The sequence below is a fragment of the Eublepharis macularius genome, chromosome 5, assembly GCF_028583425.1.
Source record: "Eublepharis macularius isolate TG4126 chromosome 5, MPM_Emac_v1.0, whole genome shotgun sequence".
NCBI classification, from domain to species: domain Eukaryota; kingdom Metazoa; phylum Chordata; class Lepidosauria; order Squamata; family Eublepharidae; genus Eublepharis; species Eublepharis macularius.
Genome location: NC_072794.1, coordinates 3,997,097 through 4,118,997, shown reverse-complemented (window position 1 = coordinate 4,118,997; position 121,901 = coordinate 3,997,097). Strand labels below are relative to the sequence as shown.

Here is a 121,901-nt window from a genome sequence, read left to right as displayed (position 1 = left end):
TAAAAAATTCTAAAAGGAAGTGCTAAACTAAAACAGCTGAGAGGAAGGCCACCTAGCGCAGTTGGCTCTAAAGACATCCCTGCAATGCAATACTGCTAGGAGGAAACAAAAACCAAGTGTGCCTTCCAAAGAGCCTCACACCTGGGAGCCCAGCAAGCCAGACCAGGCCATCCAATGAGCTGCACCAGCTGCGGAGACCGAGCCTAGCCTGGTGCAATCGAAACGGCCAAGTTCAGCTGTCAAGCAAAGGCTGCAAACTCTTCAGTTTCAAGTGGGTAGCCCTGCTGGTCTGCAGTCGAAGAGAAAAATTCAAATCCAGGAGCACCTTAAAGAGAAGGGAGCCTTGACTCTCAAAAGCTTATACCCTGGGAAATCCTGTTATAGTCTTTAAGGTGCGATAGGACTCAGGCTTGACTGCAAAAGCAGACTGTCCCAGCTGAGAGTTTAAATCCCCACTTGGTGCTACAAGATAACTTGGAAGGCCCTAAGGATCTCAGCAGATCTGCATTAAGCTACCACAGGAGCGGGGGACCCCCGCATGCTTTTACAGAGGCAGTGTCGAGATCAAAGGACTGTTGGTTCTGTGGGCATCCTCCCACCCTGTCAGAAGGGCACCAGCCAGGGCTGTTCTAAAGACACCAAAGTGCTGGCAGCACCAAAACCAGCCCTTCTTCCAGGTAACCCCATAAGAGCTTGAGCATGCAACAGCTAGCCCAAACCAGGTAGGTAGCCTTCTCAACAGCCCCACTAAACGCCCCCGGCTGAGGCAAGCCAGTCCCGGTGCATGTGTAGAGTTGGGCTTCTGCACGGATCTCTCTCCAAGTCAGACTACTTAACAGGAGGGTGGTGTGACCGAGTCACCACCAAAAACCAGAAGAAGGTATCTGAAGAAGGGAGCTCTGACTCTCAAAAGCTCATAGCCTGGAAATCTCATTGGTCTTTAAGGTGCCACTAGACTCGTCTCGAATCCTGCTGTTCTACTGCAGACAACACAGCTCCCCCAAACCTCTGAGCCTTTAGCAATGCTCCTGGACTGTGTCACAGCAGCCTTAGCCAGGGGAAGCTCATTTCACAAGTTCTGGCTTCAGAGCTAGAAAGCTGAGGCCAGACCAACAACAGGCTCCTCCACAGCTTGCAGATGAATACTGCCACGGCAGATGCATCCTGAAGAACTAGGAAGGGCTGCCTAGTCCCACCAGGGGATGCCTTCAAAGAATGTGGTTTCCACAGGATGTACAAAAGGAACGGGATCCAATGAACAGGGCCCCTCTGACGCGAACGCCCTTGAGAGCCACCCATGAGGCTCCACCAAGCTCCCTCTATTTTTTAAAAATATAGGCCACCTCTCCAGAGACCAGGTTTTTTAAAAAAGGTAGTCAGTCCCCTGTGCAAGCACCGAGTCATTACTGACCCATGGGGGGGGGGGGGGAGTAATCTAACAGTAAAATCTAACAATCTAAAACAGTAAAATCACAAAAAGCAATGCAAGATGTGTCAATTTTAAAGCAAGTAATAAAGAAGAAGAGAGACTGTTAGGCTCTTGCACCCTAAAATAGTATTCAGGCAAGCTATAAAAACAGCTTTAAAAAGATGGAACCCTTTCCATAAAAAAATCTGAAATGTTCTGGCCTGTTCTCTCTCTCCCTCCCCCGCCCCAAGACAGTAAACTAGGCACCAGGCAGGCCTCAAGGAGGACATTCAGAAGGTGACACCCCAACACCAAGAAAGCCCTTTTGTGTCTCATCACCAGTCACCTTACCTCTGCAGGTGAGGGCTTAAGGAGCAGGACTTGGGAGAAGAGTCTCACTAGGTGAGATTCCTATATTGGAACTCTGGCTATGCTGAAAAGGCAAAGTTTTTATGTATGTGTGCAAAAGGAGTACACCCCAGTGAAAACGTCCGCATTATGGAGGGGATTCACTCTGCCAGTAGCCTTGCTTTCTTGACAGCTAAACTAGCCAACCACCGTTGACTGCTCCAAGCCACAAGATATGTCAAGTGGGGTGCTGGGGCAAAGACTGAGGGAAAGCACAGCTAGCCCCAGATTTTTACACACACAGGAACACCACACACACAGGGCCAAAAGAGTTACCCAAGGGACTGACTTGCTTTCAGCACTGTGCAGACATTCTGGAAGATTTGCCCCAGAAGGAGAATTTCAAGGATTATTAGTCTGTCGCTTACAGAAAGTCACATTTGCATGATCAGAAACCAAAAGAACCATGAGCACGGATACCCCATGTGCCACCACCATGCCAAACACGTACGTACAATAACATGGATGAACATTTGACAGAGATGCTTTAGGCTGATCTTGGTCTAGATGGTCTGTATGGACCCTTCCAACTCTTGTGATTCTATAAACCTATTCAGTATATAACTATAACCATGGCTGCATCCATGTGATTTCCCAGGCCCTTTATTTCTATCCCTGGCTGGCTTGCAGCTCACCCCTCTTTCCTGGCCTCCTGGTGGTGGGTGTTTTAAAATGGAAACCAACTGTCAGCCAAACAATGGGAGGGGGGGGAGTCCTGTGACTCAGAGCATACAGAAGATCCGAGGTTCAATCTCCAGTGAAAAGAATCAGGTAGGAAGTGATCTGAAAGACCCTGACCCCGTAGACCCCGTAGAGCTGCTACTGTACTGACCTTGATGGACTGAGGATCGGAACAGCTTCATGTGCTCAGTTTCCTGGAACATGGAGGGGGGGGGCACATTGGGGAATGGTGTTCATAACAGCCACAAGTGTCACGGCAGGAAAATCCGGGCAGCAGAGAAAATCTGGAGGACCAGAAGACATCTCAAGAGCACCTCTGAAATGAACTGTTGCGTTTGTGTATCTTTGGCATTTTGTGGTCTGAAGCCAGCTTGACTAAGTTCTATGCCAGTCAGCTCGAAACTCAGCCCAGCCATACTAGCCAAACTTGCTGAGAAATCTGCCCTGCCAATATCACAGCAGGGACGTTGGTTTTGCAGTGCACTTTACAGCTGCTGCCCCCCATATGGCCTTTGGTGCAAACCAGGCCTCCCTGGGACTCAAATCTTTGATGACTTCCCACAGAGGCCAGCCTAGCTATTTTTTCCTTCAGCCATCTCCTCTGTAACAAATGACACCATTAGCACTCTCTAAAGTCTCTGTTTAGGCAAACAACAATTAGAACGTACGCATGAAAATGATTCATCCCCCCCTCTGAATGGTCCCATGAGGTGGGTCAGGCAGGCGGCAACTTCCTTGCCAGCCCTTCACTTAACACCACAAACAAGCCTTTTCCTTTGGTTCAGGAGCCCCTCCCAGAGGACAGCGGCATCTTATCCAGACAAGGATAAAAGAGGTTTCCTTTCTTTCACTGATTTAACACCTTTAATGCAAGATGGAAGACATCTAGTCCTATGCTAGATGCCTGAAATCACTTGCTGTTGCATCTAGCTATAGCCTCAAAGCCTGCCACCCAAAATGCCCCCAATTAAATTCATTGCTCTCCCTTGCTTGCTGCTGCAGACATTCAGTGCAAAAAGAGGATCGTTTGCCATTCTGACCACACAGTGACACCAAAAGATGGTATAAACCTGGCAAGAAAGCAAAACCTAGTTCAAATACTTATAAATGCCTTGCCCAGTTGTGCAGCTCTGATGGTACAAATATACTGCAAGGAATTAATTTTATTTTTAAACGCAATTTTGCACAGTGCACCAAACAAGAATCTTTACCTGCATGGAGAGAGGGGTACTCTCTCACAAAGGCAGGGCTGGTCTCCCGATTTTGCTGGCACCCTGGGCTTGCTTCTCTCCCCCCCTCCCCTGCCACAAATCTAGGGCGATCTCCTGGTGGCCCTTGGCAACTGTTCCCTCAGTCCTGATAGTTTTGTCTATCACAAGCATACTTCAAGAGCCTTCGGACATGACCCTTCCGTACTCCACTGGATGCCAGGCACGTTCGGGCTCTGAGAATGCAGACAAATCTCTACCCTTCCTTCCAGACTGGGTCACACACTGGGAAAGGGCATGCTGGACGGAGATCTTGAACCATTATATGTGAAAGACGGACTTCCTAGTATCACTTTACAGTTGATCTAGGATGTATCAGATCCTCCATGTGGTGATGGAAGTGGGGAGGGGCACAGATCAGGACAGAGGTCACCTGACACACCAAACCTGATCCATCAAAACAGCCTCTTAAAGGCCAGTAGGGTCCTGGGAACAAGGAGAAGCTGTCCTGAGAACCAGATCCCCCCCCCGCCCCCGCGACATGAGTTGACTGGCTGGCCTTGAGGGCATTCGAGGTGCCTCCTAAACCAAGAACACTCTGCTGTCCTCTATGGCTGGATGTTTGACAGGGGTGGGGTGGGGCAATGAGAGCCCCCCCCCCGATCTGCTGCGCAGGAGTGGCAGGCAAGATGGGGCCTGACCGTCCAACCCTTTCAGTGGCAGGGGAGTGTCCTGGCTGCCCTCCCTCCAAGTCTCTCCACTCAGACCCATTTACCACAAATATTTTCTCTAGCCCATCTACAGTACTCTCCCTCTGGCACCTGAGAGCTCCTGGGAAACCCATTAAAACTTTCCTATCAGGGCATGAGATAGCCCACTGCGATCCTGGCCATGGGCCCCCCCAAATCCCGCCCCCCAAGCAGCTGAGCTGAAGTAGATCACGCCGCAGCAGTTAAGTTAGTAGACATGCTATCATGAGTCAATTCTGCCCTATTCTACAGTCAGCTGATCAGTTAGGCTCAGGCACTCGGTCAGAAAACAACGGTTCGTTTGCCAGGTGCCAAAGCTGGAGAGAGGCATCCCTGCTGCTCTTGGCTGCTGCATGAGGCAGGAAGGCGAGGCACTGACCCCTGGAGGGGATCGCCTCCCTTGCAGCCTGCTCTCTCTATACAGCACAGGCCAAGTGCCTGTGGGTCAGGAGGAGGGTTGTGCGCGTGTGTTGCTTTCTACAGATCATTAACCACACGATGGGCCCTGGGCCTCCAAGGTTACTGCGAAGTGGGAGGAGCTAACACAAACATCAGCAAACGCTGGCTTCAGGACAGGGAAGCAATCTTTTCCAATTTAACCAAACATTAACTCTGCACTCCACAACAGTTCAGCTGGAGTTCTCTGTGGCTGCCTGACCCAGCTGCAAGGAGCCCTCCCAGTTGCATCCATGCACACGTGGCGGGGAGGGGAGGGAGGGGAGGAGCAGCTTCTGGGGAAAGCCTGCCTCCCCACTTCGGCAGCCAGGCTGCAGCACGAAGGGCAGCTTTCTTGAGCACCGGCAGAAGTCTCCCCTCTCACCAACAGATGCTGACAAAAGAAAACAAGACGTCGTGGGGGGAGGAGAGCACGTGTAATCAGCAACCAAGCTCATATTTTCCTCTCCTCCCCGCCCCCCCCCCCCCCATGCCCTGTGAGGTAGGTTAAACTTTGAGCATGTAAGTGGCCCAAGATCACCCAGCAAGCGTCCATGGCAGAGCAATCAAACCTGGTTCTCCCAGACCCAAGCCTGACATACTCAACATGACACCCCGCTGGCTCTCAAACTCTCCTTGAGCGCCAACCCTTCCTGTGCCTCTGACCCTTCCCTCTAAATACTCAGGTGGTGAGAGGAATACTTAACAACTTTTCTTTCAGCCAATGAAAAGTAGCTCTCTTTTTTTTGTTAAACCGCTTCGCTCAGTCCTCAAGATTTCCAAAAAGCTTTCATTGACTTTCAGATTAATCCTGTGTCACGCTGTCGGCGATTTGACCAGCACTAGCTAGGTCTAGATGAGAGCAGCTCCAGTCCAAGCTGCCAGGTTAACTGTGACCAGAGGGGCATTCAAGGGGCACACGCAGAATCAGCAGCCACGAAACTCTGCCAATGCAGCACCTGATCCAGAAAGGAGCAACTTCAGGGGCCTGATGGCCATTCTGAGTTGTTAAGGGGATTGTGTCGGGTGCTGGTTCTCCCCGTTTCCAGGGCTGGCACTGGCAAGATCCAGCTTTCAGACCCAGGGGGTGGCAGCCCTAATCTCTCTGCCTGTGCAACTGTAGCTATGCTCTCAAACAAAAAGGGGAGAGATGAAGCAGGGGGCTGCCCTCCCCTGGACTAAAAAAAAAGACTTCTGTTGGAGGTTTCAGAGATGGCAAAGCAAAAAACCCACCGACAGAGTTGCTGAAAATGAAGCCTCACAGGCCCCGTCCTGTTGTCAACAACAAAAAATTTGCACCAACCGTCAAACAAGGCAAAAGAAGCCCATCTCTGCATATAGTTTATTCTGCTATTCATCACAAATGGGAAATAAAGTGTGTGTTATGATTCCTCAGGGATATTTCTTTACGTACACTGCAGAGTATTTATTTTGTTTAGATTTTACAGGTTTTTAAATGCTATTTTACCTCACTTTCCCCCTTCCACCGTTTTGGTTTGTTTTTCAAAAGAGACAAAATGACACCTCCATTAGGTCTCCCTGCCCACCCCCAAACTCCCTCTGACAGGCCTCATTCAAGTAGCAGATGACATGCCCACCCCAGGCATGGGCTGTACCACTTCAGGTTGCAGGCAGAGCTAATGGGGCTGCAGGCTCTTCTACACAGAAGCATTTCTTTTGTATAGAAAACAAGAATGCTAGGAAGAAGAGCCCTAGCCTAGACTGACTGAGCTATTTTTCCACATGAGGAAAATTGTTGTTCTACAAAGCAGTGTTCCACTGGCAGAGCTGTCACCCTGCCTCCCCATCTGAGGTGGCCAGGACACTCACTAGCACAGCACCCCATCCCATCGGCAAGCAGGCTGGACCCAAAACTAGCGCACACAACCAGCTACCAAAGTTCTTCTTTGTCCTTCCCAAGTTAAATGAGTTAAGTTCTGCAGCCTGGATGGAACAAGGCCGCCTTCCTCTGAACATCCAAGGCTTGGACTTTGCAAAGGAAAAGAGCAAAACATACCAGGCTGCCCGTGCTGGAGAACAAGAAGTCACCTTAGTTTTGGGAAGATCCTGATAAACAAGATCATGCTGATGAAAATAAAGCAAACAACAATCAGCATTAGCCACAAAAGCCAGTTGACTGATTTCTTGGCGTGCTGCTCCAGGCGGTCTGATTCGTCCTTCAACTTCTCAAAGTTCTGATCGGCCAGCTTGAGCGAATGAGACAATGTCTAGGAAAAAGAGGGTGAGGCATTGAGGTCTATGGAGGGGGCCAACTGCAAGACACAGCAGCTGCACAATTCTACCAGAGAGCGAAATGCCACGGGGATCCGGGCCGGTAGGAAGTTCTGTCAGCACAGGACCTTAGAAGCACTGTGGTGTTCCCTTCTGTAATGTTTTGCCATGTAAATAAGTTTGAGTGTGTTAGTTCTGTGTATTGATGTGGTGATTTTGAATATTAATTACTGTGGTTTTAAATGTACGCCTTTGAAGTAAGAAGGAAGGGGGATGGATGGGTGAGAGACACATGCTGTGATAAAATGACAGCTGTACTGGAGTGTCGGGGGGGTGAACTGCAGTTTTTAGTCAGAGCGCAGGGGGAAACGGTTTGTTCTGTCTGGGTCAGGCAAACCATGTGGAAGCCTGAGCCTAAGTCAGTCTAGTGCTGAGAGAGTCTGTCTTATTCAGTCAATCTGTGTGGAAGTCTGAATGTTCTGCATTGTGAATAAACACAGGGGGCAACGGGGGGGGGGGGAAAGTCTAGTTCAGTCAGGCAGTCCGAGATTGAGAATGTGTGTCTGGGTGGGCGAGAGGAGAGAATTATTCTGTGAGTGAAGAAGTGTATGGAAAATTAGCCTGGGTCTGTGAATAACCATTTAAGGATAAATAAGTATTTTGAAACCACCAAGCTTACGAATTTATTCTGAAACCAATATGCTTATTGGTTTCAATGATCAAGCTTATGTACTTATAAATATATTCTACTTCTGGTTAAGCAAAATGCTTATTTTATCGGGAATAAAGGATCCCTTTTAGATCTCACAGTCACCACCATGCATTGATCATTCTGTCATAGTACTATCTATAACAAGCCTTCCTATAATATCAGATAAACAGAACAGATCTAACATGAAAGCCTTTGGTGGCAGTGATCCTTATTTCAAAGGAGCAAAGACAACAGTAGTAGGAAGGGAAAAGCTAAAGGTAGTCAGTCCCCTGTGCAAGCACCGAGTCATTACTGACCCATGGGGGGACGTCGCATCACAACGTTTTCTTGGCCAAATTTTTGTTATGGGGTGGTTTGCCATTGCCTTCCCCAGTCGTCTACACTTTACCCCCAGGAAACTGGGTACTCATTTTACTGACCTTGGAAGGATGGAAGGCTGAGTCAACCTTGAGCCGGCTACCTGAACCTGCCTTCCACTGGGATCGAACTCAGGTCGTTAGCAGAGCTTGGGCTGCAGTACTGCAGCTTACCACTCTGTGCCATGGGGCTCCCTGAACAGTAGTAGGAAGTGGAATGGAATTTCTATGGCTCACTCAGCCTAAGGTCAGGTAAGTCCTTAATTTTTGGAACTCTGAACTGTCAATCTTGTTATTAGGCAACTCTGTGCGTGAGAGACTGGGACCACACATTCTTGCATTCAAAAATAAGTAAGGAAAGAGAGGCCAGTCCCAGAGATACAGAATATATTCTGTCACTGCTCAATAGCTTTGAGGCCAGACTAAATGAGAGATTCTGGAAACTCTGTGAATGAATCTCTTGAACGTTTTTATTGTTAAATAGCAATGTATGGGGGCATGGTACTTTTTACAATTAAAAGCCCACCCCCAGCTCTATTGTGCACCCTGAGGAAAGATAAAGACTGCCTATATGTTGTGATTTTGAGGCATTTGAACACAGTTTAATTAGGAAAAGAAGTTGAATATTTGGGGACTGTAAATGTTTTGCAAGTAATTAAGTTTGAGTATAATATTTTTGCTGGTTACTGTGGGGTTTTTAATATATTTGTTACTGTGGGTTTAAATGCAGGCCTCTGAGGAAAGGAGCGAGGGCTGGGTGGGTGAGTGACGCTTGCTGTGTTCGGACGGTTGCTTCGCTCCTGAGAGAGGGAACTGCAGTTCTTAGTCTGAGTGGATCCAAGGGAAAGTGTTCATTCTAGCCAAGGCAGGCCATCGGTGTGGAGCCTGAAAGAGTCTGTGTGTTTCTAAGAGAGAGTTAACCAGCAAGTGTTGACCTGTAGTACAAGAGCAAGCATCGGGTCCAGTAACACCTTTGAACCCAAGTCCTACTTAACCAGGAGATTCTGGCCAAGTCAGGCCATCTGCCTTGTGTATATCTCAGAGGAAGCATTTATTCTGTTTAAGCGAGGCAAACTGTGTGGAAAGGCCTGAGTGAATCTCTGTCTGTGTGGAGTGATTGTTCTGTAAGTAAAGATCTGTGTGGGAAATTGGTTTTTGTGACAGGGTTCATGAATACATAACAATTTTTGAAACTATCAAGCTTAAGAGCTAGCCTGAAACTAATACACTTATCAGTACTGTGTTCCCATCAAGCTTATGTACTTATAAATACATTCCACTTTTGTTTAAGCAAGACAGATCCCTTTTTTACCTCACAACCACCTTTACATGCTGACCATTCTGTCGAATTACCATCTATAACAAGCCTTCCTATAATACCAGTTAAATTGAGGAGATCTAAGACAAAAGCTTTTAGTGGCAGCAAAAACCTTCTGGAAACTCTGTAGGAGTCAGGGAGACAACAATATACAGATCACACACAAAGGAGCAAAGTGCCACGGGTGGTGTTAGTGGTGGGATTCAAACTCCAAAGGGAAGGTAAAAAACCTGAGAAAGCTAGAGATCAACTAAAGCTCTGTGTGAGTGAAGAAGAAAGGAAGGAGGCCTTCCTGAGGTAAAAGTTTAAGGTAACATCCGGAGGAGCTGTAATAAAGATCCAAGGCAGGTTAAAGAGAAACGCCACACCTTCCATTTCCTTGTGCTGGGGCTGAGTGCCTTGCCAGGACAGTGCTCACTCAGGGTAGTGCTAGTGCCAGAGAACTACCTGGTTATCTTGTTTAATCACATTCTGAGCCACCAGGGTGTTGTTTTTGAGGTTGCGTGCCAGGTGCAGCATCTCTTCGGCCAGCTTCTCCTGGATGCTGTGGTGGTGCTGCAGTATGGCATCCAGGTCCGCAGCTGACTGCTTCTCATCTGGCAGGGGGCCCCTGCAGAACACCAAGGAAACGCAAGCTGTCCTTTCATCACAATAAGCAACAGGCTTGTAGCTTAAACCACCCAGTGCTGAATGGGTGTTATTTGAGGTGTCCACCGAGGGATACTTCCAGCCACAGGGGGTGCACTCTAGAGCCAAAGAGCCCTGGGAAGCAGCTCCTACATCTGCCATCATGGCTACCCTCATGCACATTACCCACTTCACCCTTGTGTCTTTCTGAGAATTCGCAGGCCTTGGGTGGCTAGAATAGGTCCTCCACTGCTAGGGAAACCTTCTCAGCAGCCAACAAATCACATCCCTCCTGCTCCCACCAGGCTGATGTCCCTTCTTTGCAAAGGAAGGAAGGCCACTGCCCACCGGAGGGTAACAAGTATTTTTTTACAATTCAGAAGTGTCAATCTGCAAAAAAAAGTAAAAAATAAAAAGTAAAAGTAAAAAAAATACTTGGTGGGCAGTGGCCTTCCTTCCTTTGCAGTTCAGTTTGGGGGAGCCCTTCTCCTTGTTTTTTGATATCCCTTCTTTGGCTACTAGTGCAGTCATAGCATGTGTTCCACAGATCTGGCACAGCTGCAAGAGAGCTGAGCCTACCTATATTCAAGTGGGGCACTGACCATCTTGCCACATCACATGCCCTTCTGGTGCTCTCACATGTGCAGCAGTTTGGAGGAGGCAAGGGACAGAAGCAGCATAGGAGCCTCCCCTCCTTGTTGACAGCCCAGTCCCAACAACAGAAGACCCTCCTTCTGTCACAGATATTTGGATTGGAGCACATTATACTCAGCAATACACAGGTATGCTAGTGAACTCTTCTGAACTCTGGATGAATTTTGCTGCAGCTTTTTCTAACTTGTTGTATAACCATACAGGTGTACTTATAAATCTAATCACGTATAGCAAACTGTTACACTTCTCTCCCAAGCCCTCATTTCAGGAGCTCAGGATGTGGTGGGTGAACATAAGGAAGCCCCACTAGATCAGGCCAGGATAGTCTCCCAAGCCCAGCATCCCATTTCCAACAGATGACAACCAGGTGCCTGTGCAACGCCCATAAGCAAGGCATGCAAGCCAACCCCACCCCCCAGCACATGATACTGGAAGGCCTCTCAATATGGAGGTTTCATTCAGCCTTCATGGCTAACAGTTGTTAGTGGACCATGGATCTGCCCAAACCCCATTTCCTTTTCACTCTACTGACCCACTTTACTGGGAACATATATCACAGTTCAGGCCATCCTATAATATCCCCAATACTCACATGCGCTTCCTCAAGCTGGTTTCTTCCAAATCTGGGAAGTTAAAGAAAACATTGCTGTCAGCAGCTGCCTACCCACCTGGGCAGGCTGCGGGATACAACAGGAGAGTTGGCGGGACAGAAGCTCTGACCAGGGACCCAGGGTCAGAATGCGAGAAAGGCAGTGGTGAGCCAGTGTATGTGTAGCATGCCCACAAAGTGCTGTGCACATGCAGAAGAAGCACTGAAGGGGGGGGGTGGCTACCACCACACAGCTATACCCTATCCCAGCTCTAGCTGTTGGAAAGTGAACAAGAACCCCCCCCCCTCTGACAGGGTAGTGGGTTTGCTGGCAGGCTGCAAGCAAGGAGCTAGAGAGGGCTTGTTTGTGTATGCTCCAGAACGAGGAACAGTCAGGGCACACTCACCCATTTTGCATGAGAGGTCCTGGGGAGGCAGAAAATAGAAAGGAAGAGAGTGTTCACAGAACCCTTAGAGGTGGCGAGCCAGCATGCTTGTGCCAACCTCCCTGCAACTGCCAGGCACAGAAGCCACACAAAACCTGCCACGTCAGCCCCGGAGGCCCAGCCACTCAATCATCCAACTAAGGTCCCGCCCCCTTCACGAACAGCGCCCCCCCCCCCAGCCAGACACCCCCAAAGTTGGGCAAGGCAAGCTGTATCACTGGGGCTCGACTCGAGCCACCCTCAAGGAGTGGGGGGGGGGAGTGACTTTCACCTTGGCCAAGTGGCCCCTTAGAAGAGCCCTTCTGGAAATGGGGGTGAAGGTGGCAAGCGGACATACTGTACCAAGCAGCTCGCTCCTCATTTCGCCAGCGTAGCGGGCTTTGGTCTGCAAATGCACCGTCTGGGTGGCTGGGATCCGTTCCTTGGCCGTGGTGGGGGTTCGCCCAGGGGCCAGGAATTGATTGGCAAGTGCCTTTTCAGACGAGGACGACTGGGAAGAAAAAGGACAGAGCCTGAGACCCACCCGAGACACAGCAGGGAGAGCTCAAGAGGAACTCCCTGTGGGCAGCTACAGGGACAGCGAGATTCTTATCGAGGCCTGGACGCTCCCTGGCCCTTACCAGCTTTTCTGCTTCTAGAAGTCCTTTCAAGAAATCCACCTTGCGAGAATATTCCTTCAGCACTTCTGGGGCTGGCTTGCTGAAAGAGACCATTCCAGAACAAGTCATCACATCAGAAAGACTGGCAGGATGCTCTCTGCTGTCCCTCCAACCCCCATGAAGTCGGCAAAGCCACCCCAGCCAAGAGGAGAGGGGGGGCACAAGTCAATAGAGCAGCAGCTCTTGGTAGAGGCCTGATTGGCCTACTGCCCACAGCAGAAGCAGCCATGCCTGTGGCAACAATCTTTTCTGGCAAAAAAGGGAGTCATTTGGGGGGCTCTGCTGTGAAGTTCTCTTAAAGAAGCAAGTCAAGACAACAGTAGATGACGTCAAGGGCTCATCAGAGCTTGCGTCCTTTCCCAGCCTGTGCACCAGCGAGTCTCTCTCACTTTCGGCACTCCCAGAGGCAGGTGATCTGTTTCAAACTGCAAGCCATTTTAGCACAAGCCAGTTTAAAATAACTTTTAGGGCTGTTACTTGTATCACTGTGAGAACTTATGAATGCTGCAGAGTAAAGTCTTGAGTGAGGCTTGTGAGGTCTACATTAGACATAACTCCCCAGAAGATTTTCAGTGCCTTCTCCTTCCCTCACAAGCAACACCAAACCAAATGTGACATGTTGCCCAGCCAGCATCAGTCCTACCCCTGTCTACTCACCTAGAGTGCTTCTTCAGCTCCAGGAGCATCTCTTCCAAAGCAGCAACATACTGAGGAGAGACACAAGAGAGACAGTTGGTTGCCTGTGACAGAGGCCCTTCTGGTCCACTGCACCCTACTGTTCCAGGGTGGTGGCAAGGATAAACAAGACCAGGGAGCTTTCCATCGAGGTATGAAAGAACCCCCTCCAAAATCTTGAGTGCTCTTGCATTGCCCGTAAGCAGTGCAAACTTGAGGCCGCTCCTCTTTGAAGCAGAGCCTTCCACCGGTCTTCTTCCCAAGGGGTGCAGGATCAGGACTGCAGCCACCATCTCAGAAAGCTGAAAAAACCCTCCTCAGGTCAGAGAAAACTGGCCGGTCCACCCCCTCCTGGAATTTGATCCACCCAAATGGACAGCAAGCACTGCTGACGACCGCATCCCTCTTGGGAAAAGGCTGCCACTCCCACTCAGAACAGGAATCTACACGTCTCCAAGGAAAGAGAAAGGAGGGTGGTGGGCCAAATGCCAGAACGGGAGCCAATAAGGTGGGGCTTGGAATGGCATGAAGGGATGTAAAATCTGTGCTGACTCTGCTCAATACGGCTCAGGGACATGGTCCAGTCCATGGGGAAGGATCCAAGTTCCAAAGCTGGGAACTCCCTTCCACTGCAACACTGCTGCAGCAGAGCACAGCCACTCATTCTAGGCCTGTCTGCTTCGCACCCCTCTCTCTGTGCCTCCCTCACATGGGAAGCTGGTATTGCCCCGAGGCTCACAAAAAGGTAGGAGTGCGTACTGTGGCCTCTGCAGGGCTATGCTGGCTGAACTGAAGAAAGCATCTCAAAGACGAGTATTCAAGAGCCCAGCCCTCAACATCAAGTGTGCCCTGCTGCATCAGAATAAGCAGCTCACTCTTGCGAACCATTCCCTCTTCAGAAGCTGCCTGCCAAAAGCCTACGGGAAGCAGATGAGCAACTCGTAAGGGCAAGTGCCCTCTCCTGTTCCTTCTCCCCAGCATCAGGGGCTGTGCAGGCACTCCCGCCCTTCAGCAGGCCTCTGAATCGGTCTGGCCTTGTTCTTAAAAAGCCAGTTCAGCTAGCAGCTATTCCCACCCACACTCTGGCAGCAAATTCCACAAGGGCATCAGCTTCTTCAGGCACTCTGATGCTTGCAGTATGCTTACTCAAAAGTAAGCCTGACTGTGCTTAACACTGCTTCCTTCCAAGAAAGCATGCACAGAACTATACATCTCAGATGCAGCACGGCTGTGGCCTCTCTCAGCACCAAGATCTCTGTTCTTTGAACCAGCTGTTCCTGCACTGATTTAGCCACTGATGGGTCTTTCTTTTTAAGAGCAGATTTCCAGAGGCAAAGGGTAGACACCAGGGCTTTTTTTCTGGGAAAAGAGGTGGTGGAACTCAGTGGGTTGCCCACGGAGAAAATGGTCACATGGCTGGTGGCCCCGCCCCCTGATCTCCAGACAGAGGGCAGTTGAGATTGCCCGCCATGCGGGCAATCTCAACTCCCCTCTGTCTGGAGATCAGGGGGCGGGGCCACCAGCCATGTGACCATTTTCAAGAGGTTCCGGAACTCCGTTCCACCGCGTTCCAGCTGACAAAAAGCCCTGGTAGACACAAAGGACAAATTCTCCAACCATTCTTCCCAGGTCCCCTGGAGTAATTTGCTAAAACACAAAACAGCAGACTTACTCTGCCATGATAAGCTGTGAGAAGTCAAACAGAGAGGCCCTGGAAGGACCCAGGGCCCACTGGTGGCCAAACCAACCCAGGTACTTCAGGCTCTAGATGTCCAAGCCCAGGAAGAGAAGCTGACATTCCAAAGCCCTATATGTCTTTGCATACAGCTGCCCCTTTCCTGGAGTCAAGCAGAGCAACAACAGTGACTACAGCTTCACTATTACCCTGTAAGGAAAGTTAGATGGAAATATCGTAGCCATCACAAGCCATCTTTGGGGTCACTGGAGCTGAGCAGGGATATAGCCCTAGGCAGGCCACATTCCAACTCAAGTGCCTGCAGCCTCAAAGCTGCCCTAGCTCTCTGTCTGCTCCAGGATACGTCATATTTTTGCCAGTGAGGAGGGCTTACTTTCCCCAGGCTCTCTCCAACTGCGAGTCCCCCCCCCCCCCCGCCACCAAAGCAGCAACTGGAAAGGCCTAGGGCCTGTGTCAGCCCAATGGTGTGAGGACTGATGGGACCTCTGGAGGTTAACTAACTGCATTACATTTGGCAGCTCCCAGCAGGCACAGCCTCCTTTTCTGAATCTACCAAGCCTAAAGAAACCATCCTTTCGACACAAATAACACTGAGCCAAGTCACCTGCACCTTGGGAGGTAGTTGGCCACATGAGAGCCAGCTGGGAAGGCTCACCAGCAGCTTGGCCCTGATGAGAAGGAGCCTGTTTCAAAGCGTCTTTTCCAGCATTATACTCTGAAACCAAGCTAAGGAACTTGAAAGACCATCTTGGGGCCCGATCCTAGAGATCTGCTTCAGAGGATCTTTCCAGGTAGACCAAAAGCCCTGTCTTTCTCAGGTGCCCTCAGAGATTTCAGGTGGCTGACAGAGGAGAGCTCCTTTACGTGGCGACACCTTACCTACAAACTGCTCTCTCCAGAGGCACTGACCCTGGTCATTTTCACTTCTCTGCCAGAGTGAGATATTTTCATTCTGGATCCAGCATCATTCCTGACATTTTGTTTCTACCTAACTATGCTGCTTTCACCCACTGTATATCTCATTCATTTAAAACTTGATTTTACTGTAAGCTACTTTGGAGACTTTTTCAAAGTGGCTTATAAATCCCCCCCCCCAAAATACAGACCATACAGGAAAGAGACACAAATATTTTCTTTTAAAACCGCCAAAGCAGCTTATGTCCACCATTGATAAAAACAATGCATCATACTTAAGCCCAGCTTCTCAGTAACTGCAAATGCTAAAAACAACACTGGAAGATACCAATTCCTTAAAAAATGGGGTGTGGGGAACTGGAGACAACCCAAGGTTTGCCTGGTGGTATCTGAGAGATACTCAAGCAGGCATTCCCCATATAGCACTGGGGAACATGTCCCCCTGAGGACCAACATAGACAAGGCCTTACAGCTTAAAGCTGCTATCTCAACTCTTTACAATGAAGACACACAGGCTCCAGCCCTTTATCCCTTATAGAGGATGGCACGGAGTTGTTTTCTGCTGTCCCAGAAGGTCGGGCCAGAACCAATGGCTTGAAATTAAATCAAAAGAGCTTTTGGCTAAACAGGAAGAACTTCCTGACTGTTAGAGCAGTCCTTCAGTGGGACCTCAGGAGGTGGGCTTCCTCGGGAGGTGGTGGGCTCTCCTTTGGAGGTTTTTAAGCACAGGCTAGATGGCCACCCGACAGCAGTGCTGATTCTGTGAACCTGGGCAGATCATGAGTGGGAGGGCAGAATAGGTTACATCAGTGCTTAGTTCTCATGGCCCTTCTTACATGCCCAGGGTAATGCCAATTGCCACCTTGGGGTCAGGTAGTAATTTTCCCAGGCCAGTTTGGCTAGGGATCCTGACGGTGTTTAGCCATCTTCTGGGCATGGAGCAGGGGTCACTGGGGCAGTCGGAGGAGGTAGTTGTGAATTTCCTGCATTGTGCAGGAGGTTGGACTAGATGACCTTGGAGGTCCCTTCCAACCCTATGATTCTATTATTCTACCAAAAGCCACCCTAAATTTGCACATTATATCAATTCTCATGTACTGCACCACTAAAAACATGAGTCTAGCATTTTGGGGTGCTGCATGGCATAAAAGTATAGATTCAAAGTGTGATCGTCTTAATTTTTACATGAAGTCTCAAGAAATCCACTGTCAAATCACTTATCACATCAATGAGGTTTTACAAATAGATTGTTTGCCCCATCTCAGATGCACTTAGGAAGCAGTTCCCCTCTTCGCTCCATTGTGGTGCTTTTGTGCACCTTCCATGTTTTTCCTGGCTTTTCTACCTTATTTCAAAAATTTGCTTCCTTTTGATCTGTTGGAATATACCACAGCAAAGTCAGAGTGACTGCCTGTGGATAACAAGAAGGCTAGAGTAATTTTAAATGCTGCCCTAGCTCTGGATCCAGCATCATTCCTGACATTTTGTTTCTACCTAACTATGCTGCTTTCACCCACTGTATATCTCATTCATTTAAAACTTGATTTTACCGTAAGCTACTTTGGAGACTTTGTCAAAGTGGCTTATAAATCCCCCCCCCCCAATACAGACCATACCGGAAAGGGACACAAATATTTTCTTTTAAAACCGCCAAAGCAGCTTATGTCCACCATTGATAAAAACAATGCATCATACTTAAGCCCAGCTTCTCAGTAACTGCAAATGCTAAAAACAACACTGGAAGATACCAATTCCTTAAAAAATGGGGTGTGGGGAACTGGAGACAACCCAAGGTTTGCCTGGTGGTATCTGAGAGATACTCAAGCAGGCACCCCCCATATAGCACTGGGGAACATGTCCCCCTGAGGACCAACATAGACAAGGCCTTACAGCTTAAAGCTGCTATCTCAACTCTTTACAATGAAGCCACACAGGCCCCAGCCCTTTATCCATTAAGGGAATTGCTGGTCCTTATAATAACAATATTCGATATATATACCGGCCATCAGGACAACTTAATGCCACACTCAGAGCGGTTTACAAAGCATGTCATTATTATCCCCACAACAAAACACCTTGTGAGTTGAGTGTGGCTGAGAGAGCTGCAACTGACCCAAGGCCACCCAGCTGACTTCAAGCGGAGCAGTGGGGAATCAAACCCGGCTCTCCAGATTAGAGTCCCGTGCACTTAACGGCTACACCAAACTGGCTCTCCTTAGGGCTCCGGCTGTCCCTCTTCTGGCCCAGGTGGGCTCCCGTGCACTGAGGCGCTCTGCAGCTGCGCCCACCCCGGATGCTGCGCCAGGAGATGCTCCGCAGCCTCTGCCCCAAGGGGGTTCCCGCGCGAGATCCCATACACGCCGCGGCGGCAGCGGGCGGGGGAGACAAGGCTCTTCGCTCCAACAGCAGCAGCAGCAGCAGCAGCAGCAGCAGCGTACGCGGATGAATGAATGCCCTGCCTTGCCTGCCGTGCGGCCGCCGAAGGTCTGGAGCGCTCCACCGGAAAAGAGGCCGGCAAGCCTGAAGGACCGCAGGGCAGCCAGGAGCCCCCCGCGCTCCGGAGCAGGAGGGCCGCCACCTCCGCTCCGCCCCGCCCCGCCCCTGCACCTCCCGCTGCCCCGCACCTCGCGCAGCGCCGCCTCTGCCACGCGGCCATCCCGCCCGCCACGCGCCCCCGGGGCTTCCGCGCCCACGCAGCTCGTGAGCCCCCCGCGCTCGTCCCGGCGGCGGAGGGGCGCTGCGGCACCGCTGAGCCCGCCCGCCCTCCCAGGGCCAACCGGGCCACCGCGCCGCTCACCTTCTCCAGCCGCCACTCGCCCGCGCTCCGCCTGTCGGCCGCCAGCGCCTCGCAGCGGCTCAGCAGCCGCACCAGCTTCAGCTCCGCGCGAGGGGCCGGCACCGCCATGGCCGCCGCCACTTCCGCGTCAAGAAAGCCGGTCCCCGGTGCGGCTCTATAGTTCTGGCTGCAGCCTTTCTGTCCCGGCAGCCTCGATGGTTTTCTCCGCCCCAGGGACCGCCCAGCCGATCGCGCTGAGCAGCTGCGCGCGCAGCTCTCTGTGCTTCTCTTCTTCCGGCGGGGCCTCCATTGCGCGGTCTTGGCAGGTGAGCGCTCCGGTCAGGGGCGGCGGAGGATCCGCTTCCATCCGCCTGCGCGGGAGCAGCCCGGGCCCGGGGCAGCCCCTGGGGGGGCCGGGAGGCGGGGGCCGGAGCGAAGGGGCGCCCTGAGGTCGGGGCGGGGGCGGCCCTGCCTGCCGGTGAGGCCCGGCGCCGCCGAGAGGTCCGCAGCGGTCCTCGGGCCAGGCTGCGCGGAGAGGCGCCCGAGCGGGCAGAGCAGCCCCGGCTGGATCAGAGCAGCCTGGGCCTGGAGGCAGCGGTTGGGCCCTCCGGGTGGGGGGCTCCCTTGGCCCGCATGGCTAGAGCCCCTGCCAGGCCTCTCCTCCCAGGCTCTTCCTTTGAAGCTGCCTCTGCCTGTGGCCGTCGGGGCGAAGAAGGGTTTCCCTTGGTCCCCAGTTCTGGCTCTCCCCCAGTCTTCTTGGGTGCCCTCCAGTTCTATAGTGTCTGGGGAGAGGGCGAAAAAGGCCCTTCTGCCCCCACCCTCTCTGCTCCTGCGTAGTTTTACCCTTCCCCCAGCTCTTCAGTAGCCTCTCTGAGATACGGTTCTGGTCGCCCTGTTTACAAAATATAGCGACAGAAGAGGGCATGCTAGATGTACGCAGCGTTTGAACAACTGACCTGCCTCCTTTGAAATTAGAATGCTGGCAGCCTGATTTTCAGTGCTTGGATTGTTGTTACTTCTTCACTACTGCTGTGCTCTGGGTTGGCATTTTCATCGAGCGTTTTCATTACAACCCTAGATCTCTTTTCCTCTCAGGCAGGTCACCTTACCTATACGAAACTTCTTTTGCCACATCGTTGCCCTTTTACTCAGATTGGAGAACTCGTCCTAGAGCTCTCCGCAACCTGTCTTGTGTTTCACCATCTTAAATAATTTGGTTTCATCCAGAAACTCAGCCAGGCAAATTTCTGAGTGACACAGATTTCTTGGTAAGAATGGCTGCTCTGAAAAGGGGAAAAGAGCCCTTCAGAGTGACCCCAGGCCCTGACCTGAGAGGAAAGCCTGAAGAGTTTGGGGCTTAGGAGAAGACATGAGAAGGAGTGTGTGGAGTGGATGCTATTTTATTTATTTCCTTCATTAATACCTCACTCCCCCCCCCAGGGAATCCAAAGCAGGTTACATTGCTCCCCTCTCCTTAATATTAGCATCACAACAGCCCTGCGAGGTAGGTTATGCTGAGGGTGTGTGACTGGTCCAAGGTCACCCAGCAAGCTTCCATAGCAGAGGATCCAAACCTGAGTCTTCCAGATCCTAGTCTGACCCTACACCATGCAGCCGTTTTCTCACTTCTAATAAATTACAACCAGTGAAGTTAATGAGCAGCAGATTCAGGAAGTGCTTCTTCTTGGGATTCCTAATTAATTTGTGGCCCTCGCTGCTCCAGGGCGAGGAGGTGGCTGCTAGCTAGAGTAAAAGGGGATCGAACAGATGAATGGAGGAAGAAGGGAGATCTGTCAAGAACAATTCGCGACTATGGCTAAAAGGAGCCTCAGCGTTCTGAGTCTTGTGTACCTCTGAATGCCAGATTCTGGGAGGGGCCAACTTTAACAGCTGTTGGCTTCCTAGAGGCAGCTGGCTAGCTCCTCTGGGGAGCAAGGTGCCAGGCAGGTGCCCTGGTCAGATCCAGCAAAGTTTTACTTAAAAGGAAGAGAAAAAGATCTTTCTGAGCATGATGGCATATAAACTTGCGGTCACTAAGAATTGTGCATTTTCCTATGTATGAGATTGGGTGCTGCTTCATTCTCGGTGCTTTTCTCTGACACAAGGAACCTCTTGGAAGCCTCTTGTATGGGGGAAGGCTCCTTGCCCCCACCTATGTTGCCAGAAACCCCAGCATCATTTTGAGATGCCTGCGTCTCTCTTCTCCCTGGAAAGGTGAAACATACAGGAAATCCTGCATCTAAATAAAAACACTGAAACTTGTACAGGGAGAGAAAGGAACACTTTTGGAAGGGCCCTCCTCTTTCTCAGTTCTGAGATAGGAGGAGAAGCAGGCCGTGGCTTTGGTCCCCTCTGGAAGTCTGCATTTCCTCCCATCTCACAACCACCTCTGCCTGGGGTGGGGAGGTGAAGAGATGCCTTACTTTGCATCTATTAATCTGGTCTCTTGGCAAGATGAGGGTTTCCCCAAAGGCCTCTAATCACTCTTTCTCCTTCCTCAGCCATGGCAATCCGCTACCCGATGGCCGTTGGCCTCAACAAAGGCCACAAGGTGACCAAGAATGTGGTAAAGCCACGCCATTGCCGCCGCCGTGGGGTGAGTCTGAGCCAGGGCGCTGTGTGGGTTTCGTGTTCTGGTTTGTTCAGGTTGTTGCCGATTCCTACTTTGCAGGCAGTGAGGCAGAGGAACACTTGGCTGGAGCCTTCTGCTTGGGCTTAGAGACTAGATGGAGTGTGGCCGAGTGTTGTAATGGGGCAAGCCCTCCTCCCCACCACACACTTCTATTCCCACCCTGTGGATAGGGGCAGTGCAGATCCGACTTCTTCCTGCACATAGTCCAGGGAAATGGTAGCAAACTGCTGATGCCACCCCCACTGCCCATTCAGATTGGTAGCTACAGTGCCTGCAGAACCACATGGGGACCACCCCACCCCCCATGCTCCAGGCTTCCTACTCTGGAGAAGTACTATGGCTAGGGTGCCACTGGCTGAGTAGTCCTGTCCTACATTCATTCCGTTCTCCTTTCCACCTGCAAAGCTACCTTCCTTCCACTTTACATTCCTCCTTAAAACAAGCTCTCTCTTGAACCTGTCAGGCATATTTCTAGGCCACCTTCCTGCTCGTAGAGTCCCAAGAGCAGTTTATAATCCCCTCTCCCATTTAAAACAGACCATTGTAAGCCTTGGACACAGTCCCACAAGCTCCTGTTTTCAATGACAAGGATATTTTCCAGTGGCCTATCCTGCTGGTATCCAGAGCAGCTGCTGGGAGTGAGGGGAGAGCGCCAGGGCTTAGCAGCCACCCTCTTCGGAGTCCCTGCCTACACATTTCTCTCTGCCTGGGGTCCTGCTTGGCCTTTACCAGGGGGCAGGTATGGTTCTTCCAGCATTGCTGCAACAAGGCCTGCCCCTTTTCTCTCAGCCATTTTCATTCAAGAAAAGGCCTTGGAAAGTGGGCTGTAGCATTGCACTAGCTCAAAATAGCAAGGTTGTAGTAGTGAAAGACTTCATTTAAAAAAAAAATTGTTCTCTTCCTTAGCGCCTGACGAAACACACCAAATTTGTTCGGGACATGATCCGGGAAGTGTGCGGCTTTGCACCTTACGAGAGACGTGCAATGGAATTGCTGAAAGTCTCCAAAGATAAGCGAGCTCTGAAATTCATAAAGAAAAGGGTGAGTGGCGGAAGGAGGAGCCAAGATTTGTAGAATCCCAGTGTAAAAGGAGACACACCCTTCCCTCTTGGAGAGAGCAGGGGGCATCTCACTGAGTTTTTGCCCTCTTCAAAGGGCTGGCTGTGACCCGTCCCAGACCCTGAGCTGAAGCCCAGGTTGTAACCGATTCTGGCCTGCCGTGACCCAGCCCAGTCTTCCATCTCCCCAAACTGTATCAGCCTTTACTCAGCGGTGCTGATGTACTTTCCTTTTTGCTCACAGGTTGGGACTCACATCCGGGCCAAGAGAAAGCGAGAAGAACTCAGCAACGTTTTGGCAGCCATGAGGAAGGCAGCTGCCAAAAAGGACTGAACTGTTTTTCCCCAATAAACAACATTTTGAACACCCAACAAAGAAAATGCCTCGAGTCTGTTGCAAAGCCCATTTGGTGCAGCATTTCAAGGGTCAAGTTCAAATCCTTACTCTGCCACAACGCACACCGTCTACTCTAGGGCTCTAACCTTACCTGGGCATTGTGAGCATGAAGCAGAAGAGGCGAGAGGTCCATCTGTAGACCTGTCCTCTGCAGCTGGTGCTGGGGTGGGACAGGACTGCCTCCACGACAGAAAAGGTTCTGCAGAAGCCAAGCTTCAGATCCAAGCACACCTTGGAGAACAATGCTTTCCCCCTTCAAGATGGAGGTGTGCAGGTGACCATTATGGGCAAGAGACTGGGCAGAGCAGGGTCTCTTGCTTCTTGCAATATTAGCTTTAAGCTCTCCTTGTGGGGACATGTAGCACACAGTAAATTTATTTACTTTAGTTGCATCCAGTAGGAACTCAAAAGTGTCTTCCAGTTGTATTCTCACAACAGTGCTGTGAGGTAGGTTACGCTGCATTCACTCAGCAACATTCCGTGGCAGATGGGGATTTGAACATGTGTCTCCCAGATCCTAGTCTGGCACTCTAGGAGAGACTAGGGGTTTGAGTAGTGGTGCCAAATCAATGGGGATGCGGTCACCCCTAGGAATAAGCTCTATAGGCAGGACGGAGGGGTGTGTTGAGGGAGATGCTGTCTATCAAAAAGCACAGAATCAAGTGAGAAAACATTAAGGGGATGAGCTCCCCCACAGAAGCAATATGGGTGGATAATGGACCCTAAGGCTTATTTAAAAGGGGGGGTGCTCTACTGCCCCCCTGTTCACACCCTTGAGGCTGATACCGGGATGAAGAAGGAAATGAGGTGACTAGAGCAGATAACATGATGCTGGGTGATTTCAACTGCCCTCACATTGACTGGGTGCTCAAGTCATGCTGTACAAGTAAGATTTTGAGACATCATAAGTAACTACTGGAACTGGTCCTAGAGCCAACCAGATGGACAGTGATCTTGGGCTTGGTTCTAAGCAGGGCTTAAGACCTAGTGAGAGAAACCGGTATCTTTGCACCACCTGGGAGCAGGGACCCCAGTGCTATTAAGGTCAGCACTTGGGTCAACGAAAAGTTACTTCTGACAGCCAAAAGGGAATTTTACAGTAATGGGGGGAATATTTGCGAGAGCTGAAAGGGAAATGCAAAAGAGTCAAAGGTATTTAAACCACACTAACGAAGCCTAAATAAAAATGCATTTTCCAGGTTAGGTAAGTGCAGCCAAGTCTAAAAGGATGCCTGTATTGTTAACCCAAATCAAAAGTCCAGGAGCACCTGTAAGACTAACAAAAATCAGTGGTAGGAGATGAACTTTCGTGATCCACAGCTCACTTATTGCCTGTATCTTGTGAGCTGTGGGTCATGAAAGCTCATCTACCACCACTGGTTTTTGTTAGTCTTATAGGTGCTCCTGGACTCTTGATCTTTTCCACTGCTACAGACAGACTAACCCAAGTCAAGGAAGCTATAAAAAGCAAAAGGCTTTTAAAAAGTAGGTTTGTCCCAATGAAGTGAACAGAAGGGAGGTCAGGGTCTGGCAAAAAAAATATAAATTGGATGCGCAAAAAAAAATTGAGCAGATTACTAAAAGTCACAAGACAAGAAAATGGGAACCAGCTGAGAAGTCCTGACTGACTCTTCACACACACACACACCCCCAATCTCCTGGGCTTTCCAGACCAGAGAGCAGCAGAGGTGGTTTGCCATGGCCTTCCTCCACATAGGGACCCCAGACTTGCTTTGGTGGTCTCCCCTCCAAGTGCTGGCCATGGCCAATCCATGAGCTCAAGCTCCGCTGGGCTGTTTGGGCTGCTGTAAAAGCATAAATACAGGCAATAAGCGTTTCTTTAAAATATTATCCAGAGCAGGAAACCAGCCAGTGAAGCTGGGCTTCGAGACTGTTATTTATGATAGCATTTGATTGGTTTTCTTGTTTATTGGCAGTCCTTAATTGTGATTTCAAATTGTAGTCTTTTTAATGGTTGTGGCTTTATTTATATTGTAAGCCACCTTGAGTGCCTTAAGGTAGAAAGCTGATTAATAAATATTTTGAATACGTAAATAAATTTGAACGACCAAGGGAAAGGATTGCTAAAGGAAAACAGAAAGGTGGCAGAGAAGCTAAATGAATTCTTTGCATCTCTGTTCACTGTGGAACCCATGGGGCGTGTACCTACGCCACAGCCACCATTTTCAAGAAGGGAAAAAGCCAAATTGAGATGACGAGATGAAGTTCTAAACCTACTGGGGAAATCAAAAACCATTAAGTCTCGAGGTCTTGATAGCACAGACCCATGAGTTCTTAAGGAACTCAGATGAGGCTGTTGACCTACTAACCCATGTATTTTCAAGATGCATGCTTTTGTGAGCCAAAGCTCTTTCTGGACAGATACGAGTAGTAGTGGAGAATTCATAAGTTTAGGAGGTGGGTGGGGGAGGGGTGTAGCAAAGAACAGGAGGAAAAGGTACAATGGGATTTGATTAGAGTAAAAATTGGCACCAAATTGCATCCTGTCTTCTACAAGAGTTAGTGAGCTCATATTGCCTAATTAGTTTACTCCTCAATTACAAGATACGATGCTATTAACAGACTATTAAAGGTTAATAAATGTCTCTTCCTAAAAATCAACTATCTAGTATTTGAAAAGTAATATAGAACATACATAAAAAATTTAAATTCCAATGGTGGTTATTTTATGCAGAGAGAGCTTTTGTTTAGAACATAATTTTGTATTTGGGTGCTTAGTAGTCTTGGGCCAATATCTTTTATCTTGGATACATCTTAGATGCTATGAAGTTCATGTCTGTTTAATGCTAAATACATTATAGGGTAAAGTCCCTGCCTCCTCCCACCCCAAGTGGGAAAGAAAGTCCCTTAGGATTTTGGTGCGCTGAGCCAGGGAGCAAGGGAAGGGGGGAAAGGATGATCTCCGCTCAGTCTCTTAGGAGGTTGGTGTGGTCTCTGCTGGAACTTCAAGGCCACGTTCTCAGGCCGGCCAGGAAATGGTAACCAAAACATCTGCAAGATAAGCAGCTAGCAACCAGTCAGCAAAACAGGTTTCCCTCTGCATGTTCTCAGAGGTACACTACACACTGCAGCAAGAAACCTATAACACGTGACAGATATGCTGGAGGCATATCTAACAATTACAAAATCTCGAATTTCTTCTCAAGTTTTAGCAGATAGCAGTATGAATTATGGTAATCTGGCAGAGTTCAAAGTGAATTATGGTAACTAGGAAGTTTTGTGTCATATAGATGACTCAGCACAACTCTCTTTAAAACTGAGAATAAATTCAAAATACGTATCTAGGTGTATTCTTAGAAATAAAAAAATTGGATCAAAACTAGTGCTCATCGCCCAAATTAAGCATAAATATGCTGTCTGGGCCTTCATTAAAACTTGCTATAAAAATACTATAAAAATTGTAATGCTTTCTAAAATTGTTTCTTTTAAGTACTGTGTTAATTTCCATTTCTGAATGCTTATTAAAAGAGTGGCAAAAATAAACGCATTTATATGGGAAGGTAAAAAACCTAGGATTAAAGCAAATGTGTAAGAGCAAAGAAAAAGGTGGATGTGGGTTATCAAATGTATTGACCTACTGCAAAGCAGCAAAGACTTCAAATGATTACAGATGGGGCAAGACCCAGAGGAGTTAGCCATGTTAGTCTGTAATTGCAAAATAGTAAAAATTCCAGTAGCACCTTTTAAGACTAACCAACTTTATTGAGGCATAATCTTTTGAGAACCACAGCTCTCTTCATCAGACGGGGCAAGGCATCAGGAGGACATACTATTAACAATAGAACAGGAATATATAAATATGCCTTCATATGCTTTTTTGTGGATGAATAAAAGATCAAAAAGTTTTACGGGTTTGCTAGTATGAATATTCATACTATGCTAAAGGTTTAGAAAAAGATATAGTAAGTACTTGCCCCTTGTCAACTGTCCGTTAGCATCTGTAATTAGAGAAAGGGAATTTACTCAAAACAGTAACATTAAATAATTCAAGAACTGGGAAAATGGCAAGTTCAGGAGCTATTTAGATTTATTATGGAGTAATAGGGTTATTACCTACAATAACAGTTCGCACAAATTAGAATCTTGGAATTTCATTTTTGATTATTTCCAAATATGCAGGTTTGTAGTTCTATGAATAAGAAAGTGAGATTTGTGTCTATTAACTTGGAGTGTTATTTGTTGGATAATCAGATTTCCCCCCCCAAAACTATACCACGGGTCTCCAACCTTTTTGAGCTTGTGGGTACTTACCACAGGGTGGCAGGTGAAACCACAAGATGGCTGCCATGGGAGGCAGCGCTAACAACAAAATGTCATGGAGTGAGGTTATGCATACTTCTAATAGTAACTCTTCAACATTTCAGGCAGAAGTTCCAATTAACAGGACACCTTTTAAAAATGAACATACTGTTTAAAACAGTATCATGCATATACACAGCTTACCCTCAGTCAACCAGTGAAGATCCTTGGACTGTCGTGGTGGCAGCTGCTACCAAAGCAATGTTTTTAAAAATCTGGCCATTGAAGCTCTTAACTGGCAGGATTTTGGTCCAGTGGCACCTTAGAGACCAACAAGATTTTCAGGGTGTAAGCTTTTGGGGGTCAGAGCTCCTTTCTTCAGATATCAGGTATCTGAAGGGAGCTCCAAATCTCGAAAGCACATACCCTGAAATCTCGTTGGTTTCCAAGGTGCCACTGGACTCAAATTCTGCTGTTCTACTGCAGACCAATAAGGCTACTTGCCTAACACAATGGCAAAACGTGCAATATTCCACAAGACCTTTTAAAACCTTAAAAGGTGTCATGGAATATTGCACGTTTTGCCACTAATCTAAAATTAGATTCTGCCACTTAATCTAAAATTAGATTCTGCCACTAATCTAAAATTAGATTCTGCCACTTAATCTAAAATTAGATTCTGCCACTTAATCTAAAATTAGATTCTGCCACTAACCTAAAATTAGATTCTGCCACTAACCTAAAATTAGATTCTGCCACTAACCTAAAATTAGATTCTGCCACTTAATCTAAAATTAGATTCTGCCACTTAATCTAAAATTAGATTCTGCCACTAATCTAAAATTAGATTCTGCCACTTAATCTAAAATTAGATTCTGCCACTTAATCTAAAATTAGATTCTGCCACTAATCTAAAATTAGATTCTGCCACTTAATCTAAAATTAGATTCTGCCACTTAATCTAAAATTAGATTCTGCCACTAATCTAAAATTAGATTCTGCCACTTAATCTAAAATTAGATTCTGCCACTTAATCTAAAATTAGATTCTGCCACTAACCTAAAATTAGATTCTGCCACTAACCTAAAATTAGATTCTGCCACTAATCTAAAATTAGATTCTGCCACTTAATCTAAAATTAGATTCTGCCACTTAATCTAAAATTAGATTCTGCCACTAATCTAAAATTAGATTCTGCCACTTAATCTAAAATTAGATTCTGCCACTTAATCTAAAATTAGATTCTGCCACTAATCTAAAATTAGATTCTGCCACTAACCTAAAATTAGATTCTGCCACTAACCTAAAATTAGATTCTGCCACTAATCTAAAATTAGATTCTGCCACTTAATCTAAAATTAGATTCTGCCACTTAATCTAAAATTAGATTCTGCCACTAACCTAAAATTAGATTCTGCCACTTAATCTAAAATTAGATTCTGCCACTTAATCTAAAATTAGATTCTGCCACTTAATCTAAAATTAGATTCTGCCACTTAATCTAAAATTAGATTCTGCCACTAACCTAAAATTAGATTCTGCCACTTAACCTAAAATTAGATTCTGCCACTTAACCTAAAATTAGATTCTGCCACTTAATCTAAAATTAGATTCTGCCACTTAATCTAAAATTAGATTCTGCCACTAATCTAAAATTAGATTCTGCCACTTAATCTAAAATTAGATTCTGCCACTTAATCTAAAATTAGATTCTGCCACTTAATCTAAAATTAGATTCTGCCACTTAATCTAAAATTAGATTCTGCCACTTAATCTAAAATTAGATTCTGCCACTTAATCTAAAATTAGATTCTGCCACTAATCTAAAATTAGATTCTGCCACTTAATCTAAAATTAGATTCTGCCACTTAATCTAAAATTAGATTCTGCCACTTAATCTAAAATTAGATTCTGCCACTTAATCTAAAATTAGATTCTGCCACTTAATCTAAAATGAGATTCTGCCACTAACCTAAAATGAGATTCTGCCACTTAATCTAAAATTAGATTCTGCCACTTAACCTAAAATTAGATTCTGCCACTAACCTAAAATTAGATTCTGCCACTAACCTAAAATTAGATTCTGCCACTTAATCTAAAATTAGATTCTGCCACTTAATCTAAAATTAGATTCTGCCACTTAACCTAAAATTAGATTCTGCCACTTAACCTAAAATTAGATTCTGCCACTAACCTAAAATTAGATTCTGCCACTAATCTAAAATTAGATTCTGCCACTTAATCTAAAATTAGATTCTGCCAGTAATCTAAAATTAGATTCTGCCAGTAATCTAAAATTAGATTCTGCCACTAACCTAAAATTAGATTCTGCCACTTAATCTAAAATTAGATTCTGCCACTAATCTAAAATTAGATTCTGCCACTTAATCTAAAATTAGATTCTGCCTCTTAATCTAAAATTAGATTCTGCCTCTTAATCTAAAATTAGATTCTGCCACTAACCTAAAATTAGATTCTGCCACTAACCTAAAATTAGATTCTGCCACTAATCTTAGATTCTGCCACTTAATCTAAAATTAGATTCTGCCACTTAATCTAAAATTAGATTCTGCCACTTAATCTAAAATTAGATTCTGCCACTAATCTAAAATTAGATTCTGCCACTTAATCTAAAATTAGATTCTGCCACTAACCTAAAATTAGATTCTGCCACTTAATCTAAAATTAGATTCTGCCACTTAATCTAAAATTAGATTCTGCCACTTAACCTAAAATTAGATTCTGCCACTTAACCTAAAATTAGATTCTGCCACTTAACCTAAAATTAGATTCTGCCACTTAATCTAAAATTAGATTCTGCCACTAATCTAAAATTAGATTCTGCCACTTAATCTAAAATGAGATTCTGCCACTAACCTAAAATTAGATTCTGCCACTTAATCTAAAATTAGATTCTGCCACTTAATCTAAAATTAGATTCTGCCACTTAATCTAAAATTAGATTCTGCCACTTAATCTAAAATTAGATTCTGCCACTTAATCTAAAATTAGATTCTGCCACTTAATCTAAAATTAGATTCTGCCACTAATCTAAAATTAGATTCTGCCACTTAATCTAAAATTAGATTCTGCCACTAACCTAAAATTAGATTCTGCCACTAACCTAAAATTAGATTCTGCCACTAATCTAAAATTAGATTCTGCCACTTAATCTAAAATTAGATTCTGCCACTTAACCTAAAATTAGATTCTGCCACTAACCTAAAATTAGATTCTGCCACTAATCTAAAATTAGATTCTGCCACTAACCTAAAATTAGATTCTGCCACTAATCTAAAATTAGATTCTGCCACTTAATCTAAAATTAGATTCTGCCACTTAATCTAAAATTAGATTCTGCCACTTAATCTAAAATTAGATTCTGCCACTTAATCTAAAATTAGATTCTGCCACTTAATCTAAAATTAGATTCTGCCACTAACCTAAAATTAGATTCTGCCACTAACCTAAAAGTAGATTCTGCCACTAACCTAAAAGTAGATTCTGCCACTAACCTAAAAGTAGATTCTGCCACTAATCTAAAATTAGATTCTGCCACTTAATCTAAAATTAGATTCTGCCACTTAATCTAAAATTAGATTCTGCCACTTAATCTAAAATTAGATTCTGCCACTAATCTAAAATTAGATTCTGCCAGTAACCTAAAATTAGATTCTGCCACTTAATCTAAAATTAGATTCTGCCTCTTAATCTAAAATTAGATTCTGCCACTAACCTAAAATTAGATTCTGCCACTAACCTAAAATTAGATTCTGCCACTAACCTAAAATTAGATTCTGCCACTAACCTAAAATTAGATTCTGCCACTAATCTAAAATTAGTGGCAGAACAAGTAATAAATGCTGGTTTCGTTGATCGGAAAAAAACATTTCCATTGGATATAATGGGGGTACTGCAGAGTGCAACTTTTCTGGAAGTTATTAATGAAATTTGGATCATTTTTCCAATTAAACCAGCATTTTTTACTTAATTGCACTGAAATCCGTCCAGTTATTCATAGGAAACTTGTGCTAAATTTACTGATAATATTTGATTTATACATCACTCTTCAGGACAACTTAACACCCACTCAGAGTGTGTGTCGTTATCCTCATGACAATCACCCTGTGAGGTGGGTGGGGCTGAGAGAGCTGTGACTGACCCAAGGTCACCCAGCTGGCTTCAAGGAGTCCCGTTGCTCTTAGCCACTACACCAAACTGGCTGTCTTGATGGAGGCAAGAGCTATTTTCGCTTGACTTTGGAAGACCCAGATCCTTCCTAATAAGAATAGCTTTAAAAGTGTATACTTTAGACATGAAGAAGAAAGCTGGCAACCTTTAATTAGATATTTAAATTTAATAGTAATCCATAAAACAGTGGGGTCTGTTAGAAATGAATGTATGTCAGCTGACTTTCAGACTATTGTTTTGTATAATTGTAACTTACAATGGATTATGTACAATTTTCAAAAACAAAAAGGGGGGTATTAAAGAACAAACAAAATACTGACTTGATATATGGCAGCAGTGAAAAGGGCAAATTCCTTGCTGGGGACTATTAGGGAAGAATTGAAAAGTGAAAAACAGCCAATATTATAATGCCCCTTTATAGATCTCTGGTGCAGCCTTATTTTGAATACTGTGTGCATTTCTGTTCATATCTTCAAAAGGACATAGCAGAGCTAGAGAAAGTATAGAAGAGGGCAACCAAGATGATTAAGGAGCACCTTACCTAAGAGAAAAAGCCAAAGAATCTGGGACTTTCCAGATTAGAATTACAGGGTGACATGATAAGAGATTTATAAAATGATGCATGGATTAGAGAGCAGAGAGAGAACTTTTTCTCCCTCTTCCAAAATACTGGAACTCAAGAGAGTCCAGTGAAGTCGATGGGCAGTAGATTCAGGATGGACAAGAGACTTCTTTATATGGTGATTAAAATATGGAATTCGCTGCCAGAGGAAGTAGAGAGAGCTCCAGACACAGGCAGCTTTAAAAGGGGTTAAGATAAGTGTGCCACTCACATCATAATAAGACTTAACTGGAAAAGACCGTAACGCTAGGAAAGGTAGAAAGCAACAGGAAAAGAGTAGGAAAATGAGGTGGCGTGTCTCAGTAAAGGAATCCACAGCCTCCAATTTCAAGATCTCAGCAAGGCTGTTAACAATACGACATTATGGAAGTTAATTCTTAGGGCCCCATAATCTGGAAGCAATTTGACAGCACTTACACACACACACAGGTTTGTCAGCGGCTACTACCATAGTGACTAAAGGGAACCTCTACATTTGGATGCAATACTTCTCTGAATTCCAATGCCAAGAGGCTACGTCGGGATATTCTTGACCTCTATGCCTTGTTGCCCCGCCAGAGTAAGTGGTTGGCCACTGTTTGTGAGAGGATGCTGGTTGAGATGGACCCCTGGTCTGATTCAGGAGGGTTCTTATGTTCTTATGCCTCCTCCCCACCACCTGTACCCAAAGCCAGCAGGAATGGTTGCCAGTAGTCCAGAACTCCACTCTCCCGAGCAGGTGCTCAAAGAAGTCAACAATTTACAAAGAAAAGTCAGAGAGGGGGGTTTGTTATGGTAAGTGCTGGCTGAGATCACGTTGGCACTTTCAGGTCAAAGGTGGTGGGGCGGGGGGGGGGGTAGATCAATTCCATCAGGAATGGCACTTTCTTCCAACACAAGGAGACACTTCTTTGCAGTAGAGGAGGACACTGGCAGAATGTATCCTGTAGACCCTACCTGCTAGGAGGAAATTATTTTCCCTCCCCCCTTTTAAGTGCATGAATCAGATCAGTGCCTGGAAGAACCACACACTTCCCGTCAGGGCCATTCATTCACAACTGAATGTTAGAGATGTGCTTTCTCTCCAGCCAGTTAGAAATGCCTGGGAGTTCAATTTAAATAACCAGTTAAAGTTCACGGGTGACCCCCCCCCAGTTAAACTCCATGCAGGCTCAAACAGGCTGTCCTTTCAGCAACCGTGTGAAAAGACAGCCTTGCTGGCCAGCCAGAACCACACCTTTGCAAAACTCTCTGCTACCTGGAAGGTCCTTCTTTCCTTAACATGGAACTTTTTGATGAATTGTAAACGGCGCGCTAGTGCTGCTGGGCAGTACTGGCAAGAAACAAGAAACAGCGGAAGCTCTGATACAACTCCGTTTAAAGCAATAAAAGGACAAAAAACCCTGTTGTCTAGAATTTCACAGTCCTGTTTTAATTAACATCTCATAATTCAATATTTGGTGTGGAAAATGCTTCTCAGAGACACAAGCACTAGCAAACCAAGCCACAGCTAGGGAGCAGTCGCTACACAGCAGCAGTTCCAGCCACTCTGTCCAGCCCAAACCTCCCAGCATGGGATCGAGAAGACAGGTCAGGCCGGGCCCCATCCAGAAGTGGCTCCAAGCAGCAGGTTATGCTCCTGAGGGAGCTAGCTCTGGGAAAACAATGTCATAGATTTCCTTATAGTGCTCCACAAAGTGTACTTCAAGTCCTTCAGTGATGAACTCGGCAAGGTCACAGTAATCCTTCTTGTTTTCAGATGGGAGGATCATGCAGGAGACACCAGCTCTCTTGGCCTGGAAAACAAGGGTGAGGCATTGGTCACCTCCCGATAGAAAAGGGAGACCCACTCCCTTCAGGTAACAATGGTTTCTGGTCACAGTTTAAGGAATTAACTCATAGGCAGCAAGCCTTTTCCCAGCTCTCCTGGGGTGAGGGAGTGGATTAGTTCACATGCAGTTTCAAAGCAAGCATCTTCATTCATGTCTGGATGAGATGGTCAGACAATGTGGGGCTTGGCTCACTTGTGTGGAGTCCCTGAATTCATTTTACTACTACTCTTGGCCTGAAGGCCCTGTGGGGTGGGCAGGTGGCTGGAAAGGAGGGTTGACGTCTGCCTCACGCACGTGACCTCTATTGGGACTCCTCTGGCTCATGGACGTGTTTTCCGTTTACTAAACCAGAATGTGGATTCAAGAGCTCTAAAAAGGTCAGCTCAGCCTGTGGTCAGTGAGCTTGAGCATACACTCTGGGTCAAGAATACTGAAGTGCATTGCAGGGTCAGACCAAAAGATTTTTTTTGCAAGAATCTCAATGGACGGCAATGTCCCTTTAACCCAGCCTCCCTTGTGCACCTTCAGGTAATATTCATGGGTCTGTGTGCCAGCAACCACCGTTCAGCCCCCTGCACAAGCGCAGGGGCTCTGCTCCACCTTACCGCAATAGTCTTCTCCTTGATTCCCCCAACAGGGAGGATCTTCCCTGTCAGTGACACCTCTCCAGTCATGGCCACATTTTGCCTCGCAGGGCGATTCATTGCCAAAGACAGCAGGGCAGTTACTATCGTGCAGCCTGCACTGGGCCCGTCCTTGGGGGTGGCTCCCTACCAGGAAGAGAAAAGCAGGGATTCAGCTACACATAGGGCACATGTTCCCCGATGGCCCTCCCCAATGGTGACGGCAAAGGATTTCAGCCCTGGCAGGATGATGGCAGAGCCAGGAGAACTGCCTCGGATTGAGACTTGAGGCATCTCAGCAGTAGGTTCTTTGTACTCCCCAGTGTTTGGGTGGCTCATGTCACATATATAAGACGTTTCAGAACATCCACCTGGGACCCTTTAACAGAACATGCCGAGGATTGGATCTGGAGTCTTCCACTTGCAAGACAGGTGCTTTATCACTAGGGCCACAGCCCCGCTGGGAGAAATCCCAAGCTTGAGTGGCCTGCTGAGGTCAAGCCACCAGGCACTTTTAACATCATAGAACTAAAGAACCAGAAGAGACCTAAAGACCATCCAAATCTTACCTCCTGCCCAATGCAGGATAACCTCCCTAACATATCATTGTCCATCCTCTGCTTAAATGCCACCAAGGAGGGAGAAGCCACCACATCCTTGGGCAAGCAAACCCAATCCCACCACTCAAGTGCCCTTATTGTTAAAAAAGGTTTCCTAAAATCTCACCAGTATCTTCCAGTCTTAATTTGAACCCTTTATTACGAGTCCTATCATCCTCCACAAAATGGAACAGCTCCCTCCCTACCTTCAAGATGACAACCCTTTTATGCTTAAAGAGAGCAACCAAGTCTCCCTTCAACCTCCTCTTCTCCAGGCGGAATATTCCCAGTTCTCTCAGCCTCTCTTCACAGGGCTCAGTCTCCAAACCCCTATTCTTCCCCGTTGCTCTCCTCTGTATCTGCTCTAAAGAATCTATGTCCTTCCTATAAAGGGACATCCACAACTGGACACAATACTCCAAGTGAGGTATGACTGGTGAAGTATACAGTGGTATAAACGGTAAAGGAAGTCCCCTGTGCAAGCACCGAGTCATTACTGACCCATGGGGGGACGTCGCATCACGACGTTTTCTTGGCAGACTTTTTGTTACGGGGTGGTTTGCCATGGCCTTCCCCAGTCATCTACACTTTACCCCCAGGAAACTGGGTACTCATTTTACCGACCTCGGAAGGATGGAAGGCTGAGTCAACCTTGAGCTGGCTACCTGCACCTGGCTTCTGCCAGGATTGAACTCAGGTTGCGAGCAGAGCTTGGGCTGCAGTACTGCCACTTACCACTCTGTGCCACGGAGCTTTTGTCACATTTTATGTCTTAGACACTATGCACCTGAGGAAGGGAACTTTGACTCTCAAAAGCTCACGCTCTGAAAATCTAACTAGTCTCTAAGATGCTACTGAACTCAAACTATGCATTTATTGATACACAAAAAGGTTGCATTTGTCTTCTTTTGCTGCCTCATCACAATGGCTACTCACACACAACTTGCAGGCCAACAAAACCCCAAGATCTCACTCACACATGCTACAGTATCCCCCATCTGGTATGTGTGCATAACGTTTACACTTTTGCTACCTAGATGCAAAACTTTGTGCTTATCTCTACTAAATTGCATCTTCTTCAGATCTGTCCATTTTTCAAATGTATCCAGATGTAATTGGATTTTCTTGAGTGTTTGCTACCAGTTTGCTGTGATCTACAAATTTAATGAACAATCCCTTCATACCCTCCTCAAGATCATTGATAAAAATGTTCAAGAGCTCTGGGCTAAAAACAAACCCCACAGTACCCCACTGGATACCACCTTCCAATTAGACAAGGAGCCATTGACCAGCACTCTTTGGGTGCAACTGTCCAACCAATTCCTTAGTCCCCTAACAATCCTATAATCTAATCCACTTCTCTCCACATGGCCCTCACCCGCTGTACACTGAACAGCCAAGGGCTATCAGCCTAGGGGCCACCCCAACAAGGCAGATGCTACTACAAACTGTTCTTGTTCACAGTTGTGCTAAGCAGGCACCCTGCAGAGCCACACATACCTCTGGCACATGTAAGTGGATGTGGGAGGTCACCAGGAAGTCATTGGCCGGCTCTTTTTGCATTAGGAAGGCCCGGGCGAACGTGTAGGCAATCTTGGCACTCTCCTTCATCACGTCTCCCAGCTGCCCTGTGATTTCCAGGGTACCCTCCTTGCTTTCCTTGTCCTTGGGCCTTCGAAGGGACGTTTCAATGAACAAGGTGGAGCCTCCTGCAAAAGAAGCGGGCAGGATCCCAAGCTAGTGAACAGTGAGAATCCAATGCCGCTTGGGTGGGCTCAATGGACTGGAAAAGAACTGGAGGGAGCACCTCCTGGCCCACGAGCCGTGCCGACCGCCCTGGCCTTTGTCCTCTTTTCCCCGCAACACCACCCCAAAAGGCACGCCAAGGGGAGATTCGAACCCCGGGCCACTGCCCTCACCCATGGCTGTCCAAGCGAGGCCCATCACCACTCCAGGAGGGGTCAGGTCATACATCCGATCTACTGTGAAGATGGGCTTCCCAACAAAGTCTTGCAGGTTCTCAGGGGTCACCGCCACCTTCTCTGCTTCCCCACTGACGATCTTGTATGCCGATTTCCGAAGCACCTGAGCAAGAGGGGGGCGGTTAAGGCAGGAGGTGGCAAAGGAGCCCCTCCGCCCCCCCTCCGAAGACCAGCCCCCCCCCCACCTTCTCCACTTGCTTCTGCAGGTTTCTCACACCGCTCTCCCGGCAGTACTGCTTGATGAGCACAGTCAGCACATCAGGCGTGATGCTGGCCTTGCTCTCGTCCAGCCCACACAGCACACGGGCCTGAGGGACCAAATACTTCTGAGAAAGGAACAGAGAAACAACCCCTGGTTACTAAACCCAAGGCAGAGGATAAGCGGCCCTGCCCTGCTCCTGGGCCAAAGCCTCCCTCGGCTCTGCCGTTTGAAACGGAGGGGCTGACGCTTCTGCCCCTGCAGCCGCCACCCACCCACCCCGCCCCTTCTTCGCAAGATCATCCCTGCAGGCCCTTTGCTTCCTTTGCTGAAAGTTTTGTGCTCAACTCCCCAAGATGACTGCCTTCTTCTCAGGGGGGGGGGGCTCTCAGCCACTGCCTCCCCTTTGTGTTCTGTCTCAGCATCTGGGTTGGAAGTCAGACGTAACAGAATGGATCAACCCCCCCCCCCAGTATCCTAACTGCCAACAATCCACTCTTCCTCACCCCCACCCCTCTGCTCCATACTCGGGGTCCGAGGGAGCGCGCTTGCAGTGCTCCCTCCTGGACTGGTCCCACGTTCTTTGGAGAAAATCGTGAGACCTATCATTTAAAGCTCAACAAATGCCCTTTACTTGTCTTGAGAACAAAGAGCAAAACCAGCAATGTCTTTCTCTGTACAAAAGGTGAATGGGTGTGTGTGTGTGTTGTGGAGCCCTGATGGTCATAGACCTTGACGTATCATGGCCCCAAATCATGAAGAGCCTGTTCAAGCCAGCTCCGCGGGAGGCTGGAGGCAAGAGGCTTGGTGTGTTTCCAGCCTCCTCAGTGGCTGTGCCCCATTCTGCCCATTCTCCCTCTGCCATGCTTACCTCTGCTATGGCCAGCTTCTCTTGGGCAACATAGCCTGAGACATTGATCATTTCCATCCTGTCCCGCAAGGGCTCTGGGATTGTCTCTGTCACGTTGGCAGTACAAATGAAGAGCACCTGGAGGGGGGGATGTGCAAATAACAGCCTAGTCAGGCTCTTCTCACCTGGACTGACTGGGAGGTCTCCAGGCCGGCCCTTCTGGCTCCCTCAAGCAGCATGGGCTGCCCAAGATCAAACCTGGGGGTTTTGCTCTGCCTTGGGGCTGCAGCTGCTCCTAGACACAGCAAAGCAGAAACAGCCAGAAGATCCCACTCCGCAATCCTACTCAGCAACCACAGCAGAGAAGATCCGATACCTTGGATAAATCCACAGGGACATCAAGGTAATGATCCAAGAAGTTGGAGTTCTGTTCCGGATCCAGCAGCTCAAGAAGTGCAGAGGAGGGGTCTCCTTGGAAGCCTCGTCCTATTTTGTCCACCTGCAGCACAGAACCAACAGTCCCTCCTGGTCACGAGGCCCCCGTCCATTCAGTCACTCCCACCAGTGGCCCCCAATGCAGAATTACCTCATCAATTAGGATCAGAGGGTTTTCTGTCTTGGTCTTCTTCAGGCACTGAATGATCTTCCCTGGCATGGCACCAACATAGGTCCTCCTGTTGGCCACAGACCACACTTAGGAATCAGACAGCCACTCACATCACTCAGCTAGCAAGACTTCAAAGCATATCATCTTTAAATTAGGGTTACAACACTTAAATCTATCTTTTAAATTCACTAATCAAAAACGAAAACAAAACAGCAAGTATCTTTTTGGAAAAGGCATTACCCCCTTCTCTTTGCAACTCACAGGGGTGACTCTCACATTAATGCAGATTTAAAGCATTTCTCAGCTTCAATGACTTTAACTGGATGACTGCCCTGGCTTAAAACAAACCATGAGAAATAAAGCTGTCTTCCTCTTGGACAGAAAGTTCAAATTTTGCCTGCGCTCAGGAGCAAGCAGCAGCAGCAGCAGGGCGGGACCCAGAAGCCAGCCCCCCCCCCCCCGACGCGCCTCTCAAGTCAAGCGGAAGGAGGGAGAGGACACTCAGGAAGGCTGATGCAAACTTGGACTTGTCTCTGCATAATACGTGAAATGGCCACCAAATATAGTCTCTGTTGCTCAGTAATGCTACATATTTGTAACTACTCAAAATGAAAAATAAAATACACTTTCAGTGTTAAGGGACAGGAAATGGCTGCATTTTACATCCAGGCGGGGGAAAGAGGTGTGGAATTGCTCTGTGAGGTCCAGAGTCAGCGTCTTGGGATCACAATCAAGGGGGTGAAGGCAAACAAACCGATGTTGGGGCTGGGCAGTCTTCAGGAGACAAAACCTTGGGGGTGCTTCTGGACCCAGTTTTATTGATGGGCAAGTCGGGACCCATGTGGAGGCACAGCCCACATGTGGGCCGAGTGGTTCCTTCTTCTGTATGTGCAGTTCCTTTCAATTAAACAGGCTGTTTCACCCCCTTGTCCCTCCTCCTTCCACCCCACCAATCTTCTGCCATACCGATCTTGCAACCCCAGGAATGGTCTTTCCAGGGACCTCTACGTACAGGTGGCTGGAGACATGCCGGTCAGTAAAGAAGTGGCCCCTGCCTCAGAAAGTCTGCGAACCACTGTGCTAAGCGATTCACCATCCTGGCACTAACGGCAATCGTTGAAGACAGCTCCATGGAACAAGAGGAGGAGGGCAGGCAGCCCGAACACGCACCTGTGTCCCTTGATCTCGGCCACATCAGTCATTCCACCAACACTGAAGCGGAAATATTCACGGTTCAGGGCCCGAGCAATGGAGCGGGCAATACTGGTCTTGCCAACCCCCGGCGGGCCATAGAAGCAAAGGATCTTGCCTTGAGTTGATCCCCGGAGCTGGCTGACAGCTATGAACTCCTGCAAGGGACAGGCATCCAAATTAGTATCAGGCCAGCGTGCATCTGGGGGACTAGAACTCTGACATCCACAAGAACTTGGCATTGTGTGGAATGACCCTGAACAGTCCTCGCTCTTCCCATGAGTGAACGGAGATGCCCTGGTCACAGAGAGGAGCCGGCAAGATCAACTTTGCCCCTCTGCAGAGGCACAGAATGCTGTGGAACACAGCAGCCGAGCGGCAGAGCATCTGCTTTGTGGGCAACTGACCCAGGGTTCAATCCCTGCTATCCCAGGCAGCAGGGACTGGGAAAGCATCTTCCCTGCCCAAGACCCTGAAAAGCCACAGCCGTTCCAAGTAGAGGGACAGAGGGGCCAAGGTCCTCACACCCACGGCAAGGCAGCTACAGATATTCGCAGCATGTATCTGACCCTTCACCTTGAACCCTGCGGAGTCATTTGCAGTTCATTCTGAAAGGACCTTTGACCCTCAAAAGCTTGTGGGTTTTTAAGGTGTTACTGGACTCAGATCTTGCTCTTCTACTGCAGACAAGCACAGCTAGCCACCTAAAACTTTTCGTATGAATTGTAATTCAAGGTCTAAAGAAGTTGACTTAACATTATATAGTATTTCTGTATTTATTATTTATTATTTTCAACTTTTATTCCGTCCTCCCTGCACAAGCAGACCCAGGGCAGATTGCATCAGGTAAAAAACATTTATAATAAAAACTTACATCTTAAAACAGTTTAAAATCAGACGGCATAGCAATACAATACAAATTTAAAAATATACAAGATAGCAGCAATCAGCTAATCGGAGGCAACCAATCTACCACTTTAAAAAGCTGGATAGATCCGATCTTCCCTTCTCCTCCTCTATCCAGGCCGATGGGAGGCCTATTCTAGCCCCAACCATACACCTGGCGGAATATCTCTGTCTTACAGGCCTGGCAGAAAGACAGTAAATCCTGCTGTGCCCTGGTCTCACTATTCTACCAGATTTCTACCAGGTTGGAGCCAGTACTAAAAAGGCCCTGGCTCTGGTCGAGGCTAGGTGGGCCTCCCTGGGGCCAGGGACCACCAATAGTTATTTAGCTCCTGATCAGAGCACCCTCTGGGGCACATATGGGGAGAGGCGGTCCCGCAGATATGCTGGTCCCATATAGGGCTTTATACCAAAACCTTGCATCTGATTCGTTACTCCACTGGCAGCCAAAGCAGCTGGCACAAAACCAGTGTTATATGCGTACTACTTGACACTCCGGTGATGACACGTGCCGCTGCATTTTGGACCAGCTGCAATCTCCAGATCAGACTCAAGGGAAGCCCCACATAGAGCATGTTACAGTAATCCAGGCAAGAGGTGACCACTGCCTGGATAACTCTAGTTAAATCACGGGTCGACAAGCTGTCTGATCTGTCGAAGATGAAGAAAAGAAGGCCTGGCAACTGCTGCGACCTGAGCCTCCATTTTCAAGGAGGCATCTAGGATCACCCCCCGACTCCTAACCTTCGGAACTGGCGGAATGGGCACTCATAGTGTCAACTGCATCTATGCAAGTGGATTTCTGGGCTACACCAATTTCTTTTCAGATTCCTCGGAATGCAGAGCAGTGTGCATTCGGGTTACATACATGGTCACAAAGTGCTTCTCGTTTTATATGTAGGTATTTGTATTAAACATTATATCTAACTGGCTTAGAGTTGCATCTTGGAAATTTGAAGGGAGAAGCAGGGGGCAGGGGAGGCAATGCAGCTAAGGTCTCTTGGGGAAAGCAGACTCTGCTATTTGCCTTGGTACATGCAGCTCAGTCCTGTCTCCTCCGACCGGCAGCGGCTCTCCAGGTCTCACCCCAGAAAGGGCCCTTCCCCAACCTGCCACCTGGAATCCTTTGGGCCTGAGACCTTCTCTGAGCCTTGACCCCTCCCCAAACTACCCACGACCCTGTTTTGGCCGAGGCTCCTGTCCCAGTGGTCACAAGAGCCAACGTCTGCTCCACGAGGGCAGGCAAGGCCCCTGTTATAGGCTACAGGGAGAGGGATCCGGCACAGCCCCCTTCAATGGTGGGTCAGGAGCAGCAGCTGTGGGCTGATCTGCTGGAGAAATTCCTGGGCTAAGGCTCTGCGCCTGACCCTCCCAGGCTCCTGATCCTTACCAGCACTCTCTTTTTGACATCCTCCATGCCATAATGGTCCTCCTCCAGGACAGCCTGCGCTCTGGCCAGCTCCAGGTTCTCCTCGCTGCATTTGCCCCAAGGGATGGATGTCAGCCAGTCCAGGTAGTTGCGGGTGACACTAACAGAAACATGCAAGCCAACACAAAGCATCAGGAGAGCCCATGTGAAGCTCCAAGCTCCAGCAAGAGAAGAGCTTCCCCCCACCCCCATGAAGCACTTCCTCTTGAATGACAACTCAGCAAGGGGGTAGGTAGATGCTGGAACAGGTCATGAGCCCAGGCTCCAGGAGACAGTGAGGGGAGGAGCCATTTTAGAGCACCAGCAGCAGAAAGGCCCTGGTTCAGTACAGCCAGGCAATACACAGGAATAGCAAAGCCTCATAAAACTCAGGGGCAGCCCCGCTGGACCAGACCACTGAGGGTCCATCTAGTCGAGCATCCTGCCTCACACAATGGCCAACCAGTTACTCCAGAGGGCCAACAACAGGGCACTCCTAGCACTGGTATACAGAGGTTGACTGCCTCTGAATTTGGAGGTTCCCTTTACTCACCACGGCTAGAAACAGTCCTCTCTGCTCATTCACCCTGCCCCAGACACTATTCTGCAAACCTTTGTCTTCTACCTTAACAGTCCATGCAGTCCAGTATCCCAGGCCTCAAGCAGACAATGGGATTCCCTGGTTTTTTTCTGCCAAAAATAGACTGCCTCTGTACATAGATGCTCTATTGAGTTAGCCTAGCTAACGAGAATTGGAGCCTAAGAGCAACTCTGCTGGATCGGACCAAAGATCCATCTAGCCTAACATCCATTTTCCCAGAATGACCAACCAGATACCTCCAGGAATCTAACGGACAAGGCAGAGAGGCCAACACCTCTGTCCAATAGCGCCCCGCTGCCCCCAGCACCTGCAGCTGTGACTAAAAGACTAGTATCGATGCTGAAACTTTCTGGGTGACCCTGGACCATCACGATCGGCCTCACCTATCTCACAGGGTTGTTGTGAAAATAAAATGGAATCACATTAGTATGGCGATCTTAGAATTACTTATGCTGTGTTTCAACATTTCTTTAACTCTGTATTGGATTCTTGCTAATTTTAAAGCTTTGCAAACTTGCATTTGTAGACCCTATTATATTGTTTATTGAAATGCGTTTGATGTCGACCCACACTGTGTAGCCCGCCTTGAGTGCCAGTGAGAAAGGCGGACTATAGATATACTGCTCTGAGGTTGTTGAGGGAAGGGCAGGATGAAAAAGGATGCTCGCTAGTGGGGTTGCCCTCTGGCAGCCCGGGAGACTCACTTGAACTCAGAGGAGTGGTTATCGAGGAGGCCCAGCTTGTTCAGCTCCTCGTCTATCACCTCCATGACATGCTTGGGCACCACCAGTTCGGTCAGGCGCTCCCGAAACTTCTCCTCAATGGCATCTTTGTCCTCTTTCTCCAGGCCAAGCTCCTTCTTGATGATCTTCAGCTGCTCTTGCAGGAGGTACTTGCGGTGAGTCTGCTTGATCTTCTCCTCCACCTGGGGAAGGGGGCAGAGGAAGGGTCTTGCAGCCTCTTCCGAAAGAGCTTTGGCAGCTCAAGCACCAGCGGGGGCCTCCACACCTGCAAGCTGACCCAGACTCACAGGGAGGCATCAGAGGGGCTGAGAAAGGTTCACAATAACCCAGAACTGAATGGTTTTTCTTTTATGTACTGTTACTGCCTTTTTGTTTTCCAATAAACTTTTTAAAAAGAATAATCCAGAAATAGGATTTTCACTTATTGGCTAGGCAGCTACACGTGGCTTGTCTGAGCACTGATCTCCAATATGGCACATGCCCCATGCTCCAGGGGAGTGGACAATTTCTTCAGAAACTGGAATAATTTCATCATTACTATGGGCCTAATATAAAACTAACCATATTATTTTTAAAATATAATGCAACTTGCCTGTGATTATATTAAGATTGTGCAGACGTGCAGGGTTTGTGTTTTGGGGCTGGGTCAACAAATGCAGCTGAATAAGGTGGTGGAATGGGGCATACCACTGTTGAATGCTAGCACGTTAAAAGTCCCTGGGATGTGCAAAGATAACTCTAAATGCTCAGAGGTATTCTGGTAATCAAAAGGACAATACATATTATTGTTTATGCATGTCTGGAATGCCCAGGGCATGCAGGAGTCAGATGGCTCTTTTGGTCGATGGAAATTGCCAGTGGATTGCTCCACAATCCACAGAGTTGAGCACCCCTGATTTAATGCTTGCCACACCTTTCCCGTGATGAAAGGCAAAACAGCTTGGGGCTCTTCAGTTTGGAAGAAAGATGATGGGTGCAGGAAGATGTGACAGAGCTTCATAAAATTATGCATGGTGAGAAAAGGAAAAATGACCTTCCTCTCCCATAATACTAAAACTAGAGGAGGGAGTGGAAATCATTTCGTTAAATTGCAGGATAGACAAAATTCAGAATAGACAAAAGAAATACAAAATTAATGTATAGAACTCAGCAGTGTTCCCGCTAATGTGAGCACGTGAGCAATCGCTCACAGATTCTGACTCCTCTGCTCACAGCTTCTCAGATGTAGCTCACAGATACTAACCCTCAGGTGGCCCCGCCCTCCCACTCAGCCAGCATCTGCAGGTGGGCCCTATATGGATGGAGCCTCATCCCACTTCTCCCTTCCTGGCTGTGGCTGGTTTGGCCCCCAGGGTGGTGCCAGAGAGCGCCTCCAGCCACTGCTGGCTCTCTAGCTGGGGAACAGAGCAGAGCGAGTGATCGGGTCTGGCCTGACCCATGCAGCCTGAAATCGCTAGGATCCCGTCAGCCCCAGAGAGCGGAGGAGAGGAGGTAGCGCCTCAGCCGCCACCATGGTGAAGGCGTCATTTAACTTGGCCTTGGCGCAGAAGGAGGCTGAAGAAGTAAGCACTGACTCACAAAAGCTCATCTTGAAATAAACATGCTAGTCGGTGCCATTGCGTGTCTGCTTTATTTTGCAGCAACAGACTAATACAACTACCTCTTTGTAATCAGCAAAGTATACTCTGTTTTTTGTGGTCCTTTTACCTAATGGCTTTTATTGGTAAATTGTTTTGATTGTAATCAAAACAATTTGATTGCAATTTTTTTTTAAAAGGAGGTGCACTCAAAACTTTAATGAAAGTTGTTGTTCCGGCTCACAAAGTAGATTTTTAGCTCACAACACTGCAAAGCTTAGAGGGAACATTGGAACTCACTGCTTCAGGATATAGTGATGGCCCCTGACTCGGGCAGCTTTAAAAGGGGAATTAGATGAAAGGCATGGAATAGCAACAGCTATCGGATGAGACATCTTAACGGAGCCTCCATATTCATAGACAGTATACCTTGAAAATCAACTGCTTGCACGGGCAGGGAAGGCAAACCACAAGAGAGGCTTGGGGCCTTCCCGCTGGATCATCTCGCTGGCCTCAACAGACCACTCTTTGGTCTGATCTGTCTGGCCACCTCCAATGTGGTCAGGCAGCCACTCAACAGATCCAGCAACAGGTATGGCTGGGCAGGTGTCTGCTCAATCTTCAGTCCAGCAAAGCCCCATGGGCCAAAGCTGCCAAATCCCCCCCCCCCCCTCTGAAGGACCTTTGGAAGCAGACCCTCCATGCCAGCCAGCAACCATCAGAATGCCCTTGGAGGAGTCTCTGGGGCACTGGATGCTCAGCACCTTGGCCTCACCTCCCGTCCAAGCCGCTGCTGGAGCTTGCTCAATTCATACTCTTTCTTGAGAAGAGACAGCGCTTTGTACAGGCGCTTGGGAATCTAGGAGAAAGAAGAAGCACCTTTGTTGCACTCTTGCCCATGCAGTGCATCGGGTAGAGGACGGAGGGGAGCTGCTGCCTGCAGGTGGTCCCATGCCTTACCTGGGTTTCTTCCAGAATGTCCTGCAGCTCATATGACTCTGCCCCTGTCAACGCCGCCCCCATGTCACTCAAATAAATGGGGTTATCCACCACTCTCTGCCCAGCCTGCATCATCTGAAGCACAGACTCTCTGGAAAGACCCAGCAGAAGGAGAAACAAGTCAGGGCATAGCAGTCCCTTTGGATTCAGCGCTGGATCTTGTCCAGCTACCACCCCTGGCAGATTTTTTTATGAGAGCCAGTGTGGTGTGGCAATGAGTGTTGAATTAGGACCAGCAGCTTGTGGGGAGTCAAAAAAAGGCCTGCAGGAGAAAGTGCTGGACCTCATGGATCCATTCCCTTAGCAGAGACACTTTTTTCAGAGAGCCTCTCCCACCTCATTTCTTGAGAATGGAGCCACAGGATCCAACCCTATTTGAAGAGAATAGGTCCCTTGTTTGAGAGTACCAGAAATGCCTGCCAGAGGTCACGAATGAGACTCTGTGCACCCATTTTCTAAAAATCAAACACCCCAATCAGCAACACAAAGGCAGACTACTTGGGGGGGGGGGTTTAACTTTTATTTTGCAGGTTTAAAAAAAGAGCTCGTGGCACACTAAGCTGAAAGACAGACTGGCCTCCACTGGCATATGGGGCAAACAGACCTGTAAAGAGGGTTCAAGGCAATGATGTCCCGGATGGTCTTGACGATTTCTGCCGTGAGAGCCTACAGACACATGCAAGGAACACAGTCAGGAGCACTGGAAGAAAGATCTTCTCCGTACCTCCAATGGTGCCTAGGCTCCGAACCCACAACCTGCCCAGGCCTGCTCCGCCTTAGAGAGGCGAGGCCAAGGGATGCCCTGCCACTGCCAGCCATCCTGCCCCAGCCATCCCTCTCTTACTTTGACCTCTTCTGTGGTCTGGAAGTCCTCGTGGGCCACGTTGTCCACTTCGACCATTAGCACCTCACTTGGGGCAGCTTCCAGGGGCTGCAGCACTGGCTCCTGGATTTCCAGCTGTTCTCTGGCCTCCCGCTGGGAATGCTTGTGCTTTCTGCGGGGTTTCTGCTTGGCCTCGGTCTCAGGCTCCTCTGGTTCCACTTCCAGCTTCCTGTTAATGCGAATTCTGAAACCCAGAAGAGAGGGGAAACAGGCTGCCGGCAACCGTTTTGCTTTGGAGGTTCAGGGAACGTTCTGGGAGGACACACCTGGACTGAGCTGACCTCGCACTGTTATAAGAGGCCACCAAATGCAATACATGGAAACACCCCATTTCTATTCAACCACCCCAGCAAGCTACAGGCAGGTCAAGAGCATATCTGACTGTCATGAGTCAGGAACTGCAAGGTCCTGCCAGAGGAGGAGAATGGATACCTGCACAGTGGTCTTCAGGGGCATAATGGCTCAGAATCACCATCCAAGCACACAAGGAAACACAGAGATCTGCGGCAAACAGTGCCCTGACATCCGGCTGCACTTTGGGCCCTCAGCTGATTTTGTAATGACCAGCTGGGAAGACTGGGGCAGCTCGGGGGGGGGGGAGGGCTCACCCCCTCAGACAACAGGAAGCCTCCCCTGATCAGGCCATGTCCCTTTTTGGTCCTTCCTTCCCTAAAGTGAGTGTTCATAGGCCACCAAGGCATCACGGGGAGGGGGGCTTACCTTCGATGTCCCATGACAATCATCCGCAGCCTGTCACCCAAGTCCTGCATTTCATGGATCTGGACAAAAGTCCCTGTCTGGTAGATTTCATCCAGGCTCTCCACCACATCTGACTCATTGCTAGCAACAGAAAACCAAAGCAGGCTCTCACTGGGTTGAAGGCATCAAACAGCAGTCAAGTCCCAGCCCAGTCCTGCTTTGTTTTGACAAGCAAAACCATCTGCAGGCTTAATGGCTGATCTCCCTTTTCTCCCAATGGCACAACACTCTTCGTTGGCTTTGAACCCCTGGCCAGAGTATTTGTCATGCTCAGTAGTTACATAGTTGGCATGAATGTTTTTCAGGTGATTATCCCTGAGAAGAGAGAGAGAGAGAGAGAAAGAGAGAGAGCACATGCACTATTGTTGCAGATTTTGCTAAAGATATCTGGGAAATAACATTGGCTTTCCAGAGAGTACCCCTGGAGGCCACAGCCAAAGAACGCAAGTAACTATCTAGAAAAGCTCGACAGAGAACAGAACAGACAGAGAACAGAAGTGGCCTCCAGTCAGTACGGCCTTGAGGTAGCTAGTACAGAAGTCTGCTTTACGACAACAGATATGAGAATATGATATGCCTGGAGGCAGCAGCGTAAGGAAGATGATAGTGATAGCTGGTGAAGGACAGGAAGAAAAGATATAAAGATAAGGTCTACTGGTTAATGGGCCAAACAATTACATATCTTACGACTGCATATTTATTAAAATTGATATATTAATGTCATAATGAAAAGTAGCAAAAATGCATTAGCAAGGGACATCAATACAGTAAGTGCACATTACCCAAAAATATATAGGAAAAGTAACCTTGCAGCTATTTGTATAAAAAAGAAATTTAAAAATGTGAACCCAATTAAGTAGGATAGCTAGGTAATGTTAAAGATGATTGTAATACAAAATGTCTTGAAAATAAATACAACAGTTCCAGAATTCAAAGTCCAATTCTCCTCCCAGAGCAGCTGTGTGAGAAAGAGAAAGAGAGACTAGCAAAATGCTCTCCTGCAGCTCATAAATTATCTCCATATAACTGCTGATAATGGTAACGTTTTGTATATACAGATGCTCCTTCCCCCCACAAGGAACAGAGATGTAAAGATTCTTTAACAGTATCTTTGTTGTGCTATACCTGATACGAATCTAGGATCAGGGCCATTGTGCATCTCTTGCCAGGAGACAAGTACTGGGGAGCTCAAAAAAAGCTGACGACTTCTTAAGTGCAATATTGTCTTGACAAAGGGCCAGCGGTTCCCAACTTTATCAACTATGAGGGCCCCCCCCACTTGCAACATCAAAACGTATCTCAGACTGTGTCTCCCCATGACAGTAGTTGTACAGTTAGTATCCACTGATGGAGAAAATTCATAATGACAATGCTAAACACACATACGGATCCACGGACCCCATCAAATAACTCTGTGCTCCTCCCTGGGGACCACTAGTCTATACAACATATGTTGTATTGATCTGCCAAAGTAGGAGAGGGGGAGGAGATGCAACAACCATAAATACATATAACCCAGATTTTTAAAAAATAATCAAGTTATGACTTCACCTGAGTGGCTAATAAGGGAGCGCCCAAATGGCCTCAGAATGCCACCGCAGGAGGAGGAAGAGCTCCTGCCTCCCCCCCCCACCCCCAAAGCCATTTCCCCATGTCAAAATAGCACAGGGGGGAGGGCATTTTATTGCTCTGCGTGCAGAGAATACTCCACTTGGAGCAGCAGAAACAGACCCTTCCCCACTCACTACTTTGAAAAGCCCCCCCCCCCACTCTGCAGTCGTGTTCTGAGGCCCTTTGGGCTCTCCTTCATTTTTTAACAGCCGTTCCCTACAGTGGTTGTGTAGCTGTGAGGAACCTGGACCCAACTCTTAAAAATTCTACACGCTTAGGGACCTTAAAAGAAGACATGATGGGCCCTGTGCCGACCAGCAAGGCAACCGGTCTCTGGCAACCATCAGCCTCACAACAGCTGCCACTCACTTGTCATCCTTCTTGAGAAAGACTCCAGCGTAGGGCTGGGCGAGGCGGACTTTCCTCCTCAGTAACTCAACCAGCTTCTTGTTTTTCACCTGAGGATTAAGGCAAGTTTGAGAGACAGAGTAAGATAGCTTCACAAACAAAGAGGAACGTGGAGGGTAGCTAGGTGACATACAGACCTCCTGAGCTCTTTTTAATACTAAGAAAAAAGAAAAGGGCTCCTCTGTTATGCCAATATACATTAAAATCATATGCCAATAATCAATACTGAACAATACTAGGCCTAGCTTCTGTACTCTCTAGATGAACTTTTATACTTCGCATGAACTTTCAGTGTATTTTTTCTATCTGTAAGGTAATTCAGCAGGTGTGCTCTCATCCTTTGACAATTAATTAAAATAGTGGACTCTACCGAGATTGATGTTCTTCTATCAGAGATTCAACCAATGGTGATTGCCCAACTTAACTTTTCTTGACACTTGTCAGAGATTAATAGTATTCTCTTGCAGATCAGACAATGACATAATTTTTTAACTAACTGGAAGGCTGTACTATGAAATTATGAATATTCAGTGAAGTGTCAAACCAATCAATATTTGTTTGTGCTATCATGTGAACAGACCCTAAATGTTTGCATATGATTAGGTATATAATTGCAAACACAGAAAGAATAAGCAGGGTACTGATAGAAGAGATCTCTTGAGAGAATCTAGGTGAGAACCTATTTCTACCTATGTATTTCATAGAAACTTTGAGCAATGTTAAACTTAAGATTTATTGAGAAATGTTAGTGAACTTATTTCTTATTGCCTTTCTATGTTCTGTTGTTATAGGATTCATATTAATAGCCATTTATATTTTGACTACTTGCTTCATTAAAAAACTAGGGTATATTTTCAATAAAGTGAAATAAACTCTAGATTGGTGTCTGTGTGTTTGATAAGGAGTTGCAAAGCAATACTGAACCCTATATAAATAAATGTACTGATAAACAGCTGGTTCAAAGAACTTATCTGTTTGACAGGTCTAAAGACTAACTGCTTTCGGCTTCCCCGGAGAGAGATCCATCTTTCTCCTGGCAAGTTGAGGCTTGGTTTTAGACACGGGCAACCGTCTCGTTACATCTCCAAGCAAGATCAGGTGTGGTGCTGTGAGAAAGAGTGTAACTCTGTCCTCCCTGCGGTTTTCCCAATACAAATCAGCCCCTTTCCCCAGCTGCCATGAGCCCCATCCAGGAGGAAGTTACATACACTGTAGGTGCTTGTCTTTTTAAGAATAAATTACAGGGGCTAACGGCACCTCAGACGTAGGAAATTTGTCATGAAAAATACAATGAGGATGTTAAACTACTCTCTTCCCAATAAGTTCTTGCAGACACTTTTTAAACTTAAAAAAAAATCAGTAGAAGATCCAGTCACGGCTCTCTTCCAACTAATTACATCTAGTGAATTAACTGCCCATTTGCAGTAGTTACCGCCTTGTTTCCTCACACAGCTATGAAGCCAAAAACTAAAGGAAGCCCTTCACACAGCACTCAATTAATACATGAAACTCACTGCTTCAAAGTGAGATAATGCTGAGTTAGCTTTTTAAAAAGGATTATACAAAATTATAGCACAATTACCCACTATATATGGGCCCTCCATGTTCAGAGGCCGTGTACCTCTGATTACAGAGGTGAGGAACAGAGCAACAGAACTGTCACTTTCATATCTTGCTTGTAAACTTCCAAACAGCAGCTAGCTGGCCACAGTATGCTGGATAAGATGGACCTTTCATTTGTTCTGACCCAGCAGCTGTAAAATTTTTGTGCCAATAGTGTCATTGATCCCCCAAAATGACTTCACTTGGCAAGGCTAAACTGTAGTGAAAGCCTTGCCTTAAAAGAGTTCTGTGACCAGAGTTAAAGCTTGACTTTTTGCTTATGTGAATAGGAAAGGCTTCTATCATCACACCGGCTCTTCAGGGCTCAAGGAACTTCCAGATAGCTCAACTGCAGCTTCTGCCAAATCTCTCTTCCCATAAGCACTGCTGTCAACTTGTTCCGACACAAATGTTTCTGAGTGACTGTGGCCTTGATGTCCTCTGGGATTATCAGTGCCCTTGAGGAAACCTTGGGGTCTTTCAAGTAGGACTGTGCCAAAGCCAACTGCAGAAGGACACAAGGAGACCCATCTCCAGCACCACCAAGGCCACAGCACCCCATCTGCTAGAGAACTAACAGTGAGTCATGAACATTCCCTTTCAACAATTCTACTTAAGAGCTCTTTAACGAGTTTCCTGAGATGAGTACGAAAGATGATGAAATACGATGAAATTCCATCAAATGACTGAAGTTGTGTGTCACGTCCTAAAGTCCCAGAGGCATCTCCTAGGCAACGGGAGGAAATGAACACATGCCTTTTCACTAGGTTAAACGGGTCAAGGGACATGTATACATGACAAATGCAAACTGGTTTCAAACTACCTCATCCATTGTTCTTCCCAGCAAAGGTTAACTTATGTGCAAATGGTGTGATATCCCTTGCAGATGGATATCCCCTTTCTAACAGAGCCTTTTTATATAATGTATGTTAAACGAGCCCCTGATGTCTATCATAAACAAATCAGTCACTAACTCAAGGCCATTCAAAAAAGCTATTATCAGCCCTCTACTTTAAAAAAAAAATCCCTAGACAAAAATGATGTGGCCAATTATCTCTCAATCCATAATATGCTCTTTCTAGCCAAAGTGATTAACAGAGCAGTAGCAGACCAACTTCACATCTTCTTGGATAACTCTGGCACTCCAGACCCTTTTCAATCTGGTTTTAGGCCAGGACAAGGGACAGAGATGGCTCTGGGGGCTTTTGTTGATGATCTCCACCTGAATGCAGACAAAGGCCATGCTTCTTTGCTGCTCCTCCAGGATACATCCGCAGCCTTTGATACAGTGGACCATGCCATCTTGTTGAGGCATTTGGAGGCAGAAGCAGGTATCAGGAGACGTGTCTTGGACTGGTTTAAATTGTTCTTCATGGGACGATCTCAAAGGTTTACTGTTGGAGATCAGCTGTCTTTAGTGTGGAAATTATCTTGTAAGATTCCACAAGGCTCAGGCTCATCCCCCATGTTATTCAACCTCTACATAACACCTTTAGAAAAAATCACTTGTAGCTATGGAACTGGATGCCATCGATATGCGGATGACACCCAGCTCTGTATTTCTCTATCCAAATTGCCTGGTCCCCCTACCTTGACACGGCTGATCTAGTCACCTGGATCAATTTAACACCAAGACTAGGCTACTGGAATACATCTACATACATCACCCTTAGGTCAATTTGGAAACTCCGGTCAGTGCAGAACACTACGGCTTGATTATCATCAGTAGTTAGTTGCATCATGCATATTACTCTCCTTCTTCAGTCACTTTATCGGCTACCCATCAGTTACCAGGCTCAGTTCAAGGTTTCAGCTATCACACACAAAGCCCCCTTCATGGCCTTAGTCCCTCATATCTATGGGAGTGCCTCTCTCTCTATGTTCCACCATGACAGCTTCACTCATACGAACGGGGCCTTCTGCAGGTATCACCCTGCAGATGGGCAAAATCTACAGATGTCAGTATATGTGCATTCTCTGTAGTGGCCCACACTTTAGGAAACAGCCTGTTCCTGTATTTTATTATGTCATGTCAAATTGTTTATGTTTTGTTTCAAATTTCTTCAATCTATAGCCTATTGTATTGTTTATTGACTGTCCCAGGTCTTGTTTGTATTGTACTACACTGTGTAATCTGCTCTGAGTCTCAGGGAGAAAGGACTACAAACAATGCAAATAAATACAACAATCCCCGAAGCAACAACATATATTCACCAAATCTTCTACCCTTCACAAAAAAAAAACCCCTTGAAGCTACGCTAAGAAGGCAACCACTTGATTTTCAGAATGAAAGCAGAACAAAGATTTATGATCAGGCTCAAGGACTGTGCCTCCAAAGCAAGCCAGATGTCACTCTGAATGCACACTTCATTAAGCTGCCTCAAGCTGAAGCGATGCTTTAGGCTGATCCTGCACTGGGCAGGGGGTTGGACTAGATGGTCTGTATGGCCCCTTCCAACTCTATGATTCTTCTATGTAAACAGAGCGGAGAAATCAGAACGCTCAGGATACAGGGAAAGTTCCAACTCAGCCTGCCTTAAAAGCAGCAGTGCATGCTGCATTATAAAGCTTACAACTATGAAAATTTGACCGGAAACACAAGTTTGGAGGCCATTTCCCCATGGAGAGTTAAATAAACGGCACCCATATCAGGGGGGATGTGCTGCTCAGCTGAATTTATCCTTTCTTTCCCCCAACAAATTAGTTACTTTGGATCCCAGTTCTATTTTTTTATATCACTTTCCCTTTCATTAGCTTTCTATGTCAATTTGGACTATTGTGTTTATACAGTACCAACACTATGTAAACAAAATAAATTGCTCCCCAATTTAGGCTGGGGCAGTGATGAGAATACTTTTAACTAGAGCTACTGGAGACTGGAAAGTTCTGCAGGGACTTCCACAGAAAGCTAAGGGCTTTTTCCTAAATGTGCAAGTCTACTGCCTCGCAGCTGCTCTCCAGTGTCTCAGGCAGAAAAAGTTATTTCCAAGCACCTGACAATCTTTAACTGGAGATGCCAGGACTGGTCTACCTCCAGGGGCTTTCAGCATGTCAAGCCCTGAGCTACGGCTCCTTCTTGTTTAACTATTTATTAACCATTAATGCTTCCTTACACAAAGCCAGGTCCTCAAGTCCTCTAGGCCAATCTTGTTTCCTCTGATTGGAAGCAGGCCTGCATGGCCTCAGGCAAAGTCTTTCCATACAACTTGAGCTTTAAGGCCAGAGATAAGCCTGGTAGCTATGTTTCTCCACGGCAACTTTGCTGTTCAGAACAGGGTCTCCTGCACACCAGCAAAATCAACAGCAGCCCATACATGGGATTTCTCTGTGGTGGCCCCTACCCTGTGGAACGGACTACCTGAGGTCAGGAGAGTCTCTACTCTCCTCTACTCTCCTGGCTTTCTGCAAACGATGCAAAACTGAATTATTCAAAATGCTTTTTACTCAGATAGGAGGGATCTCAGATGATCCACTAAAGAGTTAGGAACCATGGACCTCATCACTATGTTGAACTGGATTCCTGCTAATGCCATGTTTTTGTAAACTTGTTATCTATTTATCCTATGGCATTGTTTATGGAAATGTTCATGATATTGTCTCAGTAAGGAAGGCAGACCATAAATGTCAACTCTGGGAAATTCCCAGAGCTTCTGGGACAGAAGCTGGGGAGGACAGATTTTGGGGAAGATACCTCAGCAGGGTATAATGCTACAGATACTATCCTCCAAAGTAGCTGTTTTCTCCTGGGGAACGGACCTCTATACTTTTGAGATCAGCTGTAATTCCGTGAGCTCCCCAGGCCCCATCTGGAGGCTGGCAGCCATAAATGAAACGTGTGATCTCTGGCCTGCAAATGTTAAGTTCTCCTCTTACACAGATTCAACGACTTTGGCTCCTCTATCCAGCTGGAGGCAAGGAAAAGTCTTTTTCAATCTGGGCTAGTCTTCTTGCGACCCCTTCAGCCTTCCGCCTGCCACACTGATGCTCCTCACCTCCCCCCCCCCCGCCCCTTCCTGCTTCCTCACCTCGATGATCTTGATGAAGCGAGGGAAAACAGGGTTGCGAGTCACAGCGATCAGGGGCACGTGTGGGACGTGCTCGGGGACCATGAGGGGGGCCAGCGCCGTCACCACGGGAGCGCCGCCCGAGCCCTCACCGGGGAGGCCGCTCCCGCCGCCGCCCGCCTCGCCGCCCTCCTCGCCACCCTCCAGGCTGTCCTGGTTGCCACTCCCCGCGGGCTCTCCCTTCAGCAGGAACTGGAGGTCCCGCCGGGGCAGCGCCCAGGGCGGCAAAGACGATCCGGAGGGAAGAGCGAAGGGCGGCGGCCTCCTGGGCTCGGGCAAACAGCACAGCCGCCCCCGCCGCCACACGCGGCTCAGCAGCGCTGGTGGGGGCCGCCCGCAGCGCCACAGCAGCCGCCTCACCGCCGCCATATTGTGGGCGCGCAGAAATGATGCCACCACGGTGCGGCCGGCGGGATGGGCGCCGGAGGGGCGCGGCCTCCTCGGCTTCCGCCAGACTCTGGAGGACGGCGTCCTAGAGCGGCACGCCCTTGCGCGCCTGCACTTCCGGTGGGAAGAAAGCGGCCCTTATCAATTGACTACTTCCGTAGAGGCCGTAACGTCTAGTCCTCGATGTAGCGCCGGAGCCACAGAGCTTAACCACCTCCGCCTTAAATGAGCCTTACATCGATGGGCGGCCACGCGTATGGCGCGGGGAGAGGGGGCGCCATCAGTCAGCCTCGACTCGCGGATACTTCTCGAGTACGAGTGAGAGTAGAGTCCTAGAGTGCCGCAGCTATTTGCCGCTTCAACTTCCGGTTACAGGAGCGGGTGGAAACCATAGAGGGGCCAAGGTCCTAGATGGCGCCTACCCTTCGTTGCCTAGAGACGAGGCCTCCTCGGTAGCTGCAAATGACGTTGCCGGGGGGGAGGAGTTTGGGGCTGGCCTCTAGATAGAGGCGGAGGAAAGCCTTTGAAGGCTGCCCGGCGGCGTAGTCCTTTTACCGTGCCCAGACTCCGGGGCAGCATCTTTGAGGATGGCCCAAAGCGTGTTCGGGCGTCTTCCTCTTCATTGTTCCTGGTACACCCAAAGCATCACCCACTGGGTTCACTCAAAAGTAACATTGCGACCTGCTTGAGCCCCTTATTGGGCAACATGACCATGAAAAGTCTATCTGGCGGTCCCTAAAATCGTGTTATACAAAGCCAAAAAGCTGGAAACTTAAAATCTCCTTTAGACAGAAGGCCTTGGGTCAAAAGAGAAAAAATAATGCAGAATCTGATGTCTTGGAAGAGTAAACAAGAACCGTGAGCGTGCCAATTGTCACAGCTCCGTGCCTCATTAAAGCTTCCAAACCATCCGCTTCTGAGATTTACATCCCAACTTTGAACAGCTCCGAAGGCTTTAGGTAATAAGATCTCTCTTTGAAGAACCTGTTACTTAGTACAAATAATTTGTATGGGCTCTCCTTGTTTTAACTCTCCCCATAAAGGCACACGGTGACTCTTTTAGAGTTTAAAGATTATTCTTTATTGAAATAAACTATAATCTTTTTAATTAAGCAAGAAACTGAAATATAAAGGATTACTAATGTCTCTCAAATAAATTTTTTCCTGTTGCTTTTTGTGGAGAAATCCCTTTGTTGGTTTTTAGCTGAGAAATCCCAAGTAAGAAACGTGAGGCCAATTTTGAAAGTTTTGGGGGAAGCACAGCAAGCAAACACAGACACAGAAAGTTTTCCTTTTTTCTTTTGTTGATTTTCGTTAGGAAATTGGAAATGGTGGCAAGTCAGGATCTAGACCTCTCACAATTCCAAAGGGGAGATCCAAATCTCCTGGCAGCTTCTGCTCCACTGAAGGATTCACCAGTGGTCCAAATGGAGTGTGCACCTCGCTTCCAGTTGGAAATAGAGGAAGGAACAGGAACTCAGGGAGGCAAGAGAACATGAAGAGAAGATACTGTGCTTATGGAAAGAGAACATTTACAAATGCTGAGAGACGAAAAAATACATGAGATGCTGCTACTCCCATTGGAAGCTGATAAGGCAAACTCAGCTTTGCCAAACATGGGGGGGAAACCCATCTCAACAGAACCGTGGCATTTACCAAAGTATACAGAGGGACTGTGATTTTGAGGCCTTTACTTCCTTTGAATGTGCATGATAGGAAGTACATATGAAGTACATATGCTCTCAGATTACAGGAGGATTGGAAGAAGTCTATAGAAACATGGCCAAGAGGGAATATGGGGATTATGACCTTTTTAAAGAGAAAGTGAAGATGCGCTTTGGATTGACACCTGAACATAGCAGGAAAAACTTCAGAGTTTTAAAGAAGCGCACCACAGAAATATTTTCCCAGATGGAAGGCTGCTTAAAATAACTTATCTGACTGGTGGCAAGGAGAGGGAATTAAGTTTTCCAGGGAGGAGGGTCAGAAACTGTTCGGGTTTATAGGAGTCGAACAATTCCTTTACTTCTGCCCTCCAGGTCTGTATGAAGAAGCGGCCAAACAAAAACCCAATACTGTTGCCCAGGCAGCAGACTTTGCAGATCAGGTGATGATGAAGTCATGAGCGAGCCAAGGGGGAAAGTTTATTGGAGGAAACAACCATTTTAAAGGCCATGGTTGGGGCCACTTCCACGGTTTGAAAAGCTGCCCTGCCATGTGGATTATAAAGTCCAAGAGCCTAACCCTACAGCTCCAGCTAGCAAGCCAAGCTCACAGACAGGAGATAACTTGTTTTAATTGTGAGGAAAAGGGACAGTATGAACCAGACTGCCCTAAAAAGTCAAAAGGGAGTCACCCCCAACCTTCCAGGGTGCATCTGGTGGGAAATTTCTCTTGACAATAGTGCTTCTACATGGTGTAATTCCATGCATTTTCCCTGCCTCAGTCTCCCACAGATTCCATTTTCCCCCTTATACTGAAGGACCTTTTTAAAAAGGGGTATTGCTAGATCACTATATTGTAACATTATATAATTTGTATTGGTATCATTTCCAAGTTCCTGACTTCCATTAACATTTAAAATTACTCTAGCCTTCTTGTTATCCACAGGCAGTCACTCTGACTTTGCTGTGGTATATTCCAACAGATCAAAAGGAAGCAAATTTTTGAAATAAGGTAGAAAAGCCAGGAAAAACATGGAAGGTGCACAAAAGCACCACAATGGAGCGAAGAGGGGAACTGCTTCCTAAGTGCATCTGAGATGGGGCAAACAATCTATTTGTAAAACCTCATTGATGTGATAAGTGATTTGACAGTGGATTTCTTGAGACTTCATGTAAAAATTAAGACGATCACACTTTGAATCTATACTTTTATGCCATGCAGCACCCCAAAATGCTAGACTCATGTTTTTAGTGGTGCAGTACATGAGAATTGATATAATGTGCAAATTTAGGGTGGCTTTTGGTAGAATAATAGAATCATAGGGTTGGAAGGGACCTCCAAGGTCATCTAGTCCAACCTCCTGCACAATGCAGGAAATTCACAACTACCTCCTCCGACTGCCCCAGTGACCCCTGCTCCATGCCCAGAAGATGGCTAAACACCGTCAGGATCCCTAGCCAAACTGGCCTGGGAAAATTACTACCTGACCCCAAGGTGGCAATTGGCATTACCCTGGGCATGTAAGAAGGGCCATGAGAACTAAGCACTGATGTAACCTATTCTGCCCTCCCACTCATGATCTGCCCAGGTTCACAGAATCAGCACTGCTGTCGGGTGGCCATCTAGCCTGTGCTTAAAAACCTCCAAAGGAGAGCCCACCACCTCCCGAGGAAGCCCACCTCCTGAGGTCCCACTGAAGGACTGCTCTAACAGTCAGGAAGTTCTTCCTGTTTAGCCAAAAGCTCTTTTGATTTAATTTCAAGCCATTGGTTCTGGCCCGACCTTCTGGGACAGCAGAAAACAACTCCGTGCCATCCTCTATAAGGGATAAAGGGCTGGAGCCTGTGTGTCTTCATTGTAAAGAGTTGAGATAGCAGCTTTAAGCTGTAAGGCCTTGTCTATGTTGGTCCTCAGGGGGACATGTTCCCCAGTGCTATATGGGGAATGCCTGCTTGAGTATCTCTCAGATACCACCAGGCAAACCTTGGGTTGTCTCCAGTTCCCCACACCCCATTTTTTAAGGAATTGGTATCTTCCAGTGTTGTTTTTAGCATTTGCAGTTACTGAGAAGCTGGGCTTAAGTATGATGCATTGTTTTTATCAATGGTGGACATAAGCTGCTTTGGCGGTTTTAAAAGAAAATATTTGTGTCTCTTTCCTGTATGGTCTGTATTTTGGGGGGGGGGATTTATAAGCCACTTTGAAAAAGTCTCCAAAGTAGCTTACAGTAAAATCAAGTTTTAAATGAATGAGATATACAGTGGGTGAAAGCAGCATAGTTAGGTAGAAACAAAATGTCAGGAATGATGCTGGATCCAGAATGAAAATATCTCACTCTGGCAGAGAAGTGAAAATGACCAGGGTCAGTGCCTCTGGAGAGAGCAGTTTGTAGGTAAGGTGTCGCCACGTAAAGGAGCTCTCCTCTGTCAGCCACCTGAAATCTCTGAGGGCACCTGAGAAAGACAGGGCTTTTGGTCTACCTGGAAAGATCCTCTGAAGCAGATCTCTAGGATCGGGCCCCAAGATGGTCTTTCAAGTTCCTTAGCTTGGTTTCAGAGTATAATGCTGGAAAAGACGCTTTGAAACAGGCTCCTTCTCATCAGGGCCAAGCTGCTGGTGAGCCTTCCCAGCTGGCTCTCATGTGGCCAACTACCTCCCAAGGTGCAGGTGACTTGGCTCAGTGTTATTTGTGTCGAAAGGATGGTTTCTTTAGGCTTGGTAGATTCAGAAAAGGAGGCTGTGCCTGCTGGGAGCTGCCAAATGTAATGCAGTTAGTTAACCTCCAGAGGTCCCATCAGTCCTCACACCATTGGGCTGACACAGGCCCTAGGCCTTTCCAGTTGCTGCTTTGGTGGCGGGGGGGGGGGGACTCGCAGTTGGAGAGAGCCTGGGGAAAGTAAGCCCTCCTCACTGGCAAAAATATGACGTATCCTGGAGCAGACAGAGAGCTAGGGCAGCTTTGAGGCTGCAGGCACTTGAGTTGGAATGTGGCCTGCCTAGGGCTATATCCCTGCTCAGCTCCAGTGACCCCAAAGATGGCTTGTGATGGCTACGATATTTCCATCTAACTTTCCTTACAGGGTAATAGTGAAGCTGTAGTCACTGTTGTTGCTCTGCTTGACTCCAGGAAAGGGGCAGCTGTATGCAAAGACATATAGGGCTTTGGAATGTCAGCTTCTCTTCCTGGGCTTGGACATCTAGAGCCTGAAGTACCTGGGTTGGTTTGGCCACCAGTGGGCCCTGGGTCCTTCCAGGGCCTCTTTGTTTGACTTCTCACAGCTTATCATGGCAGAGTAAGTCTGCTGTTTTGTGTTTTAGCAAATTACTCCAGGGGACCTGGGAAGAATGGTTGGAGAATTTGTCCTTTGTGTCTACCAGGGCTTTTTGTCAGCTGGAACGCGGTGGAACGGAGTTCCAGAACCTCTTGAAAATGGTCACATGGCTGGTGGCCCCGCCCCCTGATCTCCAGACAGAGGGGAGTTGAGATTGCCCGCATGGCGGGCAATCTCAACTCCCCTCTGTCTGGAGATCAGGGGGCGGGGCCACCAGCCATGTGACCATTTTCTCCACGGGCAACCCACTGAGTTCCACCACCTCTTTTCCCAGAAAAAAAGCCCTGGTGTCTACCCTTTGCCTCTGGAAATCTGCTCTTAAAAAGAAAGACCCATCAGTGGCTAAATCAGTGCCGGAACAGCTGGTTCAAAGAACAGAGATCTTGGTGCTGAGAGAGGCCACAGCCGTGCTGCATCTGAGATGTATAGTTCTGTGCATGCTTTCTTGGAAGGAAGCAGTGTTAAGCACAGTCAGGCTTACTTTTGAGTAGGCATACTGCAAGCACCAGAGTGCCTGAAGAAGCTGATGCCCTTGTGGAATTTGCTGCCAGAGTGTGGGTGGGAATAGCTGCTAGCTGAACTGGCTTTTTAAGAACAACGCCAGACCGATTCAGAGGCCTGCTGAAGGGCGGGACCGCCCGCACAGCCCCTGATGCTGGGGAGAAGGAACAGGAGAGGGCACTTGCCCTTACGAGTTGCTCATCTGCTTCCCGTAGGCTTTTGGCAGGCAGCTTCTGAAGAGGGAATGGTTCGCAAGAGTGAGCTGCTTATTCTGATTCAGCAGGGCACACTTGATGTTGAGGGCTGGGCTCTTGAATACTCGTCTTTGAGATGCTTTCTTCAGTTCAGCCAGCATAGCCCTGCAGAGGCCGCAGTACGCACTCCTACCTTTTTGTGAGCCTCGGGGCAATACCAGCTTCCCATGTGAGGGAGGCACAGAGAGAGGGGTGCGAAGCAGACAGGCCTAGAATGAGTGGCTGTGCTCTGCTGCAGCAGTGTTGCAGTGGAAGGGAGTTCCCAGCTTTGGAACTTGGATCCTTCCCCATGGACTGGACCATGTCCCTGAGCCGTATTGAGCAGAGTCAGCACAGATTTTACATCCCTTCATGCCATTCCAAGCCTCACCTTATTGGCTCCCGTTCTGGCATTTGGCCCACCAGCCTCCTTTCTCTTTCCTTGGAGACGTGTAGATTCCTGTTCTGAGTGGGAGTGGCACCCTTTTCCCAAGAGGGATGTGGTGGTCAGAAGTGCCTGCTGTCCATTTGGGTGGATCAAATTCCAGGAGGGGGTGGACCGGCCAGTTTTCTCTGACCTGAGGAGGGTTTTTTCAGCTTTCTGAGATGGTGGCTGCAGTCCTGATCCTGCACCCCTTGGGAAGAAGACCGGTGGAAGGCTCTTCTTCAAAGAGGAGCGGCCTCAAGTTTGCACTGCTTACGGGCAATGCAAGAGCACTCAAGATTTTGGAAGGGGTTCTTTCATACCTCGATGGAAAGCTCCCTGGTCTTGTTTATCCTTGCCACCACCCTGGAACAGGAGGGTGCAGTGGACCAGAAGGGCCTCTGTCACAGGCAACCAACTGTCTCTCTTGTGTCTCTCCTCAGTATGTTGCTGCTTTGGAAGAGATGCTCCTGGAGCTGAAGAAGCACTCTAGGTGAGTAGACAGGGGTAGGACTGATGCTGGCTGGGCAACATGTCACATTTGGTTTGGTTTGGATGGTGTTGCTTGTGAGGGAAGGAGAAGGCACTGAAAATCTTCTGGGGAGTTATGTCTAATGTAGACCTCACAAGCCTCACTCAAGACTTTACTCTGCAGCATTCATAAGTTCTCACAGTGATACAAGTAACAGCCCTAAAAGTTATTTTAAACTGGCTTGTGCTAAAATGGCTTGCAGTTTGAAACAGATCACCTGCCTCTGGGAGTGCCGAAAGTGAGAGAGACTCGCTGGTGCACAGGCTGGGAAAGGACACAAGCTCTGATGAGCCCTTGACGTCATCTACTGTTGTCTTGACTTGCTTCTTTAAGAGAACTTCACAGCAGAGCCCCCCCAAATGTCTCTCTTTTTCGCCAGAAAAGATTGTTGCCGCAGGCATGGCTGCTTCTGCTGTGGGCAGTAGGCCAATCAGGCCTCTACCAAGAGCTGCTGCTCTATTGACTTGTGCCCCCCCCCTCTCCTCTTGGCTGGGGTGGCTTTGCCGACTTCATGGGGGTTGGAGGGACAGCAGAGAGCATCCTGCCAGTCTTTCTGATGTGATGACTTGTTCTGGAATGGTCTCTTTCAGCAAGCCGGCCCCAGAAGTGCTGAAGGAATATTCTCGCAAGGTGGATTTCTTGAAAGGACTTCTAGAAGCAGAAAAGCTGGTAAGGGCCAGGGAGCGTCCAGGCCTCGATAAGAATCTCGCTGTCCCTGCAGCTGCCCACAGGGAGTTCCTCTTGAGCTCTCCCTGCTGTGTCTCGGGTGGGTCTCAGGCTCTGTCCTTTTTCTTCCCAGTCGTCCTCGTCTGAAAAGGCACTTGCCAATCAGTTCCTGGCCCCTGGGCGAACCCCCACCACGGCCAAGGAACGGATCCCAGCCACCCAGACGGTGCATTTGCAGACCAAAGCCCGCTACGCTGGCGAAATGAGGAGCGAGCTGCTTGGTACAGTATGTCCGCTTGCCACCTTCACCCCCATTTCCAGAAGGGCTCTTCTAAGGGGCCACTTGGCCAAGGTGAAAGTCACTCCCCCCCCCACTCCTTGAGGGTGGCTCGAGTCGAGCCCCAGTGATACAGCTTGCCTTGCCCAACTTTGGGGGTGTCTGGCTGGGGGGGGGGCGCTGTTCGTGAAGGGGGCGGGACCTTAGTTGGATGATTGAGTGGCTGGGCCTCCGGGGCTGACGTGGCAGGTTTTGTGTGGCTTCTGTGCCTGGCAGTTGCAGGGAGGTTGGCACAAGCATGCTGGCTCGCCACCTCTAAGGGTTCTGTGAACACTCTCTTCCTTTCTATTTTCTGCCTCCCCAGGACCTCTCATGCAAAATGGGTGAGTGTGCCCTGACTGTTCCTCGTTCTGGAGCATGCACAGACAAGCCCTCTCTAGCTCCTTGCCTGCAGCCTGCCAGCAAACCCACTACCCTGTCAGAGGGGGGGGGGGTTTCTTGTTCACTTTCCAACAGCTAGAGCTGGGGTAGGGTATAGCTGTGTGGTGGTAGCCCCCCCCCCTTCAGTGCTTCTTCTGCATGTGCACAGCACTTTGTGGGCATGCTACACATACACTGCCTCACCACTGCCTTTCTCGCATTCTGACCCTGGGTCCCTGGTCAGAGCTTCTGTCCCGCCAACTCTCCTGTTGTATGCTGCAGCCTGCCCAGGAGGGTAGGCAACTGCTGACAGCAATGTTTTCTTTAACTTCCCAGATTTGGAAGAAACCAGCTTGAGGAAGCGCATGTGAGTATTGGGGATATTATAGGATGGCCTGGACTGTGATATATGTTCCCAGTAAAGTGGGTCAGTAGAGTGAAAAGGAAATGGGGTTTGGGCAGATCCATGGTCCACTAACAACTGTTAGCCATGAAGGCTGAATGAAACCTCCATATTGAGAGGCCTTCCAGTATCATGTGCTGGGGGGTGGGGGGTGGGGTTGGCTTGCATGCCTTGCTTATGGGCGTTGCACAGGCACCTGGTTGTCATCTGTTGGAAACAGGATGCTGGGCTTGGGAGACTATCCTGGCCTGATCTAGTGGGGCTTCCTTATGTTCACCCACCACATCCTGAGCTCCTGAAATGAGGGCTTGGGAGAGAAGTGTAACAGTTTGCTATACGTGATTAGATTTATAAGTACACCTGTATGGTTATACAACAAGTTAGAAAAAGCTGCAGCAAAATTCATCCAGAGTTCAGAAGAGTTCACTAGCATACCTGTGTATTGCTGAGTATAATGTGCTCCAATCCAAATATCTGTGACAGAAGGAGGGTCTTCTGTTGTTGGGACTGGGCTGTCAACAAGGAGGGGAGGCTCCTATGCTGCTTCTGTCCCTTGCCTCCTCCAAACTGCTGCACATGTGAGAGCACCAGAAGGGCATGTGATGTGGCAAGATGGTCAGTGCCCCACTTGAATATAGGTAGGCTCAGCTCTCTTGCAGCTGTGCCAGATCTGTGGAACACATGCTATGACTGCACTAGTAGCCAAAGAAGGGATATCAAAAAACAAGGAGAAGGGCTCCCCCAAACTGAACTGCAAAGGAAGGAAGGCCACTGCCCACCAGAGGGTAACAAGTATTTTTTTTTTACTTTTACTTTTTATTTTTTACTTTTTTTTGCAGATTGACACTTCTGAATTGTAAAAAAATACTTGTTACCCTCCGGTGGGCAGTGGCCTTCCTTCCTTTGCAAAGAAGGGACATCAGCCTGGTGGGAGCAGGAGGGATGTGATTTGTTGGCTGCTGAGAAGGTTTCCCTAGCAGTGGAGGACCTATTCTAGCCGCTCAAGGCCTAAGAATTCTCAGAAAGACACAAGGGTGAAGTGGGTAATGTGCATGAGGGTAGCCATGATGGCAGATGTAGGAGCTGCTTCCCAGGGCTCTTTGGCTCTAGAGTGCACCCCCTGTGGCTGGAAGTATCCCTCGGTGGACACCTCAAATAACACCCATTCAGCACTGGGTGGTTTAAGCTACAAGCCTGTTGCTTATTGTGATGAAAGGACAGCTTGCGTTTCCTTGGTGTTCTGCAGGGGCCCCCTGCCAGACGAGAAGCAGTCAGCTGCGGACCTGGATGCCATACTGCAGCACCACCACAGCATCCAGGAGAAGCTGGCCGAAGAGATGCTGCACCTGGCACGCAACCTCAAAAACAACACCCTGGTGGCTCAGAATGTGATTAAACAAGATAACCAGGTAGTTCTCTGGCACTAGCACTACCCTGAGTGAGCACTGTCCTGGCAAGGCACTCAGCCCCAGCACAAGGAAATGGAAGGTGTGGCGTTTCTCTTTAACCTGCCTTGGATCTTTATTACAGCTCCTCCGGATGTTACCTTAAACTTTTACCTCAGGAAGGCCTCTTTCCTTTCTTCTTCACTCACACAGAGCTTTAGTTGATCTCTAGCTTTCTCAGTTTTTTTACCTTCCCTTTGGAGTTTGAATCCCACCACTAACACCACCCGTGGCACTTTGCTCCTTTGTGTGTGATCTGTATATTGTTGTCTCCCTGACTCCTACAGAGTTTCCAGAAGGTTTTTGCTGCCACTAAAAGCTTTTGTCTTAGATCTCCTCAATTCAACTGGTATTATAGGAAGGCTTGTTATAGATGGTAATTCGACAGAATGGTCAGCATGTAAAGGTGGTTGTGAGGTAAAAAAGGGATCTGTCTTGCTTAAACAAAAGTGGAATGTATTTATAAGTACATAAGCTTGATGGGAACACAGTACTGATAAGTGTATTAGTTTCAGGCTAGCTCTTAAGCTTGATAGTTTCAAAAATTGTTATGTATTCATGAACCCTGTCACAAAAACCAATTTCCCACACAGATCTTTACTTACAGAACAATCACTCCACACAGACAGAGATTCACTCAGGCCTTTCCACACAGTTTGCCTTGCTTAAACAGAATAAATGCTTCCTCTGAGATATACACAAGGCAGATGGCCTGACTTGGCCAGAATCTCCTGGTTAAATAGGACTTGGGTTCAAAGGTGTTACTGGACCCGATGCTTGCTCTTCTACTACAGGTCAACACTGGCTGGTTAACTCTCTCTTAGAAACACACAGACTCTTTCAGGCTCCACACCGATGGCCTGCCTTGGCTAGAATGAACACTTTCCCTTGGATCCACTCAGACTAAGAACTGCAGTTCCCTCTCTCAGGAGCGAAGCAACCGTCCGAACACAGCAAGCGTCACTCACCCACCCAGCCCTCGCTCCTTTCCTCAGAGGCCTGCATTTAAACCCACAGTAACAAATATATTAAAAACCCCACAGTAACCAGCAAAAATATTATACTCAAACTTAATTACTTGCAAAACATTTACAGTCCCCAAATATTCAACTTCTTTTCCTAATTAAACTGTGTTCAAATGCCTCAAAATCACAACATATAGGCAGTCTTTATCTTTCCTCAGGGTGCACAATAGAGCTGGGGGTGGGCTTTTAATTGTAAAAAGTACCATGCCCCCATACATTGCTATTTAACAATAAAAACGTTCAAGAGATTCATTCACAGAGTTTCCAGAATCTCTCATTTAGTCTGGCCTCAAAGCTATTGAGCAGTGACAGAATATATTCTGTATCTCTGGGACTGGCCTCTCTTTCCTTACTTATTTTTGAATGCAAGAATGTGTGGTCCCAGTCTCTCACGCACAGAGTTGCCTAATAACAAGATTGACAGTTCAGAGTTCCAAAAATTAAGGACTTACCTGACCTTAGGCTGAGTGAGCCATAGAAATTCCATTCCACTTCCTACTACTGTTCAGGGAGCCCCATGGCACAGAGTGGTAAGCTGCAGTACTGCAGCCCAAGCTCTGCTAACGACCTGAGTTCGATCCCAGTGGAAGGCAGGTTCAGGTAGCCGGCTCAAGGTTGACTCAGCCTTCCATCCTTCCAAGGTCAGTAAAATGAGTACCCAGTTTCCTGGGGGTAAAGTGTAGACGACTGGGGAAGGCAATGGCAAACCACCCCATAACAAAAATTCGGCCAAGAAAACGTTGTGATGCGACGTCCCCCCATGGGTCAGTAATGACTCGGTGCTTGCACAGGGGACTGACTACCTTTAGCTTTTCCCTTCCTACTACTGTTGTCTTTGCTCCTTTGAAATAAGGATCACTGCCACCAAAGGCTTTCATGTTAGATCTGTTCTGTTTATCTGATATTATAGGAAGGCTTGTTATAGATAGTACTATGACATAATGATCAATGCATGGTGGTGACTGTGAGATCTAAAAGGGATCCTTTATTCCCGATAAAATAAGCATTTTGCTTAACCAGAAGTAGAATATATTTATAAGTACATAAGCTTGATCATTGAAACCAATAAGCATATTGGTTTCAGAATAAATTCGTAAGCTTGGTGGTTTCAAAATACTTATTTATCCTTAAATGGTTATTCACAGACCCAGGCTAATTTTCCATACACTTCTTCACTCACAGAATAATTCTCTCCTCTCGCCCACCCAGACACACATTCTCAATCTCGGACTGCCTGACTGAACTAGACTTTCCCCCCCGTTGCCCCCTGTGTTTATTCACAATGCAGAACATTCAGACTTCCACACAGATTGACTGAATAAGACAGACTCTCTCAACACTAGACTGACTTAGGCTCAGGCTTCCACATGGTTTGCCTGACCCAGACAGAACAAACCGTTTCCCCCTGCGCTCTGACTAAAAACTGCAGTTCACCCCCCCGACACTCCAGTACAGCTGTCATTTTATCACAGCATGTGTCTCTCACCCATCCATCCCCCTTCCTTCTTACTTCAAAGGCGTACATTTAAAACCACAGTAATTAATATTCAAAATCACCACATCAATACACAGAACTAACACACTCAAACTTATTTACATGGCAAAACATTACAGAAGGGAACACCACAGTGCTTCTAAGGTCCTGTGCTGACAGAATTTCCTACCGGCCCGGATCCCCGTGGCATTTCGCTCTCTGGTAGAATTGTGCAGCTGCTGTGTCTTGCAGTTGGCCCCCTCCATAGACCTCAATGCCTCACCCTCTTTTTCCTAGACATTGTCTCATTCGCTCAAGCTGGCCGATCAGAACTTTGAGAAGTTGAAGGACGAATCAGACCGCCTGGAGCAGCACGCCAAGAAATCAGTCAACTGGCTTTTGTGGCTAATGCTGATTGTTGTTTGCTTTATTTTCATCAGCATGATCTTGTTTATCAGGATCTTCCCAAAACTAAGGTGACTTCTTGTTCTCCAGCACGGGCAGCCTGGTATGTTTTGCTCTTTTCCTTTGCAAAGTCCAAGCCTTGGATGTTCAGAGGAAGGCGGCCTTGTTCCATCCAGGCTGCAGAACTTAACTCATTTAACTTGGGAAGGACAAAGAAGAACTTTGGTAGCTGGTTGTGTGCGCTAGTTTTGGGTCCAGCCTGCTTGCCGATGGGATGGGGTGCTGTGCTAGTGAGTGTCCCGGCCACCTCAGATGGGGAGGCAGGGTGACAGCTCTGCCAGTGGAACACTGCTTTGTAGAAAAACAATTTTCCTCATGTGGAAAAATAGCTCAGTCAGTCTAGGCTAGGGCTCTTCTTCCTAGCATTCTTGTTTTCTATACAAAAGAAATGCTTCTGTGTAGAAGAGCCTGCAGCCCCATTAGCTCTGCCTGCAACCTGAAGTGGTACAGCCCATGCCTGGGGTGGGCATGTCATCTGCTACTTGTATGAATGAGGCCTGTCAGAGGGAGTTTGGGGGTGGGCAGGGAGACCTAATGGAGGTGTCATTTTGTCTCTTTTGAAAAACAAACCAAAACGGTGGAAGGGGGAAAGTGAGGTAAAATAGCATTTAAAAACCTGTAAAATCTAAACAAAATAAATACTCTGCAGTGTACGTAAAGAAATATCCCTGAGGAATCATAACACACACTTTATTTCCCATTTGTGATGAATAGCAGAATAAACTATATGCAGAGATGGGCTTCTTTTGCCTTGTTTGACGGTTGGTGCAAATTTTTTGTTGTTGACAACAGGACGGGGCCTGTGAGGCTTCATTTTCAGCAACTCTGTCGGTGGGTTTTTTGCTTTGCCATCTCTGAAACCTCCAACAGAAGTCTTTTTTTTTAGTCCAGGGGAGGGCAGCCCCCTGCTTCATCTCTCCCCTTTTTGTTTGAGAGCATAGCTACAGTTGCGCAGGCAGAGAGATTAGGGCTGCCACCCCCTGGGTCTGAAAGCTGGATCTTGCCAGTGCCAGCCCTGGAAACGGGGAGAACCAGCACCCGACACAATCCCCTTAACAACTCAGAATGGCCATCAGGCCCCTGAAGTTGCTCCTTTCTGGATCAGGTGCTGCATTGGCAGAGTTTCGTGGCTGCTGATTCTGCGTGTGCCCCTTGAATGCCCCTCTGGTCACAGTTAACCTGGCAGCTTGGACTGGAGCTGCTCTCATCTAGACCTAGCTAGTGCTGGTCAAATCGCCGACAGCGTGACACAGGATTAATCTGAAAGTCAATGAAAGCTTTTTGGAAATCTTGAGGACTGAGCGAAGCAGTTTAACAAAAAAAAGAGAGCTACTTTTCATTGGCTGAAAGAAAAGTTGTTAAGTATTCCTCTCACCACCTGAGTATTTAGAGGGAAGGGTCAGAGGCACAGGAAGGGTTGGCGCTCAAGGAGAGTTTGAGAGCCAGCGGGGTGTCATGTTGAGTATGTCAGGCTTGGGTCTGGGAGAACCAGGTTTGATTGCTCTGCCATGGACGCTTGCTGGGTGATCTTGGGCCACTTACATGCTCAACGTTTAACCTACCTCACAGGGCATGGGGGGGGGGGGCGGGGAGGAGAGGAAAATATGAGCTTGGTGGCTGATTACACGTGCTCTCCTCCCCCCACGACGTCTTGTTTTCTTTTGTCAGCATCTGTTGGTGAGAGGGGAGACTTCTGCCGGTGCTCAAGAAAGCTGCCCTTCGTGCTGCAGCCTGGCTGCCGAAGTGGGGAGGCAGGCTTTCCCCAGAAGCTGCTCCTCCCCTCCCTCCCCTCCCCGCCACGTGTGCATGGATGCAACTGGGAGGGCTCCTTGCAGCTGGGTCAGGCAGCCACAGAGAACTCCAGCTGAACTGTTGTGGAGTGCAGAGTTAATGTTTGGTTAAATTGGAAAAGATTGCTTCCCTGTCCTGAAGCCAGCGTTTGCTGATGTTTGTGTTAGCTCCTCCCCCTTCGCAGTAACCTTGGAGGCCCAGGGCCCATCGTGTGGTTAATGATCTGTAGAAAGCAACACACGCGCACAACCCTCCTCCTGACCCACAGGCACTTGGCCTGTGCTGTATAGAGAGAGCAGGCTGCAAGGGAGGCGATCCCCTCCAGGGGTCAGTGCCTCGCCTTCCTGCCTCATGCAGCAGCCAAGAGCAGCAGGGATGCCTCTCTCCAGCTTTGGCACCTGGCAAACGAACCGTTGTTTTCTGACCGAGTGCCTGAGCCTAACTGATCAGCTGACTGTAGAATAGGGCAGAATTGACTCATGATAGCATGTCTACTAACTTAACTGCTGCGGCGTGATCTACTTCAGCTCAGCTGCTTGGGGGGCGGGATTTGGGGGGGCCCATGGCCAGGATCGCAGTGGGCTATCTCATGCCCTGATAGGAAAGTTTTAATGGGTTTCCCAGGAGCTCTCAGGTGCCAGAGGGAGAGTACTGTAGATGGGCTAGAGAAAATATTTGTGGTAAATGGGTCTGAGTGGAGAGACTTGGAGGGAGGGCAGCCAGGACACTCCCCTGCCACTGAAAGGGTTGGACGGTCAGGCCCCATCTTGCCTGCCACTCCTGCGCAGCAGATCGGGGGGGGGGCTCTCATTGCCCCACCCCACCCCTGTCAAACATCCAGCCATAGAGGACAGCAGAGTGTTCTTGGTTTAGGAGGCACCTCGAATGCCCTCAAGGCCAGCCAGTCAACTCATGTCGCGGGGGCGGGGGGGGGGGGATCTGGTTCTCAGGACAGCTTCTCCCTGTTCCCAGGACCATGCTGGCCTTTAAGAGGCTGTTTTGATGGATCAGGTTTGGTGTGTCAGGTGACCTCTGTCCTGATCTGTGCCCCTCCCCACTTCCATCACCACATGGAGGATCTGATACATCCTAAATCAACTGTAAAGTGATACTAGGAAGTCCGTCTTTCACATATAATGGTTCAAGATCTCCGTCCAGCATGCCCTTTCCCAATGTGTGACCCAGTCTGGAAGGAAGGGAAAAGGTTTGTCTGCATTCTCAGAGCCCGAATGTGCCTGGCATCCAGTGGAGTACGGAAGGGTCATGTCCGAAGGCTCTTGAAGTATGCTTGTGATAGACAAAACTATCAGGACTGAGGGAACAGTTGCCAAGGGCCACCAGGAGATCGCCCTAGATTTGTGGCAGGGGAGGGGGGGAGAGAAGCAAGCCCAGGGTGCCAGCAAAATCGGGAGACCAGCCCTGCCTTTGTGAGAGAGTACCCCTCTCTCCATGCAGGTAAAGATTCTTGTTTGGTGCACTGTGCAAAATTGCGTTTAAAAATAAAATTAATTCCTTGCAGTATATTTGTACCATCAGAGCTGCACAACTGGGCAAGGCATTTATAAGTATTTGAACTAGGTTTTGCTTTCTTGCCAGGTTTATACCATCTTTTGGTGTCACTGTGTGGTCAGAATGGCAAACGATCCTCTTTTTGCACTGAATGTCTGCAGCAGCAAGCAAGGGAGAGCAATGAATTTAATTGGGGGCATTTTGGGTGGCAGGCTTTGAGGCTATAGCTAGATGCAACAGCAAGTGATTTCAGGCATCTAGCATAGGACTAGATGTCTTCCATCTTGCATTAAAGGTGTTAAATCAGTGAAAGAAAGGAAACCTCTTTTATCCTTGTCTGGATAAGATGCCGCTGTCCTCTGGGAGGGGCTCCTGAACCGAAGGAAAAGGCTTGTTTGTGGTGTTAGGTGAAGGGCTGGCAAGGAAGTTGCCGCCTGCCTGACCCACCTCATGGGACCATTCAGAGGGGGGGATGAATCATTTTCATGCGTACGTTCTAATTGTTGTTTGCCTAAACAGAGACTTTAGAGAGTGCTAATGGTGTCATTTGTTACAGAGGAGATGGCTGAAGGAAAAAATAGCTAGGCTGGCCTCTGTGGGAAGTCATCAAAGATTTGAGTCCCAGGGAGGCCTGGTTTGCACCAAAGGCCATATGGGGGGCAGCAGCTGTAAAGTGCACTGCAAAACCAACGTCCCTGCTGTGATATTGGCAGGGCAGATTTCTCAGCAAGTTTGGCTAGTATGGCTGGGCTGAGTTTCGAGCTGACTGGCATAGAACTTAGTCAAGCTGGCTTCAGACCACAAAATGCCAAAGATACACAAACGCAACAGTTCATTTCAGAGGTGCTCTTGAGATGTCTTCTGGTCCTCCAGATTTTCTCTGCTGCCCGGATTTTCCTGCCGTGACACTTGTGGCTGTTTTGAACACCATTCCCCAATGTGCCCCCCCCCCCTCCATGTTCCAGGAAACTGAGCACATGAAGCTGTTCCGATCCTCAGTCCATCAAGGTCAGTACAGTAGCAGGTCTACTGGGTCAGGGTCTTTCAGATCACTTCCTACCTGATTCTTTTCACTGGAGATTGAACCTCGGATCTTCTGTATGCTCTGAGTCACAGGACCCCCCCCCCTCCCATTGTTTGGCTGACAGTTGGTTTCCATTTTAAAACACCCACCACCAGGAGGCCAGGAAAGAGGGGTGAGCTGCAAGCCAGCCCGGGATAGAAATAAAGGGCCTGGGAAATCACGTGGATGCAGCCATGGTTATAGTTATATACTGAATAGGTTTATAGAATCACAAGAGTTGGAAGGGTCCATATAGACCATCTAGACCAAGATCAGCCTAAAGCATCTCTGTCAAATGTTCATCCATGTTATTGTACGTACGTGTTTGGCATGGTGGTGGCACATGGGGTATCCGTGCTCATGGTTCTTTTGGTTTCTGATCATGCAAATGTGACTTTCTGTAAGCGGCAGACTAATAATCCTTGAAATTCTCCTTCTGGGGCAAATCTTCCAGAATGTCTGAACAGTGCTGAAAGCAAGTCAGTCCCTTGGGTAACTCTTTTGGCCCTGTGTGTGTGTGGTGTTCATGTGTGTGTAAAAATCTGGGGCTAGCTGTGCTTTCCCTCAGTCTTTGCCCCAGCACCCCACTTGACATCTCTTGTGGCTTGGAGCAGTCAACGGTGGTTGGCTAGTTCAGCTGTCAAGAAAGCAAGGCTACTGGCAGAGTGAATCCCCTCCATAATGCGGACGTTTTCACTGGGGTGTACTCCTTTTGCACACATACATAAAAACTTTGCCTTTTCAGCATAGCCAGAGTTCCAATATAGGAATCTCACCTCGTAAGACTCTTCTCCCAAGTCCTGCTCCTTAAGCCCTCACCTGCAGAGGTAAGGTGACTGGTGATGAGACACAAAAGGGCTTTCTTCGTGTTGGGGTGTCACCTTCTGAATGTCCTCCTTGAGGCCTGCCTGGTGCCTAGTTTACTGTCTTGGGGCGGGGGAGGGAGAGAGAGAACAGGCCAGAACATTTCAGATTTTTTTATGGAAAGGGTTCCATCTTTTTAAAGCTGTTTTTATAGCTTGCCTGAATACTATTTTAGGGTGCAAGAGCCTAACAGTCTCTCTTCTTCTTTATTACTTGCTTTAAAATTGACACATCTTGCATTGCTTTTTGTGATTTTACTGTTTTAGATTGTTAGATTTTACTGTTAGATTACTCCCCCCCCCCCCATGGGTCAGTAATGACTCGGTGCTTGCACAGGGGACTGACTACCTTTTTTAAAAAACCTGGTCTCTGGAGAGGTGGCATATATTTTTAAAAAATAGAGGGAGCTTGGTGGAGCCTCATGGGTGGCTCTCAAGGGCGTTCGCGTCAGAGGGGCCCTGTTCATTGGATCCCGTTCCTTTTGTACATCCTGTGGAAACCACATTCTTTGAAGGCATCCCCTGGTGGGACTAGGCAGCCCTTCCTAGTTCTTCAGGATGCATCTGCCGTGGCAGTATTCATCTGCAAGCTGTGGAGGAGCCTGTTGTTGGTCTGGCCTCAGCTTTCTGGCTCTGAAGCCAGAACTTGTGAAATGAGCTTCCCCTGGCTAAGGCTGCTGTGACACAGTCCAGGAGCATTGCTAAAGGCTCAGAGGTTTGGGGGAGCTGTGTTGTCTGCAGTAGAACAGCAGGATTCGAGACGAGTCTAGTGGCACCTTACAGACCAATGGGATTTCCAGGCTATGAGCTTTTGAGAGTCAGAGCTCCCTTCTTCAGATACCTTCTTCTGGTTTTTGGTGGTGACTCGGTCACACCACCCTCCTGTTAAGTAGTCTGACTTGGAGAGAGATCCGTGCAGAAGCCCAACTCTACACATGCACCGGGACTGGCTTGCCTCAGCCCGGGGCGTTTAGTGGGGCTGCTGAGAAGGCTACCTACCTGGTTTGGGCTAGCTGTTGCGTGCTCAAGCTCTTACGGGGTTACCTGGAAGAAGGGCTGGTTTTGGTCCTGCCAGCACTTTGCTGTCTTTAGAACAGCCCTGGCTGGTGCCCTTCTGGCAGGGTGGGAGGATGCCCGCAGAACCAACAGCCCTTTGATCTCGACACTGCCTCTGTAAAAGCATGCGGGGGTCCCCCGCTCCTGTGGTGGCTTAGTGCATATCTGCTGAGATCCTTAGGGCCTTCCAAGTTATCTTGTAGCACCAAGTGGGGATTTAAACTCTCAGCTGGGACAGTCTGCTTTTGCAGTCAAGCCTGAGTCCTATCGCACCTTAAAGACTGACAAGATTTCCCAGGGTATAAGCTTTTGAGAGTCAAGGCTCCCTTCTCTTTAAGGTGCTCCTGGATTTGAATTTTTCTCTTCGACTGCAGACCAGCAGGGCTACCCACTTGAAACTGAAGAGTTTGCAACCTTTGCTTGACAGCTGAACTTGGCCGTTTCGATTGCACCAGGCTAGGCTCGTTCTCCGCAGCTGGTGCGGCTCATTGGATGGCCTGGTCTGGCTTGTTGGGCTCCCAGGTGTGAGGCTCTTTGGAAGGCACACTTGGTTTTTGTTTCCTCCTAGCAGTATTGCATTGCAGGGATGTCTTTAGAGCCAACTGCGCTAGGTGGCCTTCCTCTCAGCTGTTTTAGTTTAGCACTTCCTTTTAGAATTTTTTAATTATACAAATATGAAATGTGATTACAGTTCTCATAAAAGTATGAGCATTGTTTATATTAAAAGCCCTCTTTCCAGCGGTCCTTGGCACTCAATGGGAGACGGAGTCATCGAATGTGAGTTTACAAAAGCTATAAATACGCGCCAACAGCCAGCTCCGTTTCAAGCGAGTGGCTGGGCCGGCCGCGGCGGCGCTTTTCCCCTGCCGGAGTGCTGCACTCCTATATAAGGTCACCTGCTTTCCACCCATTCCCCGCACAGGACTTGGGTGAACCCCCCGCAAGGGGGCCCGTTCTCAGTCCCGGGTCTGTCGTGGCAGAACAAAACCGGAGCCCCGAGCGCCCCTGGCCCGGGGCTCTACGGCAGAACCCGCCTCCAGCAGCTCCTCCGGGCGCCTGGACGGGCCGGAGCCCCGCAAACGGCCTCCCGCTGAGTCGCTCGCGGGCTCGTGCGTGGCGGGCGGCGCGGGCTCGCCTCACGGGCTTTTGCGGGCTCAGGCGCACGCAGGGCCGGGCCGAGGGTGCTGGTCCGGGCGGCCCGCTCCCCTCCCCTCCCCTCCGGCTGGGCCGGGCCTGCCCTCCGCTCGGCCTCCCCGCCCCTCCCCTCTCGCTCCGCTCCGCCGCCTTCCTCGGGCGCTGCTTGTTGACGGCTCGGGCGGCGCGGCGCGAGGGGCTCGGCGGGGCTGCCGGAGCGGCGGCGGGAGGAGCGCCTGGCGACGAGGAGAAGCGGCCGGCGGGTGCCCGGCGCCATGGGGCCTGGGCGGTGGTCGGGGCCGGCGCTGACTCTGGCCCTGGCCTGGGCGCTGGCCGGCTGGGGCGCCTGGAGCCGGGCCGAGGGTGAGCGGGGCGAGGCGGGCGGGCGTTCGGCTGCCTGAGTGGCGTTGGGGTGACCTTGGCTCGGCCTTCGCTCCGCCTGGCCCACCTCGCAGGGAGGGCGGAGGGGCGCCGCGGGTGCCCGGGCGGCCTCGTGCGGGCTGGGGCTTCGAGGCCGCGGCCCCCGCCCCGTGTACAACTGCGGGGCTCCTGCGCGGCCAGGCCTGGCGCTTCCCCGGCCGGAGCGGTGCAGGCGGGCTGCGCTGGGGCCCCGCGGGGACTGTGCGGGCCTCGCCCGGCAGCCTTCCCGGTGTCCGTGGCGGGCGAGGGGGCGGGGCGCCTTCCGCGGGGCTCGCGTGTCCCCGAAGCGGGAGGGCCGCGGCTCGGGCTCGGCACGGAGCTGGGAAGGCCTCGCCGCTGCCGGCCCGTCGGTCTTCCCGGTCAGCTAGGCTGCGGGGGGGCTGGCGCTGGCTGGCGCGGCCCTCGGAGGCTCGCGAGGGCCCGCTGGGGCCTTTGGGCGAGCGGCGCTTGTCTCCCGCGGCTTCCCCGGGGGCTGAGCTGCCCGCGCCCCTTCTGGCGCTGCTCAGCGCTCGCGTCGCGTTTCCAGGTCAGAAGAAACGTGGGAAGGTGCGGCGGGACGGAGCTCCGTTCCTGGGCAGCAGCTCCGGTTGGCGGTCTTGGAGGGGGACAGGAGGGGAAGGGTTCGGAGGAAGGCGGCGGGGGGCCTGGAGAACGAGGCCTGGGCCGGAGGGAGGGGAGAGGAGGCGAGGCGAGGCGGGTGTGGGGAGATGCGCCTGGGCTCTTCCGATCGCCGCCAGGCTGTGGTGCAGAAGAGGGCTGAGGATGTTCTCTGCTGCTGCTTGCGAGGGCCGGGCCAGATCCCGCCGCTTCTCAAAGGAGAGAAGGTTTCAGGAGAATGCGGGGAGAAACTTCCCTCGCGGGTGATGGGGGAGCTGTCCCTCGCTGAAGGTCTTCGGAGACAGGAGCGAGCGGGTGGCCTCTGGCCCCTTGTAACAACAGGACTTTGTTTGGGATGGATCTCCCCCCTGTATTTATCGAAGACCTGTTGCCATTCATGGGGAAGGTGTGATTCTGGGGTGCCTGCAAATGGCAAACCCATGGATACAACCACATTTCCCTCATAATATCACAGTGTCGCGATTACAATGATGGGAATAAAAACAGGCTGGAGGCTGTATCACACGATCATGCCGTGAATAAATGAAATCGCAGTTCGCAAATCCATAGACAGAAAGGGCCTACCTGTCTATGCCCTGCCCTTTGACCCCAACAGGGACCCAGACATCATCTTCCTTGCCTCCATTTTATCATCACGTCCACAACCCAATGAGGAAGGTTAGGCTGAGAGACAGGATCTGGACCAAGAACACTGTGGCAGAGCAGACGTCCCATATCCTCCTTTGACTGTCTAACCGTTACACCACACTGGCTTTCTGAATGAAAGAGTGGTATTGTGGAGACCTAAGTTCAAATCTCCACTCTGCCACAAAGCTCATTGGGTGCTCGTGGATCAGTCCCACTCTTCCTGCTTAGTCTCACAAGGTCCATAAAGTGGACAAGGGGGAAAGGCATGTGTGCCCTGTCCTGAGCTCCTTGGAGGAAGGGTAGGATAAAAATCTGGTAGGTATTAGGCCTGTATTATTGTGAGTATGAGCAGTAAAGGTCTGTTCTGTGGGCTAAAAGAACCATCTTCCGTCCCCAATCCCAACAGATACTTCAAGGTGGGGGTGGGACACAGACATGCGCTACTGAAATATCGCACCCACTGAACTGGAAGCAGATAGCATAAATGCAAAGCAGTGAGTTCCAAAAGCCTCTCCAAGTTGGGTACAGACTTCTCAGGAAAAAATAAAAGCAAACAACTACCTAGGAAACAAATGTGCGGCAGCTTCTTTCTCCCCTCTGCCTGCCTGCAGACCAGAGACTGGATATTTTTGATTGAGGAATTTCTCTTAAAATGCTAATCCTGCATTTCAAGTTCCAAGCACCAGAAATTTATATCCGTACAAGCAATAATAATTTATTTTTAATCAAAAGAACCACAGCTTCAGTTACTGTTCCCACAACTCTTTTCCCATGAAAATTCCGCATGTCCAATTTTATCAGATTGCAAGGGTGCTGTGGCACTTTGTCACCCTCTGCCTGGTGACAGTCTTTGAACTTACTTTTCTGTCTTTAGAAAGAAGATAGCTGTTCAGTTCTAAAGATGTGGAAGACAGATTTGCTGACCTGTGTGTAGCAGGAGGCTGTGCCCCATAGGTTGCTAATTCTGGAAAAATGCTTGTACAGTCTAGTAATGGTAGTAAGTTTATTTGATTGGTCATAAGCTGTTCACTCTATGAATTCTTGTTGTGTATTCAGCAAATGAGCTTGTTTCCTCTCTCCTGTGGTTTGCTCATGTCATTTTGGTGAGCACAGAAGTCATGCCTGAACTTAGATTTTAGAGCAGTGACTTTTTTCCAGGATAATAGACAACATCTCAAGGGGTATTAGCTTACTTCTCTTCTACTTGACTTCCCTCATCCAGCAAATATTTCTGCTGAGAAATCTTGATATCTTAAGAAGTGTTTAATTCCTAGAATACAGACCTCCTAAGGAGTTTGGAGAATGCCTTTTGGTTGTGGTGCCTGTTCTTCTTCCAATTTCTCTGTTTTAGTTTTTATTTTTAAAAAACTCATTGATATTAATCTGAGAAATTTATTTTACAGCCTCAAGTACTTCAAATCGTGTTCCTTGAGCTTTTGTGAGCTTAACTTATCGGAGCAGTTTTGACCTGCAGTCAGGCAGAAATGTGAGCTCTCACGTGGTGGGAATCTTCATCCTCAGAGTGACTAGATTTTTTCAGAGAGAAAAGCTGGTGATCTGTGGATCCTCTCCCCACGTTCATAACTGGAATGAAACCCCTTTTTGGAATATTAATCAGGCTTTTAAACAATGTGTGGCTGCGGTCCTGTTGGTGGTGGGGATCCGCTCTGCACTGTAGACAATTCATAAGCTTGAGTCTGTTTATATCATACCAAGATTTTGTATTGAATGTTGGGAGCTTTTACTTGAGGATAAGCAGAAAAAACTACTAGTATCCGTTGCCAGACTTGGCTCTTGTTCCATAAATATTTCCACACTAAGGCTTTGTAATGGGTTCTGAGAGAGCCACCCCCACCCCACCCCACACACACACACTTCTGATTTGCTTGCTGTGCTGCCTCAGTTACATGAGTAGATGATCAAGGTGGGAAGATCTCCGTGCGCCAGCAGGATCTTGTGGTCAAAGAATGGAGCGGCACTCGTAGCATTTGGAGGCAGTCAGCGGCAGCACCTGATGGCAGCTTTTTCTTAGCCTGTTGTAATTTCTGTGTTCCTCCCCTAGCAAATACTGGCTGTTCAGTGGAGACGTCTGCTTCACACAGGAGCTCTGGTTGTAAATGAGCCAAGTATAAACAAACACACCTCCTACTGTATCGTTAAAGCATTCCTTTTAAAATATCATTAAATATAAAGCCAGACAAATCCAATAAAACATTTCCATAAATTGTAAAGGGCTCATTGGTGAGAGGAGAACCTCTTGATAACAGCATCGTGCAAAGGAGTCTGGTCTGATCCAGAACTGAGCTCAAGCAGTTGTCACCCCAGATAAATTTGGATTGTGTTTTGTTAAGGCCTGGAGTGTGCAAATGAAAAAAAAATAACCTTTACAAACTATCAGGCAACAGTTTTCCTAAATGGGGAGCTGAAGGGTTTTTTTCTTATACCCAGTATGGTACAATCTTCGTAGAAAGACTTCAAGCAGGTTAGCAGATGGTCTGGAGGGTAAGACTGAGAGAAAACTTGTCCCGGCTTCCCTTGAATGAAATAAGTGGTGTGTGGTTCAGTTGGACAATGTAGGTTGGCAAGCCAGCAGTCTGATGTGGCAGCTAAAAAGGCAAATGTGATTTGGAGCTGCATCAAAAACCATGTGAAATGCTGGTATCACTTTGCTATGCTGTGGTTAGACCTCATTTGGAGTACTCTGTTCAATTTCGGTCACTGCAGTTTAAGAAGGAAGGATGGTGGCAAACGGGAATGTGTCCAAAAGAGGGCTTCTTTCCTGTGTGCTGCAGGCAGGTTGGATCTGGGCTCCTCTGGAGTAAGAGCACCAGCTTGATTGGCCAACCTTGGGAGCATAGACTGTAGTCTGGAGCTGAAAGCAGAGGCTTGAGCAGGAGGCACCTAGTGGACCAGCTGACCCTGCAGTGCAGCCTTGCCAAGCCTCAGCCTAAATCGGCTGGGAGTTGACCTGGCTCAGCTGCACTGGCTGGCTGGCTGGCTGGTGTGGAGGCTCCAGAGACTGAGCTGTGCCCTGGCCAGGATCCGGAGGGACTACAGGCCAGGGCTTGCATCTTTGAAGCGGATGGCAAGGTCTCCCTGGCAGGACGGCCTCTGGTGCTGCTGGAGCGTGGTTGTCAGGTGCTGCTGCACCCTCCCTGGTCCTCCCTGGTCCCCTGGCCTTGGCTCCTCGGGCTCTTCTTGGAGCCCTCTGAGTCAAAGTCACAGGGCTGGTCTGGGGGGGTCATGACAGCTACAAAGATGGTGAGGGGTCTGAAGACCAAGTCCTGTGAGGAAAGGCTGGGTAGGAGGTGACTGAGAGGTGATATGATAGCCTTCTTCAAGTATTTGAAGAGCTGCCCCATGGAGGATGGAGCAGAATTGTTTTCTGTTGCCTCAGAGGTCGGACCAGAAACAATGGGTTAAAATTAAAGCAAAAGAGTTTTTAGGTAATCCTTAGGAAGAACTTCCTGACATTTAGAGTGGTTCCTCAGTGGAATGGGCTCCTGGTGGTCTCTCCTTTGGAAGTTTTAAAGCACCGACTAGATGGTCATCTGTCAGCCATGTTGATTCTGTGACTCAGTACGGATTAAGACAGATCATGAGAGGGAGGGCAGGAAAGGATGAGCCAGTACTCAGCTTTCGTGGTCCTTTCTTGTGTGTCCAGGGTAATACCAGTCACCACTTTGGGGTCAGGAAGGAATTTTCTTCCAGGTCAGATTGGCTGGGGACAGAGTAGGGGTCAGTGGCTGTGAATTTCCTGCATTGTTCAGGGGGCTGGATTAGATGGGCCTTGGGGTTCCTTCCAGCTCTCACAATTTTATGAAGTGAAAACTGTAAGAGTATTGGGGGGGGGATTCAATTAAAAAAAACAGAGACTGCCACAAAGCTGTGGCTTGCTCTTCTCTGGTTCTTTGGGTCCTGACATGTGAAATGCCAAAGGGCAGAATGAGTCATGAGGGTTTGTCGTCCCTATCGTTCAGTGTAAACACACTCTTGCCTTTGAGCATTGCCTCAGCCAGGTGGTTCTTTGAGTTTGCTCTGTGATCCCTCTCTGGTATTGATACTGAGCTAGCTTATGTAAGCAGCTGTTTCATCGTATTGGGTATTTCTGTAACTTCTTAGGGCCCTGAAGCTTTAACGGATCCTTCTTTTTCTTCTCATGTGACTTAGTACTTCGCGGAGCTGGCACGGTGCTGCTTTTCTCTGACATTGTCTGTGGTACAGAGGAAATGTTTTTTTACTTCTGTGCCACGTGAAGTTGATGGTCCAGATTCACTTTGTGGAACTAGCAGGCAAAAGAAGTGGTAGGGTGGCTGCCCTCTAGCCTTGAAGGGTGGAGGTTGGGGGAATGTGTGGAGCCAATTACATGGAATTCTTTTGCTCTGTACCTGCTCTCTGCCGAACAGAATGAACAGAGCATGGTTTCCAGTTCTGAAAAACACCAGGCTAACAAAAAACTCTATACCAGACAATAGCCCTGCAGAGAAGATTAGCACATCAAACACCAATCCATATGCAAAAGAACCTCCTCAGGATACAGTGAAGCCTCCCGCCATTAGCATTCTACACCCTGGAAACTCTTACAGGATGACTCAGCTCAACCCCACCCCTCCTGAGTAGATATAAATGACCTGCCAACATCTTTTCCACACTGTGACACTGAGAGATCTCTGTCTTTTGGTGCTACACCTCTGAAGATGCCAGCCACAGCTGCTGGCGAAACGTCAGGAACTACAATGCCAAGACCACGGCAATACAGCCCGGAAAACCCACAACAACCATCGTTCTCCAGCCGTGAAAGCCTTCGACAATACAACAAGAGACTTATTCCAAAAGATCTGAGAAATCAAAGGGAAGTTCAAGCCATGGCTTGGGATGCTGAAAGATCAACACAGAAGTACAGTGTCTAATTAGGACAAAATAAAGCAAGGATGGAAACAGTACACTGAAGAACTATACAAAAGAGATGGAAGGATCATAGATACCTTCAACAAAGAGTCTTTTGATGAAGAACCAGAAAACTTAGAAAGTGAAGTAAATGCTGCTCTCAAAGCAATTGGGAGAAACAAATCACCTGGAATAGATGGGATACCAACAGAGCTATTTCAAGCTACGGAAATGGAGTCCATCAAAATCTTAACAAGAATCTGTCAACAAACATGGAAAACAAAACAATGGCCCACGGACTGGAAATGCTCAGTCTACATACCAATTCCAAAAAGGAGGATGCCAAAGAGTGCAGCAACTATTGGACTATTGCGTTAACTTCCCATGCAAGAGATCACAATGCAAATTTACAATGGCCAATGGAACATACCAAGAAATTTCAGAAGAAAATCAGCCTGTGTTTTATAGATTACAGCAAAGCTTTTGACTGTGTGGATCATGAAAAGCTATGGAGACTGTTAAAAAAATGGCAGTGACGCAACATCTGATTGTTTTAATGTGCAACCTGTACTCTGGACAAGAGGCTACTGTCAAGACAGAATATGGGGAAACAATGGTTTCAAATTGACAAAGATGTCAGACAAGGATACATGTTATCTCCCTTCCTGTTCAACCTCTATGCAGAGTATATCATAAGGAAAGCTGGATTAAATCTAGAAGAAGGTGGAGTGAAAATTGGTGGAAGGAAAATTAACAATTTGAGATATGCAGATGACACCACATTACTGGGAGAAAATAATAAAGACTTGAAACGACTAATGATGAAGATTAAAGGAGAAAGCGCCAAAGCAGGATTACATCTGAACATCAAGAAGACAAAAGTAATGACACTGAGGAATTACACAATTTTAAAGTTGACAATGAGGAAATTGAAATTGTTCACGATTTTCTATTCCTTACCTCAGTCATCAACCAAATGAGAGACTGCAATGAAGAAATCAGAAGAAGATTGAAAGTTGGAAGAGCAGCTGTGAGGGATTTGGGTGTCATCAGCATATTGATAATGTTGATAACGTCCAGTTCCAAAGCTATCAATGGTTTCTCCTGAGTGCTTTACAAGAGGTCAAATGCAAAGGGAGGATTAGGTTGCATATTGCAGAACTCCACAGAACAAGTCCCATACTGATGACCGCTCATCTCCAATAGCAACTGTTTGAGGCCGGTCTGCAAGGAACGATTTACACCAGTTCAAAGCCCATCCCTGCCACAAACCTTGAGTTTAGGAAGGCTTTTGATAAGGGTCTACATAATATTCTTGTTGACAAGACGTGGTTTGGATGGTGCTACTCTTAGGTGGATTTGTAACTGGTTGACAGATCGTACCAAAGAGTGCTTGTAAATGCACTTCCTCATACTCATACTCTTGGAGAGGAGTGACAAGTCTCCAGGGTTATCAGTACCCCACTGGGGGCGAGGAATTCCTTGCTCCCACCCTCTGCCCCCCTCGCCACCGCTTACCTAGCTGGCAGGGGGGAAAGGGGGAAAAAAGCCCTGGATCTCAGCCATTTTGAATGGTGACCCACAAATCCAAATTTACTTCCTATTGTGACCAACCCAGGACTGACTTGAGAGGTTGAGGCTGCATTGGGGTGGGTTTGAGGAGACGCAGGAAGATGGCAGATGTTGGCAAAGAGGTGGGTGGCAAGCAGCTTAGTGAAGTACATCTCCCACCGTTGGTAGAGGGCAAGGAGGCACTGCAGGGGGCTGGGCAAGCAGTTGGGCTGCTGAAGGAGCAGCACGCATCTCTTTCTCTCCTCCTCTCACTTTTCCATGTGCTGAACAGGTCCCACGTATTCTCCAGCCTTCCCACCCCCCTCTTCCACCTACTATCATAAAATTACTAGTTGCCAGACAGCTTTCCCCCCTCATTATTATCCAAAAAGGAAGCAAGAATGGGAGAAGATTGAGAAGGTAGAAGAAGAGAGAAGGGTTGCAAAGAGCAGGAGCCACCATTTGGAACAGCTGACCTGCAACCTACTTTCAGAGGTTTCGCAACTCAGTTTTGGTTCTCCCCCCATAGGTTGGGAAACACTGCTCTGTCGTGCCTAGCATATTGATGCATCATAACTGTGAGGGTGCTTCCGAGGTCAGTAAAATGAGTACCCAGTTTCCTGGGGGTAAAGTGCAGATGACTGGGGAAGGCAATGGCAAACCACCTCGTAACAAAGTCTGCCAAGAAACTGTCGTGATGTGACGTCCCCCACCATGGGTCAGTAATGACTCGGTGCTTGCACAGGGGACTACCTTTAGCTTTTACCTAACTAAAGAGGATATGTAGTTTGACCCCATGAATCTGCCAAGGTTCCATCCTGGAACAGATTAACTGAACAGGTGCAAAGACAATTGCCCCAAAGAAAGAATTATTTTGAAAGATTCCCTGGAAAGGCAGGAGTGGCTTTCTCTGAAATGAAGTGATGAGGCTTCCTTGGATGCTACGGGACAGGAGTATTCCTCTTGTTCCAAAAGAAATGGAAGATGTCTCTTCTGTCTGGTTCACTGAAAAAATAGCATTGACCGTACATCAGACATTACACAAAAGAAGCTGGTGGGTGGTGGAAGCGTGTGTGTGTGCTTTTCTTTGCTCTCGGGATTATAAGATTTCCAGGTGCTTGCTGGTGGCAGGCAAACTCTTGGTGGTTTGCCCTTCTGTGATCAGTGGGAGGAGGCAGGCAGCCGGGCAAATGTCCACATTCTTACCCCTTGCGCCCCACGCGATGGCGTCACTTCTGGTTACACTGGAATCATCATGTGAGGGCCACTTCCATAAAATTGGCCCCCAACACTGTGTTCGGGGCTGCTGCTTAAAGAATCGGCCCTGGCATGATGCATGTGCGCCTGCCCTACGTGATGATGTCACTTCTTGAAGTGACATCATTGTAGGGGGTGGGAGCTCCCACCTCCCAGCAGTTGCCTGATAGACCTGGTCACCATAGGCATGAAGCAGTTTCTTGGGTGGTTTAATAACAATGAGAATGGGCCAGTCCTAACTACATCTTGGCTTGCAGTGTGATAAAGTTACACTTCCCAGAAAGTTTATTGTAAAGTGCCTCAATTTTAGAATATGATCGTCAGCTGCTTGGTATCAGGTCAGTTGCGTTCATAGCAACCTACTGTAGTGTAAAGCCAAAGTGGGGTAGTGGCTAGAGAATATGACTAGGTTCTGGGACACCCATGTTCAAATCCCCACGTTGCCACTGAAGCTTGTTGTGGAAGCTTGGGCCCCACAGCGCCTCAGCCTGATCTACCTCACAAGGTTGTTGTGAGGGTAAAATGGAGGAGAAGGGAGTGATGTAAGCTGCTTTGGGTCCGCACTGGGGAGAAAGGCAGAGTATTAATGAAGTAAAATTAAAGGAAGAAAAAAACCTTGATGGGGTGTTGACGTATTCTTGGCTTCTGGGTCTTGTGAGGCCGCACTTTCTTCCTTGCCTGTCTAAATGTTCTTCCCACTTTAGACAGAAAATGCTTGAGATGCTTCTTGACATTTGGTCTCTGAATTACCCTGAAATTCAGGGGATAAATGCTGCTCTTTGCTGATTTTCAGAATTTCTGAATGAGTTGTAGAGTTAGCCCAAACCAAAAAATAACAGGGGTTCCCTCTCTCTCCCCTCGCCTTCTGTACAAACAACGGGAATTTCCTGGGAGCAGTGTAAGGGGACTTGAATCCATTTTCAGAAATACTATAACAGAATCAATAACAAATTGCCAAAATTCCAACGGTTCTGAAACATTTGTGGTTACTTTATACGCTGTTGCAATTATATTGCGAAAGACTTGTCTCTCTGGACTGTGTTTTCAGAGAACATAGAGTTGCGTTGTAGGTTGCACAGTGGGAGGCCTTGGAGCTCTCTAAGAATGTTGCTTGCTTTGCCTGACATGTCGTAGATGAAGTGTGTTACTCACATGTAGGAGATCTCTCTTAGCAGATGTCTCGGATCTTCACCTGGCAATGAAAGTCACCTCCGGATTTCCAGTATTTGAAACAAAAGTTCTTATTAATGACTTGTCATTTTCGCATTTTTGTCTGCTGCCAGTTCAGCCAAATGGATCCTGCCCTCCTCCAACTTAAGGATGACCTGAGGAAGAGCTGTAAAATTTCTAGAAATTTGAAGCCATGGAAATTCTTGGGGGGGGGGGGCTGAAATATATGCAATACTTTCTAATGATACCTAAACTTATTTTACTTCTTTTATTTTACTTTATTTATATCTTGCCTTGCAATGGGGATGCAAAGTGGCCTACATCCTCCTCCTCTCCTTCATTTCCCCCCTCACAACAACCCTGCGAGGTAGGTTAGGCTAAGAGTATGTGACGAGCCCAATGTCATCCAGCAAGCTTTCATGGCAGAGCAGGGAATCATACCTGGGCCTCCCAGGTCCTTGTCTGTCATTCTAGCTACTATATCACGTTGGTTTTAAAAGCATAAAATGTATAATTTATAATTCAGTTGGTATAATAACACTGTACTCTTTGGCGTAATTTTGGAATATAGAAGTATAATTGCTTTCATTTTCTACAAGCAAAACTCTGAAGATGCCCAATACTTGAGACAGCTGCAAACTGCTGCAGCCAAAGTGAGGCAGGAATTACTGTTGAGTGTTACAGATCAGGTTCCCAATGTGGTGCCTGTGCCCACAACACTTTTCTTGGTGCCTACCAAGTGTTTTTAGAAAGGGGTTGGGACCAGTTGGGGTTTTGTCCAGCAGTGCTTCTGATTGGCTATGCAGTTTAAAATAACATTGTTTCAGTGGCAGCTGCCACCACAGTGTTTCATTTTTCTCCACTCCTCTTTCCCGGATTATTTTTTTAATTACCCCCTTTCTTCCCTGCACTCTGTGTGTGTTCCACCTCCTGTGGTATGTTTTTTCGTTGTGCCCACCATCCTGGGTCAGAATTCCTAAGGTGCTCATAGGTTCAAAAAGGTTGGGGACCCCTGCTGCGGATTGCCCTGCATAAAAATCTGCATACTGTAGATTTTCAGTGTTATTGACTTACTTATTTACATTATTTATAGTCCATCTTTCTCACTGAGACTCAGGGCAGATCACACAGTGTGCATTAGTACAGCCAGTTTCAAAGACATTTCAGTAAACAATAGAATAGGGCATATCAATGCAAATTTGCAAAGATTTAAAACCAGCAGAAATGCAATACAGAGTTGAAATGCTGAAACACAGCACAAGCAATTCTAAGACTGATTCATTAAACAACATAGCGTTACCTAGTAGGATCACACCCAAGCAACAGATAGCACACAGTAACAGAGCTAAGTCTATGGTCCCTGTCCCTCTGTTGATGCTTCCCTCTGAAGTCACTTACTTACAGTACAGCCATCCTATCAGAGTAAAAAAAACCCCTCTTGAATAATTCAGTTTAGCATCATTTGCAGAAAGCCTGTAAAGGGGGAGGGGTTTCCTGACCACTTCGGGTATGCTATTCCATAAGGAGGGGCCCACCACGGAGCATGCACATATACGGGCAACGGTTGATTTCATCCATGTGCAGGGTGGTACCCATAGGAGACCCTGTTCAGGTGAGCAAAGCGGCCATGGTGGAACATAGAGAGAGGTGGTCCTATAGATGTACCAGACCAAGGGCATGAAGAGTTTTGTACTTTGAATTGAGCCTGGTAACTGATAGGTAGCCAGTGGAGTTACTGCAGAATAGGACTAATATTCATTCTTCATCTAGTTCTCGATCATAATTAAGCTGCAGCATTCTGCACCAACTGGAGTCTCTGAGTTTGATTAGGAGACCTATGCACAATGCATTAAAGTAGTCAAGTCTCGATGTTACCATGGCATGATGAATCCAGGTGTCCATGTTGGCTGTGTTGAGGTAAGATCACATAAATGAGCCAGTTTGGTGTACTGGTTAAGAGTAGCGGGACTCTAATCTGGAGAACCAGATTACCCAGTCCTGACCATTTTGGGCCCCTTTTTGCCATTTTGGACACAATTTTGGCCCTGAATGGCCAGGATTGGGCCCAAAGCAGCTGGGATAGGTGATGTCAGGGGTGTGTGGAATATGCAAATCAGTTATGCTAATGACACATTTCCGGAGATGGCAAGGGGCATGGCATATGCTAATGAGCTATGCTAATGAGTTCCTCCAGCTCTTTTCCTACAAAATGACCCCTGTAAAATCTAATGTCCAATTACTTTAAAGCTAGTGCCCAATTACAGTTACTTTAACCCCAAAATGTATTACTTCCTCCTGCCTGTTCAAAAGAAATAACCCAACCAGGGAGCAGGGCAAAAATGTATGCAACCATGTTAATGGCTGGAGGGAGAGGGAGTTTGGAGAAGTGACTCCGTGGCTGGTCTCCTGCTCCTGATATATTTGAAAAAACGCTTATTGTTTGCGCTAAAGTTGAGTACAATCCGTTGTTCAAATGCTCTTAGCTCACATTACTGTCAACAAACATTTGTTTTGCTGTAGCCTGAGCTTCTTTCGGTTCACCTTGTTTGGGCAAGTGCCTCTTTTGCCTTCTTTTTTCAAGCTGCCCAATGGGGAAATCTAGACACCACCTTCACAAATGGTGTTGGAAATGGCCCTGGATCGTCCCTCTCTGCGTATGCTTCAGTCCTGATTGCAACCTCTCATTTCCTCAGTGCTCTGTGTATGGTAAACATGAGGCATTTTCTTTCTTTGTTGCCTCTAGCTTAAGAAACAGTTGAGCTGAACTGCTTCTTTCGCAAAGCTGTTTTGAAAAAGCAAGGCCTTTATCAATAACTGATCACACGACAACTTCCCTATGAAGTAAAGGGTGACGGCAGTACGAAAAGTTTGTATATGAGATAAGAGGGCAGCACCAATTAGGCAGTATTTATGTCAAAAAGAACGTGCATGTTGATTTAAATTGAAAGCACTCCCTGCTTCAGCCTCAATTACCTGCTGCCCCGAGAAGCTTGCCGCTCTTGCCCAGGCAGTAGGGACTAAGAGCCAAACTACAAGTGACGTCTTACACAGGTTGGACACTAGTTGGCTTCCCTCAAGTTTTGATGGGAAATGTAGGCATCCTGGTCTTGCAGCTGTAATGGAGAGCCGAGCTGTAAAACCAGGGCACCTACATTTCCCATCAAAACTTGAGGGAAGGTGACAAGTGTCCAACCTGTGTAAGGCGTCACTTGTAGTTTGGCTCTGAGTGTTGACTTTGGTCTGTCTTTTTTTTTTTAAATTTTATTGGATGGGTTTACAAACATAAACATAAAAATCATCATCATTATCCACCCCATTGCATTTCCCCCCATCCTTCCCCCCCCCTTTTTCTGGTGACTCCTAGCAGTTTTCCATACCCAACTTAATCTAAAAAAGTATATCATATAAATTCTTAAAATCTATAATGTATATCTGTATTATACATACTAATAAAATCTCTTTACTTATCTTAACTATCTACCCTAACTATATTACTTATCTTATTTAAAAATATAAAAATTATATAAGTAATAATAGGTACATATACTAACTAAAAAAAACTACATATATATATGTAACATACTATTCCTTACATACCAATTAACTATATTATCTATATTTCACATATACTCCCTATAACCTTATTACTCATACTTATATTTCCCTGTAAATATACTATACTAATCCATTAAAATACAATAAAATATACCTCTTTTTAAGCTTAAGTAAGTTTCTGTCTCCCCTAATTCTCCAAAGACCGAGTTTGGTCTGCCTTCTGCAGGAATTCTGAGCCTGCTGAAGTGACCGGAGAAATTCAGCACAAACATCCTGCAGTGCGTTCAGACAGCGGTTTGTGTTCCATTGTGTCCAGGATTCGGTCTTCAGTGCCGGTTTGCAGTAGGTACCAGTTGCTGGTTAGCCAGAGTCTGGAGTGCCTCAAGATGACACGGGTTTTCTTATAGGGTGGGAAAGAGCTGCCAGCTTGAGGGGGGTTGTGTCTGCCACCTTCCCAGCTCTTTCTCACATGCCCCATCCCTGTTCCAAGCAGCTGCCTATGTTCTAATGGCTGCTGCATGTTCCAGGGCGCTAGTGGACCAGGCCTCCTCTTCCTTCCCTGCGTATGCGTGGGGGGGATCCTGTTGTAGGTGCTGTTACAGTGGCAAAAAATTTTTTGCGGGGGGTGGATATTTTGGAGAAAATTGAAGCATATAATCTTTTATCAACACATTTTCTGCTTTAACAACATCAAATGAATTTAATCACGTAGGATATGAAATTGTGATCTTTGCAGTGTGTGTGAAATATAAAAGTAAAAGAACCTTACAGTACACTCCTAAGTCCTGAGCCCAAAATGCTCCAGATGTGCTGGTGCAGCACCTTCCAGAGGGGGAAACAGCAAACAAGGAGAAAGCTGCAAGAGGTGGTAACAAGTGAGATCCTCCACCAATTTTTACCAGGTCCCCTCCCTGAGAAAACTAATGAGACGGTGTTTGAGGGGAAACTCAAACACAACAAGAGGAAAATATAAAAATCACAGGCATACAAGAGTCCTAGGAAAGATGGGGAATAGTTGTAGGATTTGCGTAATAGTTACCTGTCGGAGGAGTAGCAAGGTCTGCAGAGGAAGGGAGGCTCAGACGGCCAGCGTGCCCACCCTTTCCCACCCTATAAGGAACTCTCAGGGCACGGCGCTTGGATCCAGGTGCGTGTGCACACTTTGGCTGGGGCAAAGCCAGAGTACTTACGGGGCAAAATGGGCAATAATTGACCCCCTCAGTTTTGTCTAGGGATGGTTTTATAAGTGGCGGGCGGATGAGTGCCCAGAATTCGTGACTGATTTATGATAGACAGCAAGGGCTCTTTTATTGGTCTTTACAAGATTTTAGCAACCAGGGTGAGCAAGGGTCCAGTGCACAAGTTGTGGTTTTCACAGATGCCCGGATCTTGTCAATATCGATCACTGTAACTAGGTCAAAATGATTCCGAAGCAGACCAACCAGTGTGTTAAGCATTTCTTCTGCCTTGCCTATATTTTAAAATTTGTAACCTTGACAACACTGAACTATCCAAGAGTGTACAGTCATAATACACATTATATAACATTGGGAAAATGGGTAGGGAGTATGGGTTCCCCCCCACCCCAAATCTCTGCTGTGTTCCCAAGAGTGGGGTCAGGTGTGCTGTTATTCCTTTTCTGCTGATCTGACTGGCTCCATACCTGAAAAAAGAGGAAGCTGCTTTTATTTGGTCTTACCCAGGGCTTTATTTCTGGGAAAAAAGGTGGTGGAACTCAGTGGGTTGCCCTCGGAGAAAATGGTCACATGGCTGGTGGCCCCGCCCCCTGATCTCCAGACAGAGGGGAGTTTAGACTGCCCTCCGCGCAATCTCAACTCCCCTCTGTCTGGAGATCAGGGGGCGGGGCCACCAGCCATGTGACCATTTTCGAGAGGTTCTGGAACTCCGTTCCACCGCATTCCCACTGAAAAAAAGCCCTGGAATTACCAAATATATGGGGGCGGGGGTGGCGGCTCAAAATACATTTGCAGGAAGGGGGCTGTGAAAGATTTGAAAATGTCTGTCCTGGAACTCAGTAGGTTCCTGGATGGGAAAGTCTTAACAGGGAAGAGTAACCAGTTGTTGGGAGAAGAGTGCTCTCTGGTCTGAAACAGTGGAGGATCTGGTGATCAGAGGCATTCCCTGACGTGGAGGGGCTCTGTGCGGCTCTTTGCTTCTCCTGTTTTTGAGCTGTTGGCACAGTGTAAAGAATGCAGCGTGGGTTTCACACAGAGATGTGGCGTGCTGCCTACTTGTGTGTGTGTACTGTGGCTCGGGCGCTGGTGCTTCCATCTAGGTAAGAGCAGGAACCTGGACAGCCAGGGAAAAAGTGGAGCTTGTATTCCCTCAGAACCAAATTCTGCCATTTCTTGTGTCTCAGTTAAGAGTGTGTACCCATGTATCCCCTGGCAACTGATACACACATGGATATTGGCCAAAGCGAACTGTTTTGAGCTGTTCCAATACTTTCAAGTCGGGTTTGGGTTTTTTTTTAATTACCACGCTGCAGTCACGCCTCACATAAGTGTGTTCCTAAATGCAACGTGGCTTTTTTTCCATTCGAAGAAAATAAAGTACGAAATCTTTTCTTGGTGATTTTATTAACCAAAAAGTGCACACAGTTACAGCCTAGCCTTTGCCCTCCTTGTTTGTGGGGAAGGAGTTAAGTGTTTGTTTGTTTTGCACAGAGGCAGAAGAATCTGTTGAATGGCTCTCTGCATCACGCAGCAAAGGCATTGGCTAAGGGCGAGGGCGGTTCTCTTGTCAGAAGCAGTTCCTGGCCTGGATTTTGAAGGATCTGGAGCCTTTTGATTTTTTCCAGTCTCGTTTGCAGACCAAACATGACAAATGTTCTAGAATTGTGCGATTACTTCTCTTCTGGCTGCATGGGCTTCTAAATCAAGTACAAGCATACACCTTGGCTTTTTAGCAGCAGTTGCAAAAAATCTTTGGGTGAACTACCATGAGCCTACACTGAAAGGGTTGTGCAACTAGTGGATGAACTCTAAGGACAAAGTTGATGTTCTTAATGAGCTGTTGCTTAAGTTTTTAAATTTTTATTTTATCTGCACATAAGCTTCTATGAAAGATTTCCAAATATCAAAGTAAGTCCATACATAGTGGTCATCTGTATGCCATACGTTCAAATATAGATAGGTTTGTAAGGTTCTTAATCAATTGAATTATGGAAGATGGGCTTTTATCTCTCCAGTGCTGTGATATAACTCTTTTGATTACAGTAAGGGAATGGAGAGTCTGTTTTCATTGACCATTGGTTAGCTTCCAAGAACCAGGCATACAGTTTAAAAGTACAAAAGCATTCTCAAAAATCAGTCAGTATTCTAACACAAAGTTAATGTTTGTTTGTTTGTTTATAGTCTGCCTTTCTCACAAAGGTCGATAGGGTGTAAGTCTATATGATCAGCAGCTGGGGCGTTCAGTAAACAACAGAATGGGATATGGATTGCAGAAATTTGAAAAGAAGCATAAAGCCAAATACAGAGATGAAACATTGCTGAAACAAATCACAATTAATTTGACATGACATGATGTGAAAACTACCCAGTGGGAACATATCTACATCAACAGAGAGTGCCCAGTAGTATAGTCTACAGCCCCTGTTCCTTTACCAAAGCATCTCTCTGTCATTTTTACTGCCTGAGTGAAGAAGCCCTCCTGAATCATTTAGTTCGCATAGTTTGTGGAAAGCCAGGAGAGGCGGAGCTTTCCTAGCCTCTTCAGACAGGCTATTCCATAAGGGGGGAGCTACTACAAAGAATGTTACGTGTACGGGCAGCTGTAGATCACCAAGATGGGAGATGTCCTTCTTTTCCTCTGGTTCTGTCAGATGGGCTAGTAGGAGATCCTCTGTTTCTGCAAAAAACGTGCATTTGCTCCATTACAATCATGGATCTTCTGCCTCTCTGCATTTATTTATTTGTTATTTATAATCTGCTTTTCTCAATGAGATTCAAGGCAGAATACAAAGTAAAATTCAATACAATCAACTCCTGGGACATTCAATCAACAATAATAATAACTGCACTTATACCGCTCTTCTAGACAGATTAGTGCCCCCTCTGAGCGGTGAAGAGAGACAGTGTTGTTATTATCCCCACAATACAGCTGGGGAACTGGGGCTGAGAGGAGGGGCTTACCCCAGGCCACCTACTGAGCTCTTGGCAGTAGTGAGAGTCGAACTAGCAGAGTGCTGATTCACAACCACTTAACTTTGAAAATGACAGGGTATAAGTTGAAAACAAGTAGATGCTATATTGAACAAAACATACACCATTGGACATGACATAATAAATTACAGCAACAGATAGTATGCAGTAGTAAAGTCTACAGTCCTGATGGCTGTACCAACACATCTCTCTGAACTATTTCCTTACAGTACAATCTGGTCACCTGTGTATGAAAGTCTTCTTGAATAATTTGATTTTGCACAGTTTGCAGAAAGCCAGGAGGGTGGGCGCTTTCCCGACCCCCCCAGGCAGGCCATTCCATAAGGTGGGGGCCACTACAGAAAATACGCTCGTGTGAGCAGTTGTTGATTCTGCCACCTGCAGAAGGCCCTGTGCAGAGGAGCAAAACTACCATGGCAGAGCATAGGGGGGGTGGGGAGGTGGTTGCACAGATATGAGGGACCAAGGCTGTGAAGGGCTTTGAATGTGATAGCAAAGACCTTGGATTAAGCCCAAGTGAAGCCAATGGAGTGACTGCAGACTGGGAGTCATACGCCTGCTTCGCCTCACTCCCGATAATAATTGAGCTGCGGCATTCTGCGCCAACTGGAATCTCTGAGTTGACTTTGAGGGGAGAACTATGTAAGGTGCCTTACAGGAGTCAAGTCTCAGTGTTACCTTGCCTTGGATCCAGGTGGCCAGATCAGCCGTGTCAAGGTAAGAGGGCCATCTTCTGGACTATACTGAGTTTGTGGAAGGCATTTTTTTGCATTTTCTAGCAGCAGTGCTGGATCCAGTGTAACCCCTAGGCTCTTAACTGAGTCCGCAAGAGTCAGATGAACTCCACTGAAAGTGAGAAGTTCATGTCTTTCAAAGTCTTCCATCTTGTCTCAGATTTGTTTGCTTTCGGACGGTTGACAGCAGTTGTCAAGCAGTGACTTAGTACCTCTGCTTCATCACCAGGGGATTTGTAGATACAGAGCTGAGTATCACCTGCATATTGTTGACACCCAGTTCCATAGCTGCAAATGATTTCTCCTGAAGGCTTTACATAGAGATTGAATAATATGGGGAATAAGATTGCACCCTGTGGAACTCCACAAGATAACTCGCACCTTGAAGATAGCTATTCTCCAGCCTTTTGAGTCTGCTCTGTGAGGGACAGTTTAAACCAGTCCGAGATACATCCCCTGGTACCTCCTCCTGCCTCCAAACACTTCAACAGGTGGTTCAGTCTGCTGTGTCAAAGGCTGCAGGTAGATCCAGGAGAAGCAACACAGAAGCAAGCTCTTGGCTGGCTGCATCCTTTTGCATCCACTTATATATACTTGCTGCGGAAAAAATCGGAACTCAACTTCTAGTGTAATTTAGGGGGGGGTTCTTTTTTCTTTTCCTCTTAATTTTATAGATATATGTATTGTTATGTTTAGAATTGTGTTTGTTTCTTGTTCTCTATGTTTGTTGTTTATTGTGTTGTGGTGTGTAGTTTATAGTTTAAATAAAGAAAGTTTTAATACAAAAAAAGAGAGTCCAGTAGCACCTTTAAGACTAACCAACATTATCTGACGATGCATCTGACAAAGAGAGCTGTAGTTCTCGAAAGCTTATGCTACAAATGAGTTGGTTAGTCTTAAAGGTGCTACTGGACTCTTTACTATTTTGCAACTACAGACTAACACAGCTAACTCCTCTGGATCTCTGATTGACATACTGACACGGATATGGATCCAACGCTATCTAAGCCCTTCGGCTGTCCCTCCACCTGAGCTGCTGACTCAGGATCACGGTGCTTGCTTGCTGGGTGAGCGAGTAGCCCGGACTCCCCAGCTGTACTGGCTGGAACGGGCACAAAGCAGATGGGCTGGAGAATTGCCTCTGGCCAGAACATGACGCTCTCCTTGGCCTGGTGGGAGAAGAGGGGAGGAGCGTGCGTGCAGCACTTGGCAGAGTGGCAGGGCCAGGCTTTACTTACTTGCTTACTTACTTGCTTGCTTTCTTATTATGTCATCTATAGTCCGCCTTTCTCACTGAGACTCAAAGCGGATTATATAGTGTGAGATTAGTACAATCAGTATCAAGACATTTCCATACAGTGTCAAGGACATTTCCACAACATCATAGGATTTTGTAAAGATACAGCATTAGCAAGGACCCAACACAAGAGTGGAAGAATTGCTGGAACAGAATATAATCAATTCTAGGGCTGACATTAGATAACATGAAGCACAGGTAGTATATAGGAACAAGTAATATGCAAGGCAACATAGTGGTGAAGTCTATGGCCCTTAACTCATTAGCGAAGCATCTGCGACCCCCTCCCTACAATACTTTCCTTATATCTGAATAAAAAGCCTTTTTGAATAATTTGGTTTTGCATTGTTTGTGGAAAGCCAGGAGCATGGGGGTTCTCCTGACCTCCTCAGGCAGGCTGTTCCACAGCGTAGGAGCCACCACAAAGAAAGCCCATGTACGGGCTGCTGTTGATTTCACCCATGTGCAGGCGGGCACCTGCAAGAGACCCTGTACTTAAGGGGTAGTTTGCAGTGCTTCAGGTTATATTCTGGGCTTAACTAGGTTGCCTGTTTTGTTTTATTGTATTCACTTTTTTATTCTGTTTTATTTTATTCACTTACTTAAAATATTTATAGTTGGCCTTTCTCCCAAGCAGCTGGGACCTAACAGAAGGAAACCAAACCACCTAGCATCAAAAAAGAGAGAAAATCAGATAACTAAAAAAAACCAACCCAGCAAACAATCATAAAACCCTGCCCCCAAGGTAATGCAGGCAAGTGACACCAAAAACCCTCTTAAAAAGTTCTGACTTAACAGCCCCTACAAAAATACAAAAAGGATGTACTTCGTCTTAATTCATCTGGGAGATTGTCCCACAGGGCTGGATCATTCACTGAGAGAGCCTGTAATCAAGCAGTATTTATTTATTTATACCCTAATTTTCTCTCTGGTGAAGACCTAGAAGTGGCTTTACCGTATCATCCCCCTCCCAATCCATTTTATCCTCACAAGAACTCTCTGAGGAAGGTTAGCCTGTGAGGGAGTGACTGTTCTCCCTCTGAGGCGGAGGACATCTTGGGTGATTCCCACCGTCCAATCGGGGAGGCAGGAAATGACAAACCTTTCTTCCTCTTCCCTTGTAGGTGGGATCACCCTCGGTTTCCCAGTTCCTTTCCTGCCTCAGGGGAGAGCAGTAGGGTGTAGGCTGGCTCTGCTATCCTGTCCTACCTTCCCCTCATTTTTTGCTCTTCTTTATTCAACTTAAAACACCTTTCCTTGCTCAACCTCTTCCTTCCCTCTCTTCACTGGGGTGCTCTTTTTTCTTGTCCTGTGCTCTTTTTCCTTCTTACACCTGCGGAGAGGAGTCCTCTACTCACAGGGAGGCCAGGATGGCCACAAGGGAGTCATCTGACTCCGAAGACTCTTTTTTGGACAAGGCTGGAGACGGCCCCCTCGGACCCGTTCTACCAGCGGCGGGGGAAAGTCCGGTGGGAACCGACGCGCCGCGTAGGCCTGATCGGTCCCCCGGGGAAGGCTCTTCAAAGAGAGACGACCACCCTGCAACGAAGCGCCCTCGTCTGTCTTCCTCCAAGCCAGAGAGGGCAGTGCGCCGCGGAAAGCGAAGGGAGACCGGCGAGACTACGCGCGGATCGATTTCGGCGGGAACAGCGGCTAGCCGCGAATTCCCGCCAAACCGCGACAACGTGCTTCCCAACCTTCCGGCGGGAGATCTTGAGCACAGATCGGGACCCTCGTCACAGAATCGCAGCTCAGCACCTTCAGGAGTCCAAGTAAGTGACCCCCCTGACGAGCTGTCGCCCCAGATCTTAGCTGTTATCAAGAGGTCCCTTAGAGAGGAGCTTTGGGCCATCAGCCAGGGGCAGTCTTCGGATCCTGAACAATCTCAGGCCATCCCAGCCCAGCCTACTCCTCCTGGTCCTTCTCATCAGAGAAGCACCTGGCCCACCAAGGCGGCCCGCAAGCAGCCCCAAGGCCTGACCACCAACAAGGCCTCGGCCTGGCATGATGAAGATCACTCCCTCAGTGACATCTCAGAGGAGGGAGAGTTTCTGTCAGAGGAGGAGCAGGAGTCAGACCCCATCACTGCCCAACCATCCAACAGATTATTTCAGCTGGAAGATTATCAATACCTACTCTCCAAGACCCTTTCAGCCCTGGACCTCAAGGATCCAACCGAGGGAGAGGAGGAGAGAGAGGAGCCTAGGCCCACAGGCCTCAAGGCTAGGCCCAAAGGGAATAGGGAATTCTTCCCCAGGTCAGATGAGGGCCCCAAACTATTTCCTTTCCCTGAATACTTTGAGCACCAGCTCAAAGCAGAGTGGCCTACTCCAGCAGCTACAAAACAGGTGCCCAACTATATGAGAAAGTTATATGTCTTACCTAACTTTGTGGACGAGCTCTTGCAGGTGCCTGTGATTGACGCTCCGGTGGCGGCATTACAGTCTCAAGGCCTTCTCTCCGAGGATGGTCAAGGCAACATCCGAGATGGCCTGGATAAGAAAGGGGAAGCCGTGCTGAAGAGGGCCCATGAAGCAATGGCTACCTCTATCAAAGCCTCGGCCATAGCCTCCATGGTATCCACAGCCTCGGTGGTGTGGATCAGGAGGATGATCCAGCTGCTTCCAGATAACAACAGAAGGCTGTCCGAAGGAGCCAATAGGATCCTCAAAGCATCCACCTTCATGGCGGACGCCACCTTGGATGCCCTGTCCCTGACCTCGAGGGCCCTGGCGTCATCCACGGTCTCTAGACGACTGCTCTGGCTTAGGGCTTGGCCAGCCGACCTACAAGCCAAGATTATCCTAGCATCATACCCCTTCCAAGGGGGGAAGCTGTTCGGAGACCAGCTCGAAAAAATCTTGGTAGAAACCAGGGACAAGAAGAAGGCCCTCCCGAGGTCCCTAAAGTACACCTCCAGGAGGCCAAGCAATTACCAACCATTTCGCTCACATCACACGCTGGCCAGAAGCAGACAGGACCACAAGAGAGCCTGGAACCCACCCAGAGGCCAGCCCAAGCGGAACAGTTTTCACTCCAAGTTCAACAGATCTCAGGGATTCCGTGGCGGCCAACAGGAATCGGAGGATACGGGTCAGAAACCCTGACTGTCACGGCGCACCGGTGGGGGGAAGACTTCTCCTGTTCCGCCAGACCTGGGAGGACTCCAAGGCGGACGCATGGTCCTTAGAGATTGTGTCCAATGGCTACTTGATCGAGTTCGCCTCCCTTCCACCGGAACGTTTTATCCCTTCCCCTCTCAAGAAGAACCAGTCCAGAAGAAACATAACCTTGAAAGCGATCCAACACCTTTTGGAAATACATGCCATCGAACCAGTGCCTCCCGCAGAGAGGGGACGAGGGGTGTATTCGATATTCTTCACAGTCCCCAAGAGGAACGGGGACTGGCGCGCCATCCTCGACCTCAAATACATCAACCGGCACATCAAGCTCAGACGCTTTCGAATGGAAACCCTTCGATCCATCACAGAAGCCCTGCAGGAAGGGGAGTTCCTGACCTCGATAGATTTGACAGAGGCGTATCTGCACGTCCCCATTGCCGCACCGCACTGAAGGTTCCTCAGATTCAGCATCAAGGAGGGTCACTTTCAATTCAGAGCACTTCCCTTCGGCCTGTCCATGGCTCCTCGGGTATTCACGAAGCTCCTGGTGGTTCCCATTGTCAAACTACGGGAGAAAGGCATTCACGTGCACCCGTATCTGGACGGCATACTGATAAGATCCGCCTCCGAGTCCGATTCAGTCAGGGAGACAATGTTCACCATTCGATTCCTAGAGAGCCACGGCTTCTTGATAAACCACGACAAGTGCTCACTGCGTCCTTCGAAAAGACTCGAGCATCTGGGACTGACGATAGACACAAGAAAGGGCAGCTTCTTCCTCCCGGAGGACAAGAGAGCCAAGACCAGGAAGCTAGCGTCCCAGATAATCAGACAACAAGCATCTCCGCTCATGGAACTATCAAAGCTAATGGGTCTGCTCGTGGCCAGTTCAGAAGCCATCTACTGGGGCAAGTTCCATGCCAAGCCACTTCAGGCCTTCCTGCGCCCCTTCCAGTGGCAGATCGCCCAGAGATCGAGCATCAAACTTCAAGTGCCACACTCTGTGAAGGAAAGCCTGGGGTGGTGGACGATCGACGACAACCTACGCCTAGGCAAGAGTTTTCTGTCCCCGAAGCTCACCCAGCTCTTCACAGACGCCAGCCTGAGAGGCTGGGGAGCGACACTACACGGCGTCCCTGCCCAGGGGGAGTGGTCAGAGACGGAAAAGAACTTACCCATCAACGTCTTGGAGATGCGAGCAGTCTTCCTGGCACTGAAACATTTCAGGAGCTCGCTCGACCACGAACACATCCTAGTACGGACGGACAACGTCGCCACAAAAACCTACATAAACAAGCAGGGAGGGACCAAATCCTCCCGTCTACAAAGGGAAGCCCTTTGTAGATCATGACCTGGGCGGAGCTCAATCTTTCCTCCATCAGAGCGGAACACATCAGGGGGGTCCAGAATATTCACGTGGACTGGTTAAGCAGGGAGTCGCTCCACCCAGGGGAGTGGTCCCTGAAGAAGGAAGTATTTGCCTTGCTGACAGAACGCTTCGGAACGCCGGTAGTGGACCTCTTCGCCTTGCACCGGAACAATCAGGTTCCAAGATTCTACACCAGATATTTCCATCCGCAAGCGGAGGACACGGACGCGCTCACTGCGTCCTGGCCCAACTCTCTGCTGTATGCCTTTCCTCCCTTACCAGTGATCCCAAAACTGTTAAGGAAGATCAGACAGGTCAGAGCAACAGTCATCGTGATTGCTCCCTGGTGGCCCAGGCGACCGTGGTTCTCCACTCTCCAACTGTTGTCGGTCACACCACCTCTGCAGTTGCCAACTCAACCGGATCTCTTACAGCAGGGCCCGATCTGGCACCCTCATCCTCAATGGTGGGCGCTGACCGGATGGAAATTGAGAGGAACCTGTTCCAACGAGAAGGTCTTCCCTCGGGAGTCATTGACACCTTGCTAGCGTCCCAAAAGAGTTCCACCATTCGCATATATAATTGCGCCTGGAAAGCCTTCCATAGATGGTGCAGACGTAGGAAGGTGTCGCCTCTGGATCCGACAGTGCACTCCATTCTAGGTTTCCTGCAGGAAGGTCTCGACAAGGGACTGAGGCCAGCAACCCTCAGGAGACAGGTCGCCGCCATAGGATCAGTCTGGACGGACGGCAGGGGTACCTCTTTAGCGTCTCACCCGCTTGTTAGGAGGTTCCTCAGGGGGGCCACGCTGTTAAAACCACCACCGGTCCATCATTTTCCTACATGGAGACTCAACGTAGTGCTGTCCGCCTTCACCAAACCACCATTCGAACCAGTGAGAAGCGTATCCCTCAGATGGCTGAGGATCAAGACGATCTTCCTGGTCGCCATTACATCTGCACGCAGGGTATCGGAATTGAGTGCCGTTTCGTCACGTCCGGACCTGTGCATCTTTCACAAGGATAAGGTGGTTCTGAGGACAGACCCAACCTTTCTGCCTAAGGCGTACTCCATCTTCCATCGTTCTCAGGAGATCAACCTACCATCTTTCTGCCCGGATCCCAGACACCCTAGTGAACGTGAGTGGCACAATCTGGATGTGAGGAGGTCGCTCAAGATGTATCTGATCAGGACGGAGGATATTCGTCAGACGGACGCCTTATTCATCAACATCTCACAGCCTAAAAAAGGTCAGCGCATGTCCTCATCGGCGATCGCGTACAGTATTAGGTCCTGTATTACAGAAGCTGACAAGGCACAGAGGATTGAGATACCAGCGGGGATAACTGCCCACTCGACGAGAAGCGCAGCCACTAACGCAGCCCTGAGAAGGAACGCCTCTGCAGAGGATATTTGCAAGGCGGCCACATGGTCCTCCTTGACTACGTTCATCAGGCACTATCGCCTCCACACCAGTGCCTCGGCAGATGCGGCCTTCGGGAGGACAGTGCTACAACACGTAGTAGAAGATGAAGATGCAATCCCACCCAGATCGTGAGGCACTGCTTTAGGAGCACCCAAGATGTCCTCCGCCTCAGAGGGAGAACGGCCCCTTGGCTACTCACCGTGAAGGGTCCTTCTCCTCTGAGGAAAGGAGGACATCTTGCCCACCCACGATCTTCGTCATCTTGACACTCCTCTCCGCATTTGTCATACTTTGATTCTGTCTGCCTACGCAGGAGCCGGGGGGGCGCATTTTTTGCTCCCACGCTCGCCTTAACACTATGTTACCTGTTAATTCTTGCATGCCGTTCGTTGTTTACTTGTTTATGATGTTGTTTCTCCTTCACTCCAGTTGGGGTCTAGTTTTTATCTTACAAGGGACTGTGTAGTACTGCTGAGGGGAGTCACCCGAACTGGGAAACCGAGGGTGATCCCACCTACAAGGGAAGAGGAAGAAAGGTTTGTCATTTCCTGCCTCCCCGATTGGACGCTGTGAATCACCCAAGATGTCCTCCTTTCCTCAGAGGAGAAAGACCCTTCACGATGAGTAGCCAAGGGGCCGTTCCAAGGTCACTCAGCAAGTTTCCATGGCAGAGCAGGGATTCTGCTCTGGGTCTCTCACACCCTGGTCCAACACAACACCACAGCGGCCCAGTAGGGATTGGAACAACTAGCAGACGTTGTTCAGAGCCTGTGAGGGAGAGGAGAGCAGGTGTTCGGCTGCGGGAATGTCAGCAGCTGAGGTGTGGGCTGGTGTGCTTCTCTCCCCTCCTTAGTTATGATGTGAAAATGACAGAACTGTGTGCCTACAGTGGTCCCTTTTGCTGGTCTCATTAGCTGACTTGCTGTATACTTTCAGACTGGCACAGTGGCTTTCCCAAGGTTGAGGCCACATCAGAAAATAAAAGTTGTATTTGTGCCCAGGTCTTGGAATAAAGGTACAGCCCTCACAGAGAGAGACTTTGCCCCCAGGCGAGGAAAGTAAACAGGGAGACGCCATTGGGAGCTGGAGTGGAAGCCTGAGCCAAAGGCCCCCAAAGGGGAAGTGGCTGGCTAACCCGCTGCCTCAGGGAAAGCAGGCAAAGTTCCTGCTGGTGGACTCTCCCTGGGAAGTTCTTGGATCCGGGGGGGATACTGTGATTTCCAGATGCTGCATGCAGGGCATTGTTAGAACATGAACAAAAGGTGCTGATGCTAAAAGCTTGGTTGAGTTCAGATAGCAGAAGGGTACAGGAAGAGGGCGGGCGTTTTTGGCTGCCCTCAGTCCAGGAACCTTTAGAAGGGGTTCCTCTGCTCTCTTGGGCAGTATAACCATGTCCCTTACAGATCACATGAGGATCATAAATGTATTTATTTACTTAATTTATATCTTGCCTTTCTCCCCAGCGGGGACCTTAAGCACCTTGCGTTGTTTTGTCCTCCATGTAATCCTCGCAAGAACCCTGTGAGGGAGTTAGGCTGAGTGGGTGTGACTGGTCCAGCAAGCTTCTGTGGCAGAGTTGGGATTCGAACCGGGATCCTCGCATCCTAATCGGACGCTCCCCACCCTGGCTGCCTTGACTGATTTCACCGTGAGAGCAATGAGCTGGCCAAGTTTCCAAGAGTGCCTTTTCCCATGACATTTTCTTGTGTACGGGTTCTCTTCCCTTCTATATTCAGGTCTGGTTGCCCCCATCCCCGCTACTGTATCCTCCTGGCTTAACTACTTTCACTTGGTCTGAATGGAGCTGTCCATAAAGTCATCTCTGAAACTTCGTGCAAAATGTAGCAGACCTTTTAAACGAAGTAAAAAGATACTGACCCATCATCCCACCTGTTCTGAAATGACTCAGTTAGTTGCCTCTTGGTTTCCTGGCTCAGTAGAAGGTGCTGCTCTTAAAATTTTCAAGCCCTTCCCAGCATGAGGGCCGCAGTCCCTGCATACTAGTCCCAGTCCACCTAACAGCTCCTGCTCTGTCTGCCTTCTTTCAAGACTGTTTCAGGTGGGTGGTCATAGTAGAACAGCAGGATTTGAGTCCAGTGGCACCTTAGAGACCAACTAGATTTTCAGGTTGTGAACTTTTGTGAGTCAAAACCTGCCTTCATCAGATACCTGAAGAATATCTGAAGAAGGGAGCTCTGATTAGGTGGCTAGAGAAGAGCAAAGTACAGGGACCAGTGCCACCACTGCTAGACATGCATGCATGCATGCATGCATGCATACATACATACATACAGGGCTTTTTTTCAAGGGGAACGCAGTGGAACGGAATTCCGGCACCTCTTGAAAATACTCAGCAATAGTGCTTGAAAATAATATTATTTCAAAGAATCTTCCTCATTTCCCTCTTGAGAGTTCCGCCACCTCTTTTCCCAGCAAAAAAACCCTGCATACATACATATATTCATCCTACCATATCTATCCATCCTACCAGGAAGGGGAGGAGGCAAATGCCAGGTGAACTCTGGACTAAGTTGAGGATAGAATACATCTCTCTCTTTCTTTTGCTAGACACTTTCTCCTACACTATAGCCCCAACCTTCAGGAACAGCTGAGCACCAGAGGCCAGGAGGACAGCTTTTGTTCTGGCCTCAAGAAAAGCTTATGTTAGTTTTGCTCTGGTTTAGAGATATCCAAGGATTTTGAAGCCTTGAATAACAAAACTGAAATTTTTTGAGAAAAATTCAAATGTATATTGTACTTCCTTTATTATAAGCATACACTTATTTTACTGCTTTAACAATTAAAGTTTGCATCATTTGTAATGTAGCACTTTCGAGCATAATTGCAAAATTTAAAAGTCTGAATGCAAGAGCAGTTGCAAACAGACACCTTCTAAGTCCGTTGAAGTCATTATCTCAGAAAGGTGTGAGTCTGCTTTGGATTTCTCTGCTCATTTTTCATAAGCGAAATTGCACTTATAGCATGAACTGCAAACTGCTGCACCCTTTGCCCCCTCGGAACATCTACCATAGTTTTTGCCCTCCAGGCTGGTTTTGCAGTAAAGAAAAAAAGCGTTTCAACAAACAGCCTCAAATAGTTACAGCAGAGCTAGTTAGCAGCATATTCGGACACTGTTTTGAACTTTTAACAAGGAGCTATCATCATGCACAGTATTGCAAATGAATTGTGGACAAAATGAGTCATGGTTCTTGTGGGTTTTCCGGGCTGTATGGCCGTGGTCTTGGCGTTGTAGGGCCAAGCTACACATGACGAATGACACTTGAACAGCAAGTGGATTGAGTGGAGGGCAAGTGAACAGGGAGAAATACACTTGCCGTTTAAGTGTCATTCATCATGTGTAGCTTGGCCCGTAGTTCCTGACGTTTCGCCAGCAGCTGTGGCTGGCATCTTCAGAGGTGTAGCACCAAAAGACAGAGATCTCTCAGTGTCACAGAGAGTGACGTGCCTGTCTAAATAATAAATGTATACTTAAAAATACACTGAATATGTCGACAGGACGCACTGGAAGGATCATTTTTTAATACTGCAGTCTTGCATGAAAACCTTCATACTACACATTCAGTGTTAGTAAAACCTTGTCTTAAACAGCATTTCACTCATTCCAATAGAGACAATCTCTCACAGGAGTTCTGTTTGGTGCTTCCCAAACTTTCCAAACCTTCCATCAGAAGAACTAAAGAGAGGTCTGGGGCGGGGGTGGGTTGACAAGTGATATTTCTGAATTTCTCCAGCCCTTCCCATCTCCAGGCAGGCTTCCTACTGATTTATTTGAAAGCAAAGAGTTTTATCTGCCACAGAACTCTTGGGCTGCGGAGGCTTTTCTGATCTGGGCGGACGATGATGGGCATTGGGGTTGTTTGATTCCCTGCTTTGTCAGGTGCTTTACATGAGCTTCCAGAGCCCACTTTTCAGGGAGGAAAGGTGGGATATTTTAAATTAATTAATATAGTGCTGCTTACGCCCAATGCAGAACTTGGTTGGTAAAGCCTCTGGGTACGTACATACAGGGCTTTTTTCTAGCTGGAATGTGGTGGAACGGAGTTCCGGAACTTCTTGAAAATGGTCACATGGCTGGTGGCCCCGCCCCCTGATCTCCAGACAGAGGGGAGTTGAGATCGCCCTCCGCGCCGCTGAGTTATCTCAACTCCCCTCTGTCTGGAGATCAGGGGGCGGGGCCACCAGCCATGTGACCATTTTCTCCGAGGGCAACCCACTGAGTTCCACCACCTCTTTCCCCAGAAAAAAAGCCCCGCATACACAGGATTGCCCAAAGAATGATCGTAATGTGGATTAAAACTGGGGCAGCTCCTCACGCATTCATGCTTCTGTGTGGATCAGATGAGGTGACGTTGCATCTGTTCCCAGGGCTGGGCCGGGGGGAGTCCAGCTTCTGGGTTCAAAGGTGGGGCAAGGGCAACAGGTTCAAGCACTCCACCCTCCTTACTACTGCCTTTGTTTCCCCAGTGTGTCCCACCGCATGCAAGTCACAGGGCTGCACCCTGGATGACAAGTGTTGCCACTCAGAGTGCCTGGGCAACTGCCTGGAGCCCAACAATCCGGGGAAGTGTGTTGCTTGCCGGAACCTCAACCTGGAGGGCAAGTGCGTGGAGACGTGCCCTTCCGGCTACTATCGCTACAAAGGCTGGCGCTGCGTGACTTTCGACTTTTGCCAAGATCTGCACAACAAGTGTAAGATTGCCCGCCAGTCTGGGTGCCACGTCATCCACAACGGCGAATGTGTTCCTGATTGCCCCTCGGGGTACACCATGAACTCCAGCAAGTGAGTTATTTCTCATTGGTTGGCAGTCTGTATGTCAGTTCAATGCTTCTTTTCTCCATCAGCCCTATAAAATATTCTCAGAGGCAGCATCTACCAGGGACTCAGTTGCCTGTTACAGTTGGGGTAGCCTCTAGCAGCAAGAATAGGCAAAAGGGATGTTCTATGGAGAAAAGCTTGCCTTTTGGGACAGAGGTGTACACGACACATCAGAAGTAGGATCAGGAGTGGGGGAGAATGGGAAAACGGTAAAGGAAATTGCTCAGAAATCTTTCCTTTAGAATGGAGGCGGAAAAGATAGTGTTTTAACGCTGTGTTCTCAGGCCCATAGAATGTGTTCTGATAATGAAAGCTACTTTAAATCAAAGTAGCAAATAACACGTTTTATAGATCAGTGAAAATTCTGACTGTGTTCCAGGCTGGGCACTAGAGGGCGTTCCATCCCAACTGGAAATGTGAAGAGCCCAGCCAGGGTGGCCAGCACTGCCGGAACGTCAACTCATCTCAAAGAAAGGCCACCTTGTGTAAAACCAGGGCTTTTTTTCAGCTGGAACATGGTGGAACGGAGTTCCGGAAACTCTTGAAAATGGGCACATGGCTGGTGGCCCCGCCCCCTGATCTCCAGACAGAGGGGAGTGGAGAGGGCAATCTCAACTCCCCTGTGTCTGGAGATCACGGGGCGGGGCCACCAGCCATGTGACCATTTTCTCTGCGCGCAACCCACTGAGTTCCACCACCTCTTTTCCCAGAAAAAAGCCCATTGTAAGGACAGAAATGGGAAACGCTTCCAGTGCACTCTATGAAAGCAGGGGCCCCACATAATACGCTCCAGTTTAGATGAGGCTCAGGCACATGCTGGATCCTCCTGCTTTGGTGGAAGGTCTCCTGAAGATTTTAGCTGGCATTCTCAAGCATTTATTTTTTAGGATAATTGATCTGTACTAAATCTTTACACCACAGCTAACAGAAACTACGCTTGCAGTTACTTTTTAATAAAAAGTATCAAGAAAAAAGGACTGCTCTTATGTTCTTATGACAGTGGGCATTGTCTCCTTCTCTGCCTCCTCATCCTGGCACATGCCAGCCTTGCCAACCCTGCTTCATTGTTTGTTAACATCAGAAGCAGTTCTCCAAAAAAAGCAGATAATTGTTAATTCAGTTGTTTATCAGAGGGAGTTGTAGTGAATTGTATTTTCTTTGAACTTTGGTGGCTTGCTGTCCCACTGGTCCACTTGTTGGTTGCCTAATTGTATCAGAGGTTCTTGGCTCTTGAGCCTGCTGTCTGTTGTTTTGCCCTTCAGAGCAAACCAGCAGCTTCCAGAATTGGGGTTCTGCTCGGCTTGTGTGCCCACATCTGTCCATGTGGCTGGCAAGCTTGCCTGTCCACCAGGAAGCCCCCTAGGGATATATCCTCAGTTCCTGATATCAGTATGGAAGGAGAGGACAAGTGCTTCTTGTGGCCACGTTTAGTAAGGCTGTGAGCTGCTTGTTGGTCTAGAAATCGCTCTGCAGCAGTTCAGAAGTGGAAAGAACCCATAACGCAGTTTGAGAGAAGAGAGGGGTCACATTCCTGACTCCTCCTCCCTGTCAGAGGCAAAAGGGAAGAATTGCTGACTCCCTCCCCCCACTCCAGTTGTTGTGCAGGTCCCCCTTCCCTTGTCATTGAGTGATTACGCACACGTAGGATAATGCACTTTCAGTGCACTTTATCAATCGTTTGAGGTGGATTTTTTGTTCCGCACACAAAAAAATCCGTTCCAGATGATCTATAAAGAGGACTGGAAGTGCATTATCCAGCGTGTGCGGAATCACTCATGGTGAGAATGATGAGATGTGTCCTTTGTTCCCTGTTGTCATAGGAAAGCTGTGGTGGAGGGCAGGGTTGAGATGGGTACAGGAGGCACTTGCTGAGTGCCTAAACCTCCCCCCCCCCCGCCCCTCCATGTTTTCCAGCCTTCACTGCACTCCCTGTGCAGGGCCCTGTCCCAAAGTTTGTGACTTCACCAATCCGAAGATGGTTGACTCTGTGACTGCCGCACAGGAGCTACGAGGCTGTACTGTTGTAAATGGGAGCCTGGTCATCAATATCCGTGGAGGATGTGAGTGTTGCCGTGTCCCATTTGTATGGCTGCCCAGGGGGATTGGCAGCAAAGGGCGAAAGAGGGTGCCTGATTTGGGGGAAGGGATACTAGGGCCTGGTCTGGGCATACCTGGGTTAGGGGCCCCTGAAGCTAGTTGCAAAGAAAGGGGATTAATTATTCTGTTTGACATCAAGTCAAATTAGTGGTGGGTTCAAATTAGAATGCTGGGTTCAAGTTGGGGGAACTTGGGACAGAATCTTTTGGCTCTCCCTGGTACCTGGATCCGTTTCTCATGTTTTGCCTCCTCAGGCAACATCGCAGCAGAGCTGGAATCCAACCTGGGTTTGATAGAAGAAATCACTGGCTACTTGAAAATCCGTCGCTCCTACGCCCTGGTCTCCCTCTCCTTTTTCCGCAAACTCCATCTGATTAGAGGGCATACTTTAGAAGCTGGGTGAGTTTGCCTTGAGGGATACCTTCATTTAACCTGACCTTTGCAGAGGAGTCTGAGAATACTAGAAAAAGACCTGTCACTTCTATAAAGCTTCATCTTTCTAAGCAGGGCCAGTACAGAGGAAAACCTCTGGGGAGGCGGGGGAGGGGGAAGTAGGGTCAAAGAGCTTGTTTTCCTTTGCAACTAAACTTGGGTCTCTTGCCTGCTGGATTTTTTTGCTGGAAGCCTGGGGCACTAACTAGCCAGTCGACTGTGCTCCAGAAATGGACAGCTGCCATCCCTTCCCTGCTTCTGTTTTATAGGACATTTGTCTGGGTCCAGAGCAGAGTAGTTGAAAATTGACCGTCTTTTCTTGCAGGAACTATTCCTTCTATGCCTTGGACAACCAGAATCTCCGTCAGCTCTGGGACTGGAGCAAGCACAACCTCACAATTGCCCAGGGGAAGCTCTTCTTCCATTACAATCCCAAATTGTGCCTCTCGGAGATCCACAAGATGGAGGATATCTCTGGGACAAAGGGGCGGCAGGAGAAGAATGACATCGGCCTCAAGACAAATGGCGACCAGGCTTCTTGTAAGGGCTTTGTGGCTTGAATGCAAGAAGGGGCTCAGAGGGGGCAAGAAAAGCAGGCCAGCAGAACGCTCACAAGAGGCAGCCGGCTGAGCTTAACTGCTGCAGAGGGCAAGGCGCTCTGTTCAAGCTCAGGGGCATTCCTTGGAACTTGTACGTCCTCGGGCAGGACCTAATTGGGGCAGGTGCTGATTCTGCAATAATAGTCTGAATTATGATATTCTTAATAGAGCTGCCACCTAGTTATAAAAACCATATTCAGTCTTACAAGTTCTACGCATCTTGCATTAGCTCAAATGGCATGCCAGGGAAACCCTTCATCCCAAAGAGCTTTGTGTTGCAGCAGGCACCATCTTGGAAGAGGCGTGCTCCCTTCTGTCTTGGGATGGCGTGCTTCTTCCAAGATAAGCCTCCTGTGCTGGGTGCAGAATCTGTCTGCCATCTCAGCCCTAAGAGGTGGGGTCAAGGATCGGCAGGCCTGGCCTTGTGTCTGTGTGTTTTGTTTTGAAGCAGCGAAGAGAAGGGCTGGCGGTGCTGTCCTGCTCTTCGCATGTGTTGCATTGCTTTTGTTTTCTGAGCGTAGCCAAGTCAAGCCATTAAGTTGGAAACATCCTGTTTGTGTTGATCCTTGTTCGTTCAGTTCAGCAAAGCAAACCCATTCCTCTCTTTCACCCAGGGCCGGTTTGGCTTGCTACCTTGCCGTTTGGCCACTTTTCGTTCTCTAAAGAAAGTAGGACATGCCATACACAAGGATATGTACACTTCTCTCCTCGCCACCCCACTAAGAAATTCAACTGAAATCCAATCCTTTGAAATGTCCTCTGCTTTAGGTTTCCATCACCCATCGCTCTTGGTGGACTCCTGGGCCGCTGTCCGTTTGTCCGTGTGCTCTCCTGTGGCCTCCTTTGCAGAGCCTGCCCTGACGAGTGGTGGGATGAGGAGGGGCCAGGGTGGATAAAAATCAATGATTTTTTTAAAAGAAATAAAAAAAATCGGATTTTTTTTTATTTAAATCGGATTTTTTTGATTTAAATCGGATTTTTTTAAATAAAATGCTTTTTGAGGAAAATATATTACCATCCAAAGGTTATTCCATCATGAAATAAAGATGAGTTTTTAATTATGTAGAATAAGGATGTATATGTTTAATTTTTTTGGTAAATAAATTCCATTAATCCATTCACAATGTCATGCTCTTCCAGAGGTTTTTGTAAGGTTATTGGGCAGTTTCTCTGCCTACAAGATATTATCACAGATGCTTGGTTTTGCAGTTCTCAAAACTGAATTTGTGTTAGCTCAGCAGAGATCACATGCCTCTTCTTCACAGCAAAAATGTTATAACATGAACAGAGTTGAGAAAAAGACCTTAATCCTATTGTTCTACAAACCTATGAAGACAGAATCAACCCCTCCAGTGCTAAGTTTCAGGAAGTTCAGTGAATAGAAACAATATTTTTCTGATTGTTTGGAGTGGAATAGATCTGCACAAGAAGAAACTAAGTGTGAGGAGGGAGGGGCAAGCAGTACAAAATGAAAGTGAAACTTTTTGAGCACAATACTGCACAAGTCTTTGGATCTTTTGTGTGTATGACCTGAGGTTTATCACATTCTTTCCTTGGAGGAAAAAACCTATAATGGCAGCAGGCCGTAAAAGAGACCCAGTTTGGGAATACTTGGTTCCTTTACCTATCGGTAAGGCAGGCATCTACTTGCATATTAAAGTTATACCAGCAAGAATTAGTCTTTATGTAGAAAACTATGATTTAAATCAAGCCTTAATGACTAGTGATTTAAATCGTGATTTAAATCAGTTTGATTTAAATCAAATCCACCCTGGGAGGGGCCGTTCCAGATCCTCCCCTCCCCCACCCATTTGCTACTGCTGCTGCTCTACCATTTCCTTCCTTCCCAGGAGCTCGCATAGCTCCATCTCTGAGAGTCCTACAGGTTATAAGGCTGGCCTTTCCTGACCCCAGAGAGGCAGTTGTCTTCCTTGTGCGGCTGCGTCCTCTGTGTGTGTGCTAATACAAATCTTGTGTCCCCTTCTGCAGGCGAGAACGAGGTGCTGAAATTTTCCTATATAAAAACATACAGCGACAAGATTGTGCTAAAGTGGGAGCCCTACTGGCCACAAGACTACCGTGATCTCCTTGGATTCATGCTCTTCTATAAGGAAGCGTGAGTAAATTGAATCCTTGTGGAGGTTAGAACTTCCAGACATCTTGGTAATGTGGCTGAGAAGATGGGGGCTGAAGAGGGGCCCGCATTGCCATAATTCCCCACTCCCAGGAAGCCACATAGTTGAAGTCTTCCTGAGAGAATGAGGGCACGGGCGGCCTGCCGAAGGGTGCCGTCAGGGGGAAGAGAAGTGGCAAATAAGTTGAGCAACATGTAATCTGTTGCGGGGAGGGCAGCCCTGTAGGTCAGCAGCTAGTCTGACCTGGGAAAAAGAGCCCTTCTCCTCTCCACATCTCTGGACATCGCAGATTTCACCCAGAGCGTAGTGAGGGTAGCAGCCATTCCCCTCTCAAATCACTAGGACGTGTTCAGATGCATGTTGCCTTTTTTGCACTAATGTTCCTTCCTCATTCTCTTGCTTCTGGGGCCAGTCCCTTTCAGAACGTGACGGAGTTTGATGGCCAGGATGTCTGTGGCTCCAACAGCTGGACGGTGGTGGATGTTGATCCTCCTCCACGGTCAGGGCACCCAGGGTGGCTGCTGCGGCACCCAGGGTGGCTGCTACGGAACCTAAAGCCCTGGACTCAGTACGCCATCTTTGTGAAGACGTTGGTCACCTATTCTGATGAGCGCAAGAACTATGGGGCCAAGAGCGAAATCATCTACATTCAGACCAACGCCTCCAGTGAGCCTTGATGCCTGGGATGAGGTGTAGCATGAGAAGAGACCTTCCAGGGTCAAAGGATGCTTAGCCTTTATATGCACTAATGCCAGAGGGTATTTGTTAGGTCTGCTACCAGGGTGGATAAAAATCAATGATTTTTTTTTATTTAAATCGGATTTTGATTTAAATCGATTTTTTTAAATAAAATGCTTTTTGAGTAAAATATATTACCATCCAAAAGTTATTCCATCATGAAATAAAGATGAGTTTTTAATTATGTAGAATAAGGCTGTATATGTTTAATTTTTTTGGTAAATAAATTCCATTAATCCATTCACAATGTCATACTCTTCCAGATGTTTTTGTAAGATTATTGGGCAGTTTCTCTGCCTACAAGATATTATCACAGATGCTTGGTTTTGAAGTTCTCAAAACTGAATTTGTGTCAGCTCAGCAGAGATCACATGCCTCTTCTTCACAGCAAAAATGTTATAACATGAACAGAGTTAAGAAAAAGACCTTAATCCTATTGTTCTACAAACCTATGAAGACAGAATCAACCCCTCCAGTGCTAAGTTTCAAGAAGTTCAGTGAATAGAAACAATATTTTTCTGATTGTTTGGAGTGGAATAGATCTGCACAAGAAGAAACTAAGTGTGAGGAGGGAGGGGCAAGCAGTACAAAATGAAAGTGAAACTTTTTGAGCACAATACTGCACAAGTCTTTGGATCTTTTGTGTGTATGACCTGAGGTTTATCACATTCTCCAGTGGTCCTAGGAGTGGGGCAGTCCTTACTTTTGGGATATAGCTCCTCCACTCTGAAGGCAGGGTCAGTCAGCTGATTTTGATCCTGGAGAGGAGGGGCTTGTCCCTGGAATCACCAGTTTTTCTGGCCCTGCCATCCAAGCAGGATGTCTTTAGCAACGCTCTGCAGAGCGCAGTGATCCTGGTGAAGAAGAAACTGCCAGAGATGAGCCAGGCGTGGTGGAGCATGCCTGTAATCCCAGTACTCAGGGAGGCCAAGGCCACAGGCAGTGAGGAGCTCTCAGGGGAAAGGAAAGGTCCTACAGCCTACCACACCCCCATTTCGCTCGGAGCGACAGCGAGCATTAGAGCCAACAGCCCTAGGTTGCTCCTAGGTTCCAAGGCCACAACCGTAAAACTCCACCAAGGTTCCCCACCTTCGGGTTGGAAGGAACCCCACCCCCTCAGATGGCCAGAGGGTGCGGTGTTTGAGTCCGCGGTAGCCTGTTGTAGAGACCGATATTATCGGGAACTCCCTCAGGTTTGGAAGGAGCAGCCCCCAGCAGCAGCAGCAGAGGACCTGCTCCAACCCCAGCAGCCCCAACTGAACCGTGGTAAGACTGATCCTGCGGGTAATGGGGGCAGCGAAAGGAAGGAGGGAGGAGAAAAGAGTAGCAGAAGCCTCAGAGCCAGCTCGCCCTAAATAAAAGGGAGCCCTCCTTTATTTCTCTTTCCTTTCAGCTGGGACTTGTGAGGTATGCTTTCACTTTCATTTCTCCTTTTGGAGGGAAAATTTCTGTGGGCAGAATGTCAGGAAAGGCAGGCCTAGCTACCTCCCAGGCCTCAAAGAGCGTAAGCCTGCGGCTGAGACTTTCCAAACTCCCAGGCCTCAGCCCCTTTTAGGCCTTTTCAACAGGCCAGTGAAAAAGAAATGTCCAAGGGCCTAGATGGCAGAATGTCAGGAAAGGCAGGCCTAGCCCTCCCAGGCCTCTAAAAGTGCAAGCCTGCAGCCTAGACTTTCCAATCCCAAGCCTCAGCCTCTTGTAGGCCTCTCAATAGGCCAGTGAAAGAGAAAAAGCCCAAGGGCCTGGACCCGTCAGGCAAGAATGCCTGGAAAATTTTCTGCTGGTGGTAGGTCAGCAAAGGCAGGCCTAGCCTCCTTCCAGGCCTCAGAGAGTGCAAGCCTGTGGCCTAAACTTGCCCAGTTCCCAGGCCTCGGCCTACTCCCGGGCGTCTCAAGCGACTAGTGAAAGGAAGAAGGTCTGGAGTTTGCATGCACCAGGCAAGAAAGCCTGTAATGAGTTGCTGTAATGTAGTGGTTAAGTGCTGGGCCCTGCTGGTTCGAGTCTCATAATTACTTGAACTCGGTGGCTGACCTTGGGTAAAAGTTTCAATTACCTAGCAGTTCTGGGGGAATGATGATGATTCTGACCTTATCACAGCCCCTGACTGTGATAAGGTCCAGGCAAGCCAGATCTCATCAGATCTCAGTACCTCAGCAGGGTTGGCCTTGGTTAGCAATTGGATGGGAGACCTCCAAAAAAGACCAGTGTTGCAGATGCAACTATGACTGGATGACTTTTTCTACCACTAAAAAAAAAAATTTTTTTTTAAAAAGTTGCATGCCCCCTATTTACATAGTCGCAGCCATAGTTACTTTTTAACAAATGAACTGGCATGGCCCAGGATGAAATAAGGGATTCAAAGAGGTCCTGAAAGCACACCAATAAATACTAGACTCTCAGATGGGTAAGAGAGGCATTCCAGTATGGGAGTCTGACTCCAGATAGGTAAAGGGGTGCCTCTTTCCCAGATTAAAGAGGAGGCAAGGGCCATTAAGAGCACAGATCTCGGTTAAGCCTTCAGCCTGAGGACCCTGAGCTATTAGTTTTCTCCCTCAGCCAAGAAGAAAGGGGATCTGTTAAAAGAAGGGAAAATTCCCTAGCAGGTCTTCCTCAGGAGCTGTATCCTAGAAAGCTCCCTAAGGTGATGAGGATCCTGGAGTCTTCTCCCTTAAGGACTAAGGGGTTGGAGAGAATCCTCTCTAGAATCAGCAATAATCCCATCAGGGATTCCCTTCCAGTAGTCTCACATACTTGTAGAAGTCTAAGAGGAACACTTTGGCAAAACTAACTACTCTTATTTCCTCTCCCCCCCAAGTCTTATATGTTAGTTCCAGGGGTTACTGAGAGGATCAAGCTGCCATTGGTGGATGATCTGGTAACCAGCCTGCCATCTAATCCTGTGTTGCCCATTGACAAGGATTCCAGCCTCATGTGGTTTCAACTGGCTGTGCGCAGAAAATTGGAAGTTTCCGCTACATCCTTCAGAGCATCGGTGGCAGCTCCACTCCTTCCTAGAGTCACATTCTCTCGGGTCTCAGACCTGGCTGCAGTGAACAGTAAACTCCTGCCAAAGAGCAAAACTAAGAAAATAGCCCCGGCAATATGCTATGCTGTGGTCAACAAGGATCATGGTTTTCAGGAAACCAGGCACAACACTGAGCTTAGAAATTGGAACGTGGACCATTTGCCCCAAAGCCAAAGTAACCGTGGTTCCTTTCAAAGATGTGAACCTGTCTGGAGAAACTGTAAATAAAGGAAAGCAGACCAGACATTGAGAGGAGGGTAGTACCTTCTCCCTCAACAAATACTAAAGGGCCAAAGAAGGGAACTCAATGTGTCTACACCAAGGCAGCAGGCGTGGTGGTGTTTGGGGGATGCTTACAATATTTGACAAACCCTTGGCAGCTCATAATAAGAAACAGGCTGATAATGTGATCAGTGGAATTCAATTCTGTTCCACCTGGTCCCTTTTCCCCTAGATCCAAAGGAATTTGGTCAAATAAAATAGACGCCTAGGAACAAGAAGGTGGGAATGGAAAGGGTAAAATTTGTCATGACTGCCATTCAGAAGGGAGATTGTCTGGCTTCCATCGATCTCTCAGAGGCACTTCCAACATTGGGCCTTTCCTCTGAGCTGAAAACGCCACCTATGGTGTTCTTCAGAATCCTAGTATCACTGATAACATGGCTAGGCCACAGAGAGTGGCTCCTTCCCCATATCCAAATGACATCTTGATCTGCAGAAATGCCTGTTGCCATATTTTGGGGTGTTAGATCACAAGAGGTCCAAGATAGTTGAACTGCCAGAGATCCTCAAACAGGAAAACAACCAGTGGCTGTACCTCATTCAGTCCCACGCTGGTGTCCCACTCAAGGAACCAGAGAGAACAGTGATGACTATGGACATGTCTTTGGGGATGGGGATCCCATACCCAAGGGAGAGTGACATAGGGCATCTGACTGAAGGACAAATGATCAACAGGGTAAACCCTTTGGAACTTGGAGCCATCAGACATGGTATGGTGGAATCTCAGAGGACAACTCTGAGGCAGACTGGCTAAGCCAGAGAGTGATGAACCAAACAGAATGGATGCTATCCAGAGAGATTTCCCCAACTGGTCTATCACAGTTTTCAACAAGGCGCAAGGAGAAGAAACCCTCAAACCATAGGGATAGATGACGTGAGCAGCAAGCTGCCTTCACACGTCCTGTATGTCTTCCACAGTACAGCTATTGCACAGAGCTGTTCAGAAGATCACACAGTAAAGTGCAGAAGTGATGCAGCAGCCTTCAGGTCCAGAAAGATATAGTCTCAAAACCTGAAGAATCTTTCAAGCATTGATCCCTGGCACCTCCATTGCAGGAGGGCTCATTGATGCAGGGATCAATACGACGCCCCTAACCAGCTCTGACAAGCCTCACAGTGTGGAGGTTGAACACAAACAGCTAATAGGGTTGGACTAAACAGAAGGCATGATTGGTACTATGCTAATCTCCAGGAAGAGTTCCAGAGAGTCTAAAAATTCCTGCCAAGTTCTCAGAAGAGTGCATGGATAGGGTCATGTAATCTTTTGGGGCTAATTAGGGAGTTACTATCCTTTCTTCAAGAGGGGTTGAAGAAAAGTCTTAATACCAACACCCTTAGACAACAGGTAGTGACCAATTAGGGGTTCTAAGAAGGGACGTTCCCTTATATATCACCTTCATGGCAGTGGATTCTAAAAGGGGACCTCATTGTAGAATCTTCCAAGGATTCGCTGGTTTTCCCCACGTGAAATCTTAATCTGGTATTGAGAGCATTATACAAAAGATGCCTTGAGCCTATGACCTCATGTCCCCTAAAGGAACTGACCTTTAAAACCATCTTTCAGATGCGAATAAAAATCAGCTAGACAAGTGTCAGAATGGCAGGCACTAGCAGTAGATAGAGAGCCATGCTCTTTCCTCCAAAATGGTAGAGCAAATTATGAACAAAAACAACTTTCTTTCAAAGGTGAACTTCATGTTTTCATAGGACAGGAGAGATAGTACTTACCTCCTTCTAATCTAATCCAAAGCACAGGAAGAAAACGAATACATAAATAAATCTCACTACTTTGATATATGTAGAGATGTGAGATTCCACTTGGGCAGGACTAAACAGTGTTTCAGAAGAGTGTCCTTTTCTTGGCTAAGTAGGTAAAGCAGAGGGTACATAATTCTGGCATGTCAAGCTAGAGGTCTGGAGATGCCCATAGATGTCAGGGCGCTCTCACTAAGGGAAACAGCGACACAGGCAACCTATAAATCCTTTAGTCATTAGAAATGATCGATAAGGTGGTCTTCCCAATAATTGTGTAAGATAAGTTGTCTTCCCCAGAGACAACCTTTAGCAGGAGGGTACTAATACACACCCTCTAGACCTGGAAGCCGGACTACCCACCCTGGGGTACACTGCTCTTGTATGTCCCAAAAGTAAGGACTGCCCCACTCCTAGGACCACCGGAGAATGGAAGATTTGTATTCACTTACCTTGAAGCTTCCTTTCTCGGTGGTCCAGGAGTGGGGCAGTCCTGCCCACCCGAGTTTCTTGCAGGACGGCTTCTAGGATTGGATGAAGAGTTAGGACGATAGTCTTCCTCCCAGTGGATTCAAGGGAGGGATCTTTCTATTTAAAAAAAAAATTGAGGGGAGTTATTATTTTCCCTTCTGGTATCATGATGGGGAGTCAGGGCTTGGGAACAGACTGGTGATTCCAGGGACAAGCCCCTCCCCTCCAGGATCAAAATCAGCTGACTGACCCTGCCTTCGGAGAGGAGGAGCTATATCCCAAAAGTAAGGACTGCCCCACTCCTGGACCACTGAGAAAGGAAGCTTCACGGTAAGTGAATACAAATCTTCCATTCTTTCCTTGGAGGAAAAAACCTATAATGGCAGCAGGCCATAAAAGAGACCCAGTTTGGGAATACTTTAATGAAGTTCCTTTACCTATCGGTAAGGCAGGCATCTACTTGCATATTAAAGTTATACCAGCAAGAATTAGTCTTTATGTAGAAAACTATGATTTAAATCAAGCCTTAATGACTAGTGATTTAAATCGTGATTTAAATCGTGATTTAAATCAGTTTGATTTAAATCAAATCCACCCTGTCTGCTACCACAACAGCATTAGTCTGTTGAAGCGACTTCCGGTTTGGGATCCATGGAGGTCTAAGGCAGCTCTAAGAGCTGAGCTGTCCGTGCCTCTGTTTGGAAGGCTGGGGGGGCGAAAAATAGCCCGCAGCCACCTGTTCTCAGGCGGAGAACAGGCGAGTACGCTCGTGCACCTGAGGGCGCTGTTGTATTCCTGTATAAGTGAAGCCGGCCTATTTTCTATAATCCTGAACTCCATTTTTAAGTATGGAAAGCACCAGAATATTTTACTTGACACAAGCTATGCTCATTTGGGACAGATTCCAAAATGACATATTCTGAACAGGAGAGGACAAAGTGTTTGCTTTTGCTGTTTGCATTAGCCAGTGTACAGAAGCAAAAATCGATAGCAGGTCAGTATCTTGTCAGTCGGCCAGAACCCGACCATGCTCAGTGTCACAGAAACCTAGCAGAAAAGGAGGGGCTGACAGACAATAAACTCAGAGGCTTACTTTAAACGGGTAACTTTTCTCTCTTTTAAGATTCAAAGACGTTAAAACACAGTAATTCATACATCTACTCTTATGCCTAAAGAAGGAAAACACTGTGCACACACTAGCAATCATGAGAACACAATTAAAGAGAGAAAATGAGGAAAATCCACAGCAAGAGAGATTCTTTTAAAGAGCTTTTGGTTTTAAAGGAGGAAACACTGACTGACCAACTGCAGACTTAGTTCAGACCATTCAGAAATACTAGTTCAAGTCACTTAGAAACACTGCCTTGACTATAACACCATGCTGACATTAACCACATGATTGTATCGCTGGAAACACACATACATGCATGCATATATCCATATATTCACAGTTCAATCAATCTCACTATATCTCTACATGAAATAACTCAGCAATCACTATACATATATCAATCACATAGGCCTTAATCATAAGGAACTAAGGATATACTGAACCAAACAAAATGGAGTCTAAATGAACCTTTGAATGGAAACGTGGCAATAAGCTAAGATCTAGGGGATTTTTGCTGATACATGATATTCATATGAGTAATGATAACAAATACTAAGGGATCAGAATGACCTGACCGTTTTACAGATGTCACGATCTCAGCGCAAAATCTGCAAATGCTACAATTTTTAGGTGATTTCCAGTGCCAGGAATGACTCTGAAGAATCTCATTGGTGAATTTGAATGGGTTGATGTAAGCCAAAACTGTATAAAAATGAGCAAGAAAACCATGGAGTCTAAGAAGCTAGGAGGAGAGAAAGGAATACCTCCTTGCTATCTCTCTCCTTTTCCTTTCAGATTGGCAAAGCGCTCTCCCATTCTTTCCATCAACGAGAATCTCTGGGACATCTCCAGGATTGGTAAGATGATTTACTATGCCTTGTTCTTGTTGTATTGTTGATCAAGCTATTGCAATGCTAAGACCATGCTGTACCACGATAATTAAAGTCTATGTAACCTATGCAAAATGATTTAAATAAAACTTACTGAAATTTATGTCCAGGCCTGTGTTGTATCCTTGCTCTCTCTTCATTTGGGAAAATCTGACTCAGTTGAAGATATACTAAAGACCACCCCCTCTCGCATGGTAAACTGTTGGTAAACAGCCAAGCTAACAGATTGTTGATCTCGGGTGAGGAGGGGGTTCCACGCAACGAACTCCCACCCACCCTTGAGGTCCCACCCGAAGAAAGGTTGCCTAGATCTCTGCAGTGGCTCTGGAGTCAAATTTTTGGCATAAGACCTTCATGCCCAAGCTTCAGTGAAACAGCAAGGGGCTTTGGACTTAATTGAATAAAAGAAGCAGTGATTATAACCCAAGAAAAACGCCTAAGAAGGTAAAGATCGCTATCTCTCAGTACGGGACAGATTTTAAAAAGAATTAAGTGGTTAAAGTGGATTTAAGAACTGCTACAGATTGGGAATGTAAGGGGGAAGATTCCGGCAAGAAACTTTTTTAAAAAGTAATTTTGTAAAAGAAGTTAGCGTGGAAATTGGACTATTGTTTACATACCTGCGGCCGGGAAGAGATAATGGACTGTGAGAAAGTTTAAAAAATCGCGAGAACCGCTGTGTAACGTAGGGGAACAGGAAGTATATCAAAACCATAAAGAGACTGGTGAGAAGGGTTCATGTTTGAACACCGGAAGAAGGGCGACGCCATTTTGGAATAGGGCAAGGAAAGACTTCAATTAAAACGGAAGTAGGCCATCTTTGAAGAAGGTAAGGGTGAATACTTCAGCATAAAACCATAGAGAAAAAACGCCCGACATTTTGAACACTTTGAAATAGCGTTTAGCCAAAATAAACTGGATTTGGACTTTTAAAAACATCAGAAAGTAATAAATCAGCGCCATGGAGTTAAGGAAACGGGCAGACTCGTGGGAGTGGAGCAGAGCAAGCCCCACGATGTCGAAGAAAGAGTGGCAAACTGCGATGGATAACTTGGACAAAAAAGTTTCAGAGGGGAATAAAGAGCTTAAAGACATGATGTTAGAGATGGCGAAAGAACTAAAAGACTTTAAAGAGACACTTAAATTAGAAATGGCAGAACTGACGAAAGGTATGGATAAAATACAGAATGACCTACAAGTTACACAGCAGAGAGTTAATGCAGTTGAGGAAATGGTAGAGACGATGGCAGACGTGCACAAGACCGAGATGAGGGGAATGAGAGGAAGAATGGCCGTTGCGGAATGTAAACAGATGGAAAAGCAACTAAGGTTTCGTGCGATCCCAGAAGTGGAGGGAGAAACACCCAGAGATCAGATTACAGAGATTTTGGCAGGCTACCTGGGGAAGGAGAAGAGATTGCAGCTCTTCTGGACGTGGTGTACAGAATTAATTCCAGATTCGCAGCCTAGAGGAAATTACCAAGGGACATGATTGTGCAATTCACGACCAGAAACACAAGAGA

The 121,901-nt window shown here is 47.8% G+C and overlaps 5 protein-coding genes across 6 annotated transcripts; 3 read left to right on the top strand and 2 right to left on the bottom strand.

Annotated features, from left to right (window-relative positions):
- Window positions 1-6,466: 6,466 nt before the first annotated feature.
- USE1 (unconventional SNARE in the ER 1) lies at window positions 6,467-18,761 on the bottom strand. Its single transcript, XM_054981447.1, has 7 exons — window positions 18,566-18,761; window positions 13,140-13,189; window positions 12,444-12,522; window positions 12,166-12,313; window positions 11,381-11,411; window positions 9,955-10,117; window positions 6,467-7,117 (listed from the first exon to the last, which is right to left on the bottom strand). Exons 1-7 carry the CDS (start codon window positions 18,671-18,673, stop codon window positions 6,935-6,937), a joined length of 762 nt encoding a protein of 253 aa, XP_054837422.1. The 5' UTR covers window positions 18,674-18,761; the 3' UTR covers window positions 6,467-6,934.
- Window positions 18,762-18,771: 10 nt separating this feature from the next.
- RPL36 (ribosomal protein L36) lies at window positions 18,772-22,615 on the top strand. Of its 2 annotated transcripts, none has more exons than XM_054981448.1 (4): window positions 18,772-18,870; window positions 21,046-21,140; window positions 22,083-22,217; window positions 22,479-22,615. In XM_054981448.1, the coding sequence occupies exons 2-4, from the start codon at window positions 21,048-21,050 to the stop codon at window positions 22,566-22,568; spliced, it is 318 nt and encodes a 105-aa protein (XP_054837423.1). In that variant the 5' UTR covers window positions 18,772-18,870; window positions 21,046-21,047; the 3' UTR covers window positions 22,569-22,615. The 2 variants fall into 2 exon arrangements, with proteins under 2 accessions (XP_054837423.1, XP_054837424.1); XM_054981449.1 differs by lacking the exon at window positions 18,772-18,870 and adding an exon at window positions 19,707-19,812.
- Window positions 22,616-33,087: 10,472 nt separating this feature from the next.
- LONP1 (lon peptidase 1, mitochondrial) lies at window positions 33,088-55,497 on the bottom strand. Its single transcript, XM_054981639.1, has 18 exons — window positions 55,089-55,497; window positions 49,423-49,511; window positions 47,404-47,523; window positions 46,645-46,867; window positions 46,405-46,466; window positions 45,762-45,891; window positions 45,577-45,660; window positions 43,186-43,406; window positions 41,863-42,001; window positions 39,546-39,724; window positions 38,355-38,442; window positions 38,145-38,267; window positions 37,790-37,906; window positions 36,905-37,045; window positions 36,657-36,822; window positions 36,238-36,446; window positions 34,121-34,285; window positions 33,088-33,479 (listed from the first exon to the last, which is right to left on the bottom strand). Exons 1-18 carry the CDS (start codon window positions 55,494-55,496, stop codon window positions 33,315-33,317), a joined length of 2,829 nt encoding a protein of 942 aa, XP_054837614.1. The 5' UTR covers window position 55,497; the 3' UTR covers window positions 33,088-33,314.
- A 6,306-nt stretch (window positions 55,498-61,803) lies between these two features.
- LOC129330530 (vesicle transport protein USE1-like) lies at window positions 61,804-69,110 on the top strand. The gene is made up of 6 exons (XM_054980589.1): window positions 61,804-62,162; window positions 62,792-62,870; window positions 63,001-63,148; window positions 63,901-63,931; window positions 65,214-65,376; window positions 68,209-69,110. The coding sequence occupies exons 1-6, from the start codon at window positions 61,852-61,854 to the stop codon at window positions 68,389-68,391; spliced, it is 915 nt and encodes a 304-aa protein (XP_054836564.1). The 5' UTR covers window positions 61,804-61,851; the 3' UTR covers window positions 68,392-69,110.
- A 6,872-nt stretch (window positions 69,111-75,982) lies between these two features.
- On the top strand, window positions 75,983-113,097 carry LOC129330199 (insulin receptor-like). Its single transcript, XM_054980193.1, has 7 exons — window positions 75,983-76,155; window positions 106,498-106,813; window positions 108,764-108,909; window positions 109,201-109,345; window positions 109,704-109,918; window positions 111,967-112,093; window positions 112,525-113,097. The coding sequence occupies exons 1-7, from the start codon at window positions 76,068-76,070 to the stop codon at window positions 112,787-112,789; spliced, it is 1,302 nt and encodes a 433-aa protein (XP_054836168.1). The 5' UTR covers window positions 75,983-76,067; the 3' UTR covers window positions 112,790-113,097.
- The last annotated feature ends 8,804 nt before the right edge of the window (window positions 113,098-121,901 follow it).

What these genes read in the sequence shown, in the direction of transcription:
- USE1 (XM_054981447.1), bottom strand. Translation starts at nt 18,673, where the DNA reads ATGGCGGTGCCGGCCCCTCGCGCGGAGCTGAAGCTGGTGCGGCTGCTG. An exon ending in AATGAGGAGCGAGCTGCTTG is followed by an intron (nt 11,412 to 12,165) that starts GTACAGTATGTC and finishes TTAACTTCCCAG; the next exon opens with ATTTGGAAGAAACCAGCTTG. An exon ending in ACCAGCTTGAGGAAGCGCAT is followed by an intron (nt 10,118 to 11,380) that starts GTGAGTATTGGG and finishes GGTGTTCTGCAG; the next exon opens with GGGCCCCCTGCCAGATGAGA.
- RPL36 (XM_054981448.1), top strand. Translation starts at nt 21,048, where the DNA reads ATGGCAATCCGCTACCCGATGGCCGTTGGCCTCAACAAAGGCCACAAG. An exon ending in GCCATTGCCGCCGCCGTGGG is followed by an intron (nt 21,141 to 22,082) that starts GTGAGTCTGAGC and finishes TCTCTTCCTTAG; the next exon opens with CGCCTGACGAAACACACCAA. An exon ending in TGAAATTCATAAAGAAAAGG is followed by an intron (nt 22,218 to 22,478) that starts GTGAGTGGCGGA and finishes TTTTGCTCACAG; the next exon opens with GTTGGGACTCACATCCGGGC.
- LONP1 (XM_054981639.1), bottom strand. Translation starts at nt 55,496, where the DNA reads ATGGCGGCGGTGAGGCGGCTGCTGTGGCGCTGCGGGCGGCCCCCACCA. An exon ending in GCTTCATCAAGATCATCGAG is followed by an intron (nt 49,512 to 55,088) that starts GTGAGGAAGCAG and finishes CTTAATCCTCAG; the next exon opens with GTGAAAAACAAGAAGCTGGT. An exon ending in TCCCTGTGGATTTATCCAAG is followed by an intron (nt 37,907 to 38,144) that starts GTATCGGATCTT and finishes CCCCCCCTCCAG; the next exon opens with GTGCTCTTCATTTGTACTGC.
- LOC129330530 (XM_054980589.1), top strand. Translation starts at nt 61,852, where the DNA reads ATGGTGGCTGCAGTCCTGATCCTGCACCCCTTGGGAAGAAGACCGGTG. An exon ending in TTCTAGAAGCAGAAAAGCTG is followed by an intron (nt 62,871 to 63,000) that starts GTAAGGGCCAGG and finishes TTTTCTTCCCAG; the next exon opens with TCGTCCTCGTCTGAAAAGGC. An exon ending in TGATTAAACAAGATAACCAG is followed by an intron (nt 65,377 to 68,208) that starts GTAGTTCTCTGG and finishes TCTTTTTCCTAG; the next exon opens with ACATTGTCTCATTCGCTCAA.
- LOC129330199 (XM_054980193.1), top strand. Translation starts at nt 76,068, where the DNA reads ATGGGGCCTGGGCGGTGGTCGGGGCCGGCGCTGACTCTGGCCCTGGCC. An exon ending in CGCCTGGAGCCGGGCCGAGG is followed by an intron (nt 76,156 to 106,497) that starts GTGAGCGGGGCG and finishes TTGTTTCCCCAG; the next exon opens with TGTGTCCCACCGCATGCAAG. An exon ending in AAATGGCGACCAGGCTTCTT is followed by an intron (nt 109,919 to 111,966) that starts GTAAGGGCTTTG and finishes CCCCTTCTGCAG; the next exon opens with GCGAGAACGAGGTGCTGAAA.